The sequence below is a fragment of the Callithrix jacchus genome, chromosome 2 (assembly GCF_049354715.1).
Source record: "Callithrix jacchus isolate 240 chromosome 2, calJac240_pri, whole genome shotgun sequence".
In the NCBI taxonomy this organism is placed as follows: domain Eukaryota; kingdom Metazoa; phylum Chordata; class Mammalia; order Primates; family Cebidae; genus Callithrix; species Callithrix jacchus.
In genome coordinates, this window is record NC_133503.1 from 124,173,374 (window position 1) to 124,280,583 (window position 107,210).

At 35.8% G+C, this 107,210-nt stretch overlaps 1 long non-coding RNA gene and 1 other non-coding gene across 2 annotated transcripts; both read left to right on the forward strand.

Annotated features, from left to right (window-relative positions):
- The first annotated feature begins 15,349 nt into the window (after positions 1-15,349).
- On the forward strand, positions 15,350-103,735 carry LOC144581582 (uncharacterized). Its single transcript, XR_013532591.1, has 3 exons — positions 15,350-15,432; positions 47,897-47,974; positions 102,820-103,735. It is a non-coding gene; the product is annotated as an uncharacterized LOC144581582 (long non-coding RNA).
- On the forward strand, positions 64,925-65,027 carry LOC118151875 (U6 spliceosomal RNA). Its single transcript, XR_004740278.1, has one exon. It is a non-coding gene; the product is annotated as a U6 spliceosomal RNA (small nuclear RNA).
- Positions 103,736-107,210: the final 3,475 nt, after the last annotated feature.

Sequence of the window (107,210 nt, forward strand, 5' to 3'; positions counted from 1 at the left end):
TCCCTTCTCCACCTTGCCATCTTCTCTCCTATCCCAGGGTATTCAGCCTCTGTGACATAAAGATCCGACTCAGTAGATATTCCTTCATATCTATTAGGTACTCAAATAATAAGAATTTACACTTTTAGTTTCACATTGTGCTAAATTTTCCCTGGAAATATATCAGCGAATTCATCAAAATGTTACCCCGGATGTACAATTATTAAATCGGTTACTCTTCACAGCAACCCTACAGTATACGCACAATAATTTTTTCTCTTTTGGAAACTGAGGCTTGGTTGTTTTAAGTTATTTGTAAATAAACAGAGTTGGAATTGGACCCATATCTGCTCCTAGGCTTAACCAAATCTTTTCTCAAAAACTTTTTTTCTCCTAACTTCTCACGAAAGTAATGCTGTTCTTAAATGATTCAATACTCATTTAGTGGGAAGAAAACATCTGAACTTATTTTCGTATTTGGTCACTAAGCACCTATTTTTAATAGTGTACAGATTTCATAGTTTTTTTTTAGCTCAATTAGATTCAAATCAATGCTGCTGGTTATCAAATCTGTGTTAGCTGGTGTTGCTTCTTTTGCATTTAGTGTTTAATCTGTAGATCATATTTTGCTCAACTTTGAGGCTTTTTAAAAAGCAGCTTACTTCACCCTAGATTTTTCTCTTCTCAGCATTGACATGAATTTCATTCTATCTCTCTTTACTGATAGTGTCCTTGACTCAAGATGCTCCCCAATAGTCCAGCCCATTTTGGGTGAGTTTCTACTGTTCACTGTGGCCTTTCCAACTTTGAGCATTTTCCTTTCTTCAAGCAAATGTTGCAGACAAAGGTACGACATGTGGGCATGGCCTCACCTGCATAGTCCAGCTGATCCTGCAATGCCTTTGATGCTCATGTCTGATGATTAAGCAGTGGATGAGCCAAAATAGGATGCTCTCTTCTTGCCTACTATGTACCCTTCCCCCTGCTTATGGCTTTGGAAGGGGAAAAAATGAAGAGGATAAACCTGGGAAGAAGAATGATTGGAGAAGGGAGAGAGAGAAAGAAAAAAAATGGAGGAATGGGGAGGAGCGGGGAGGAAAAAAGGAAGAATGAATAAGTAAGGGAAAAGTTGCTTGGAAACCAGACCAGAGCAGAGCTTCAAGGGAAACAGAATCAATCTCTCTGTGGAAACAGGGAGCACTACAGAGTGTTCTGACAGGTGGATTTTCATAACCCATTAAAGAGGAATATTGCAGCATACAAACTGCCATTAAGCAAATATGATAGGAACCACATGATTGATAAGTGCTTACAGAGGTGTTAGGTCAGAGAATTTCATAGCTCTGAGCTCAAGGTTGCTCTTTGAGGGGAAAGCGCAGTTAATTCCTGGGGATCTGAAAATTACACTCAGTTGTTCTGGGTTGAATAAATCCTTAAGTGGAGGCATTTTAAGTGATGACCACAGAACCATTTATAGTTAAACTAACCAGATTGTCACCTCAGCTGTGCACTGTAGTTGAGCTCAAATCAATAAATATTTATGTGCAGTTGCTATTTGGGATGCTAGGGATACAACAGTATATAACAGTCTTTCTCTTCATGGAACCCAAAGTACTGTGGTGGAGAAAAATTCATTTATGACCCTTAACCTGGATAAAAAAGATTTGAGATGGGAGCACAGAAAAACAAAACAAAACAAAACTCTTGTGGCCAGGAGCAGTAGCTCACATCTTGAATCTTACTTAGCACTTGCACTTTGGGAAGCTGAGGCAGGCAGATCACCTGGTCCCAGGATTTCCAGACCAGCCTGGACAACAGGTGAACACCATCTCTATAAAAATATTTAAAACAATAGTTGGACATGGTGGCACATGCTTGTAGTCCCAGGTACTTGGGAGGCTGAGGTTGAAGGATCATTTGAGGTAAAGGCTGCAGTGAGCCTTAACTGCCACTGCACTCCAGCCTGGAAGACAGAGTGAGATCCTATCTCAGTTAGTCATGTCATTAAAAATAAAAAATACAAGTCTTAGGTTCTAAAGGTAAATTATCCATTCTGTTTACAGATGCAGAAATGGCAATTTACCCCTTAGGTGACAGGTTTTGGTTGTTAATTCTTCATTCTGTTTAGTCAACAGCTGAACAACTTCTCTGTAGCAAACACTGTATGAAATGCTGTATGTAGCATAATTACCTAAATTTCCCTGACAACTAGATTCACCTTTGTAAAAACAAAACACAAACAAAACAAAAAAACCTACAGAATTATTTTGGAGACTCTTATTTTGTAAGGGTAGAGTTGATCTCAGAAGTATGTATGTTCAGCTTGTACTTGCAGGAGATGCTTATCAACAAAAAGTTGAAGAGATTCTGCTATGGAAAATACGATGATAAAGTAGATATGGGACCTAGTCTCAAAGATTTTACAACTTCTCTAACTTGTTTGATTTCCTCTGTTTGAAAGGTTAATTCACCTTTATGTTAGTTAAATAGGAATTATAAAATAATTTCACCAGCTCTACAGGAAATTCCAAAAGCACAGTTCCTAATATATTTGGTGTAGCGAGGTTTCCAAGGTGACTAATTTAAATTGCAGAATTAAAAAGAAAGTTTGGTGTTAGAAAAAGAAAAGTATTACTTTAGAGTCATGTGCTTTAGAGTTTTATAAGCATGTAATTTTGAAGGTGTTAGGGACTCATAATTCTTTCAAAAATTCATGGGAAAACTAACCCTGGAAAGGCTGAGTTTCCCACTTCACAGGAATAGTCATAAGAAAAAGAAAACTAGAAACTCTGTCATCTAATTCTAAGAATATGTCATTTTCATCTTATTATTAATCCCATCATTCAGCTGACAGAAAAGACAAAGGAACTTCCCCATACTTCAAGCTTCACAAGGAGCATTGGGTTGAATATCTTGAGCTCATCACTGTGTCCCAGGAGGCAGCACAGTGCCCAGAGTGCCTCACAGCTAAGGAACCATTTCCTCTCACCCCATTAAACCAAAGGTACATGTGGAATATGTATCAGATTACCCTCTCTCTTTCTCTTCTCAATTTTTCTAGGTAAACATCTCAGCACCCACCTTAAACCTCCCTCTCTCCACCCTTACCATGCCCTGGAGCACTAGTAAACAAGTATGTTTACCAGGTCCTGTTGAAGCCTTCTGGGTAACTACTACAAGTGTATTGCCCATCTCAGCAGCATCAGCATCAACTGGGAGCTTGTTAGAAATGTGGAGTATCTGGACACCCCAGACCTACTGAATCAGAATCCACATTTAACAAGATCCCAGGATGATTCGTATGGACATTAAAGTTTGAGATGCACTGATCTGGGGTCCATATCAAACACACATTGAACAAACTTTACTTCTTGTAAAGATGTAACGGCAAGGAAGTAAATTATATTTTAGGAAAGAAACAGAAGATGGCTGACCTCTTTGGGGGAAAGTGAAAAAATATTTCCAATCTATAATTACATTAACTAATAGCTTTATGTTTGGAAACAGTTTTTTGGTCCCGTATCTAAGTTGTTTAACAACAAAAATTTTTAAGTCATAAAAATATTTATTATATTGTTACTTTAGCATCCTTTTGGCAAAAAGAAGTGTAATAAAAAGCATTTCTTGAGGATTAATGAAAAGTTAGAAGGAATGGCTGGCTTGAAACAAGCTTGAAAGCAATTAATCCATCAAGTTAGTAATTCTTAAAACAGGTCTTATGTTGAAGTTGCTATTGTTTCATCCACAGACCACTGGGAAAAGAAAGAAAGACAGAAACAGGGCTCTATCGATCTTTCCTCATACTCCAGGCAGTTTCATTTTGTTGTTTGCTAATATTTTCTGGAGGCCAGAACCACTGCTTTGTTCATTAACCTTTCAAATTGCTTAATGTTTGTAGCATACAGTGAAATATGATCTATTACCTCAACATTTCATTTAATTCACTTCTACTACATGTAGAAAATGTAGAGTCATTTCCAAACTCATTATGCAAATACTGTACTTAGGTACTGTTATTTTGACTTCCATTACCTCTATTCCACCATTACCCCTGCCTGCTATGAATCAGAAGTGTCAAATTACATATGTAGATTTGTGAGTTTTTTTGGGTTTTTGTTGTGATGCTGAATGTCTCCCACGGACTCAACAGAAAATCAATTGTATTTGAATCAAATACTACAGTCTGCATTTTCAAATATTACAGTTCTAATATGCCCTCTCAAGAAAAGTCTTATAGTATATAAGCCTTAAGAATTAGCTTAGGAAATCATTTCAAACTTAAAGAGCCAGAGAACATCTTCACTCAAAACACATGCATGGCTGTATGTTCAGTGAAACTTTTATCTGAAGTTGGTATTCAGTTCTAGGTTAAACTATGGAAGGATTCTGTACTATAAAAGAGTTTAAAAGATGTAACAAAACACAAGGTCTTAGCTTCAATATAAGGCTTTAAAAAATACAACAGGTTTTACTTTACATGTTTATAAATAAAGTAGTATGCCCTAAATAAAGCTATCTGCCTTTACATGAAATAAAAATGTATTTGAATTTCCTCAAGATCAAGTTTCACATTCTTTGTATTTCAAGGAACTATCCTATTTACAAGTTCATATGTTAGATCACTGTTATTCAAAACACAAGATATTAAAATCCAAAAGGTCACTTTTCATAACATAAATAGAATTTTGCTCAGCTTGTTCATCCTTATTCCCATGTTGATTTAGCTTCATGTATGCACCCATAGCTGTGCATATGAGTAATGCACAGCTGACCTAAGAGTGTTTGGATAGAATATTTTCCCCTTCCCCAACTCCTCATTCCAAAATCCATTGATTCCATCTCTAGCTGGTTTTCAGCACCCTAAATAATGGTGGCCAAAATCTAAACATTTTTTATCAATGGACACTCATGACCTGAGTCCAAGTTAGTCTTTTGAAAGTCCCCACCCCACGAAGATCAGTACGTCATCAATCATTGCCTGTATAGTGAATTTCTCATATATGTGTTTGTGTGTGCTTCTTTATCTTTAAATAAATGTAGATATAGTTGTGATTAATAGAATGACAATACACTTGAAGGTATTCTTAAATTGTCTTTATGTTTTTAATCGAATCTATTGGATATTTGTCTAACTCTCATAAAAAGAAATTTATCACTCTTAAAAACAAAAAACTAGATTTTATGACTGAAAATATGGAGCATCCATTTAGTGCCAGACAATGTACTAGGTATAGATGACCACACCAAAATGTGTATGAATCAGTATTTGACCTGAAAGAGCTTATAATAGGTCCAGATTTGGGAACTGGGGCATGAGTTTTCATTTTTAAGTTTTCATATGATTTAGTCAATTTTAATGTAATAACATAAAGGACAATATATAAAACAAATACATTATGGATTATACTAAAACTTTATACGGAAAACTATATACAGTGCATGTATGCGTGTGTGTGTGTGTGTGTGTGTGTGTGTGTGTGTAGTTCCTCTAGGAGTGATAACGTGTCTTATAGCCACCTTTAAGAAAGATGGTGATTGGTGACAGAAGAAAATGTAGATTAGAGCAGCTGCAATATACAACATCTACTACACATTTAAAACACTGTCCTCAATAACTTTAAAAAGGCTTTGATTTGTGTGTCCTTTTACCAGTTCAATAGATTTCTTCAACCTTTATTATATACTGACATCCTGGGATATTGATCCAAACATATTTTATCACTAAAATATACAGTTGATGTATTTAAGCATCTAAAGATTTTTTTAGTGCACTTTTATGTATCATTTATTTCCCCAAGATCAACAATTTCTTGACATTCATTTAAAACACAGAGTTAGAAATATTAGAGTCTGACTTAATTTACTCTTACTTAACAGTCATAAATGTTTACAGATTTCTACAAATCCTGGTCTTGGATATGCCCTAAAACAAAGAGTATTTTACAGCAAATACTTTAGGTGATTTGTGTTTTCACCAAGCTATCTCTTGTTTGAAAAAATTATCCAGTGAAAATTATTTTATTAATGAATGTATAGATTCCTTTGGTCAAATAAGCAGTGTGTTTACACACTTAAACATTACTGTAAGTCTTGTGACCCTTTCAGATTTAACATTTTCTTCCAAATGGTCATTTAGAGTTTTATGGTTTAATACACAGGCTAGATTTTGAAGTGATTAGGATTAGGACCTGAGGAGTGGATTTTGAGAGAGTAAAGTGTTTTAATTTTCAGGTTTCTAAAACATTGTATTAACCATCTCTGTAACTTTCCCTAAAATATGGACAAATTCATGGTATCATTTGTGGAATTACTAGTAATTATTTGATATTTAGACAGAAAATGTTAAGTATTAGATAAAGAAGTGTATTAGTCTGCTTTCACACTGCTATGAAGAAATACCCAAGACTGAAAAATTTACAAAGAGGTTTAATTGATTCACAGAGCTACATAGCTGAGGAGGCCTCAGGAAACTTGCAATCAGGGTGGAAGCAAAGACCTTTTTCTCCACATAGCAGCAAGAGAGAGAAGAGCTAGCAAGAGCAGGGAAAACTGCCTTGTAAAACTCTCAGATCTTGTGAGAACTCACTCACTATCATAAGAACAGCATGGGGGAAACTGCCCTCATGATCTAATCACCTCCATCGAAGCCCTCCCTCAACACACGGGGATTATGGGCATTACAATTCAAGATGATATTTGGGTGGGGGCACTGCCAAATCATATCAGACAGGAAATGAAAGAGATTCCGCAGTTCAATATAATAATGTTAAAAAAAGCTTATTAACCAATTACTTAACTAGTTTTCCCAAATAGTTGATGAGACTATTTTGAAGTGCTGGATGATGCATTGTGTATCAGGAACATAATTTGGCCAAGTTACAATATGGTGGATGAGATGGTGGCAATGAAGATGAAAACAGGCATGGTGAGTAAAGAGGTCATAGGCATTTTAATTTGTAAATATCTTTTATAGTGCATCCTGGCATATTTTTGGCAGATCAAGAAAAAAGTCACATTAGAAAATGTTAATTTACTGATCATTGATGGAGAGGAGAGCCCATGATAGAGCAAGACTAAAAGGAAAGATCTCTGTCCTCCTTTTAATTTGCTTTAATTTATAATCAAGTAATCAAAATATGTACACAAAACTGAACGTGACTTCTGATTACACTGAATAAAAATGAATTAAAATAACCAGTTACTAATTGATCTGTATTATCCTAAACAACTGTTGACAGTAGTCAATCAACTTCTTTGGCCTAATATAGCAGACAAATACTTTGAGAACACCTGGTTTCAACAGGGTGTTTGGACATTGGGTATAACACTATTTATTTAGTTCAGAATATGTCAAGCACTCCTTTAAGCACTTTATCATATATAAGATAGATGTCTTCCATATCATTGTTCTTCATTACAAAATTAATGAGTTTTCAATACTAAAATGCTTGCAACAATAAGGATAAAGCAGCTAAATCAAAATGCATTATTTGGAATGTGAATGGGCGAGTTTAAACACCTTCAATTGATTTACCTATTAAATAGCTTTTAAGCTCTAACTATTAGAATAGTTCTAAGCTCTTAACTATTAGAATAGCTCTGTCACTGAAAAAGCTTTGTATAGTTTTTAATGAATGCTTGAACCCCCGTGGAGAAATAGCCCTGCTTCCTTGTAGTTTATTTTCTAGTGAGGTATAAAAAGAACAAATAGATAGAAATCACAGTTATAGAAGTTGTTAATGCTATGATGGAAATAAACCATTAAATAAAGTAAAATGAATATAAAGTCACTTAATTTGGCATCAGGCAGAAACCATTTGAAGTCTGTGGCATCGTTTACAGAAAAAACACGGTACTTATAATGAGTTTGAACTCTCTAACAAGAAACATGCTAGCTAAGGAGTCATATAATTACTTCTGACCTAAAAGGTAAATCTACAAACAAATGTAGATGATAATATTTAATAGCTTTGTAGAAGATGTTGCAGAGATTAATACTCTTTTAATGAACCATTAACACTTAAATTAGAATATAGCAAAAGGAGTAAGAAAATTTAATGAACTACTGAATACTTTAGTTTTGCTACAAGACCCACTATTTTACACACTTCAGATCAATAAGTGAAGAATAGTATAATAGGTCAATGACGTCAGACAGAGCTTTGGGGCAAAAAAAATAAGAAATGGCCAAATTCTGCACAATGATGTGTAAAAAATGCTTCATGATATTTTTTTCTTTCAAATAAATCCCTGTCCCATTTTCTTAGTTAATAAAGTGATGGTTTTTAGTGTCTCACAGCAGTATCTTTTTTCACACTGATTTATAAGAGAAAAACAATACTTTATTCAAAGCATTCAATCATTTATTATTCACTGAATTGTTGATGGAATTGTTCAATCATTTATTTATTGAACAAATATTTACTGAGCATGTATTACAGTTCTTCCTAAACCTGATTTTGGTATTTTAGAAATATACAGTAAGCTGTCTCACACTTACAAATCATACATAAATTAGCACAAAGGATGATAACACAGAGCAATTATCTGTATGTGCCCCTCCTGGCTATTTTACTTGGTTGCTATGGATTCCTACAAGTGTATACATGGTGCAGAGCATCAGATTACTTAACGAGAACTTCCTTAGGACATCATTTAGTTGTGCTGAGTTGTTGGATACTTCATGACATTACCTAGACACAGGTTATATGCCTGTCACACAAATGCTAAATGGGAATTGTGTGATTTATATATATTCAGCATAAAATTATATTCATTATATATGCAATATTGAGCTCTTTAAAGAATGAATAAACACATCATTTGGATAAAGCATAATATAGAGGAACCAAAAAAGTATTCTGTTATAGCTAGCATTTATTAAACCCTTACCTAAAGGCTATTTCCAGACTTTAATCCACAAACTAAGGAAAATGTAGATTTAAGGAAAAAATGAGAAAGAAAAATTTTAAATTAAAAAAATCAGATAAGGAAATATCAAATTAAAATCACTTTTTGTAAAGAGTAAAAAAAACTTATATAATTCAGTAATGTAGAGTTGTACAGAGCTACTAGATAAAAGATATTGAACAAATGTTCTCTATAGTCAAGAGGGTAGAAGTAGGAAGGAAGAAATGGGAAAAACAATTAGTTTAAGGATGCTGTAAAACGTCCTTCCTTAAACCCTTAGTCACCAGTAAATAAGGTATTACTCTTATCCTCTACAGGTCATTTCAAAGGATTTCTACTTGAAATCTAGAGTTATGACTTTATGTCCTTACAAACCACAATTGCTATGTTTTGATTGAGTTTGAACTATGTATGTGTAAGGCATTTTTTACGGCTTTATATTCTAATACCACATCAATGCTGCAAGGTAGGTGTTATTAAACCTGCTTACCAATGAATTAACTCAGCATGGGAGCTCCAGCACCTAACCTAAGGTCACTCAAAGGCTGAAAAGTGAATGGTCCCTTTAGAAGCCCATAATTTCTGTAGAACTTGGGGCTTGTACCAATGCCTTTGCTTCATCAGGAAGGCAGAGAGTATGTAGATTTGCTCTATCAAATACATAGTTCTTCAGAACACAGCAATCCAATTGCCTTTGAAATGAGAGTCTCTAGATAATAAAGTTGCACTGATAGGCCAAAGTTTCTGAGTCACTATTCAAATTCTAGCAATAACTTTATCAAAAGTATAGCTATTTATTTAGGATGAGTAGGCAATGAAATACAGTATTTATACTGATAAAGTTACTTGCAAATGCTGAGGCCCTAAGCACAGAGAATTTCAATTACTGTGACCCAATAGGGTCTAACAATAGTGAAATCATTAAAGGTTTATGTACCTGAAAGTAATAAAATATTGTTTTCTGAGATTGAGGTCTCAATAGCAAATTCCAACTTAGTCATACAAAATAAATGAGGTAAATAAGATAGAATCTAGTAAAGGTGCCTATAGTTCCATATATTAGGAAACTTGAAATATCTAAGAAGGTATATTTGAAATTAATGGTGCATATGGAAGAAAAATTTAAATGTCATTCTTGCAAGGAATGTGGGATGAGATAATGTGAGTTTATTCAACTTTAGAAATGTACCAGCTCAAAATGCTCTTGCCCTTCTAAATAATCATTTATTATCATGGAAAATATATTAAGTCAATAGTTTTCATTCTACTTAAAGAAAACTTTTTGTGTTGATAAATGAGGTAGAGGGGCCTGAGGAAACAAAAAACATTAGCTGCAGTAGATATTCATTATATTAGTTCATTCTTAGTTAATAATAGCTATAGAAATATGCCCAATCTGAGCCCTTCAAAATTGTACAAATACATTTAACAGACTCTTACTATGCATGTTCTTTCCATTTATTTATATTAATAAATATACATTGTGTATAATAAATATTAATACACTGTCACCATGTTCCTTCCATTTCTAGGTATAGTTTACTTTTACTCTCTTTTATACCCTCCCCCACCCTTTTTTCCTTTAGTTATAGGTCCCTCTCATTCCATTCAATGAAATGCAAATTTCATCTCATCTCAGGTCAAGAACAAATGTCTTCCACAGTGCAGCACAACAACTGTGGGTTAATGACCCTGGGGACTTGAAGCCCAAGGTAAATTCTGAGAGCTTATTAGTTAAGTCTGCCATATCTCTCTTGGAAAAGAGACTCCATCAGCTGCCAAATCCAAGTTTGTACAGGCATATAAAATTCCTTAAAGTTCTTGAATAAATTTTTTCCAGTTATTTCTGATTTACTCCTCACCTTACTCTCATTATATCACCTTATATCATCTGGTGCCTGTCTCATGTTATCTAATGGGAGATACAATCACTGGCATTGACGTGGGAATGCTCTCAGAAACTCTCTGCCCCCTATTATGTCTATGTTCAGATTTACACAGTTGTGAGTTTTTGTAATGTCACAGAATTTAGGCTGTAAAATATATTTTTAAACTGGAAAATATTAATAGGTAGATTTCAGAATATTTGTTTTACATGCCAACAATTAAACTATATACTGCTAGCTATTTAAAATAGTGCTCTGCCCATTCTTTCTCTCAGTATCAATTATAAAACCTTTTTCATACTATTTTTCCCTATAGCTCTCAACTAACCTAGGTGTCCAACAAATACACTACATTTATGTGAACTCCAGCCCTCCTCTCCATGTTTTTTCTATACCTAAATACTCTCCCCAGCATTCCCTATAGTGTACCATTACCACTACCGCAATCACACACATGCACATTTACAACACTCCAACCATCCCGTTGGAGATTGTGCCTCTTTAATACGAAATTACTTCTTGCATATTTCCTCCCTCTAACACAAATGTTTACTTGTTTACAGTATTTCTCAGGTCAGCAACCAAACAAAATGAGATAATTCTTGCTAAGGTGCTAAGGATTTAAGAAAATATTGGTATTTTAAAAGCAACTTTCATATGCTACACAATGCTTCAAGAAACTAATCATAACTAGTATAATTTTAGACCAAAAATACATTATAATGCAAATATTTGGGAGTAGAGGGATCCTCACATCCTATAATATCCTCCATGGCCATACATAAAATACTTTTTCTGTAGATGACAATATATCTTTTCTCAGTTGCCTCGCCTAGGGATGACATCACAATGCAATGGGAAAATCCACTGGATCTCATGGTATTCAAAAGTACTGGCATCTCTATACAGTTTTGCAATGAGTAATGTTTCTAGTATACAGCTTAAACTGTCTTAATCTCAACTTTTCCATATAGGAATTAAGTTTTTTGACATTAAATATATGATTCTATAGTATTATGTTCTTAGAACTTAGTTCATCTGATATTTGTATTGTAAGACAAGGGCACTGATATAATTTGGTCGTGTGTTGACCCAAATCTCATCTTGAAATGTAGCTTGCATAATTTTCACGTGTCATAGGAGGGAACGAATGGGAGATATTAAATCATAAGGGCAGATCTTTCCTGTGCTGTTCAGGTGATAGTGAATAAGTCTCATAAGATCTGATGGTTATATAAAGAACAGTTCCCCCGCACATGCTCTCTTGCCTGCCGCCATGTAAGAAGCGACTTTGCTCCTTATTTGCCTTCTGCCATGATTGTGAGGCCTCCCCAGCCATGTGGAACTGTGAATCAATTAAACTTCTTTCCTTTATTTATTACCCAGTCCTGGGTATGTCTTTATTAGCAGTGGGAGAACAGACTAATACAGGTATATAAGAAAAAAAAATACAGATAGAAGAAAAGAAATTTTTATAAAAAATGAGAGTTAAGCCTTCACAAATGTAAGATAAATCAAAATATATGTACTTTAACAGAATACATGAGTTAAGTACTGGTACAAAAACAGACACATAGATCAATGAACAAAATAGAGATTTCAGAAATAAGACTTCACACCTACATCCATCAGATCTTCTACAAACCTGACAAAAACAAGCAATGGGAGAAGGATTCTCTATTTCATAAATGGTGCTGGGGGAACTGGCTAGCCATATGCAGAAAATTGAAAACAGATCCTTTCCTGGCACCTTATATGAAAATTACCTCAAGATCAATTAAAGACTTAAATAAAACCCTAAACTATAAAAACCCTAGAAGAAAATCTAGGCAATACCATTTAGGACATAGGCATGGGCAAAGATTCCCTGAGAAATAACAAAAGCAACTGCAACAGAAACAAAGATTGACAAATGGGGTCTAATTAAACTTAAGAGCTTCTGCACAGCAAAAGAAACTATCAACAGAGTGAACAGACAACGTACAGAATGGGAGAAAATTTTTGCAATCTATCTGACAAAGGTTTAATATCTAGAGACTACAGGACATTTAAATTTACAAGGAAAAAAAAAAACAAAAAAACAACCCCTTTAAAAGGTGGACAAAGGACATGGAAAAGACACTTCTCAAAAGAAGACATAACAGTGGCCAACAAACATGAAAAAGACCTGAACATCACTGATCATTAGTGAAATGCAAATCAAAACGACAATGAGATACCACCTCATGCCAGTCAGAATGGCAATTATTAAGAAGTCCAGAAACAACAGATGCTGGTGAGGTTTCAGAGAAAAAAGAACACTTTTACACTGTTGGTGGAAGTGTAAATTAGTTTAACCCAGTGTGGAAGATAGTATAGCAATTCCTCAAAAGTCCAGAAACAGAAATACCACCTGACCCATTACTGGGTATATACCCAAAGGAATATGAATCATTCTATTATAAAGATATGTGTATGCATATGTTCACTGCAGCACTATTCACAATAGCAAAGACATGGAATCAACTGAAATGCCCATCAATGATAGACTGGTTAAAGAAAATGTGGCACATATATGTTGTGGAATAATATGAAGCTATAAAAGGAACAAGACCATGTCTTTTGCAGGGACATTGATGGAGCTAGAAGCCATTATTCTTAGCAAACTAACACAAGAACAGAAAACCAAACACCGCATGTTCTCACTTACAAGTGGGAGCTGAATGATGAGAACACATGGACACATGGAGGGAAACAATACACACTGGGGTCTGTTGGAGGATGGGAGTAGAAGGAAAGAATGCATCAGGAAAAGTAGCTAATGCCTGCTGGGCTTAATACCTAGGTGATGGGATGATCTGTGCAGCAAACCACCATGGCACACGTTTACCTATGTAACTAACCTGCATATCCTGTACACGTACTACAGAACTTAAAAGTTGAAGAAAAAAAGGATAAACAATACGTGAGTTTTTATTGAATATGTTTATAATTTGTCAATTGAGTTCTAGGGAAAAGAAGCTAGAGGGGGTCATTAACAGGAACTTTTAAGAATGAAATCTGACTGTAATCCAATCTTTATTGCTTCTAAATGTAATTTGATATTGCCCACAATTCAATCTATTTGTTAAACAAATGGACCTGCCAATTACTCTTAATCTTGAGGGGCAAACAGTTCTGCAGCTCACAAAAAGAAATATTTAAAGATTTCTAGTTGTGATTATATTCCAACCATTGGCTTTATACATTTTACTATATTACTTTACAGTGATATGTCAGCATTTGTATGCTGCATCCCAGGCAAGGTTTTGAAGCAATGAAGTGCTTAAATGAAAACCTGAGAAAATCCACAACAATCAACACAAAGTTATTGTGAGCAACTTCTACCCTCCAATGCCTAAACATAATTTGGAAAACTTTGAAACAAAGAAAGAGGTGCTACAATCCAAGAAAAACTAATTTCAAAAATTAGATTTTTACAGATTGGAAATGACTCAATTCAGATGCCACAGTAAAGAGATTTTAATTTATTCCTATGGGATAGGGTGTGGGGGAACATCAGGTGAGATTGTAATTCTGTAAATCTGCTCCCTTCATATTCTTTCCAGTCCTGAGAAACTTTGATGACAAAATCCTATAAAAGAGGTTGAAGAATGGACTCTAATGTTTTCCTGTGCGAGGGTAAGACACAGTGAGAGACTGTACTCCAACTGGTTGAGAAAATTAAGGTTTTCTTTAATTTTCTCAATATGACAACTTCTAACAGAGAGGTCAATTGAAAAAATTAATTTCTGATTTACATTGAAGATGATCTTGAGATAAGAAATTGACAGTATCTCTTTTCACAATCCTATTTATTTCCAAGGTCCATCCTAGGCCAACTTATAAACAAATTTTGGAGGGGTCTCTATTTACCCCTTCAATGCTTTCCATAAGATTCTTTGTGTTGCATATTCTTGCTCTATGTGTTGTTACTCAAAATAGTAGTATATCAGTCTACACAAGGATACTGTCATCCTGTTAGATCCTGAAGACCTCCAGTCATAAGCAAGAGAGAGATGATTGAAAAAGAGATCAGTCTTTATAATAGTTACCATGTATTGTGTGTTTGGTTCCAAGGATTACATTGGATACCTTATTTTTAAATAATTTTTGTTTTTCTTCTCTTTATCATCTTGTAAACAATTGGGTATCCAGCATAATTTTTAAAATTCTCACCAAAATCTAAGTTTTCCATTTCTATTTCAAAGAGAATTGAGATATAGGAAAATTTAACTTTTTTTCTGAGACACAACTAGAAAATATTAAAGGCGAAACAGGAGCCAATGCCTGTTTAACTCGCAAACCCTGTATCTTTTAATTGTGTTTGCCTCCCTTTTGTGTTGTACTTCACTGCATATCTCTTCCATCTACAAGGTAAAACCAATTTTCTCCAACTCAAACTTGAGTGGTCACTATTCGGGGCTCAGAAAGAGGATGAAAGCACAATAAGGCTAATAACTATAGGCTGCTAATTTATAGCTCAAGGACCAACAATCCTTCCTATCTCTTACAATGTCAGTTCTAAATTCTAGAATTATCCCAAGCCTCAAGTCCTGCAGCCTGGCACCACTCTATTCATCCAACCTGTTTGGACTCTCCGCTCAGGCCAATTCTTCATGTCCTTGTGTGATTCAAGGTGTGTTTATTTGTATAGTCAAAGTTCATGCTACTTTTCCTATTGATTCACTTTTGGTTCCCAATTTCTAGCATATTCACATTCTACTTAACTTTTGGGGCCAACTCTAACTCTCCGTGCTTTTCGAAGCCCTTTCCAATTCTTACAGACTATTCTGACCTATTTTTCTACTTCTGAAAAAGTCCTTGGTAGCTACACTATTTTTCATAATTTTCCAAATTGTTTGTGTCTTGTCTTCCCAAGGAAATAGTAAGAAGCAAACAAAATGCTGAATCATTTTTTCCTCAATAAATACCAACTGTGCAAATAGTTGAGTTATTTAAGAATGAGAAATATCTGAGACATTGTTGAGCAAAACATGGGATGAGCTCTTTAGAACATTCTGAATTTATTCTCAATAAGAGCAATCCTCTGAATATGTGTAGTATTATTCCAGCTTTTGGTACAATCACTTCAAATTTTCTTTTCTTTTTTTTTTCTTTTTGAGACGGAGTTTCGCTCTTGTAACCCAGGCTGGAGCGCAGTGGTGCGATCTCGGCTCACTGTAACGTCCGCCACCTGGGTTCAAGCAATTCTTCTGCCTCAGCTTCCCGAGTAGCTGGGACTATAGGCATGCACCACCATGCCCAGCTAATTTTATTTTTTGTATTTTTAGTAGAGACAGGGTTTCACCATGTTGACCAGGATTGTCTTGATCTCTTGACCTCGTGATCCACCCGCCTCGGCTTCCCAAAGTGCTGGGATTATAGGCGTGAGCCACCGCGCCCAGCCACTGCAAATTTCTTGATGATTATATCTACAACACACATTATAATTTTTTAGGTTTGAGAACCTCGAGTAAAGAAAGAAATAAGAAAGCTTTCTAAAAAGTGTAATAAATACCCTGAAGAGAAGCCTGTTTTTTTTTTGTTGTTGCTGTTGTTGCTATTGTTTTACTGTCCTCTTGAATACACTTGGTGAATATATCACTTCAAAAAAGATTCCAATGAACTAACAACGTACATGCCAGCCTAGAACTTTGAAGAACTAGCAGAGCATTTACAGCGAAATATCTACCTCTAGAAAACAGCCCAATGGAAGAAGCTCCAGTAAGTCACCAATTCAGGTCTAGCCTAGATTTTATAATGAGCACAAACTCATAGACAAATATTTCAGACATGTTTGCAAGACTCTCGACATTTTAAATTCACTCAGGTCTAGCCTAGATTTTATAATGAGCACAAACTCATGGATAAATATTTCAGACATGTTTGCAAGACTCTTGACATTTTAAATTCACTTCAGTTAAATATCATCTGACTACTGGACGCTTCAATCCCAGTACTCTCCTTCCCTCTTTTTCTTTCAACCCAATCACTGTTTCTTGCATCTGCCCTCCTCTGCACTATGCACAAGATGCACAAAATATCTGGAGTGAAGGAGAGCTAACACAAATTCCTATCTCTTCCTTTTTTTTTCCCAATTTTCTCCACTTTTCCCAGAAAGATAACAGAATAGAGGGCATAGACAGCTATGGGTTTTACAATCACAAGAGTCCTCTCTGACCCCTTTGCCTAGAGAAACTGTGGTCCCTGTATCTGTTTTTGGCTTCCATCATGCAAGGCTGTTAGAGGTGCCACCATGCTTGAAGCATATTGCAGAATGCCTAGCTCTGGAGAGAGTAGGCAGGTGTTCAATGAGTAGATACATTCATTTTTAAAATACGGTGGGCTCTCTCTCAGTGATTATACCAATGCTTAACATACAATAGGTACTTAGCAAATGCTGGTCAAGCTGATGCTATGGCTAGGATTCTAGAATAAAATTTATTTTCAAGATTTTACTTAAAAGAAAACATCTTGTATTTATACCTAACTTTTGCTGGGAGAATACCGAAATGGCTTTTAAAACCATCTGATATATGTCTGCAGACTGTAGACCCTGGTTTGGGGGGCTGCAATATTTGTTCATATCTGCATAGTAGACAATTTGTCTAAAATATACGAAAGTTCCTCAATTGGCATCATGAAGAGTTCAGTGAAGGAGTCTTTGGTAATAGTTACTCTTGCTCAGAAACCTTGAGACAGAACATCAAGATAATACTTAAAATACTACGCTAGTTATCCTGGTTTGTAGTTTGTTAACTGTTAGTAGTTTTCTCTTTTGTTTCCCACACAAATTTAATATTTTCTATCCTAAAGAAAAAAAATATAGCGACTCAACTTTAAAGAGACATTAGATTAGGTAGAAATGTTTAGATGAATATGGACATGAGTTTCCTTGGGGATGGTTTTACCTTTCTACATCCTAAGTAGCAGTCAGACTGAGGTAGTTCTCATATGGCATATTTTGTTATGTTTATCAAAAAAATGGGCTCTAGGGTACTACAGTAAGTTGTAACCAGAAGACACCTGACTCTATGTGACTTGGGACCATTAGAGCCTATCGGTGCTGTTCCACTGCTATTATCTGATCTTCGTTTTCTCTTTGCATCAAAAGAGGTGTTTCGCCATCGCCTCTGTTCCATACACACAAAAAAAGGAAACTGCCACAATTCCCTTAAAGAGTTGATACTCTACCAAAGGCCTACAGAAAAGTCTGAATTAAAATGAAATTGGTAATTTGGTACCTTTTTTCACCCCTGCTTTCAATATTCTTGGATATTTAAATTAATGACTTTGTTTCTCTCCATAACACTAACAAAACCTCCCTTAACCCCAGTTTGATTCTGGCTCAATAGTTAATGTCTGAATTGCTTTAAAAATTTCTATGGCCATAGTGAGCTACTAGAATGGGAAGAAGAGAATTAAAGTATCTGATTTGCATCTTAAAGGATTCTGAAAAGCAGATATATACATCAGCATTTAAGTTTACAAGTTTTATTTCAAGACTCTTTACTCTTATGTGCTTCATCCAAAAGAGAATCACAGAATGCATGGAGAATACAGTTACCACCTTTGGTAACTCATGTTGCTCTTCCAGCTATTCGTCTGGTGAACTGAACTTCTGGAAGACAAATAGCTGGAAGAGGTGTTGGGGCTGGAATACCATATCATCTTGGGAAAATATTTACTCATGCTGTAAACATTAAAGATATTGCTTCATGCTGCATGATAATATTTGGTAGCCTAAAATTTGAGTAGAGTATCTTATATACTTAGGATGCTAGTGTTCTGAAGAAAAAAATCTTGTTTATGTTAGTGACATTGAAACATTGTGAAAGATTTTTCCAGGACTATTTAAAATAAAATCATCCATTCATTTCTAGAGTTTGTGATAATATAAATATCACTTTTATCAGTCAGAAGCCATAACTGACAACATAGCCAATCTATTTACTGAGTAGATTCAATCTTCGTATTTCTTATTGCTTAGAAATTGCATCATTTATTCCTTCAGTGCTTAAAGAGCAGAGTAACTTTCATCCTTCACTCTTATTTTAAGATATAGGTCACAAGAAGATGAGATCAACTTTAAAGCCATAAGTTTTGTCAAACTTTATTTTCAATTACCCACCAAGCAGAACACCTAAAATTAAATTCTAAGTGTCATTTATGAAGAAGGAGTAAATTTTTCTCTCCTTTGGCATAATTAAGGTACATGAATCATTTTTAATACTACTTTTCCAAAGATCTAAATGAACTTGTCCACTCTTTGGATCTTTCCCTTAGTTAAAAATATGACTGTTATTAAAAACAGATTCTAATCCTTATACCTTTATTACTTAGATGTCCACACAAAGCAAATGATAGATGGGTCTATACACTGTCTTCATAAAATCCTTCCTGAGAGCATTTTTATTGAATTCCTAAATGTTATAATACTAGAAAAGATAATTTAAGTAAAAATTTATTAATATAACAGAATTTTCTGTATTCTTATTGAACTCAGAAAGGGTTTCATCTTGATCTAATTTATTCCAAATTAGTATATATGAGTGAAAGTGTTAAATAAAAATACTTGGGAGAAGTACCCAAGATTTAATGAATCTTTTAACAGTCTGTATTTGCATTATGTGCATTCCACTACTTGTAGTCTTCTGTTTATTTTTGGGTTTTTCATTTTTTCCCTTTTGAATTAGTCTTAATTTTAAAAATAATATTTAGTTAGAAATAATTAGCCAATATTTTGTATTACAGAGGGTCATGTTAGCATTAGGACACATGCATTTTAGTGGGACCTCACTGTATAACTTTTGATAATGCATAATATTCAATAGAAGCCAGTGCTAAATTGAATCACACCCAAGAGGGGCCTCAGTTACTAAAATATATTGGAGACCTCATTATAAGCCTATTTTCCATTAAAGTAATTCCACATCTCAGAACTTTTTAACATCTCTGCATAGCAAGATGCTCTTCTTTACAGAACATACTTCTGAGCTTTGTGACCAAGATGTCTGATTTAAAACTTAAACACTAGATAGAAAGCAGATTTAATTTTCTTCCCAATGTGAGATGAAAGAAAGCCATCAGTATGGGCAGACACATTGGATTGTCTATTGTGCTTGTGTGGGGTAAGGAAGTCCCAGGAGGTGTTCATCGAGGTCACAATATAAGGGAAATAAGAACTGATAATCTCTAATAAAGTGATCAAGTTTCATAGACATTTGAATCTTTGGTTTTTGGATGACTCTTCAAAGAAAGAACTAATAAGTGCATATTTTCCCCAGAGTTACATTTCAACAACCAAAAGCATCTAACTTTTGATATCTAAGCTGGTGTGCCTTTTTATTAATATTAAAGTGTTTTGGGAGGGATCCAAGATGGCCAAACAGGAACAGCTCTAGTTTGCAGCTCCCAGAGAAAACACAGAGGGTGAGTGGTCACTGCATTTCCAAGTGAACTTTTATTGCTCACAGACCAGGAGATTCCTGGGCAGAAAAGTGCCACGAGTCTCCAGCACAGCTGTTTCAGCTGGTGTGGCGGGTATCTTCACAAAAACTCACACAAATCTGGGTGCCATTTCAACTTGAGATGGAACACCTGGGAGACAGAGTCACCCATTCAACTGATAAAATGGGGACTGAAACAGGGAGCCAGGCCAGGAGATTCCCAGGCAGAAAAGCATCACAAATCTCCAGAGCAGCTGTTTCAGCTGGCACAGCGAGTCTCTGCACAAAAACTCACACAAATCTGGGTGCCTTTTCAACAGGCGATGGGAATGCCTGGGAGATAGAGTCACCCATTCAACTGACAAAAAGGGGACCGAAACAGGGAGCCAGGCCAGGAGATTCCCAGGCGAAAAAGTGCCATGAGTCTCCAGCATGGCTGTTTCAGCAGGCGCAGGGGGTCTCTGCACAAAAACTCACACTCTGGATTGAGAGTTTCATAGAAAGCACAGCTGAACCCACAAAGGTCCAGCTCTGTTGGGGAACAGTATCTGCCATTACTGAGGCAGTCCACCACTAACAAGGTAGTCCACCATTACTGAGGCAGTCTACCATTACCAAGGCAGCTCGTCATTACTGAGGCAGTCCACCATTACAGAGAGAGAGTCTGCCTTTACAGAGGCAGACTGCCATTATCAAGGCAATTCTAACCATATGCCTATAATCAAAACTGCAGGGAAGTTCATACAGCAGCTGGGCAGAGCCCACGGCAGTTCAGCAATGCCTCTGCTGGCAGACTGTGACTAGGCTACCTCCTCACTGGGCAGGGCATCCCTGAAAAAAGGCAGCTGCTTGACAGAAACGTATAAATAAAGCCTTATCTCCCTGGGACAGAGCACCTGGGGAAAAAAAAGGTGATTATGAGTTCCACTGCAGCAGACTTAAACATACCTGCCCAGCAGCTCTGAATGGAACAATAGAGCTCACAGCTCAGCACCTGATCTTCTATAAAGGACAGGCTGTCTCCTCACGCAGCTCCCCAACCCCCATATATCCAAAGAGTCACCTTATAAAGGAGAGCTCACACTGACATCTGGCAGGTATCCTTCTGGGACAAAGATAGCAGTAGAAGAAACTGGCACCAACCCTTACTGTTCTTCAGCCACAACAGGTGATCCCTAGGCAAGCAGGGTCTGGAGTGGACCTCCAGAAGTCCTACAGCAGACAGGCCTGACTGTTAGAAGGCAAACTGAGAGAGGGAAAGAAATAACTTCATCATCAGTAAAAAGGAGATCCACTCAGAGACCCCATCTGAAAGTCACCAACTACAAAGACCAAAGGTAAATAATTCCACAAAGATGTGAAGAAACCAGCACAAGAAGAATGAAAACATCCAAAACCAGAATGCTTCTCCTCCTCCAAGGGATCACAACTCCTCACCAGCAGGGGAACAAGGCTGGATGGAGAATGAGTCTGATGCATTGACAGAAACAGGCTTCAGAAGATTGGTAATAAGAACCTTCTCTGAGCTAAAAGAGCAAGTTCTAATCCAATGCAAAGAAACTAAGAACCTTGATAAAAGATTTGACGAAATGCTAACAAGAATAAACAGCTTAGAGAGGAATATAAATAATTGATGGAGCTGAAAAATGCAACACAAAACTTCGTGAAGCAGACACAAGTTTCAATAGCTATAATGACCAAGCAGAAGAAAGATCAACTCAATGAAATAAAATGAGAAAGCAAGATTAGAGAAAAAAGAGTAAAAAGCAACGAACAATGCCTCCAAGAAATATGGGATTATGTGAAAAGACCTAATCTATATTTGATAGGTGTACCTGAATGTGACAGATAGAATGAATCCAAGCTGGAAAACACTCTTCAGGATACCATCCAGGAAAACTTCCCTAACCTAGCAAGGTAGGCCAATATTCAAGTCCAGGAAATACAGACAACACCACAAAGATATTCCTAAAGAAGAGCAACCCCAAGGCACATAATCATCAGATTCACAATGGTCGAAATGAAGGAGAAAATGCTAAGGACAGCCAGAGAGAAAGGGCGGGTTACCCACAAAGGGAAGCCCATCAGACTCACAGCAGATCTCTCAGCAGAAACCCTACAAGCCAGAAGAGAGTGAGGACCAATATTCAACATCCTTAAAGAAAAGAACTTTCAACCCAGAATTTCATATCAAGCCAAACTAAGTTTCATAAATGAAGGAGAAATAAAATTCTTTATGAACAACCAATTACTCAGAGATTTCATCACCACCAGGCCTGCTTTACAAGACTTCCTGAAAGAAGCACTGAACCTGGAAAGGAACAACCAGTACCAGCCACTCCAAAACATACCAAATGCTAAAGAGCATTGACACAATTAAGAAATTGTATCAACTAACAGATGAAACAACCAGCTTGCATCAAAATGGCAGGATCATATTCACACATAACAATTTATATTAACCCTAAATGTAAATGGGCTAAATGCCCTAATCAAAAGACAAAGACTGGCAAATTGGATAAAAAGTCAAAACCCATCGGTGTGCTATACCCAGGAAACCCATCTCACATGCAAGGTTACACATAGGCTCAAAATAAAGGGATGGAGGAAGATTTACCAAGCAAATAGAGAGCAAAAAAATGCAGGTGTTGCAATCCTAGTCTCTGATAAAATAGACTATAAACCAACAAAGATCAAAAGAGATAAAGAGGGACATTAGATAATGGTAAAAGGATCAATGCAACAAGAAGAGCTAACAATCCTAAGTATACACACCCAATATAAGAGCACCAAGATATATAAAGCAAGTTCTTAATGACTCACAAAGAGACTTAGACTCCCACACAATGATAGTGGGAGACTTTAACACTCTACTGTCAAGATCAGACAGATCAATGAGACAGAAAATTAACAAGGATATCCAGGACTTGAACTCAGACCTGGACCAAGCAAACTTAATAGACATTTACAGAACTCTCCACTCCAAATCCATGGAATATACATTCTTCTCAACACCACATGACACCTACTCTAAAACTGACCACATAATTGGAAGTAAATCACTCCTCAGCAAATGCAAAATAACAGAAATCATAAGACACAGTATCTCAGACCACAGCACAATCAAGTTAAAACTTAGAATTAAGAAACTAACTCAGAACTGCACAACTTCATGGAAACTGAAGAACTGGCTCTTGAATCTTGACTGGATAAACAATGAAATGAAGGCAGAAATAAAGATGTTCTTCAAAACCAATGATAACAAAGACACAACATACCAGAATCTCTGGGACACATTTAAAGCAGTGTCTTGAGAAAAATATATAGCAATAAATGCCCACATGTGAAGCAAGGAAAGATCTAAAATCGACATCCTATTGTCAAAATTGAAAGAGCTAGAGGAGCAAGATCAAAAAAACTCCGGAAGTAGCAGAAGACAAGAAATAACTAAGATCACAGCAGAACTAAAGGAGACAGAGACACAAAAAAAACCCTTCAAAAAAATCAATAAATTCAGGAGCCAGTTTTTTGGAAAGATCAACAAAATACATAGACCACTAGCCAGATTAATAAAAATAAAAGAGAGAATAATCAAATAGATGCAATTAAAAAAACAATAAAGGGGATATCACCACAGATCCCACAGAAATACAAATCACTATCAGAGATTACTACAAACAGCTCTATGCACATAAACTAGTAAACCTGAAGTAACGGATAAATTCCTGGACATCTGCATCCTCCCAACCTAAACCAGGAAGAAGTTGAAACCTTGAATAGACCAATAACAAGGGCTGAGGTTGAGGCCATAGTTTATAGCCTACCAACCAAATAAAAGCCCAGGTCCAGATGGATTCACAGCTGAATTCTACCAGACACACAAAGAGGAGCTGGTACCATTCTTTCTGAAACTATTCCAAACAATCCAAAAAGAGGGAATACTTCCCAAATCATTTTAAGAGACCAACATCAACCTGATACCAAAATCTGGCAGAGACTCAATAAGAAAGAAAACTTCAGGCCAATATCCATGATGAACACAGATGCAAAAATCTTCAATAAAATACTGGCAAACTGATTGCAACAGCACATCAAAACCCTTATCCATCAAGATCAAGTAGGCTTCAACTTTGGGATGCAAGGCTGGTTCAACATATGCAAGTCTATAAATGTAATTCACCACATAAACAGAACCAAAGACAAAACCCACATGATTATCTCAATAGATGCAGAGAAGGTCTTCAACAAAATTTAACAGCACTTTATGCTAAAACTCTCAATAAACTAGGTATTGATGGAACGTATCTCAAAACAAATGCTATTTATGACAAAACGACAGCCAATATCATACCGAATGGGCAAATCCTGGAAGCATTCCCTTTGAAATCTGGCACTGGACAAGGATGCCCTCTTTTGCCACTCCTATTCAATATAGTATTGGAAGTTCTAGCCAGTTCAAGTTTGAAACTTGGGGGGTGGTGGTAAAATATTTCCAGTACCCTGTGGGTATCTAGCCCTCTGCTTATGGGATTGTGCAAGGTATAATCTTAATTTTTGTTGCAAGTGGTCTGATATTCAATAGTAGGCAGCCTAGGTACTGATAACTCATTAATCCTTTTTAACAGACCACACCAAAAGTATGTAATACTCTTAGCTTTCTAGTGTAGCATTTAAATCAAAATTAAAATTGCTGTTATAATCAAATTGTACCAGCAAGTTTGTATGTAAGGATTTCTGACTGTCAATTCTTTAGGGCCAGTCAGGAGACCAAAGAAAGTCAGTCTCATTACAAAGTGACATTTACTTAGGGGGTATCAGACATCATGAAGAAGATTATCTTCCAAAAATGTGATTTTTCCATAGTAGATTCAAAAATGTTTACTCAGATAATTTCAGTCTTAGCAACAGATTTGAGTCACTCGCATGACTAGAATCATGTGAGTAAATATCTGACAAGATCCCTCCTTGCTCCCTTCAAACAAGCAAAAAGAAAAAAAAAGCTGCATTCAAATCCTCCAAATAACCATTTTATTCATAATACACACAAATACTGCAAGCCTTGTGTACCTACAATTGGGCTTAAATCAGAGAGCAGTTAGGTTAAAAAAAAATAAAAATATTCAAAAGAGTTAATTGAAACTAAAAATAAATATTATTATTTTCTGCTTAAGCAACTATATAATTGTTCCCCTCCAGTATTAAGAAAAAAAAGACAAGCAAGTTCATTTATTGACTTACAAAATTGAAATTACTGGGTTCAAATAATTACAAACTCCTGACCACAAGCAGCTATCATTTCATGAAAAGAAAATTAGGAACTGAAGTGCTAGCAGTGTTATTTAGGAATCAAGTAACAAAGTTTCTTGGCATTAGTGAATTAACTACTACAGAGGATTAATTTCATGCTTGTGTACTCCAGTAAACTCTGAATGCTTGTATAAAGTTAGGAAAACTAGTTAGAATAGAGTCAGAAAGTCCCTTAAAAATAAAGAAAAATGAATTGAAAGTATTTAATACAATTAAATATTTCATCTTAACTGTGTTTGCAAACATCATGAGTATATCTAGGGTCTTATTTTTTGGAGAAATTATTAATAAGTCTATTGCACATGAATCATGCATACTAAAAAATGATTAAAAAGTGATAAGAAGAGATACCTTTATTTAAGTTTAAATTTGGAAGGTTAGGGGTCTGTTAATGCCAATTTAATTCTTTACATGTTAATTCCCCAACCTAAGCTTTTAAATTTTATTTGACATTAAACTGGTTACAATTGAGGAATATAGAAAACTGAAGCAAGATACAAACTCATAAATTTGGGGTTTCACTTCACAAATTAATTTTTTCTTTTCCGATTTCACTTATCTATTCATAATGACCTTTCCTATTTTTTTTTATTCATTGGTTTAGTCTGTCATGTAGCACAGATAATCCAGGAATGTTCAATGCTCTAATAAACTGCTTACAGAGGGGCAAGCAGTTATCTGAATTCATTTTAACTTTGTGTTTGCAGGCCCTCCGGGATACTGTCATTTGTTTTGATGTCCCATGTGTGAACAAAAACACCTAGTGGAATGGCATTTATATGTGCATAGAAATTTTCAACAGTTATTCTTCTGCCTTTGCCATTGACTCATTTGTAAATCACTTTCAAATATACCCTCTATTCTGCACTAAAATGACTTTATCCTCAACTCCTGAACAGGGTTTCATGACACAATGTTGTAATCTTTATGGTTCCTTGTTTTTGTGGAAGTACTTGAGCCATATATATTGGAAGAGAAGACACTAGTGGGTTGTGTGTGTACATGCTCTTGGCACTCTTGATCTTACATGTATTCTTATTTCCTATCTCTTTAAAGAGGGAAAAAAGAGGTACTTGTATGTATTCTTACAATTGAATCAAATATTTAAGACCTATTCAGATATGTCAAGGATATGTGTGTATCTGAGGCAATGGGTACACTTCTGGTCATTTAACTTTTTAAATATGCATATTTAGATCTGGAAAAGTCAACATAAGCTATTTTGCCTGCTTCTCTAGAACAAGTAGAGATGTTTGGGAGGGAGTGGGGATTGCAGAGCTATCGGTCTGATTCAAGCCCATAAATTTGTCCAATGTCCCATACTGAACTGAGCTGCCTTGTATCTGAACTTCCAGTTTCAGAAATAAAATGATGAATACAGTCTTACCATAACTTCTTAAAAAAACATGAACAACAGATATAAGCCCACAGTCAGTAAAATGGATTTAACAGTACATTGTCTATAAAAGTTAAGCATTCCTAATCTGAAAATCTGAAATCTTAAATGTTCAAAAACCCAAAACTTTTTGAGTGTTGACATGATGCTACAAGTGGAAAATTCCATACCTGACCTCTTATGATGGGTTGCGGTCAAAATGCAGGAGCACAATATACAGCTTATTCAGTGTCCATAAGGGGGAAAAGACTCTGCTAACCCTTTTCAGTTACTATATATCGTTCCTGAGCACACTGAGATTCTCCCATGCAAGCATATACTCAAACAGTAATGAGATGGCATGTGTGTAGGCCGGATGTGCCAACAGCAGGTTCCTGATGCCCCACATAGGGCCAAGACATATGTGCATTACTCATGATGCTTTTTGCTTATTCTGTGCCACGGTGTAAAGATGTTGTTGAAAATGACAAAGAGGCCTGCAGATACCTCTATGGGTAACAGTGATAAGAAAAGGAAGCATTTATGTTCATCTATAGTACAGAAAGTTAAGCTGTTGGGGAAACTGGACTGCAGCGTAAGTGTGAAATGTATTACAGGAGAGCACAGTATTAGAATGACCACCATATGTGAACTGAAGAACTGGAAGGACAAACTGAAGTTCTACACTGAAAGTGATGAATAGAAGTTTCTGAAAAACAGAAAAACACTGCAAAGCTAAAAATGAAGATCTTGACCATGTACTGAAAGAGTGCATCTGTCAGCCTAAGTGAACATGTGTCACTAATGATATGCTGATCATAAAACAAGCAAAGATCATGAGGAACTGAAAAATGAAGGGAACTGTGAATGGTAAGCAGGCTGGTTGCAAAAATTTAAGAAAAGACAGGGCCTTAAATTTTTAAATATTTGTGGTGATAAAGCATCTGCTGATGACAAAGCAGCCGAGAAATTCATTAGCTGGTTTGCCAAGGTAATTGCATATGAAAATCTGATGTCAGAAAGTCTATACTGCTGATAAAACATCTATACTGCTGATAATGCTGTTTTGGCATTGGTGCCCCAGAAAGACACTCACTACAGCTGATGAAACAGCCCCTTCAAAAATTAAGGATGCCAAAGATGGAATAACCAGGCTGGGATGTGCTAATGCAGCAGGCATGCCTAAGTGTAAACTTGCTGTGATAGGCAAAAGCTTGTGACTTAACTGTTTGCAAGGTGTGAATTTCTTACCAGTCCATTATTATGCTAACAAAAAGAAATGGATTCCCAGCGACATCTTTTCTGACTGGTTTCACAAACATTTGTGAGCAGTTTGTGCTCACTGCAGAGAAGTTGGATGGAATGACCAGTGCAATATTTTTTATTTCTTGATAACTGTTCTGCTCATCTTCCAGCTGAAATTCTCATCAAAAATAATGTTTATGCTATAAAATTTTCCCCAAATGTGACTTTATAAATCCTAGGGTACCCTTAGATTACTGAAGAGTAAATATAAAAAATGCTTTCTTGAACAGCATGCTAGCTAGCAGCAGTGAACAGAAGTGTGGGCAAGGAAGGTTTTCAAATGAAATTTATCATAAAGGATGTCCTATATGATGTTGCCAATGCTTGGAACACAGTGACAAAAGGCACTCTTGTGCTTGCCTGGAACAATCTCTGGTCTGCCACTATGTTTAGTGATGATGAAGAAAAGTAGTAATTCTAAAGAATTCTTCATGTCAAGTGAGAAAAAGATAATGTCTGACCTCCTTATATATAGAAAAAATATACTTTCAGAGTCCATCAGTAATCTGGAAGAGTTGGTTATTGAAGTTTTTGACATCAATAACGAGGCTTCAGCTGCTCACGCAACTATCTCTCATAGAGAAATAGCGGAGATAGTTTTGAATCAAGGTGATTGTGGTAATAGTGACGATGAAGATACCATTGTTAACACTGCAGAAAAAGTGACTATAGATGACATGCCAAATATATGTGATTGGCTTATTGAAGGACTAGAGCAGTGTGCATTCTTAACAGAACAAGAAATCATAGCCATTTGTAAGATTCAGGAGAGAATTCTGAGACAAAACGTTAATGAGGCTACCCATTGTTAATAAGGCAGATGACTGGAAAAAAACATTTTAAAAGGTCACCCAGAAGAATTCCTCCTTATCTTAGAGAACCTGCTTCCTGGTCTCACAACTGCCTCTGGTGTTTTTTCTTACCTATAAAAAAACACAGCGTACATAACCTTTTAATAAAATACAGCATCATAGCTGAAGACTGAAAGCCTGCAGTTGTGTGTTGTTGCGGAGGTTTAACAGCTGATCCAGGTGTTCTGGTGATGCTACTGTGCTGCTTAGTTACCCTGAACACATTATCTTTTCTTTATATCAGTGGTATGTCATCCCTTCTCCTGTTAAATACTTATGTGTGAATAACTATAAGGAGAGAGTTGCTTAGCAGTAGCATATATTTTCAGTCACAAATGATGGTGTTGCCAAACAATCGCAGACTGAACCCATGGGTGGCTGAGATAGTGAACACTTTTGCTTTCTGAGGTGTTACTCAGAAACGACTACTACTTTCATACAAACTAATTTCATGCACAAAATTATTTAAAAATTGTATTATTTTCAGGTTATGTGTATAAGATATATGTGAAACATAAGTGCACTTCATGTTTACACTTGGGTCTCCCCAAGATAGCTCATTCTGAATATGCAAATATTCCAAAATCCAAAAACACTGAAATCTGAAGCATTCTGGTCCAAAGCATTTCAGATAAAGGACACTTAACCTGTATAATGCTAACACATTTTCACCAGTTGAACAGTTAGCTGAAGTAATATGCTAATGCTATCAGGACCAAGAAAATGACTCAGTCAAAAAGTTTCTTATTCCTCTGCAAACCAGAAGGTGTGCCAAAAGAAAGGAACATAGAGACCAGTCATGGTACAGAAGTCAACAGGAAAACTTGAGAAAAGATCTCTCCAAGGAGCAAAGAAGAGTGGTGCATGCAGAGCCTGAGTCAGCATACCAGGGAGATGCAGGGGAGCTGGTCAAAGGCAAGGTGGTTCAGAGTTAATACCAAGACTGTTACCCACATTAAAGTGTCCCGTGTTACTTTTAGTAAGGCGCATGGGAGGACTGGCTGAGCTGAGGCGATCAGAGGCAGGATTGTGAACTAAGCCAATTTGGTCATACATAATTCTTAGGCTCTGTGTGGTAGCTTTGTCCCAAAAGAAGTTTTGAATGAGGTTTAACTGATCTCCTCTGCTTTGTTTCAAACTAAAATCTTCCATGTGTGCAGACCTTCATCAACTGAACTTTATTAATAAATGAGCTTAAATATAATCTGTTTTGAAATGTCAAGAACGCTCAGTTCTTGATTTTTTAGGTGTTTCATTTAATAACTTCCATGAAAAATTGACTTGAAGGAAACTCTAAGAATCTAGATACAGATCTCTTATTCTTATAGCTAGCCTCAGGCAAACTAAGGCCTTCAGTGTTCATTGTGTAGTACAAGACAATTGAGAGCTGTAACCTAGGCCTTCCAATTTAAGATTTAAAAAAGTACAGGAGTCTTAGGATTCTTAACACCTTGTCTATGTAGAAGTTTGAGAAAAATCTCTGAAAAATATTTTAAGCCCTATATCTTGAATTCTTTGTTTTAATATTTTATGCTAGTTTTATGCTAGTCACTATGATATCTAATAAAAACCCGTTTCTGACAGTCTGGCAATTACCGGAGCCTTGATTGTCAATCATGATTCTGAAAACAAAAGCACTTGTAGGTACCTCTAGAGTATGAGCTTCCTAATTCTAATTCTAAAACCATTTCATATTAAGCTCACTCTAAATATCGCACAAACATCCCACTGTATACACTGAAGTATTTTAAAGTAAGTTATAAACATGTAACAGACAAATTTGACAAAATTACCTAAAATTTACTATTTATCTTTAAATATGAAAAATTAACTTTTTTCATAAAAAAGAACTCACCTGTTGAAACTTGTCATATCATTTAAGATCTGCTACATAAAATAGTAATGGTTTTTTAAATAGCATAAAACTTGTAACTCTGAAATTCCAGAGATTCCAGGCCTTTTGAAACTTTCCTTCAAACTACAGTGTTTATTAATATAAAACTCTGATTTCTCTTTAACTACCCCAAATGGAATCTAATTATTTCTCATGTGGAAAATTCAATTCTTAGGTAAATTAGTTTATTACAGATTTCTAAGCCCCATCTCCAGAGATTCATAATTAATTGGTTTTGGGGTAGAATCCAGATATTGCTTTTTCTTCCCCAAGTGAATCTATTTTGCAATCAAGGTTGAGAAATGTGTTATCAGTGGTGTTTAGAAATCCGGTGAGAGTAAAAACCATAAACCTTCTAAATTTTCAAATTTTAATGGATTAAAAAAATTGTAATACACTTTTGGTTAAAATTCTAGATTCTCAGACCATAGCCACAAACATTTTTGATGAATAGGTCTCAAATGTCCATAAAAATTACAATAGTTTTATATTTGACAGAGTAAAGCCCAGGTCCTTCCAATAGACTAAAAGATCTTAGCTCTCTCTGGCTTCTTCTCTTTCTACTCCCCTGACTGCTCCTTGAGACACTCCCACCTCATGGTGCTCCCTTCTGGTGATTATCTTTGCTTCATTTGCTAGCTCAGCTTTTTCTCCTGGGATAAGGTTGTCTTGCTCCTTGACTGATACCCAATCTTTCCTCAGTGAGGCTTCCATGGTCATTTTACCTAAAATTCCTCACTCAACACACACCACTAATCTTCCTTTCTTGTTTTGTTTCTGTAGCACTTTTGACCTTTAAATTGACTCTATTATTGCCTATCTTTCCCCTTCATCCATGCTTAGAATATAAGCTAAATGAGAACAGGCATTCTGTAAAAACTGGTATATTCTCAGAACCTAGAAGTGTTCTTGGAATGCAACAGTTGGCCAATAAATATTAGAAAGCAAAAACAATGAATAAATTATTGAGACTATTTCATATTCATGCTGAGATCTACCTTCAGCTTAGTATATTAATCAATGTTGTTTAAAATTTGATTAGGTACATAACTTTATTCAACTGCTACTCTAGGGACACATTGATAAATAACGCTTAACATATGGGAATACAAGCAAATAAGTGAACATCTTAAATGATAAATGCTGTAAAGGGAAAAAACAGAGTACAGTGACGGAGGGTAGCTAGGAGGATTCGACTTAAATGGTTGGCCTCTCTAAAGGGGTGTCAAACCAAAATAGGCAGAATGAAGTGTTTGCCGTGGAAGGAACAGGGCTAAAAGAAGCAGATTACCGCACATGCAAATATCCTGCAACAGAAAATAGCACTAGAGAGACTGAAAGGAATCCCTGTAATCAGTGTTTTAATTAATGGCCTCTGTGGTTCTGATACAAGAGGTAACAAGGAGGACAGTATAAAGTCCACAGTTTAACAAAGCCCTGCAATATTTAGTAAAGAGTACTATAAGTGACAGGGGCCTAATAAAGATCTGTAAAATGAAATATTGGGAGATATGACCATAATTTTGATAAGTGATTCCACAGGTTTTTACAAGCTCAACAGTTTGGCTGGGACACTGGCCAAATGGCCTATGTGTGAGATTGAAAAGTTCTGCGGGATTAAATGCAAAGACATAGGCTCTTAACTGAGGCAGCAGAGCAGGCCATGTGCCATAGGAATATGGTGAATAAATCTAGTGGACATCTGACGTTTCTTAAAACTAGTTTTTTATTTCCTATTCCAGCGGCTAGCTACTTTTAGTCCTTGGGCCAGCAACAGCAGAAATCAGTCAGGAACTTATTAAAAATGCAAATTATTAGGACCCATTCCAAATCTACTAAATGAGAAACTCTGTGGATAGGGCCCAGATTTAACACTTGTTAAATCTATGTTTTAACAAGTGTGATTCTAATGCAGGAAAAAACTTGAGAATCATTGTCCTATTCCTTCAATATATGCTAGCTGATTTTCCTGTAGTGAACTATCCTTCTTGAAAACTTAGTCTAGGTCTCTGAATGTGGTGATCCCACCTCATCCTTAATCTTAGGGTGAGCATGTAAGCCAGTATGGAAAATGAGGCTAAATTCCAAGTCTTAACACAGCAAAAAGCAGGAACTGTTATCACTAATGGGGCTGAAAATAAATGTCAACCCATAGGAAAACAGAGTCCAGTGAGGAAGAGAGGCCATAGACATAGTCTGACCCCCTGATCTAAGCTGTGTCTGAAACCTGCACTTTCAGTTACATGAATTAATAAAAGTTTTATTAACCAAGTCTGAGTTGGGTTTCTGTAATGCAATCAGAAGTTTGACCAATACAAACAGAATCCATTAGGGAAAGCAGGCTGCAATAACTGAAACATAAAAGACAATTTGCTAAAATATATAAGTACAGCCAGAGTGTTAAGGGTTAGGGCTGAGCAGATGCAGAATCAGAAACTGGGATAATGAAGGGAGGTCTAGGGGCTTCAGTTGCTCCTTGAGTATGTTTGTGTGGGTTAAACTGGCTCAAAGGGCCAGAAGAGGGAAGACAATTACTATTTGTGCCTCCCCATAAAGCTTAAGAATCTTAATACATACATGCTAACATACCACAAAATATAAAGAAGCATCCTGTGTTTGCTGTCAGAGATGCAATGCTAAGATAGTGGAACCCTGGCCTAATGAAAAATGTGGTTTCTCTTTTTAATAATAATATGCTATTTTTGTGTGTAGTAGGGATATCATTCTGTGTCATGTTGCCTGTGGGAACCTATAAACAAAACATAATAAAAATGGTTGACATTTTTGGTACCTCAGATGCAACTGCAATCCAATTGCACAATCATGGTAGCCTCTGCATTCAGAAGCCTATAGTTTTAATTATTTGATTAAAAAAATTTATTCATGTCCCTGCAAAGGACAGGAACTCATCCTTTTTATGGCTGCATAGTATTCCACTGTGCGTATGTGCCACATTTTCCTTATCCAGTCTATCAATGATGGGCATTTGGGTTGGTCCCAAGTTTTTGCTCTTGTGAACAGTGCTGCTATAAACACACGTGTACATGTGTCTTTATAACAGAATGAATTATAATTCTTTGGGTATATACCCAGTAATGGGATTACTGGGTCAAATGGTATTTCTGGTTCTAGATCCTTGAAGAATCACCTCACTGTCTTCCACAATTAGGAGAAATATCTAATGTAGATGACAGGGTGATGGATGCAGCAAATCATCATGGCACATGTATACCTATGTAACAAATCTGCATGTTCTGCACATGTACACCCTGGAACTTAAAGTATAATTTAAAAAATGAAAAAATTTAACCTGTTTAAGGTGGTAACCATGTAATTGTTGAAACAACAGACACAAATCTCAAAAATATGAGTCCTTTAGATAGTAGTAACCAATAAAAATTTCTGAAAAATCTGGTCTCAGTGATGCTCACCAGGAAGCATTTCAAGTCCTTCAGGAGCATTCAAGTCTTCATTAGGCATTTTCACTAGAGAGATCACAGTACTACTATCTTTTGTAACCACTGAATTAACTATTACACAAAGTCATTCAAAGTGTTTTCTTTCTCTTGAAATGTGCTTTCAATTGACAATGGTTTTATTTCATTTATTACTAAGGATTATATTATTTTACCCACGTTTTTATTTAGATAAATTATTCCAAATACACTGTATTTTCAGGGAAGCGTAGATAGCTTTAGGCTATGTAAGTGTCTCTTTTGGCCCCTTCAATGTTACAGCTTGTTACTTTTAAGTCTTTTTTTTTTCTTTTTACAGTATACAACACTGAGAAAATTTGTGAATAACACATTTAAAAATAACAACTAATGTTTACAGAGCATTCATATGTGCCAAACATTTTATAGGCATTATCTAACTTGTGTTGATGGCAATATTAATATTGTAGGGGTAGGTATAATCATGTAGGGGTATGTATAATTTTATACACAAGGAAACTGAAATGAAAAAAGTCTAAGTAGCTTTCAAATGGAAATAGCTGGGATTTGAACTCGGACTTGAGAGCTCATGGTTTTTATAATACTGCTTAACAGAATTATATAGACTATATATGCTTTCCAGAACATATAAACTTTGCATACATAGAAATATAATTTGACTGTAAGACAGATGGAGGAAGAGATCATTACTTGTTTCACTAATAAGTTACTAGTACCTAACAAGTATAACCAATTTGTCACATAGAAGCAACAGAAAAATTATTATTCACAAACTAATAAAAGTTATGAGTAAGATTGTCTGGTGATACTAAGCATACAGCTGATTTTAGAGGATAGACCTCAATATTATTAGATAATTCTATGGCATATTTTCCAGAGGTATGATTTAATATACATGAAAAATTTCATAATACTTCATTTGATATTTGCTTAGTAAGTTACTCTGACCACAGATACATTGAAGGATTTTCCCCCTGATTAAATACCCTCTTGGGTACATGAAAAAGCTACTGAATTATAAATTGGAAGTTTTTTATCCTGAACTTCTATTCATTGTTGAAATCTTATCTATAGCTCTCTTCTTGACATTTGGCCTCTGTAGAACATTTCAAGTGACAGGGAGCCCATTATTACATATGGAAAGCCACTCCATTTCTTGAACTTCAATTGTATAGAAAGTTCCATCTTATTATAGTTAGTTGAAATCTTCCTTGCAACTTCTTCCCATTGTTCTTTGTTTTGTTCTTGAGAGCTACTCAGAATGACTGGCTGGACAAATGTCTACATGACAGTTCTTCAAATAGTTGAAGGCGGTAATCATGTCCCTCTAGGTTTTCTGTGCTCCAGGCTAAAAATCCCCAGTTCCCTCAGACATTTTTCATGCTGCATGGTTTTAGCATTCTAGTGACCAGTTTGTCTTTAAAAATCATCCTTTGACAGACATCAATTTACCAGGAAGCTAAGAGCTCCAGGGCTTCACTAACATAGATCCCTTCCACAGTCTTAGGAGGGGACTGCGCAACAGTCCTGTTTACAGAGGAATATGTTTGGTAAAATTTGCAAAAGGAAAATATTTAGATATCAATGGGTTAAGACTGCTCTGACTTTCCACACATTAGGCGATAATGCCAGATGGTATTGTATTAGCCATAGACATTTTTGGATTTGGCTAGTTGGGGCTATCTTTTAGTGATTTAGTCGGATATAACTGTGGTTTTTGTCACTGCTATGACTGCTGAGTTATTGCTAGCTGTCCCATTGTAGGGATGCCTTCTAGGAACCTTTCTATATCTTTTGTCCCAACTCTTCAAGCATCCCAACTTCAGGAAACTGAAGACAATCTGGTGAGTATCATCAGCTCAAAGGGTATTTATAATTAGTGCATAAAAAACTTGAAATGATCTAAAATCTTACAGCTCATATATAAAACTAGAGAGCACTTTTCCTTAAGTTGATAATAATCCTAAATATTGATATGACATTACCAGTGAGTTTTGAAACTGAAAACAGTGTATTTAAGCAATCAGGAATAAAAACTAATATCAACCAACTATGCTAAAAGACTGAAATATCTTTCTCTTCCTTCTATAAAAAAATCATAAAACTTCCATTTTATAATGAGGTCACCTAAAGTTCCACAGTCAACATATGTTTTTTAGAGGTGTGTTAGGCAGTTCATGAAAATGATATTTTTGAATTTTGTAAAGTTTGTGGCATTTGTCAGCTTTTCTCGATCTAAATATTAATGTTTATAGTTATATTTGCATTTGTAATTTTTTTAATTTTTAAAGAACCTCCCCCCCCACCCACAAACTGCATAACCTGTAGGCACCACAAAACCTGGATCTATCCTGCTTTCCAAAATCAGTGCTGTCTGAACCAAAATGTTACAATGGAAATTTTACATCCTTTGATCCAATACTTTGCTTTTACTGAATGGGGCTGGATTCCATTAGCTTCTCTGGCAGTTTTGCCACTCTGATTACAGAACTGCTGAATCAGAATCTTGGGAGTAAATATAACCTCAAAGGTCATCTAAATCAAACACTCATCCTATGCTCAAATCCCCTGCTGATGCCCCTGCAGGGTAGTCATCAGCCCATGGTCCAATGCTTCCAGTGACAGGAAACTCATTATGGCCAGTGGAACTCGTTACATTTTTGAACAACTCGAAATTTCAGAAGGATTGACTAGTACCTCTTATTCGACTTACTTCAATATCTCTTTTTTAATATACTTCTTTTATATAAATCTCTTTTATCTTTTTGAATTTTATTTAATTGAAAAATAAAATTGTAGATATTTACGGTAATGACATGATGTTTTCAAGTATGTCTACATTGTGGAATGAATAAACCAAGCAAATTAACATAGGTATTATCTGACATAATTTTTTGTGAAAATACTTAAAAATGTACTTACTCTTAGCAATTTTCAAGAATACTGTACCACATATTGTTATTACTATAGGTACCACGTTGTACCTCTTGAACTTATTTCTTTTGTCTAATTGACATTTTAGATGCTTTGACTAGTTTCTCCCATTTGTCCTTCTCACTTGTTCCAGTTTCTAGTGATCATCATTCTACTTTCTGCTTCTGTGAGTTCTACTTTTTGAGATTCCACATGTAAGTATAATCTTTTTGTATCTGGCTTATTTCACTTAACACAATGTCCTCTGGGTTCATTCATGTTGTTGTAAATAACATTTTAAAAAGAGCTTGAGATATAATATATCTTTTTATTATATTTTATATACTATTTATACATTTTATATTATATAATAGGTGAATATAATAAAAGGATATTATTCATATACACCTATTACCAATAATTTTAACTTTCCAACATATCCTTCAAATAGATATTCTTTTACTAATAGCCTGTACTGTGGTATCCTGGTCACTAGTAGAAAAAGAAAGGAATGTTATAATAATTACCACCTATAGAGCTTTACTGTATGCCCAGGAAGATTTAATTTATTTATAAGTATCTCATTCGTATAATAGTACTATGAGATAATATCATCTGTATCTTATGAGTGAAAAACTGAAGCTTAACCCAGGTAAGTAATTTGACTAAGTTCATGCAGCCATAAAGTCGCAGAACTGAGGTTCAAACCCAAGTCTACATAACTCTGAAGATCATACCTCAAACCAGTAGACTCCACAAGCTCCTATTATATTCTCTCATCTCCAGTAATAATATTCAGAAGCAATACTATGTACCAAACTCTCTATATGAATTATTTTATATTAGCATATTTATCTGGAAAACCCAATAAAGTAGGTATTGTGATATTCAATATATAGTTCAGAAGGGTTTATCTGTTCAAATTTATTTAGCTAGTGAGTGGTAGAGCTAGTGTCTGCATCTGCTTTAGTACCTTTGGCTACTATAACAAAATACCACAGAAGGTTTACAAACAGGAGAAAGTTATTTTCATAGTTCTGGAGGCTGGGAAGTTCAAGATCAAGTTGCTGACAGATACAGTGTCTTGTGATGGTCTGCTTCCTGGTTCATAAACAGCTGTCTCCTTACTGTGCTCTCACATGGCAGAAGTGGCAAAAAGTTTCTGGGGTATCTTTATTAAGGGCACAATCCCATTCATGAGGGGTCCATTCTTATGACTTAATCACCTCCCAAAGGCCCCACATCCTAATACCATTACCTTGTGGGCAGGCTTTTAACACACAGATTTGAGGAGATACAAACATTCAGACCATAGCAGCATCCAAATATACTTAATGCCAAAGGCTCTGCCTTTCCCCTAACTTTTTCCATCACTTGGGTTGTTTATTGGCCTATTCTAATGTCCTGGAGAGAATTGTTTTTTGCTTTGTTTATTGGCCTATTCTAATGTCCTGGAGAGAACCATGAGTCATCCAATGTTCTCATGGTAGCATTGTCTTATTCTGGTGCTGCAGCTGATCTCTTGAGGCTGAAGGTTGAAAGCAAACATCAGGATTTACATATATATATGTGTGTGTGTGTGTGTATATATGTATATATATGAATACATAATTGTGTGTGCATATACATTTGAGTGTTTGGCTCTATCTCCATCCTATCATTTGACCTTAAATGGAGTGAATAAGTAAAATATCACTGCTAACAGATTTCCATTCCAAAGCTGCCAGCTCTATGATGAAAATTTCAGCTTACCGCTGCCCAATCTATGTCTCCACTTCAGTCTGGCAAACTATTCATTTATTAATAGTATATCTCTATAAACCCTTTTTGATGGGAAGGTGAGACAATTGGGGAATATCATATTACGAATTCCACATCGAGGTCCTCTCTTCTTATGCTCATTTTAATACAAAGTCCATTTACTATGAATGTAAAAGTCAGATTTGGAATGGAAAAGAAGCAGTGTCATATAAGGATAGCATGGTGCCCAAGGTGGACACATATTATATCCTACCTCAGGGAGGAGCTGGCTCAGGTGGTCAGTCAGACCCATTGTGCCAAGTATATGGGTCTGCTTATGTATGTCATCTTTAATAACTGTTGAATGACTTGTTCAATTTATTTCAAATAATAAAAACTACAAATTATATAGTTATAGTACAGAAAAGTGTTTATCATCTGCAAATTGTTAGCTATTATTGTAATTATTAGAAATCTTGATATCATACGCTGGTGTTATTCATTTTAAAGGAAACTTTTGTTTTAGCATAATTATCCATTATCTTAGAGTATGAGTCTTAGGGAAAACAATTCTATCAAATCCATTTTTAATCTCCATGGAATTTTATTAAATAATTATTTGACACCATTGTTATGTCAAACAATTACTGACACCGTTGGCTTTTTGAAATATGGTCGTTGTCACTGGTCTGATGTCAGGTGTTCTACTTCTGGTGGCTTAATAGGTAAGACAGATTTGATTGTGTAAACTCCAATTGTCTCAGGGTATTTTGCTGTTTGATTTTGTTTTAAATTACAATGGTAAACAAATTTTATCTTACTCCTAACTTGACATATTCCTTTTCCATCTCAAGTTGGTTGGTCCCTGTTACCTAGGACAGAACTCCAAATCAAAGGTTTTAGATTGAAAAGTTATTAGGCTTATTACAGAGGTTGGCTGCAATGTTGACCTGTCAATATCTAAACAGCCTGCCCTTTGCCTCCAGTTTTATGGTCTTATGAGAACACTTCCATGACTAAATTCCTGTTTCTGTCTATCTGCCTAATTTCCCATCTCATTCATTCAATAAGGACTATTTCCATATATATATGTGTGTGTGTGTGTGTGGGTGTGTGTGTATATGTGTGTGTGTGTGTATTTCAAGAATATCATGAATTTAGGACCTTTCCTAAAAAGTTGGACCATTAAGGAAATGGTTACATCGTGAAACACAGTCTTCCATGATCTCACCAACTCCAAACCCCTGGCCTCTCATTCTCTCTCAGCACTCTGTTTATTTTCAGAAAAACTGACATCTTTTTTTTTACATTTTCTCAATGAGAACTTTTTTTCCTCTCCTAAATTCAGTCCCCAGTCTTTGCCTTTCTTTCCAAAATAAACCTCCTAGGGAACTTCCAAGTACAGAATACTCCAGGTAAATCTGGAAAGTATAATTTCCTCCAGATTAACATTATTCATCACCCTATCTATTGCTAAGGTTATTTTCTCTGCTGTCATATCTCACAAAAAACTTTGATGATAAAACTTACCAAACATTTGTAACATATTCTGAATCAAGCCACAATTCCCCTATTCCACTATGACCATCTGTTCTGGTCACCATTGTTCCCTACCTGGCTTATTTCCATAGCATTCTAAATGATGTCCCACTTCCACCCTGAACCCCTACAGAATACTCCCAAACCTACAGCCAGAAAATTATTTTAAAACATATATCACCTCTCAGCTTAAAATCATAAAACATGCAATGGCTTTATATTTGACAGAGTGAATTCCCAGGTCCTTCCAATGGCCTAAAAGGTCTTAGCTCTCTCTGGCTTCTTCTCTTCCTACTCCCCTAACTCCTCCAACCTCATGGTACTTCACTCTGGTGACTATCTTTGCTTTGCTTGCTAGCTCAGAATTATTTTTCCCCTGGTATATGGTTGTCTTGCTCCTTGACTGATAACAAATCTTTCCTCAGTTTCCAAGGTCATTTTACTTAAAGTTCCTCATTCAACACACACCCCTAATCTTCCTTTCTTGTTTTGTTTCTGTAGCACTTTTGACCTTTTAATTGACTCTATTATTGCCTATCTTTCCCCTTCATCCATGCTTAGAATATAAGCTAAATGAGAACAGGCATTTTGGAAAAACTGGTATATCCTCAGAACCTAGAGGGGTTCTTGGTATGCAATAGTTGGCCAATAAATATTAGCTAGCAAAAGCAATGAATAAATTATTGAGATTATTTCATATTTATGCTGAGATCTACCTTTAGCTCAGTAAATTAATCAATGTTGTTTAAAATTTGATTAGGTACATAACTATTTATTCATTCAACTACTTTATGGACACATTGATAAATAACATTTAACATGTGGGATATAAACAAATAAGCGAACATTTTAAATGATAAATGCTTAGAAGGGAAGAAACAGAGTACAGTGACATCTACGAGGATCCAACTTAAATGGCTGGCCTCTCTAAAGTGATGTCGAACTAAAATAAGCAGAGGTGTTTGCCACATGAGAAACAGGGGTAAAAGCTTCCCAGAAGCAAGTTATAGCAAATGCAAATATCCTGCATCAGGAAAGAGCATTTGAGGAACTGAAAGGAATTTCTGTAAGTGGACCCCACTGAAGGAGAAGAGTTTCATGAGAGGAAAGTGAATAGGGAGGTGGGGCTGAGATTATGCTGGGCCTTGTAGACCATGAATAGGGGTTTAATGTATATTCAAAGTACATTGGAAGTCACTGAAAGGTCAACACAATCATCTAATTTTTTAAAAATGGTTATTTTGGCTTCTGAGTACAGAATAGATTCGGGGGAACAAGAGTGTCTTAGGTTCTATGAACAGTGGCTCAAGAAAGATGAGAAGATACAGGTTTTAAAAATATGTATATCTAATCACAAAAAGGTAAGGCATAAAGTAAAATTTGGAATATAAACAGAAAAAGTGAATCATATTTCCTCCTTTTTCTCCCCTACTTTCTACTTTCCTATATTTATAAATAGTGTTGGATATCTTAGTAATAATGAGGAGAAGAAAAATCACATGCATGAACTTATATACAAATGAAGAGGGAAAAAAGAGAAGAAAAATTCTAAGTGAAATGTGAACTCAACTCTAGTAGATTTATAAAGTAATTCATTTACAACTGAGTTTTATTTTGTAGAAACCAAATTGCCACTGACATTACATTTAAGCCATACTTGTTCTGTAGGCTATCCTAAGTCAAAACATAGATATGAATAATACAGTATTTTGGTTTTGTAGTTTTCCATTATTAAAAAAACCATCCAAGCAAATCCACTATGGCAGTATGTAACAGAAACACAGCAACAGTGGCTAAAATATGTATCTTTGATTACAGAGCTGAAGATAAATAAGTTATCAAAATTGAAAGGGAGAATTAAAGGCCAAAGAAATTGTATATGCTTCTTCCATCTTCAATCAGTGTCTATTGTGAAAATTCAAGTTACTGACTTTATTTATATCATTTGTCTATAATGTTGGCTGTTGTTTCTTTGAAAATCTGTGCTTGTGGGAAATTCTAGAAATAATGGAGAATGAGGTTTAAGTTTGACTAGTTCATTGGAACTGAATACAGAAGGAAGAGGTCAGCAGAGTAAAGGGTGGAATTAACAGTCATGCGATACATAAGGTTGCCTACTAAAAAATTGTGTATCTGAGCCTTTTGCTTTCTTGAAAACTATTTTCAGTGTTGGTATAAGGCTGTGGAATGTTTTGTGAAATCACTAATGGTGTTCTAGACCTATAACAAGTATTTCAAAATGTCTACATTTGGTTGTTAAAAATGATTAAGTTTGCTTTTAAATAAAATGTCAAATTATATCTTCTTCACAAAAGTAGTCATATTTTCCACCGTATTTTCTCAGCTCTCCTAAGCCTTTCCAGAAACAAGGAGGTTTTTCTGTAATATCTTGGCTTGCTCAATCGACAAAATGCTATGAAAATAACTGTTATTAAAGCTTTTAAACCAATAATGAAGGTTGGCTGAATTTAATGCTCTCCAGCTTACTTTTCCTTCTCTGACCCTAAGGCAAAAGGACACTCACAATATCTTTTTATTTTTATTTGTAGTAATTAAAGTGGACGCATAGAATTTTAAGGGAAATTTACACCAGTTTCAAATCATTCATTACCACTAAAGGCAATCTAATTGGCAGTGATTCCTTGATGTGGACATTGGTTTTGGTTGCTGACTCCTTCAAAAACAACATCTTTTCTCATGTGGAAATAATGCCTGGGAAAGAAGTAGAATGTCCATGTGACCAATGAGGTCATATCAGCCTTCAATGGGTTTGGCTGCCTTGTCTGTGAATCTCCTGGTGCCAAGTTAAACACAGCCCAGAGAAAAATTATGTGCTCCGTTTATTACCATGCACATCCTTGGAATGAACTGAAGGGGGCAATATTTACTAAGAAAATTCAGCAGGGCAGTACTTAAGGAACACTTTTAACATTATTTAAGATAAAAACCATTTTTGTTTGCCAGATGCTACTACCTTTACACACATGTACACATACACAATCCACAATAACGAATTACTGAAGGTCTCCAAGTTTCAAATGTCATGGATTGTATCATGAACTGTATTAATAGATTATAACAACAGACAAGTTTGTTTCTGTCTGTAAAGTATACTTTAAAAGGTACATTTTAATAGGTTTGGCACAAGTTTAGCTAACCATATTCATTTTTCTATCTAACTCCGTCTGTGTGAAGTCCCTCACATGATAGATTTTGGTTGTTTTTACACAGCAAACATAATTTCTTCTTTCAATTAGCTTAATGTAGATAGATAAGAGTAGATAAATCAGGTCTGAGGTGCCTCTCCTGCCAAGAGCACTTTTCCTATTTAATTTCCTCTAGCCTTTATTGAGGGAAAGCAGATATTCTTGTAATAAAATCTTTAAATGTGTGCTACAGACCAGGCATAGTGGCTCACATCTATAATCCCAGCACTTTGGGAGGCTGAGGCAAGAGGATCACTTGAGCTGAGGAATTTGAGACCAGCCTGGGAAACCCAGGGAGACCTTGTCTCTACACAAATTTTTTTTAAAAAATTAGCTGGGTGTGGTGGAATTTGCTTGTGATCCCAGCTTCTTGAGCATCTGAGGTAGGAAGATTGCTTGAACTTGAAAGGTAGAGGCTTCAGTAAGCAGTGATTGCGCCATTGCACACCAGCCTGGGTGATAGACCGAGACCCCCATTTCAAAAATAAACAAAACTTGTGCTACCAAAAATTGTCACAAGTTTATATTTAAATGATTACAAATATATCAAACATAGTTTTTCACTTAGGAATATTTGTATGTAAATGAATGTGTATGTGTGTGTAGCTTTCTGCATGGAATAATAGCTTCTAATAAAATAGAGTGATTACAGCATCTTTACAACTTAGACTTCTACTGAAGCAAAACAAAATGATATGTATACCTGCTCATTTTATAACTGTAGTCAGACAACTCTCGTTTGTCTGTTCCAGAAAGTGTGTTATTCTTGACCATTCGTCAGACAACTCTCGTTTGTCTGTTCCAGAAAGTGTGTTATTCTTGACCATTCCCCTTTCCCTGGATAACTTGATTTGCAACAAGAATCTCCAGACTCTCACTTCTACTACTGAACTGTTCGTTTTATTCCCCAATCTAAAACAAAACCCTGGGGAGGATTACAGTTAGTAATATACCTGGATAAGGTATTGTTTGAGAACAGATAATTTAGGAAAGTGAACTTTTTTGTTGTTTTGAGTGGGGAGGGGATATTCTCAATAGTTGTATTTTATACCCACAAAAAATTCTACATAAACACAATTCTATATAAATGAAGTGGTATAAATGCAAACTAATATTAATATAAGATAAATGAGATGTTTTTAGATAACTTTCTCCATAGCCTAATTTCTCTACCCCTAAAATGAGAAGTTTGGACCAAATGAGCAAAGGAAGGGATTACAAGCATTTCAGAGACGTGGAATTGACACTGGTAGTAAGGACTTGATTATCCAAGGTCAAACTGCTCAAGGGAGTCCGAGTCAAGCCTACAACCCAGATTTCCAAAAGCCTAGTATTGTTCCTAAAATGAATGCTGTATCCTGTTACTTGCTGTCTATCAGTCAAGCCCAGTACTCAAGTGTCACATTGATGACAAGGTACATACAAAAGATACATACAGAGCCAGACTAAGTGCATCAAAGTTTCCAAGCACACACCTAATAAAATGTCTTCCACCTGTCAGGGAGGAGTGAAGAAAAAGCAAAGCAAAGAAGGGAGTGAAGGAATGATGCATAGGAGAAAAAAGGCTCATGAAGGACAAGGGGCAGGCATAAATGTGGGGAAGATGGTACGGGGAGCTGGATCTGTGTATGTTTGAGGAAAGTAAAACAAAAAAAGCAAGCAATTTTCTGTCTGTTGCCGGTAACTCGCTCTCCTTCTGCTTCCCTTACCAGATAGGTTCTTCTGAGAACCTATAATATCCTTTCTCCCTTTGTTTTCTCTTTGTTCCCTTTCAGCCAAACCTCTGTTTATTTTTATTTTTTAATTTAACTATGAGACATTCAAAATGTGCTAATTTCACTCTATTTTTTTCCTAATTAGAAAACAGTATAAGAATTGGCATAGTCCTGAGTTGGGCCTGAATTGAACATTTTATTTTATTGCATAGCGAAATAAGCTACCTTAAAATTAAGGGCCCTCTACAACTACAAATTTAAAGAATTACTCAATGTTCTTGCGACACTTTTAAGCAATTATTTATAAAATGACATAGAATATAAATTATCTATTCACCACCTAAGGAGTCCCAAGTCTGAGATATACCACTTCCTCTCAGTACCTTTTTCCAATAAATCATTAGTCATGAAGATCTTACTTTGCCCCTAGGGCACACTGTTTAAGTCAATTCAATGCTCTTATGTTTAAAATACTAAGAAAAACCAATTTGGTTGAATAGAGTAGCAAAAATCAAGGTCGCAAGATTTCTTAGGATTATTTATGTCTTCTGTCATCAACCATGTTGATTTCAAAGACAATGGTAAAGTATCAATCCTGGATTCAATTCAAAAGTATGGATATGTATTGCTTTAGGCTTGGGGACAATCTTTCTTTATCTTACAAAAAAAAAAAAAGACTATGTCTAGGAAAGTACACAGTGTTTCAAAGAACTGATGTCCTTTTCCAAATATGATACTACTATTTGCATTCATACATGGTAAGAACGTATGTATAATTTATATATCATTCCCACTATGCACACTATGCATCAGTGGATCAGTTCTTTTGTTTACTGCTTCCATTGATTTCTACAACTCTACCTCTGAAATGGCATTACAATAGCAGCTTTCCCCAGCCTCCTCTTCATTATTTACAAATTATTTGCTCTTTTCACTGCTCTGGTTGTCCAGCCATCTCTAATTATACTACCAATTATAATGAGCAGATTTTCTGTTTTTTCCCCTCTTCATATCCATGATTATTAAATTCTCTATTACTCCTCCTTACAAGATACTGTTTCTGTCAAACACCCAAAAGAGATATCGCTGTTATGAGGTCATTACTAATTTCTAAAACAATCAGAAGGAATCTTCTTGATTTAGCATTTTGTGTCTATTTAACAGAGGTTAATGAATTTAAGAAGCTCTCCTACAACTGAGCATGTCAGGTTATAATGACCATCTACGAGTCTTTGATTCATAACACCTACAAATACATCAAAACACAATGCAGACAGAAGAGCACGTTGCTCTAACTACAAGTGTTGAATCATTACAAATCATTATAATTACAGTACATGCATTCATGTGGGAATGTTCATGCAATCACTCCCTGACAAATAATGGTTCTCAACAATATAAAGTTCATAAGCAATTAAAGTATATATTTTTCTTTTCATAGGATTTACTGTATTCATTTGTATCTGTCTTTATGTACTTGTATGAAACATCTTTAAGGTTAACAGCAATTATGAAAATATAGGGAGAAAGGATGATCTGGAAAAAAAGGACCAATGAATTTTAAATAAAGTTCATATTGGAAGGCCTTTAGGAAAAAAAAAGAATTAATGTCTTTACTGTAGTCTGACTATAGTGGGTTGGCTGCTTAAAACTAAGTTTTGAACTATTAATGCTGAAAAACATTTCTACAAATGCACCTAACAGAAAGTTGTAGAAACAAACACCATAGTCTTTAGTGAACATGTATAAATGTCTTGCTTGGTTGTTTGTAAATAACCAAGACATTTAAAATAAAATATATAAATGCCTTGGCTCTGTGGATGTCTTTTAAAAACAGATACTTACGAGAGTATACATTTAAAAAAAGACAAAATTAAGACTATCAATTAAAAGACTTGTAGTGTGTCAGGTTCTGAATGCAAGGTGATGATTCAAGGCTATGGTGCTCAGCTAAAGAGCAGATGTTCCTGAGAAGCCAAGCAGCCTGGAGAGTAGCTGAGAACTACCAAGGAAAGCAATCCCACTACCCACACAGTAGGCAAAGAGCCGCTAAACAAGCTTAAAAGCAGCATAGGGATGGGAGGCAGCACAAATCTTCAAAGCTGTTCTGTTGCCATCCAGGAGTGCCTCTTATATAAGTACTAATAAACACACCTACTTCTCAAGCTGGACTTTTCCAAGTTATTCTTCTGTCTCTTGGCTCTCTCTTAGTTTGGAGGAAGGTTTTTGTTCTAATATGATTCCGGGTTTTTCTCATTATATACCTGTAGTCAGTTCATGTCAATTGGTAAAAGAACATATTCTGTATTTATGACATTTCCATACATATTTGACTTTTTGAATTATTTCAGATTTGCTGGAGAAAGCTAATGCCATCCAGGACCAAGCCTGTGAACTGCTCAAATGTTCCCATGGACTCAAGATTCTGGGTGAGTCTGTAGACCATTCCTCTCGGCAGTACTCAGAGACCCTGACATCTCCTTTCCCTATGCAGTCTTCAGTCCCAGGCTGGCTCTGAGACAGCCTGTTCTCAAGGAACCTATGGCTTCATGATAAGCATTATCCTGTTTCAACTCTCAGTGTTCCCATCTAGCTGTATTGGATTACATATAAACCAAAAAAATGATACACCGTCTAATATGGGACTAAAATCAACTCATTTAAGGCTTAAAGACTAAAGTATTCATGTGAAAACAAGGTTTGTAAGAGCATCAGAAAATATGAACTATAAAGTCTTGCCACTAAAACAATTGATATATCTTTTTCCATTTAATATAAACTTTCTATTAAAACATTTTCTGGCCTCAACCATATTAATAATAAACTATGGAGAAAATGACCTTCTTACCCTGCTAACATGTGAGTTTAATATTCCTGGAATATATTATATATTATTTTAATTTTAAATTTTTATGGGAACCTAGTAGGTATATATATTTATGGAGTACCTGATATATTTTGATACAAGCATAGAGTGTGCAGTAATCACATCAGGGTACGTTGGGTATTCATCACTTCAAACATTTATCATTTCTTTGTGTTACAAACATTCCAATTATACTCTTTTAGTTATTTTAAGATGTACAATAATTCATTGTTGACTGTAATCACCCTGTTGTTATCAGATACTAAATCTTATTCATTCGATGTTTTTTTTAACCCATTAATCACCCCCCTCTACCAACTACCGTTCCCAGCCTCTCCCAACCATTATTCTACTCCCTGTCTCTGTAAGTTCAAATGTTTTAATTTGTAGCTCCCACAGATGAGTAGGAATATGCAAAGTGTGTCTTTCTCTGCCTGGCTTACTTCATTTAACATAATGTCCTCAAGTTCCATCCCTGTTGTCGCAGATGACAGGATCTCATTCTTTCCCATGTCTGAATAGTATCACATTTTCTTTATTTAATCATCTGTTACTCGCACACAAGTTGCTTCCAAATCTTCACTATGGCAAATAGTGCTGCAATTAACATGGGAGTGCAGATATTTCTTGAATATGTAGACTTCCTTTGTTTTGAGTATACCCAGCAGTGGAATTGCTGGATCCTATCATAGTTCTATTTTTAGGTTGTTGAGCAACTTTCATACTGCTCTTCATAGTGACAGAAGAGCATTTACATTTCCACCAACAGTTTGTTGTTGGTGGAAAAGGGTTCCCTTTTCCCCACATCCTTGCCAGCAAGTGTTATTGCCTATTTGTGACTAAGAGCCATTTTAACTAGGGTGACATAATATCTCATTGTACTTTTGGTCTGCAATTTTCTGATGCATCTTTTCATATGCCTGTTTGTCATTTGTATGCCTTTTGAAAAATGTCTGTTTAGATCTTTTGCCCATTTTAAAACCAGATTATTAGATTTTTTTTCCTATTGAGTTGTTTGAGCTCCTTATATATTCTAGTTATTAATTCCTTGTTAGATGATAGTTTGGAAATATTTTCTCCCATTCTGCGGGTTGTCCCTTCACTTTGTTGACTGTTTCCTTTACTGTGCAGAAGCTTTTTAACTTGATGTAATTCTATTTGTCTATTTTTACTTCGGTTGCTGATGTTGGTGGAACAGTAAGAAATCTTTGCCCAGGCCAATGTCCTGGAGAGTTTCCCCAAAGTTTTTTTTTGTGGTTTCATAGTTTCAAGTCTTAGATTTAAGTCTTTAATCTATTTTCATTCAATTTTTATATGTGACAAGAGAGAAGGGTCTAGTTTCATTCTTCTGCATATGGATATTCAGTTTTCCCAACACCATTTGTTGAAGAGACTGTCTTTTCCCAGTGTATATTCTTGGCACCTTTGTGGAAAATAAGTTCATCATAAATGTATGGATTTCTTTCTGGATTTTAAATGATACTCTATGTGATGCTATCCTCTTCCCTGGCAATAAAACAAATGAAGTTGCCTTTGTACAAATTTCATGATGACTTATAAATGTTTTCATAGACACCTGCTCCTTTGGTAAGAAAGTGGACACATTTACACATTTCTGATGAAACAAAAGTAGTTCTCTGCCTGTTGGTAAGTAATTCCACAACAGAAAGTATTGATGGTTTCACAGAGTAAGCAAGAATAAGATTTCACTTATATAGCAGGACTCAGGAAATTAGGACAAAGAAGAACAGGTCTTAGCAAAAGCTTTCATTTTGACAATAGTTGTCATTTGTCTTTTGCCTCTTAGTCCTTACAATTAAAAACATATCTTTGCTTAAATTACCCATTAGGTAGAAAGACAAAATAAAAACAACAAAACACAACAAATTCCTCTTAGGTATTTTAAGCTAATATATTATGCTGCAGCCTGGAAATGCAAAAAGCATCTGAGGGAATCACATCATAAATGACCCATGTAGGACAGTATATTTTTCATTAGCAAGGTAAGGAGGCATAGGGCCAAATAAATCAAAATGAACAAGGCAATTATTGTTTCTCCCATAATGTCACCTTAAAATGGAAGCAATAAAGGAAATATAATGTAAAGAAAGAATTTTTTACTGGGGAACTCATTTTTATATTTAGAAAGAAAAACTCCTTCATGCTTCTGGAAAATACTGAACCAATTATTTTATGTGAAAAGTAAATTTTAAAAGAATACAAAGTTAGATTTATAAAACAGGTCTGAGCAATGCTAATAATAATTTACTCAAAATAATAGGAATGTAAGAAAAATTTCGACTTTAAAAAATAACTTCTAAGATGAATGCCAAAGCTTAGTAGGAGTTAACATTTAGATAGCAAGATAGCTTTTAGATTTGTAATGCTATAGGTTTTGTAGAAATATAACAACCATTATTATAGTGAATTCTTTAGTAAACATATTACTAAAAATTGACAATAACATCTTTATAGGCAGTGAGATTCCCAGAGTTCAAATATCTCTTTCTTAAGGTTGAATAGGTAATATCACCTACAGTTAGTAGTTGTTGCTGATAAATTGATTTTTTGTAATGCTGTAAAGTAAGTAGGTATGAGCCAATTACATGGCCCTCCATACAATTTTTTTGAAATTTTATACTCAATTATGAGGTCTTAAGAGGAAACTTTGGGGTTTTTTTTATATTTAGAGAAAATGGTCAATTGTGAAAGCTGTTATGACTAACAGCAATCAACTTTGTCTCCTCTTATGACTTGTATTACTTCTACTTGGAATAACATACACTTATTTAAGAGTAGGCTTCATAGAAACTTTTTCTTTTCCAGACAAGAATAGAATGTGTAGTAGTGAAAAACTGAGCAGCCATATGGGAATGTGATGTGGCAAATGGGAAGATATGTGATCTTTAAGGAGTTTAGATACAGGGCTGACAAGAGCATAGCAGATGGTAACAGGCCCATCTTTCCCATTTATGACCAAATTGTTGATGCCCTTATAGACTGTGTGACACCTTCTGAAGAAACTCTAAAGCGCCTCGAGGTCCCTTAAAGTCCTAATTAGAAATTTTAAAAAAAGGGTTTATGATGCAGGTGGGAATTTCAATTCTTTTTTATTGTGCTGTTATGTCTTTAAAGGAACGTAGACAAAAGCTGGTACTACTAGATAGTGTCAAAGAGGAGAAGCTTTCTTACGGATCATGACTTACGCTGTTATTTTGGCAAGGGTAAAATATTCTTTAGGACTGAGAAGAATGGATAATTCAGGAGGCTTGTTTACTATAGACAAAATCTGATCACCTTCTTGGTTAAAATTTATCAGTATTCCCCTTCCTTTAGAAAAACGTTTAAAATTCTTCACCTAGGTAAATAGAAACAAATATTATTTGGCTTAGCTTTTTACTTAAAGCAGTTTTCAAAAATATGCCCCTGATATTTTTGTACCCAGCCCATTTATTGCAAACTATATGCATTAGTTCATTTTCACACTGCTTATCAAGACATACACGAGACTGGATAATTTATAAAGGAAAGAGATTTAATTGGCTCATAGTTTAACATGGCTGGGAAGGCCTTAGGAAACTTACAATCATGGCTGAATGGGAAGCAAGCACATCCTTCTGGCTTCCTTGCTCCTTGCAGATAGTCTGTTGTGAGACTTCACCTTGTAACCACGTCAGTCAATATTCCTTAATAACCTCCCTTTCATATATACATCTATCCTATTAGCCCTCTCCCTCTAGAGAATCCTGACTGACACACAACCTTTATGCTAATCTTTGCCCAATTGACTCATTGTTCTAGCCTCATTCAGTTTGTACCTATTTCAGGGAACTATTTCTGAACCACTTTCCCACAACCTAATCTAGATTCAGTAGGCATTTCTTTATGGAGTTCCACTAGCACCTTGAGTTTAACTTAATTGTTGGGTTCAGCATGCATTACTTCTTGGAAAAGAAAGCTATATTTTTCTTCTACTCTCACACCAAATAACAACTACCAATACAATAAGACTTCAAAATATGTAACCCCAAAATATGTGGTGATTTCCCCCATCAGCACGCAGGTAATTCTGCAGCAGACACCAGCTGGGTATCCTCTAATTTAATTGACACTATCTACTTGGAGATAGGATCATATCCCACAGCTCAATTCCACAAAAGCTCCTCCTGGTTCCCCACCAGTTGCAAGCCTAGGCTTCTAGAACTTCTGATCAACTTGCTTCAAGTTGAGGTTCTCACAACCTCTTCTTTGGGTTTGATTAATTAGAGAAGCTCATACAATTTAGGGAAACATGTTTACTAATTTATTATAAATTATATTACAAAGGATACAGATGAAGAGATGCACTGGATGAGGAATGGGGAAGAGCACAAAGCTTCTATACCCTCCCTGAGTATGTTACCCTCCAGGAACCTCTCTGTTCAGCTATCCAGAAACTCCTGAAGTCTGTCCTCTTGGGCTTTTAGGGAGACTTCCTTGGATAGGCATGATTGAAGCATGGACAACCATATTGAAATGTGACTGGACAAAAAGGGTATGATCTAAACCAGGTAAAGCCTGTCTGTTCAGATTCTTTTGGGCCTTTCTGTGTAATTTTCCTTCCTCTGGGGTATATTTCAGGACCCTTTCTAGAATAATGTTCTTGTAACCCATAACCAGCTTAGAATTTTGCTATGGGCAGGTAAAAGGAGAGCAGGAAAAGACCAGAGAGGAAGATTCTGTTTACTATAACAAGAAGTATGGGAGTTGAGCCCAGAGCCACGGAAGGAAACATATATATATCATTATATATTATTACTATAAATGTCCATTTACTAATTTCAACTTCATTTGAACTCTTTAAAAGAAGAGATAATGTCCTGGTAGTTTTTATCTATATAGTCTCTTTGTCTAGCATGCAATATGACCTGTGCTCAATGAATACATAGATGGCTACGGAACTGAATCGAAATTTCAGTGGATTTGTTGAAAATGCATAGATAAAATTCAACCTGAGGAAAGATCAACATAGAACATAGTAGAGAAGATACCCAGAAGCTCTGAAGAAGTTAATGAGAAAGTGGGTCAAATTTAATGTTTATGCACTAACACACAATATCTAGGAATTAAGAGGATTTACGCAATTAACATCAACGGACAAATGTGATTTCATAGGTGATCATCTTAAAATGTGTTGTCTGCTGGACCAATGCATATGCATGTATTGGGACCATACATTTAAAATTTGTATTCTTTATATTACATATATATGTATTTTTATGTACATATATGAATATTTTTATGGTCATGTAGAGCAAAAATATGTACATATATTGGTATATATTCTGGGAGTTCTATATCCAGTAGAGATCACTTTTTAGCATTTTCATATTTGTTTTACAAAAAAATTTTTCCTGTTATATATTGCTTTACATTTCCCTCCCCCCAAAAGAATCTAGAAGTACATACTAAATATTCAAATAGAAGTTTTCTTAACTATGCTGTTATGCATTGCTTAACAGGGATCCCTTCTAAGAAATGCATTGTTAGGCAATTTCATCATTGTGCAAATATCATAGAGTTACTTACACAAGCCTAGATGCTGCAGCCTACTACACACCTAGGCTGTATGGCATAGCCTATTTCTTCCATGCTACAAACCTGTATATGTTACTGCATTGAAAACTTTAGGCAACTAGAACACAATGGCAAGCATTTGTGTATCTAAATACACAATGTATTTACTGTATAAAAATACAGTAAAAATACAGTAATACAATCTTATGAGACCATTGTCCTATAGGTCTGCTATTGACAAAAATATCATTCTGTGGTGCATGACTACATATTATAAACATGTCTCTTTGTCACTACATCTGCATGTATATAGCTACAAAATCTAAAGATTTAACCACCTGGAAAAAAAAAAGCATTTATTTAATACAAAAGAGACAAGATGGGATATTCCTGTGGAATGATATTATAAATAACCCTGTCAGACTATACGTGAATGATTTTCTAAAATACATTGGAAAACAGGCACCAAGGCAAAATGTATTAGTAAAGTGTTGATCTTCTGAAAGCATGCAAGCTCGAATATTATTGTTTGAATCTGCTGTGGGCATGAGTATGGGTCATCAGGCAGAACAGGGTTTTCAATCAAGCCTACAGAACAGCCTACATCAGAAAATACAATGAGCTGGCTAAAAATGCAACTTTCTGACTCCACTCCAAACTTCCTCAATCAGAATCTTTGAGGAACAAATATTCTGGCTGGCTTTTGGGGCACGCTCAGAAGGGCCCCATACTTGGTTTAATGTCTTAATGTCACCATCATGACAAATTCTTAATGATTTTTATGTCACCATCAAAAATTCTTAATGATATTCAACATGGGGCTTTGCACTTTCATTTTGAACTATGCCCTGCTAATTGCATAGCTGGTTCTGAGAAAGAGCACTGAGAAATGTACATTGTAAATAACCACTCACGTAATTTTGATTCAGGTGTCTGCAGACCACCCTGTGATACACTCTAAAAACTGAAATCGATTGACTGCAGGTTAAAGAAGCAAAGAAATGTTACTCTTGGATAGACTTATAATCTAGGAAGAGGGGGCTATAAATGTTGAGGTAACAGAAACTCTGGGAGACGTGTAACCATGTCACATTGAAGTTCATGATAGCCAAGGAGTGAGAGTCAGAGAAAAGCAAAATGCTATATATTTTTGAAAGAACATTTACAAAGTTACGAGAGAGATGGAATTGTACCTTTGGTGAGGAGTTCTAAAGGGTATATGGTCAGGAAGAAAAATCAGAGACTGCAAGTACTAGTTACCATATTATAAACTTAATGTGAGCTACTGACCAAAGTTAGTAATCGGAAACTAAAGAGAAAACTTTCATGTCTTTACAAGGTGAGTAATGAGATCAGACATTCAAGTTGAGGAGATGTAAGCATATGAAAAATGGAGAGAATCTGAAGAAGTTTACAAAGGCTTGAAATACTGGAAAGCTGTTAAGACAAAACAAGGGCTTTTACATAGATAAAGCAGAAGAGAGCTTTATATTGAATCAAAATCCAAGACCTGAAAACCTGCACAAGAATCTGATGAGATGAAAAAAAAATCTCAGGAATAAAGTTTTCCCTGATCCAAACTGAACCCACAATTTTTCCATAAGAGAGAGCACTGAATACAACCACTAACAGTGGTGACTCTCAATTTTGATCACTATCACCATCCTAGGAAAACAGCAACCATACAGACACAGTACCACATACAGAGTAGGTGCTTTACAAATGTTAAACCAGTTGTAATTCTACGTTCGTTCAAATATGAATGTGCTAACTTCAGTTGCCTCAGAGTAAAAAAAAAAATGCGTTGAGCTAGAGTATTCATACTACCAAAAACATTCCAGGTGCTTCTCCAATGAGTTCTCCCAGACACATATTAATTTCATCCAGCTCCCCTCAGCATTTTTGGAACACCTGCATGAGTTTTTAGTTTCACCTTCGCTCGTTATTAACTGGTCTTAATCCCTAGCATAGCCTTTTTTGGCTATGCTGCAGGTACATACACTTGCTCAGAACAATCCACACACCTCAGGAAAAAGTCTACAATTTATTACAAAAAATATGTTAAGCAACAAAGCAGAGAGAGTAGATTTATTTGTATTCTGTTTTGCTGTTTTCCCCATCAAGGAAAATAATTTTCAAGCTGGCAAATCTAGAACAAACATCATTAGGAGGGAATTGAAGTACAAGATAGGTGCAGAGATAATAAGGGACTACTTTACAGCTTTAAATTAATTCAAGCCTGCGGGGCCAGATAAATTATATCCCAGGATATTTAGATGACTTGCAGATGTGATGAAGGCACTCCTGTTGTTAAAGTCTAAGAAATCACAAAGAAAAAAGGAGGCCCCAAAAGTCTGGAAGTGGGCAAATGTTATTCCCATTTCTTAAAGGTGGGGGTCTGTGTGAGGGGTAAAGGAAATGGATTCTAGAAATTATAAACTTAATGCTAACTCCTGACCAAATTCTTGAACAACAATTAACGTCTGTGAGTAGCTCGCTCGAAAGCAAGGACCCTGTCTGTGGCGTTCAACACTGTATCCTCAGGGTCCTTAGCAAGGTGTGGTCTTAGCAGGCACTTAATAAATACTGGCAGAATATTAACTGCTTAGCAGGGAGAGTTGTATTTGAAATCAACATGCATTCAATGAGAAGTAAACTTAAACAAGTGTTTGACTCTCTGGGTTTCTGCTGTACCTGGAAACAGTTCTGATATCGCACCATCTTAAGTGACCATGACTTACATTTTGCTCATGCTTCCTGTCCCTGTGGGTAGACTGGGTGCTCTGTTCCGTGTCATCCTCACTTCGGAACCGAAGCTGACAGAAGAGCCAACCAAAGCGTTGCCAATCGCTGAGGCAGAGGGAAAGACAAGGCCCTACGTGGGAGGGCAGACCCACGTTTATTGCTTCGGCCTGCAAGTGAGGCCAGCACCACCACACACATTTGGTTGATCTAAGTAAATTACATCGCCACGCCCACTTTCAAAGGGAGGGGAAGTGCAAACTACATTGTACAGGAGAGAAACCAGAAACACCTGGCTAAAAATGTTAATGAATAGCATAGTTATTCTGTCTGAAAAATGAAAATTATAGTAGATACGTAGAGGTGTGAGTTTTCTTTAATCATATATTTTTACAAGAAATGCCATAACACTTTGTTTTTCTAAATCAATATAAACCTATTGCTGAGTCCCACAGAACCCAGGGTGGTGAGAGCAGCATTTATTCTTTAAGGTTGCACCAATATCCAAAAAGTTCTCAGCCTGCCTTGAAAATAAAGAAAAGTTTTCTACTCTTTTTATATCATGGTCACAGCTGAAAAATAAATTATATAATCCTATGTGAGTCATTAAAAGGTAGGCTTTTCTTGCTATTTCTTCTTATCCTTTTTTATTTTATTTTAATTCATTTTTTTATCGAGATGGAATCTTGCTCTGTTGCCAGGCTGGAGTGCAGTGGCATGATCTCAGCTCACTGCAACCACCGCCTCCCGGGTTCAAGCAATTCTCCTCCCTCAGCCTTCTGAGTATCTGGGACTACATGCATGTGCCACTACTCCCAGCTAATTTTTGTATTTTTAGTAAAGACAGGGTTTCACCATGTTGGCCAGAATGGTCTCTTATTTCTTGACCTCATAATCTGCCCGCCTCAGCCTCCCAAAGTGCTGGGATTACAGGCGTGAGCCACCATACTTGGACTTTTCTTACTATTTCTACCCTTAGCATGGGCACAGTTTGTTTGGTTGTAGTGTAATATCTTAGCTGAGGCTAAAAGCCTTGGCCAATTATCTAGTCTCCATGATTGCACTTTGCAGCTGTCCCTTCTGAAGTCCTATCTTCTCCCTAGGTTGCTGCAGAGGAACATAATTACCATCATCAGATGTAAACACACATTCTCCCATAGATATAAGAAATCTTTTATTCTCATGAGCACTGTCTATTTCTGCCCACCTGCTCTATTCCTTTCACCACCTTCCAAAGATGAATCTATCTCCCACATCACTCTGAAATGAACAGGCTTAATCCATTAAAGGGACTTCTGTTTTCAAAAACATAATGTTGGGGGAGGAAGTTGTGTTCAGACAACTTCTGCTTTAAGGCTTGTAACATCAACGCCCCTGAAGCAAGACAGCATAAGATACCGGCTGAGTTCTCAGTAAGAGGAAGAAATACAATGGGGGCAAAATACAAGTTAGTGTCTCAAACAATTATCTTCAATAATATTTCAAGGTAATATCTTTAATTTAATGATTAAAGGAAAACAGAAGTAGAATCAAATATGGACGCTGGCAAAGTTTTTGAAAAAAGACAGTTTCTAGTATGACTGTCAAATTATGTTTGATTAGCCATGTTTCCATATTTGAAACAGTTACTCAACTGGCTCTTTGAAGGATGAGATAGTCAATGTGTCTCTATAGACTTGAGAAATAAGCACTGAATTTGTAGAACAAAGAGCATGGAATCTTACATCTGATTCTCCTCTTCCATTTTACAGATGAGGAATCACAATGCTCGAAAATTTTTCTGTAACAGAAATTTTACATGGTTCCCTTTAATGAGTATTACGATTCAATAATTTCTTGTTTTATAGTTTTAATGTTGTGAAAAATGAATGAGGATCTATTTATTTATGACATAGTATACTCTCATCAGAAATTATTTGTGACAACTTATAAGTTAAAAATTATACTAGGTCTCCTTCAGTTTTACTAAATGTGTATTTGGAAATCACCTAACTAGCAAAAATACCAAACAGCTATATTTTATTTTTTGCATGTGTTTTTAAGGGAAATATTTTGTGTGAGGCAGTACCTAAATGAAAGCTCATTCTCAGGCAGATCCATTTCAGAAAAGACGATCATGGAAGTCAGAAAATCAATTCTTCTGGAATTACCCATGCCTGCGAGCCCATGCATAGGACTGCATTTGGAAAACCATGGAGCTATACAATGCTGTCTGCACGGCTTTTCCTAATGAGAGCTCTGGGGTTTAAGTCATCTTAATTTGGTTTGAGCAGACACCTCTGCACTTTTATGGATTAAACAGAGAGACCATTCAGCAATACGTAGTACTCCCAATTACTTAGAAAAACTTAACTAAATTATTAGAGGGATTCCATCGTGTTATTTAAATGTAGTATACTTATTAAATCAATACAGAAACAAAATCAAGATTGACTTCGATCTATTGTCAAACTAAAGGGTGACAAGCAATTTCAGCCTTGGCAGTCTGAGGAAAAAGGAAAAGAATCTGTAAACTCCAAATCCTGAACAGAGCTTTCAACCCTGCATTTCATATCCTTTGTCTGATAGTTGCTGAAAATATTAGCAACTCATGAAGTAAAATCAGTACCATTAAATACTGAGGAAAGCATTCACTTGATTCCTTTTTGGCCTGTTTTTTTCTTTAATTACACTGTGGTTTTTTTGTTTTGTTTTAGTCTGAGGGTGACCGTGGTTACTGATGTTAAATATAGTAAAAAGATGCCAGGTGCAGTGGCTCACACCTGCAATCCTAGCACTTTGGAAGGCTGAGGCAGGTGGATGACAAAGTTAGGAGTTCAAGACAAGTCTGACCAACATAGTGAAATCCCATCTCTACTAAAAATACAAAAGTTAGCCAGGCATGGTGGCATATGCCTGTAGTCCCAGCTACCTGGGAGGTTAAGGTAGGAGAATCAGTTGAACCAGGGAGGCAGAGGTTGTGCTGAGCCAAGATTGCACCATTGCACTCTGGCCTAGGCAACAAAGTGAGACTCCGCCTCAAAATATAGTATATAGTGAAAAGAAAAAACAGATTTTTCCCTCATATAAGTTTATAATTCATTTTTTCCTAGACTAAAACCTCATTTTACTTTACCTTATGCTACTAATAAAGAATCTCACTGTCAACTCAATTTCTTTTTTTTAATCATTATACTTTAAGTTATGGGGTACGTGTACAGATCGTACAGGATTCTTACATAGGTATACACATGCCATAGTGGTTTGCTGTATCCATCCCTCTGTCACCTACATTAGGTATTTCCCCTAATGTTATCCCTCCCCAATCATGCTACGCCCTGCTTTCCCTCCCCTATGATGCATACACCTCAAGACGTCCCAGACTATGAAGTTCCACTCCCTGTGTCCATGTGTTCTCATTGTTCAACACCCACTTATGAGTGAGAACATGCAGGGTTTGGTTTTCTGTTTTTGTGTCAGTTTGCTGAGAATGATGGTTTCCAGATTCATCCATGTCCATGCAAAGACATGAAATCATCCTTTTTTAATGGCTGCATAGTATTCCATGGTGTATATGTGCCACATTTTCTTTATCCAGTCTATCCTTGATGAGCATTTGGGTTGGTTCCAAGTCTTTGCTATTGTGAACAGTGCTGCAATAAACATAGATGTGCATGTATCTTTATAACAGAATGATTTATAATAATTTGGGTATATACACAGTAGTGGGATTGCTGGTCAAATGGTATTTCTATTTCTAGATCCTTGAGGAATCGCCACACTGTCTCCCACGATGGTTGAACTAATTTACACTCCTACCAACAGTGTAAAAATGTTGCTATTTCTCCACATCCTCTCCAGCAACTGTTGTCTCCAGATTTTTTAATGATCACCATTCTAACTGGCATAAGATGGTATCCCAACGTGGTTTTGATTTGCATTTCTCTAATGACCAGTGATGATAAGCATTTCTTCATATGTTTGTTGGCAGCATAAATGTCTTCTTTTGAAAAGTGCCTGTTCATATCACTCACCCACTTTTTGATGGGTTTGTTTGTTTTTTTCTTGTAGATCTGTTTTAGTTCTTTGTAGATTCTGGATATTATCCCTTTGTCAGATGGGTAGCTTGCAAAAGTTTTTTCACCTTTTGTTGGTTGCCACTTCACTCTAATGATTGTTTCTTTTGCTGTGCAGAAGCTCTTAAGGTTAATTAGATCCCATTTGTCTATTTTGGCTTTTGTTGCCACTGCTATTGGTGTTTTAGTCATAAAGCCCTTGCCTATTCCTGTATCCTTAATCCTAGATACTGCCTAGGTTTTCTTTTAGGGTTTTTATAGTGTTAGGTCTTATGTTTAAATCTTTAATCCATCTGGAGTTAATTTTTGTATAAGATGTAAGGAAGAGGTCCAGTTTCAGCTGTCTGCACATGATTAGCCACTTTTCCCAACATCATTTGTTAAACAGGGAATCCTTTCCCCATTGCTTGCTTTTGTCAGGTTTGTCAAAGATCAGATGGTTGTAGATGTGTGGCATTACTTCAGAGGCCTCTGTTATGTTCTATTGGTCTATATCTCTGTTTTGGTACCAGTACCATGCTGTTTTGATTACTGTAGCCTTCGTTTGAAGTCAGGTAGCATAATGCCTCTAGCTTTGTTCTTTTTGCTTAGGATTGTCTTGGCTATGCAGGCTCTTTTTTGGTTCCATGTGAGGTTTAAGGTGTTTTTTTCCAGTTCTGTGAAGAAGGCCAATGGTAGCTTGATGGGGATAGCATTGAAATTAAATTACTGTAAATTACTTTGGGCAGTATGGCCCTTTTCATGATATCGATTCTTCCTAACCATGAGCATGGAATGCCTTTCCATTTGTTTATGTTTTCTCTTATTTCCTTGAGCACCATTTGTAGTTCTCCTTGAAGAGGTCCTTCACATCCCTTTTCAGTTGTAATTCTAGGTATTTTATTCTCTTTGTAGCAATTGTGAATGGGAGTTCAATTATGATTTGGCTTTCTGTTTGGCTGTTATTGGTGTATAGAAATGTTTGTGATTTTTGCCATTGATTGTGTGTCTTGAGACTTGCTGTAGTTTCTTATCATATTAAGGAGATTTGGGGCTGAGACAATGGGATCTTCTAAATGTGCAATCATGTCATCTGCAAATAGAGACAATTTGACTTCCTCTTTTTCTAACTGAATGCCTCTGGATATCAGTACTGATTCCACAGAAATACAAACTACCATCAGAGATTACTATAAATACCTTTATATACATAAACCGGTAAATCTAGAAGAAACAGATAAATTCCTGGACACTTATACCCTCCCAAGACTAAACCAGGAAGAAGTTGCATCCCTGAGTATACGAATAATGAGGGTCTAAAGTTGAGGCAGCAATTAATAGCCTACCAACCAAAAAAAAGTCCAGTGCCAAATGGGTTCACAGCCAAATTCTACCAGACATACAAAATGGAGCTGGTATCATTTTTTCTGAAACTATTACAAACAATACAAAAAGAGAGAATCATCCCTACCTCATTTTATGAGACCAACATCATCCTGATACTAAAACCTGGCAGAGACACAACTCAAAAAGGAAATGCAATTCAAAAAAACAAAATGCAAATCAAAACCACACTGAGATACCATCTCATGCCAGTTAGAATGGTGATATACCCAGTAATGTGATTCCTGGGTCAAATGGTATTTCTATTTCTTGATCCTTGAGGAATCACCACATTGTCTTCCACGATGGTTGCACTAATTTACAATCCTTGCAAAAATCTTGATGCAAAAATCTTTAATAAAATACTGGCAAACCGAATGCAACAGCACATCTAAAAGCTTATCCATCTTGATCCAGTGGGCTTCATGCTGGGGATGCAAGGCTGGTTCAATGTATGCAAATCTATAAATGTAATCCATCACATAAACAGAACCCAAGACAAAAACCATATGATTATCTCAATAGATACAGAGAAGGCCTTTGACAAAATTCAACCGCCCTCTATGCTAAAAACTCTCAATAAACTAGGCATACATGGAATGTATCTCAAAAAGCTATTGATGACAAACTCACAGCCAGTATCATGCTGAATGAGAAAAATTTGTAAGCATTCTCTTTGAAAACTGGCACTAGACAAGGTACCCTCTCTCACCATTCCTATTCAACATAGTATTAGAAGTTGTAGCCAGAGAAATCAGGCAAGAAAAAGAAATAAAGGGTATTCAGTTAGGAAAAGTGGAAGTCAAATTGTCTCTATTTGCAAACGACATGATTGTATATTTAGAAGACCCCATTGTCTCAGTCTAGAATCTCCTGAAACTGATAAGCAACTATAGCAAGTCTCAGGATACAAAAATCAATGTGCAAAAATCACAAGCATTCCTATACACCAATAACAAACAGAGCCAAACCATGAGTGAACTCCCATTCACAATTGCTATGAAGAGAATAAAATAGCTAGGATTACAACTAACAAAGGATGTGAAGAACCTCTTTGAGGAGAACTACAAACCACTGCTCAAAGAAATAAGAGAAAACACAAACAAATGGAAAAGCATTCCATGCTCATGGTTAGGAAGAACCAATATCATGAAAATGGCCATACTGCCCAAAGTAATTTACAGTAATTTAATTTCAATGCTATCCCCGTCAAGCTACCATTGGCCTTCTTCACAGAACTGGAAAAAAACACCTTAAACCTCACATGGAACCAAAAAAGAGCCTGCATAGCCAAGACAATCCTAAGCAAAAAGAACAAAGCTAGAGGCATTATGCTACCTGACTTCAAACGAAGGCTACAGTAATCAAAACAGCATGGTACTGGTACCAAAACAGAGATATAGACCAATAGAACATAACAGAGGCCTCTGAAGTAATGCCACACATCTACAACCATCTGATCTTTGACAAACCTGACAAAAGCAAGCAATGGGGAAAGGATTCCCTGTTTAACAAATGATGTTGGGAAAAGTGGCTAATCATGTGCAGACAGCTGAAACTGGACCTCTTCCTTACATCTTATACAAAAATTAACTCCAGATGGATTAAAGATTTAAACATAAGACCTAACACTATAAAAACCCTAAAAGAAAACCTAGGCAGTATCTAGGATTAAGGATACAGGAATAGGCAAGGGCTTTATGACTAAAACACCAATAGCAGTGGCAACAAAAGCCAAAATAGACAAATGGGATCTAATTAACCTTAAGAGCTTCTGCACAGCAAAAGAAACAATCATTAGAGTGAAGTGGCAACCAACAAAAGGTGAAAAAACTTTTGCAAGCTACCCATCTGACAAAGGGATAATATCCAGAATCTACAAAGAACTAAAACAGATCTACAAGAAAAAAACAAACAAACCCATCAAAAAGTGGGTGAGTGATATGAACAGGCACTTTTCAAAAGAAGACATTTATGCTGCCAACAAACATATGAAGAAATGCTTATCATCACTGGTCATTAGAGAAATGCAAATCAAAACCACGTTGGGATACCATCTTATGCCAGTTAGAATGGTGATCATTAAAAAATCTGGAGACAACAGTTGCTGGAGAGGATGTGGAGAAATAGCAACATTTTTACACTGTTGGTAGGAGTGTAAATTAGTTCAACCATCGTGGGAGACAGTGTGGCGATTCCTCAAGGATCTAGAAATAGAAATACCATTTGACCAGCAATCCCACTACTGTGTATATACCCAAATTATTATAAATCATTCTGTTATAAAGATACATGCACATCTATGTTTATTGCAGCACTGTTCACAATAGCAAAGACTTGGAACCAACCCAAATGCTCATCAACTGTCCTATGTAACAGTCCTTCATGATCTGCACATGTACCCCAGAAATTAAAGTATAATGAAAAGAAAATGACATAAGAGGAGGCTGAGATGGGTGGATCACGAGGTCAAGAGATCCTGACCATCTTGGTCTACATGGTGAAACCCCGTCTCTACTAAAACTACAAAAAATTAGCTGGGCATGTTGGCGTGTACCTGTAATCCCAGCTACTTGGGAAGCTGAGGCAGGAGAATTGCCTGAACCCAGAAGGCGGAGGTTGCAGTGAGCCGAGATTGCACCATTCTACTCCAGCCTGGGTAACAAGAGCGAAACTCCATCTCAAAAAAAAAAATAAGAAAATGACATAAATACTAATTTGGAGGATGTTTATAAATGTAAAAAGAAAACAGTATAGTAGGTATTTTATGATCTCACATTATTATTAAGATATTTGTAGTGCTAACTTTGTCAGCACATATACTAAAATTAGAATGATAGGGAGATTAGCACGGCACCTGTGCAAGGATACATAAAATTTTGTGAAGCATACCATATTTTTAAAACTCACCAAAGTACAAAGATTAGTGATATTATGAAGCAATGACATAAACAAGTCTACAAAATAATCAACTAACATCATCATGGCAGAATCAAATTTACACATGACAATATTAACCTTAAATGTAAATGGGCTAAATCCCCCAATTAAAAGACACAGAATGGCAAGCTGGATAAAGAGCCAAGTCCCACTGGTATGCTGTCTTTAAGAGATCCATCTTATGGGTCAAAGACATACCTAGCCTCAAAATAAAGGGATGAAGGACAACTCATGAAGTAAATGGAAAACAGAAAAATGCAGGGGCTGCAATTCTAGTTTCTGACAAAGCAGACTTTAAACCAAGTAAGATAAAAGAAGACCAAGAAGGACATTACATAATGGTAAAGTGTTCAATTCAACAAGAAGAGATAACTGTCCTAGATATATATGCACCCAATACAGGAGCACCAAGATTCATAATCAAATTCTTAGAGACCTATAAAGAGATTTAGACTCCCACACAGTAATAGTGGGAAACTTTAACACCCCACTATTAGATCATCAAGTAAACCTGATAGATAACAACAGAACTCTCCACCCTAAAACAACAGAATATCCATTCTTCTCATTGCCATACAGCACTCACTCAAAAACTGATCACAAACTTGGAAGTAAAACATTTCTCAGTAAATGCAAAGAACTCAAATGATAACAAACAGTCTCTCAGATCACAGCAAAATTGAATTAAAACTCAAGCTTAAGAAATTAATTAAAAATCACACAACTACAAGGAAACTGATCAACCTGCTCCTGAATGACTCACGGGTAAATAATAAAATTAAGGCCAAAATCAAGAAGTTATTTGAAACTAATTGGAACAAAGAGACAATGTTCCAGAATCTCTGGTACTTAGCTAAAGCAGTGTTAAGAGGGAAATCTATAGCACTAAATGCCTATATCGAAAAGCTAGAAAGATCTCAAGTTAACAACCTAATGTCACAACTAAAAGAATGAGAGAAACAAGAGCAAACAAACCTCAAAGCTAGAAGAAGACAAGAAATAACCAAGATCAGAACAGAACTGAAGGATACAGAGACATAAAAAAAAAAATAAAAAATAAATTAAAATACTTGAAAAAATCAACACATCAAGAAGCCGTTTTTCTTAAAAAAATTAATACAGTAGATAAATTACTACCTAGACAAATGAAGAAGAAAAGAGAAAAGAATCAAATAGAGACAATTAGATATGATAGAGGGGCTATCACCATTGATGCCACAAATACAAATAATCATCAGAGGATACTATAAACAGCTCTGTACACATTAACTAGAAAATCTAAAATAAATTGATAAATTCCTGGACACATGCAACCTCCCAAGACTGAACCAGGAAGTAGAATCCCTGGATAAACCCATAACAAGTTCCAAAATTGAGGCAGTAAGAAATAGCCTACCAACTAAAAAAAGGAAAGCCCAGGACCAAATGGATTTACAGATGAATTCTAGCAGAGGTACCAAGAGAAGCCAGTACCATTTCTTCTGAAACTATTGCAAACAATTGAAAAGGAGGGACTTCTCCCTAACTCATTTTCTGAGGCCAGCATCGTCCTGATAGCAAAACCTGGAAGAGATATAACAAAAAAAAAAGAATATTTTAGGCCAATATCTCTAATGAACATCAATGAAAAATTCCTCAATAAAATACTGGCAAACTAAATCCAGTAGCAAATGAAAAAGTTTATCCAGCAGGATCAAGTTGGCTTCATCCTGGGATGCAATGTTGGTTCAGCATACACAAATCAATAAATGTGGTTCATCAGATAAATAGAACTAATGACAAAAAATACATGATTATCTCAATAGATGCAGAAAAGTCCTTCAATAAAAGTCACCAACACTTTGTATCATAATAAAACTAGGTATTGAAGAAACATACTTCAAAATAAGAAGAGCTCTATACGAGAAACCCACAGCCAACATCATGCTGAATGGGCAAAAGCTGGAAGCATTCCCCTTGAAAACTGGCACAAGACAAGGATGCCCTCTTTTGCCACTTCTATTCAACATAGTATTGGAAGTCTTGGCCAGAGTAATAAGCTTCCATTGAGAAATAAAATAAAGAGTATTCAAATAGAAAAAGAGGAAGTCAAATTATCTTTATTTGCAGATGGCATGATCCTGTATCTAAAAACCCTATTGTCTCAGCCCAAAAGCTTCTTCATAAGCAACTTCAGCAATGTCTCAGGATATAAAAATCAATGCATAAAAATCCCTAGCATTCCTGTGCATCAAAAACAGGCAAGCAGAGGGCCAAATCACAAATGAATTTCCATTCACAACTGCCACAAAAGGAAGAAAATACCTAGAAATACAACTAACAAAGGAAGTGTAGGACCTCTTCAAGGAGAATTACAAATCACTTTTTAAAATATCAGATCAGAAAGGACACAAACAAATGGAAAAATATTCCATGCTCATGGATAGGAAGTATCAATGTTGTGAAAATGGCCATACTGCCCAAAGTAATTTATAGATTCAATGTTATTCCCATTAAACCACCATTGACATTCTTCACAGAATTAGAAAAAAACTATTTAAAAATTTATATGGAACCAAAAAGGAGCCCAAATAGCCAAAACCATCCTAAGCAAAATGTAGAAACCTGGAGGCATCACACTAACTGACTGAAAACTATAGTACAGGGCTATAGTAACCAAAACAGCATGGTACTGGTACAAAAACAAACACATACACAAATGGAACAAAGTAGAGAACTCAGAAATAAGACTACATACCTACAAGCCTCTGATCTTTGACAAACCTGACCAAAACAAGTAATGAAGAAAGGATTCCTTAATTAACAAGTTGTGTTGGGAGAACTAGCTGGTCATATGCAGAAAATTGAAACTAGACCCCTTTCTTACACCTTAAACAAAAGTTAACTCCAGATGGATTAAAAACTTAACTGTAAATCCCAAACTATAAAAAACTGAGAAGTAATTTAAGACATAGGCATGAGCAGAGATTTCATGACAAAAACACCAAAAGCAATTGCAACCAAAGCAAAAATTGATAAATGGGATCTAATTAAGCTAAAAGTGCTTCTGCACAGCAAAAGAAACTATCAAGAGAGCAAACAGACAATCTACAGAAGGGGAGAAGATTTTTGCAATCTATCCATCTGACAAAGGTCTTATATCCAGAGTCCACAAAACTATTAAATTTATAAGAAAAAAACTCATTAAAAAGTAGGCAAAGGGCATGAACAGACACTTCTCAAAAGAAGACATTCATCTGGCCAAGAAACATGAAAAAAATCTCAACATCACTGATTGTTAGTGAAATCCAAAGTAAAACCACAGTGAGATACTATCTCACAGCAGTCAGAATGGCAATTATTTAAAAGTCCAGAAACAACAAATGCTGGTAAGGTGCAGAGGGAAAGGAATGCTTTTATAGTGTTGGTGGGAACATAAATTTGTTCAACCATTGTGGAAGACAGTGTGGTGAATTCTCAAACATCTAGAAGCAGAAATATCATTTGACCCAGCAATCTCATTATGGGGTATATACCTAATGGAATATAAATCATTCTGTTATAAAGATACATGCATGTGTATAACATGGAATTACCAAAATGCCCATCAAAAATAGACTGGATAAAGAAAATGTGGTACATATACACCATGGAATACCTAGGCAGCCATAAAAAAGGAACAAGATCATGTCCTTTGCAGGGACATGAATGGAGCTGGCAGCTGTTATCCTCAGCAAACTAGTGCAGAAACAGAAAACCAAACACAACATGTTCTCATAAGTGCAATTGGAACAGTGAGAACATACGGAGATGTGGGGAAACAACACACACTGGGCTTGTTGGGGGTTGAGTGTGGAGGGAGGGAGAGTATCAGGAAAAATAGCTAATTAATACTGGGCTTAATACATAGGTGATGGGATGATCTGTGCTGCAAACCACCATGGCACACATTTACCTACACAAGAAACCCACATCCAGCACATGTACCCATGAACTTAAAATAAAAGTTGAAGATAAATATTTGTATATGCATATTTATTTTTAAATGCATAGATGATTTCTAGAAGGATACATTAGAAATTATTAAATTATTAACAGTAGTTACCTCCTGAGAGTGAGTTTCTTCTCACTCTTCACTTTATGATTAAAATTTTTGATCAATATATATTTATTGCATAATAAAAATGTTTTCCATTCTTCTCTCTTCTCATGGTTCCCATAAGATGTCAATATATTGTTTAGAAATTCTGAATCAGGAAATGCCCATCACAAGGTATATGCAACATAATAAAAATAAAAAAATTAGAGTAAAAAGAAATTAGGGCAGAAAACAAATTAAAACTAAGATTTTGTCCACAAACAATTCTACTAAATAATTTTTTCCAATTGTTAGAGATGGACTGTTCCTCGTTAGATGAGCGATTTCTTAAACAGTTTGTTCCGGTTGTTAGAGAAGCTCTGTGCTTCCAAATGTCTGCGGGAAATGGGCAAATGTGATGAGTTTTGAGCAGTATGTAATATTATCCTGGTGCTATGACCTAGGAGCACTTTCTACTACCCGTGCTTTTCAATGGGACATTGTTTTCATGGTAATCATCTTATTTCTTCATGGAAAGGAAACTGTCTATGTAAGAGAAGGGCAAATAAAAGAATCATCAGTTGACTTCAAATCAAGGAAGTTTTTCTTTAGAAAAACGATTTTGCTTCCTGACATATTTTATCACATAAAAGGAAGCTTAGATAGTTCAAGATTTGTTAATCCTAAACTAATAACAAAAAAATACTTTAAAACTTTGTTGTACAGCCCTGAACTACAAGAAAACTTGGAAATGTTCTTGATGTAGAATCAAGAAGATGCATAAAAACAAGGAAATGTATGTTTTTCTGGTAAAATGCTATACTACATTGTGGACTTTATTTTCATCCAAAATTTAGGCCTCCCTACCACTAACGATAAATACTAGCATTTTCTTTTAGGAATTTCAGAACCATCTTTTTTTTCCCATCATTTGACCACAATAAAAAGTAATAGACAAATCATATTAAGTGTGTAAAAAACCATATAAAGTAAGCTGAAATGTGTAGTGGTATTTCAAATTTTCGTTTTTATAGATTAGTCCTTCCTTGCTTGCATTTAATTTCCTAACAAAAACATTAAATCAGACATACTAAATCAGCCATTTCTCCCATTTGATTTTGATTTTATACCATCCACTAATGTGTATGGTTCCTTTATGTTAATGAATATTTTTTTAATTTTCCTCACCTCTATTCCTACTTTGTATAACAATTTTTCCAGGACTTACTTAAAGGGCCTGAAGCAAATAGTTTCTTCAAAGCTCTGATTTTATTCTTCTTTTGCCAAATATGTAAAAAAAAAAATGTTTATTCAAGTGCATTAGTGTTTTCTACTGCATATATAGATATAATCTATTAAAGTTCAAAATACTACCTGAGCACCTTCACTTTTTGAAGTTTACATTATAATGAAGGAGGAAGAAGAGGGGAATAAAGAAGAAAAGGAGGAGGGGGAGAAATATTAAAATAGCATTAAAGAATTATTGCATATTTTTAATATTTCTATTTATCAATTATTACCTTAAAATGCAATATCCATGCCAAAACTTCATTTGAAGATAACATAAAAAATATAAATTTGAAGCTGAGGATACGAGATATGGACCAGCCTTTACATCTTTCCTTTTCTCCCAGCTTCTTCCTCACCCACCTGTCTACTCTGGTTTGCCAGAAATTCTGCTAAGCCTTTTCAAAAAATGGCTCATTAGTACTGGTTCTTATGGTTCTAAGATGGGACGTGCCATAAGCCTCCCAGAGTTCTTACTCATGGAGGAAATGTGTTCCTCTCTACATTTCTCCAGAACATTCCATGGACACATAAGCACAATTCTAGGCTAGGGCACTGGAGAAAGAAAAAGAGATGAGAGGGGAGTCTGCAAGTATCTTAGTGAATCTGCATCACAGGTGTGTTGTGATAGAACCATTTCTTAATACTCCACATCATACTAGTACATCACTTGTTGAAAATCCATAGAAAATTAATTATTAATCTATAACTTCATATTGTACAAATAAAATGCCAATAAAATATTTAAGTATATGAAAAACCGTTTTAAAGTTAATTTGTAAAATAAAACATGCAAGAATGCAAAGGATATTTTAAAGAAAAGTAGGAGTGAAAGAGAAAGAGGAAAAGAGAATAAAAGAGAATTTGAACTGCCAAGTACTAAGCCTATTATGAAATTAAAATAAAGTAGTGTGGTACTGAAAAAAAAGTAAACAGCTAGATTAATGGAACAGAATAGAAGTTCATCAATAAAGCAAAATATATAAGGGAATATGGTTACAACATAAGTGGCACTTCATATCATGGAAAAATGGGTTATTCAATAAATGATGTTAGGACAAATGGACTCCATTTGAACTACATTTATTGCTAAATATGATTCCATTGTGTGAAGGTACAATTTGTTTATCCATTAGATTATTTCTACTTCGTGTATATTATAAGTATAGCTATTATAAATTATTATGGCTTATTATAAATTTATTTTTCTTGCACAGGTTATAAAATGATATATTTTTATATAAATGATAAATTCTTGCACCAGTTATAAAATGATAGTGTCACAAGGATGTTTATTTGTGTGATATAAGAGGTTAATAACAATGTATGTAGCTGTGAATAGAGGGTCAGTTAAATAAATTTTGTCACACAAGGAAACACTATGCAGTTTTTAAAAATAACAGGGATATTTATACATAACTCACATAGACAAAAATTATTATCATATAGAGGTAAAAAGAGGTAACTAGATATGGTTAATAGCAAGGAAGCAAAGTGAAGAATCTAAGTTTATTACCGTCTGGGTAAGCAGAGAAAAAGAAAGGAAATACATGTACACATATACGTATACATGTTTGTATGTGAACACTATCTGAAATTGGCAACAGTATTAGTTTCTGTAACAGGAACAGGCGACTGGGGACTAGAATGAAAGAGAAACCTATTTTTTTCCCTCTACACCATTTTGTACCTTTCACATTTGCTACTATGAGAATGTTCTACCTTTCAGAAATTGTTCACTAATTAATTAATGTTCAAGAGAAAAAAATGAATTCTAAAGAGACAAATTTGTGTCTTACTGCCAAATATCAAATATGAATACAGAGACAAGACAGAGGCTTTGTGCAAAATTAATTCTACATTAGGAACTCACTTCTTCTCTGAGAAACAGTGATTGAATACAAATCCACATAGGTATTTCTTTGCAATAGTCTTTTTTTCCCCTATGATTTTCTTGTACTCCTCTCAGAGCTCTCATTTGTTTAGAAGCCTTCAGAGATGGAAGGCAGAATGCTTAGGGGAAGATCTAAATGTACCTCTGCTGAAGAAAATTCTTATTTAGGTCTGTAATCCTTAATGGGATTATGCAGTAGTTCTCAAGGCTGGGAATTCTAAAGGTGAAAGTGCATCTTTGTAATTGAGAAGTGCATGTAAACTCCAAGCATGTGTCATGTCATCTTGGTGGTTTGAATGCACCTTCATCAGACAAGCCTTCCTTGAGAGTGGCATTATCCTCTCTATTAATAGAGCTCTGATTTTTCCCCATATCACTCATAAGAGCCTTCACACCGTATTGCACAAGAGGAGAGGATGAAATTGGGATTGCTAACAAGCTATAGGGCCAGGTTTGACTTATGTCCTCACTTTCTGGAGGCATAATGTCTTAGAGCATCTATGAAAACTGGGAACCACAGGTTCTTCCTGGCAGTATTATAGTCGAGTTCACTTTATTGAGAGGGTCTAACAGGTGAAGTGCCTAAGGCAGAAACTGAGTAACAACAGTAGGTTGTAATTTATTCTTCCATCAGTACACTGGGAATATATAAATTTAAGGGCCTGGTGGATGTAGAGCGGCGGGGCATTCACGCATAAAATGGTCCTTTCAACCTAATTGGGATACAGCTCTCAGACGTTTTATGTGTTTTGGGTTCCACAAAGCTTGGTACGTCCATATAGTACCCTTTGGGCCAAGTGTGTGTGTGTGCGCGTGCACGCCTGCATGTGCCTGTGTGTGTCTGTGTGTGTAAACTAAACGTTGCAATAGATTGCTCAGCTATGTCTACTACTCCCTGCATTGTTTGCCTCTGGGAAAAGAAAAAGTTTTATCATCTGACAGATGTTTTCCCCTGGGGAACCAGGACCAGGGCCTAGGCAGCAGCTTTAAGTAAGCCTGTTGGCTTTCAGATCCTTTCGTGTCTGTTTTCCACCTCACATGATGTAACTTTCCTAGGCATGATCTTCAGACCCAAGGGTTGAATTTCTCTCAGTTCTCTTCTTCCTTTGTTTCTGGTTCCTACTGCCTCTCCCATCAAATAGTAACAACCTTGCTCCCCATCTCTTCAATTTCAGAATTTCAGAAAAAATGCATACTCTAAAACATAGCTAAAATTAGAGTATATGTGCTAATATTACACCTTCTTATACCACATGTTTACATTTAGATAGGGGTGTCTGGAGATTTAATGATTTAACCCAAAGGGATTGAAGAGTTTGACATTTGTATAGCACTTGATAGATTACTTCAAAGGGCTTTGCACAAAAATCATTCTTATTAATCGAAGTCACCCTGAGGCAGAGAGGGTAGGCATTTTAATTTACATGCACATCATTGATAACTTAGGCTCTGAGAAGTTTAGGAGCTGTCCCAGAGTCACACAGTACTTGGCAAGATGACCACGAAGGTCACTGACTCCTATTTCAGCGTTCTTTGTCAGACCGTATCAGATACATCCAGAAATAGATGTAAGCAATGAATACATGTGTGATCATGGCACAGGTGCTTAGTGGCTCCATCTCCTCATAGGGCCTGTAGTATTGAAGGAAGGAAACTGTAAATAGGGATGAAGTTAGAGATTCTGTTAAAAATGCAGATTTCTGGGCCATCATTCTTTTACCGCATCAGAAACAGAATTGCTGATGCACATGACATTTTGAAAAACCTTGAATGATTCTCCCTAGTACAAATGTATATCCTTTCTACTCTAAAATTCTCTAGTGTTTACCATGACGACACATAGATGGCTTAACTTCTTTGGCATGTCACTAAAAGTCTTCCACAGTATTGTCCTAGCCAGCATTCTGCGTTAGGTTTTTTAATGATCTTTTTCACTTTGATCCCTGCCTATATTCTATAGTCTATTCCCTCGGGGCTTTACAAAACATAATTTGCCATAACTTTCATTGCGCATTGCTCCACGCAACTTTTCTTGACAAGCTGAGATTTCCTCTTCCTCTGAACTCTCAACATCATTTTCAGTGTTAGTTCTTACTTTTGACAAATGCATATAGTCATGTAGCCAGGATCGAGATACATTACAATTTCATCCTTCAGAAATTCTCTTACACCCTTTGTAAAAAAACTTTTCTCCCTATTCCCAAACCTGAATGATGAGCTTTCTGTCCCTATAGTTTTTCCTCTTCAAAATGCCATATACATGGACTCATACAGTGTGTAATCTCTGGAGTCTGGCTTCATATACTTAGCAAAATGCATTTGATTTTCATGTCTGTTATATTGTGTATCACTAGTTAATTCCATTTGCATGCTGAATATAATTCCATTGTGCAAATGCGCGATTTCTTTACTCACCAGTTGTAGGGCATTTAGATTACTTCTACTTTTTAAATAAGTATAGCCATTATAAACGTGTATGCAGTGTTTTGTATGAACATGTTAATATTTTTACTGGGTAAATATCTCAATAATTTATTTTCTAAATTGTATGGTAAGTTTATCATTATAAGAAATGCCAAATTATTTTTCAAAAGTGTTTTGTATTCATACTAGCAGTGTGTGAGTGTTATAGTTGCTCTTCATCCTTGTAAGCACTTGGTATTGTCAATTTTTTTCTTTTCCATTGTAGGCATTCTGATAGATGTGTAATAGTATCTTATTGTGGTTTTAATTTGCATTTTCTTAGTGAATAATTAATGATATTGAATATTTTTTCATGTCTTTATTTTCCATCCATATATCTTCTTTGGTCTACTGTCTGTCCAAATCTTTGCCCATACTTTTTTTTATAATTGGTTGGTTTCTTTTCTTTTTTTCTTTTTTTTTTTTTTTGAGACGGAGTTTTGCTCTTGTTACCCAGGCTGGAGTGCAATGAAGTGATCTCGGCTCACCGCAACCTCCGCCTCCTTGGTTCAGGCAATTCTCCTGCCTCAGCCTCCTGAGTAGCTGGGATTACAGGCACATGCCACCATGACCAGCTAATTTTTTTGTATTTGTAGTAGAGACGGGGTTTCACCATGTTGACCAGGATGGTCTCGATCTCTTGACCTCGTGATCCACCCGCCTCGGCCTCCCAAAGTGCTGGGATTACAGGCGTGAGCCACCACGCCCAGCCATTTTATTTTCTTATTATTGCATTTTGAGGATATCTGAAATATTCTGGATAAATGTCTTTTATTAAATACATGTTTTGCAAATATTTTCTAAGTCTCTAGCTTGCCTTTTCCTTAAATTTCTTTCAAAGAGAAGTTTTAAAATTTTAATGAAGTTTTATTTAACAATGGACTGTACTTTTCATATCATATATGAGAAATCTTTGCCAAACCCAAGGCCACACATATTTTCTGCTTTGCTTTTTCTAGAAATTTTAGTTTTTGATTTTGCATTCTGATTCCTGACCCATTCTGAGTTAATTTTATGTATGAATCATAGTGATTACTTTTGTTATAAAAACTAGCCTTTCTTCACTGAACAGTCTTTACAACTTTTTTGACCATGTATATATGGTATGGGATGATCTCTTCTGTTCTATTGATCTATGTGATAATAGATATTGTTCTATCGATCTGGGGGCAGAGTTTTGTTCTGTCATTCAGGCTGGAGTGCAATGGTGTGATCACAGCTCACTGCAATCCTTGCCTCTGGGTTCAAGTCTTCCTCCCACCACAGCCTCCCAAGCAACTGGGACTACAGATGCCTACCAACATGTCTGGCTAATCCTTTATTTTGTATAGAGGTAGAATCTCACTGTGTTTCTCAGGCTGGTCTCAAACTCCTAAACTCTGGCTGCCCACCAGCCTTGGGCTCTCAAAGTGCTCAGATTATAGGTGTGAGCCACTGTGCCTAGTCTGGTAACTTAAAACAAACAAACAAACAAAAACACTTTATGGCTTTGCAAAAAAAAAAAAATCACTTTCTTCTTTATATCAAAATTACCTAATATACCTGTCTGAGGCTCTTTTGCTAAACTATGAACCGAGGGAAGTCTCAAGGTCTATATTTGCATCTTCTGATTACTTAGTTCAAAATGTTACACAGAGAAGATGATCAAGGTGGGAAAAATGCATGGTTTCAAATCACAGTCTTCTTAGCATAATTACCATCATAATTTTGTTTATTTGAGGACAAGCTTAAGTTGGCAGACTGAACAGAAATAAAAATAATAATCCTCTTCCCTTTATTCCTGGAAGGATACATATAGCTTTGCATGAGATAAATATAACCCAATTTACTAGAAATTAGACAAAAGGTGTTTTATTCATTGCTGCAAAAGCCAAATTTCAGAACTACCAGACTCACATAGTCTCATCTTTTGCTAAAGGGAATAAAACAGTTTGCTGGAAAAAAACTCATGAGGTTTATTTAGAGCTATGAAATATTTTCAAGTGAAAGTGAACCCATTCTGTAAATAGAGATAAATAACATAAAAATGATAGATGGGCAACGGTTCTTGATTTATGTGTATATGTGTGGGTTATTAATCATAGCGGTAAGCGTTTGGGCATTTAGCTTTCTTATTCTGAAACTGTTTAGAAGATGAGATAAGTGCTGCCTTTGCTGTCAGTGCCATCTGAACAGTGGGCCTGAATTTCTAGGACAGCATTGTCATCTGCTCAAAGCTAGTTTAATCACACATAGCAGGTTAAAGAGCAAGTGACCTTTTGCAGAATGAGAGGAGACTAACTATATCAAATAAATGGTGTATTTTTTTGTCTGCTGGGACAGATGTTAGATTGTGCTGGCATCTGTACAAATGCACAAATAGGTTCTCAACTATGGTTGTTAATTTATAGAAGAATTTCTATTACTCAGTGCCTCAATATGATAAATTTTATTATCACTCTTGTTCTCATACACCTTTGTCAACATTTGCTGAGACATACGCAGGAAGATTGTGTTCTGGGAAAAGGTCACCTCACACTGACGGATAGTGTACTGACATTGTAAAGATGATTTAGAATGTCCAGACATCACCAAACCAACTGTCAGTTTCAGGCAAGGTATTTAAGCAAGTTTAAAACTGATGATAATCAAGGAGGAAAAAGGAGAGGATAGTTTTTCAGAAATCTCTGGCTATGATATAATATGGATACGACTTCAGATATTTCATCTCTCCAATTTCTTTCAACTCTAGTTTATTATATCCTTTGTCATTCTGAAGTATTTTTGTCGCCTTTCTCTTTAGCTGCCAGTCATGATATGAAAAGCATTTGTTTTCTAATACCTGTTTGACACTATACTTCTATACTCAAGAACAACACCAAGAGAAGCTTCATCAGATTAACGGGACAAAACAATTGCAAAGATTAAAATAACACTTTTATTATAGAATGTATGTAAAACTATTTTTAAAACGGATTTTATAGTGAAAAATTTTAAAAAGAAAGTACAAGCAAGAAGTCCCATGCTTCACAATTACACAACTTTCGAAGATCTTTTATCTATTTCTTATTTCTTTTGCTGCTAGAGTATTTTAAATAAGTGTTCACACATCATATAATTTTATCCATAAATGCTTTAGTCTTTCTAAAGGAGAAAATTTTTAAAAACAGAATCACAGTAACATTAATCACCCCTAACAAAGTCAGCAATGATTACTTGATATTGGCTAATATCTAGTCCTTATTGAAACCTTCCAAGTTCTCTCAAAAATATCCTTTTATTGTTGGTGTATTTGAGTCTGAATTCAAACAAGTTTTACACATCTCACTTGATTGATATCATTCTTAACTTTCTTCAATAACAGTTTTCCTCTTCCTACTCTTTCTAAATATCCCCCTCCACTCTACTCTCAGTCATTTATCTGATGGAATTTCTCATGTTCTATTATGGATTGATATATTCGGGAGCTCATTTAGCATGTTTTTCTGGATTTACTTTCTATGTTCAGTGATTGAATCTACATGCTTGATTACATTTGGGGGGTCAAGTTTCATTTTATTGTATTTTACTTGAGAAAAAAAAATCAGTGTTTCTGTGTACCCCTCATTGCATCACATTAGAAGACATATAATGTCTGATTTTCCTACTTTTAATGGTATTTAAATTGATTGAGAGGCCAATATTCACCTTAATCCATCTATTATAAAGTTGCCATCAACCTTTTACCTAATGGTTTTAGAAGGGATTGATGATTGCTATCTAGACTAGTTACTGTATTCCATTTTGCAAAATGGACATTTTCTAATTATGTTATTCCTTCTGAATGTATTAGTTTGATTTCTTCTTTTTATATTATTCTTATGTAATGTTTATTTTTCCAAACACTTTCAGAATTTTCAATTTAATTTAATTTTTTGAGACACGGTCTTGTTATGCTGTCCAGGCTGGTGAACTCCTGGGCTCAAGTGATTCTCCTGCCTCAGCCTTACAGCTCAGCCTTACAAGTAGCTGGAATTAGAGGTGCATGCCACTGCAAGTGGTTCATTATGATGTTTTTATCTTGTCAGAATACAAGACTGTTGCTTAAAATAGTGGCAATAATTTGATAGTAGGAAACAAGAAAGAGATAAGCAGACTTTCAGTTATTTACTGCAAAACAGCAACAACAGCCACTTGATTCTATTCCTTGGAGCACATGACTAGACTGTCAAAAAGTGCAACCACTATCTAGGACACAAATACATAAATGTATATAAAAGTGAAACATTAGCAAATTGTATGGGAAAACAAGTATCTAATGTAATATTAGACATAGACAAACTTTGTTACTTTTTAATTAACATTCATTAGGGCAAACTTCCATTAGAATAAAAATTACATGAACGCAGGGATTTTTCTCTACTTTGTTCACTGCTGACTTTGCAAGACTTGAAAAGATGCTTGGCATATCATAAGCTCTAGGCAAATATTTACTGAATCAATACTAATTTAATGAGTTAGATAATTTCAAGAGTGATTAGTTAACAGTGATTATATCAAAAAAGAAGAAGATGAAAAGAAAAATATGCACTGGTCACTTGTGGTAATAGTTTACCACTGTGAGTTAAGAACTTACATCAGGAATGTATGTGTGCCACTATATGTAGTCTGAAGGCTTTAAATTGTTTACTTACTTCCCTTACCAGGTAAACATATGTCTGGATCAAATAATTGGTGGCATGGTTTTTATTTTCCCCATTCATAGCCTCCACTCCTATTTTTCCAGTCAGGAACAATTTCATATAATGTGTCTTCCATGTTTGCAAATACCTGTTGAATAATGAATGCAAAATTCATTGGTATATTGAGGTTTCTGATAAAATATGTAACCAAGTTTTCTCTATAGAAAAAGAATACTTATCTCTGATGTTCTTTCTCAGAGTTCTTGTCATTTCACTTGATTATACTATCATTAGGATAAGGATAATAAGTATGTTCAAAAGTCCCTTTGAAATTAAAGAAAATCTAAAGCACAATCTCAAAAAAATCTGTGTCTCTTTTCACTAAAAACAAAGAAGAAGAATGTGCTTAACTTAGAGATGCTAGTCTATTGATTCTCCTCCAACTTCTCTGACAACTCCCTCCTTTCTTTTTATCATTTCCTGTGTATAAGGGATGTTCATTGTCTTTCCTTTAGTGAGCAAATTGACTCTTACAATGTCAACCAATGTCAACAAAGCATTACTTAAATTTATACTGCACACATGCATGCATGTGTGCCTACAAACTTAATCTCCAGTTCTGACCATTTTCCTGTGCTCTGGGTCTGCATTTCCAGATGCAGATACCTCAAGCATGACAGAAGTCAACTTTCAAATAGAATTCCAAGAGTTTTGCTAGATCCCATAGAATTTATCATTTCTGCCAATATCAATTTCTCAGTGTCTCAAGCTTAAAACCTTATCACTCTTATCTCCTCTATTCGTTTTGCCATTCCAACTACAATTAATCACTAAATCCCACTGGCTTGACTTCCCTAATGTCTTGAATTGGTCTCTTCTGTTCCATTCCCATGGTCCCTTCTCTCATTACCTCTCAGCTTAACTATCAAAATATCCTCTTAATTGGTCTTTAGTCTTTCCATACTCCAATCAATTTTGTCTACTGCTGTCAGATTAATTTTCCCAACGCACAACTCAAAGTAGATAACCTACCTGCTCCAAAAGCCCAGAAGCTCCCTATTACTTATAAAATTAAGTCCAAACTATTTTGTTTGGCTTTATGACCTTTGTCTGAATCATATTAATATATGATTAATATATATTATATTAATAAATATAATATTAATTATGATTCATATTATGGCATATTAAAATATGATTAATTCTGATTAATCATATATTAATTATGATAATATATAATGTATTTAATAATATATATTAATTATAATTAATATATAGTTAATCATGATTAATCACACATTAATATGCCATAATTGCCAGCCAAAGTGAGTTATTTCCCACTTCCCAGATAAACTCTGAGATTTTCTGCCTATCCTGTATTTCTTTAATTATGTTTCTCTCTATCTGGAATGTTCCCTTTCCACAGCCCTCTTCACTTCCATGTCCATTCAAACACCCTCATCCCTCAAGACATTGCACAAATGCCATACCCTTTCAAGGAGAACTTCCTACTCTTCCTTTCCTTATGTTTTGGTCTCCTTCTTTTCTAAATTTCTTCTTTATTTTGTTGATAGTTCTCATATAAAAATTATAACATGTGAACTTCTGTTGTGACTAACTGAATACTTATTATGTTTTCATTTAGGGAATTTTTCTTTCTTTAGAAAGAAACCAGGTTTAAAAACTGTTAGTATTCTTTTATTCTTCTGTATCAGACTGATACTACAGCTGTAAAGAAATACCTGAAACTGGCTAATTCACAATGGACGAAGTTTATCTGGTTCATGCATGGTTCTGTAGGCTGTACAGGAAACATAGTGCTGGCATCTGCTTCTGGAGAGGCTTCAGGAAGCTTTTACTTATGGTAGAGGATGATGTGAGAGCAAGCACTTCACCTTCATGTGGCATAAAGGAGCAGCAGAGTAGGGATGGAGGTGCCATACACTTTTAAATGAACAGATCTAAGAAGAACTCATTATCATGAAAACAGCCAAGCTGTGAGGGATCTGCCCCCATGATTCAAATAGCTCCCATGGGGGTTCACCTCCAGCACTGAGGATTAGAATTCAACATGAGATTTGCATGGAGACAAATATCTAAACTACATTATTTTACCCCTGGCCACTTGCAAGTCTCTGTCCTTCTCACACTGCAAAATACAATCAGGCCTACCCAACAGTCCTCCAAAGTCTTAACTCATTCCAGCAGTTACTGAAAAGTTCTGAATCCAAGACCAAAGTCTCATCTGGGATTCATTTTTTTCTACCTGTGAACCTGTAAAATCAAAACAAGTTACTTACTTCCAAGATATAATGGTGGTATAGGCATTGGGTAAACATTCCCATTCTGAAAGGGAGAAATCACCCAAAAGAAAAGGACTACAGGCCCCACACAAGTCCAAATTCAGCAGGGCAATCATTAAATTTTAAAGCTTTAAAATAATCTTTTTTAACTTCATGTCCCACATCCAGAGCATACTTGTGCAAGGGGTGGACTCAGAAGGCCATACTTGTGAAAGGGTTGTTGTTGAGTGCCTATAATTTTTCCAGGCTCAGGGCACAAGCTGCTGGTAGATCTACCATTATGGGGTCTGGAGGACAGTGGTCCCCTTCCTGCAGCTACACTAGGCAGTGTCCCAATGGGGACTTTGTATGGAGGCCCCAACCCTACATTTCCCCTCTGCACTGCCCAAGAAGAGGTTCTCTCTGGGGCTCCACCCCTGCAGCAGGCTTTTGCCTAAGCTTCCAGGCTTTTCCATATGTCCTCTGAGATCTAGGCAAAGGCTACCAGGAATCTACCACTCTCATACCCTCTGTGCCTGCAGGCTTAACACCACATGGAAGATACTAAGGCTTACAGCTTGCATTCTCCAAAGTAGCATCTTGAGGTGTACCTGGGCCCATTTGAGCCCTGACTGGAGCTAGAACTAGAGTTGCCAGTGTGCAGGGAGCAGTATCCTGAGGCTGCACAAGGTGGTAGGCCTGGCCTGTGAAACCAGTCAGACCGCCTAGGCTTCCGGGCCTGTGATGTGAGGGGCTGCCACAAAGGTCTCTGAAATGCCTTTGGGGACTTTTGTCCATTGTCTTGGGTAGTAGCACTTGACTATTTTTTAGTTATGTAAATATCTCTAGCAAGTGGTTGCTCCACAACCTGCTTGAATTTCTCTCCCAAAAAAGATTTTTCTTTGCTATATGGCCAGGCTGCAAATTTTCCAAACCTTTATGCTCTGTTTCCCTTTTAAATATAAGTTCCAACTTTAAGTCATTTTTTGCTCCGTTGTTTGAGTATAACATGTTAGAAGCAGCCAGGTCACATCTTGAACACTCTGCTGATTAGAAGTTTCTTCCACCAGATACCCTAAATCATCACTCTTTAGTTCAAACTTCCACAGATTTCTACGGCATGAACAGAATGCAGCCAAGCTCTTTGCTAGGGCATAATACATGTGACCTTTGCTCCAGTTCCCAGTAAGTTTCTAATTCCCATCTTAAACCTTGGCAGTCTGGACTTCATTTAACTATTAGCATTTTGGTCACAACACTCAAACCAGTATCCAAGAAGTTCCAAACATTCCTTTATCTTCCTATCTTCTTCTGAGCCCTCCAAACTCTTCCAACTTCTGCCTATTAACCAATTCCAAAGGCACTTCCACATTGTCAAGTATCTTTATAGCAATACCCCTCTCCTGGCACCAATTTTCTGTATTTGGCCTTTCTTGCATTGCTATAAAGGAATACCTAAAACTGACTGATTTATAACAAGAGGCTTAACTGGCTCATGGTTCTGTAGGCTGTATAGGAAACATACTTCTGGCATCTGCTTCTGGGGAGGCCTTGGGAAGCTTTTATTCATGGCAGAAGGTAGGGTGGGAACAAAGGGTGGGGAAAGATGCCACACAGTTTTAATGACACAATCTCATGAGAACTCACTATCACAAAAACAGCACCAAACCATAATCCTGCCAGCAGGAATCTGCCACCATGATCCAAATACCTCCCACCAGGCCCCACTTTCAGCACTGGGGATTACAATTCTACATGAGATTTGGGTGGGAACAAATATCTAAACTATATCACTCTCCCTCACAATGTATGACACAGTCCTTTGCATTCTATAAAGCTTCAAAAATACATGTTGAATTAGCATTAACTAGACTTTGTGGCAATTCTGAAAAAAAAAAAAAAAAAGCTGTTGCATTACTTGTCTATTGACTAAAATAACCATCTAAGTGTGGCTACTTATCTGGGTGTTAGTAGGCACTGTGTATGCATGGCAATGTAGACCATGAAAATGTCTAGGATGGAAATTATGCTTTCTGCTTCCTTTATGCACATCTCATGGAATCTAATACAGTATGGATCGTGTTCGCACTGATGCATCCTTGCTAAAGGATTTGTATAAACTACAATATTTGTATCCACCATTTCTCAAAGAATAAAAGATTCATGTTTTTGAATCAGCCGATCACAATCCTCAAATAGGCAGATTCGTTTTTCAACACCCCAAGTAGAAGCATGAAAGCACAGCAAAAGAAGATAATTTCAGATGTTAGATTCCTGTAAACAATTTCCTGGTGGTAAGCATTTACGAGGCCCAGTGGTTAACATTTCTCTGTCTGCTACGTCTTTGTCTTCTCTTGCTCTGTTGCAAATTAGTACCGTTGTTCCTAATGACAGTCCTAGGTCACTGCCAGATCCTTCTTTAGCAAAGAAATATGTATATTCTGCTCTGTTTACTATGGCAAATTAGTACTTTAGACATTTAAAATTTTCGAAAGAAAAATTTTACACTACTTAAATATAGAATTAAGGAGACACCACACTACCATAATCTATATTAATTCAAATTAAAGTGATACTCTATGCAATAAAAGCTATAGAAAGCTTTAACCCAGAGCTTCCCACCACTCCCTATTCCATGGAAAAAAGTTAGGACAGTGGCAAGCTCTGAAAAATTTTAAAACATCTCTACAATTGTACCACCAAATGAACAATAGTTATTGGATGAAGCATCTTAGTTATTTTTCTTAGCTCTAGGAATAGTTATATAAATAAAATACACTGAGTATTTAGGCAACTTAAGGCTTAAGAATGATATACTTCCGATATAGAACAGTGGTAGACGAAACTTCTGGTCTGTGGGGAGTTGAGCTATCTCTTACCCACTGAATAACTTGAGAAAGGAAGAATAATTGAATTAAACAAAAATTGATAAAGTATAATACAGAGAAATAGAGCAGGAAAAATTCTATCATTGTCTAATGAGAATTTCTTTTCCTTTCTGGTTTCTTTCCTAACTAGTTGTGCGTGTATACTGGCAAAGCACCTAGCTTCTGAGGGCCTCAGTTTCTTACATAATGCAAGAAAATTAAACTACATAATCATTATGAGCCCTTTCTGCTTTTTTTTTTTTGCCTATGGAGAAATGGTTAATAAACATGTAAATTAGAAATATAACTTCAGGCGATAAGTGCTATGTAAATATTAAGGTGGGACAAAAGAGTGACTACAAGTGACGAGGTGACATCTAAGGAGAAACTTACATGGTAAGAAGATAGTCATATGAAAATGATGGGGCACAGTGTGCCAGGCAGAGAGAACAGGAAATGCAAGGGCCCCAAGGCAGGAAAAAGGCCACTGTGAAGGCTGGGACAGTGATAGGATATGGCATTGGGGTGATGAGTCCATGATAAAGAGTTTAGGTTTGACTTCAAGACTAATGATAAAGGGAAAAGATTGAAGATACTGATGCTGAAGAGTGGTATGATCTGATTTAAGTTTTAAGACAACTATATGAGGTGCTATGTGGGGAATACACTGGGAGAAAGCAAGAGTATTAGCAGACAAGGCAGAAGGATAAGGATGGTGGTAGGGACTAGGCCTTCAGCAGTGAGACAGTGATGAGTAACAACTGGACATGTTTAGGAGAGAGCAAAAACAGGACTTGCCAAAGGATTGGAGGAGAAGGGTGAGGGAAAGAGAGAACTAAGGATGTCTAGTTATTGATCTGATGAAATGCTGGATTTTATCTATAATAATAGCTTAATCTAAGGACTTGGCTGTTGGTAATTTGCAACTGTTCAGTTGTATATGTGGCTGAATCACAGTGGAGATGTGAAGATTGAAAATGGAGATTTGTGAGACCTCAGCTTTTACATGGTACTTAAAACCATGGGACTGGATAAAATCTTGAATGTTCTCATATTCACCTTTTTATTAGCTAGCTGCAGAAAAATTGGATCAGCTACATTGAGTCATTCTTATTAAATTACTTGCCATAGTATTTTAAAGTTCTTTGTGCTGATTTAACGATGTGATGCAGACGGGGAGAGAAGCTATGAAGCGTGGCTTCTGAAAATACATGGTTTTAGTTGTAGGTTAATTTGAGGTTTTACTGTTAGTATTTTATAACTATGCAGTATTTTCAGGCATCTCTTCACCAGATGTTGTTCGTTATCAGATTGAAAGGGAAGGCACAAGTTTTATCATCTAAATCTACTTTGATTGTGTTCCATTACCATTTGGTTTCTGACCTATTCAAAGCCAATTGATTTCCAATTAAGAATGAAGTTTTCTTTAATTTTAAATCCACTTAATTAATTTCAAACGTAACAGAGCTGCAGGGAACACTTCATTTAAAGTTTATTATTAACTGAAGTAAACATAAGATAGCAGAAACTGAAAACATAGGCTTCTTCTGTTAACAATAAGTTCTTTCTTTTCATAATAGAATCTAGTGTTTCACCGTTATTTTCCCCTTTTCATTCTAAGATAAACACTTAAGTCTGCTTTACATAAATAGTTTGAAAGACAAAGTACTTATTTCCTTAAAAGACAAAGGCCCTTATAAATCAGTAAGTGAATAATGATGCACATCCCAACCAAAAACTACAAGCAAAACGAAACAAAGCAAGGTAAAGAATATAATCCGGCAATTCACATATAATAGATGCTTAACCTTGGTTTATACATATTGTACTCTGATTTTTTTCCCAAATATTTTTTATTTTACAATAATACACTCTAATTTTGAGAAACTTGGCATACAATTCTGTGTGCCACCAGTCCTTTATTCTACTTTTCTTAGCTTCGTAAACTACATTGCTGTGTCTTCTTTATTCTCCTAACTTATCTCTCATTTTAATCCTCATCTGCAGAGTAACTTTAGCTCTAAGCAGAAGAACACTGAAGAAATAAAGTCAGGAAATAGTATTGGTACTAATTATTGGTCACCAAATCTGAGTTACCTTCCTGTCTTGACTTTTTCTGATATATTTTCAAACTCCTCTTTTTGATAAATCTTGTTTTCCCAGATTCTAATTAATCCACTTTTTGAAAATTGTGTTTCATGTTTACTCTTACAGGTCCTTCTGTATTTCTCTGCATATCAAAATATCTAAGATTTTCTTGGCATTTTCTAAAGGAAAATTAAATTCAGATTACCACTGAACATTAAATAATATGGAAGTATTTCTTTGAAAGGTAGTATAGAAAAGTTCTGAGAATTCACACCACCAAAAAAGGACTCTTAGAAAAGGAAACTAGGAGTTGCAGCTAATATGGATGCTGATTCTAGCAGGTAACATAGAAATTGCTCTTAGAATCAAAATATCCCTTTGAAGGATCTGTTACATTTATCTTAAATATCCAGAAGTTAGGCTTTGAAAGCTCAGAAACTAAGAATTAAATGCTTTTTTTTACCTCAAAAGAAAAAAAAAAGATCAGAATGGGCCTAGCAGTCAGGCCGAAGTCCAGTTTGAAACAGGAATAAGGCAGTTTCTTGATAAAGAACAAAGAGTTGCATAAAACAATTCTCCCTCCCTCCTCTTTACAAAAGTATTTTGATTTTTTTTGAGCTCTTAGTATCAGATGTAGCTTTGACTATTTCTAACTTTTTAGGTATATAATGACTAGTATATCTTGTTATAAGCTTACCAACAGGATTCAAAACTCTAGAAAGCACAGAGCAGCCAGTCGGTAGAAAGACATGGTAATGGTAATAAGCTTTACCAATAGCTGCTGCAATATTAAGAGTGAACCTCATGTAAACAATAGGAGAAACACATGTTTCCTGTCCACAAATAGATCTATTACACCAGAGTAACTAATATCTAACATGGTTGGCAAACCATTGCCTCACTTGCTGACAGTGGTACCGCTCTGACTTGTGTCATAATCCTGAGCTGGCCACCTCGTATATGCAGCAGAGGTAGCTGGACACCACAGCTTTTAAGTGGCTCCTCCACCTATAAAGAAGCAGCCACCTTCCCTTCAACTCAGCATTTACCTTATTGATAAGCCCAGGCTTTCCCAGCTAGTCCGGCTAGTCTGCAACTCTTTCATATGTTTCAAAATGAGACAGAGATAGTTTGGCTTTAAAAGACCTACCTCATATATCTTTTGAAATTCATAGCTCAAAGTCAGTACTGAGTTGGGTTCCCTGCTTGGCAGCAAAATGTTCTCTATTAAACCTGGAATTTTTTGTCCCTTAGATTTTCTTTTCCCTTTCAGGGTCATAAAGAAATTAGTGACAGAATTAGCGAGATTATTGATAATTATTGGTTTGAAAATAGAATGTGAAATAGGGATATAAAAGGAATTTTTTTGCTATAACAAACTTAAAAGCAACAAAGGCAGTATTTTTATTTCGTTTGAAAAGAAATTATTTTTGGAGTTAAGAAGATGTATTAAATCAAATCTCTACCAACCCACCTTTAGATAATAACCCATCAGAAACAGCTTTAGAAAAAAATACATGAGAATGTTGATGGAGTATGTGGGCTGAGAAATATTGGATAGAACACAAAATGTATCCATTTGATGCAAAAGAGAAATAACTTTAATTTGATCTATTTTTAAGAAATAGAAAGCAGATTCTAACATTAACATCAAAGTATATTTTACTGCAAAGCAGCAAAAATGGACTTTGAAATACCTGAGAAATTAAAGAGACAAGTCTGAGTTTAATTGCATGAAACTTATAATTGCTATGGATGTTATGCACTTCTATACTCCCAAATTTATATTCTTAGAAATATACTCATTTGCATTTTACCTCCAGGTTTACACAGACATGCGTGCGCACACACACACGAGTACAGGCAACTTATATAATCAAATTGTAAGACAAAACAGAAGCGACATCACTTGAAAACTAAATTCAGAGCACTGAATTTTTAGAAAATTAATAATGGTAAGGGTTTAGCTCTTTGAATCAGTAAAATCTACAGGATCTCATATGCTGCCCCAGCTCTGAGAGCTTTGGCAGTCATTCCTTTTGCTTAGGCAAGTTCTTTCCTTTATAATGGCTATGGACAAAGTCAATTCAAAATTTAATATAACAATAATTTATTTCACAGTTTTGTGTATCAAGAATTCAGGAGAAGCTCAGCTGTAAAGTTCTTGCTCAAGGTCTCTCATGAGGTTGCAGTCAGGTGGCTGTGCTGGGTCAGCTTCTAAGTTTCTTTATTCACCTTATAGGTGTCAGATCTGGGAAAATTGTAGCAGTTGGGACTGAAACAGCTGGAACTGCTTGGGCATCTTTCCCCATCTCTTTGTGATTTGTGTGATTTCTCCTGCATGGTAGCTTCAGGATAGTCTGGTTTCTTACATGCTAATTCAAGACTCCCAAAGAGAGACAAAAAGCAAGCTAGGACCTATATCATCTTTTATGACCTTGCTTTTTTTTTTTTTTAACCACAATTACTGATGGATTGAATTAAGAATTTCTGCTCTGGTTCAAGGGGGAACATAGATGGCACCATTTAATGGAGGTGTATCAATATCACATTATAAGAATGTGACATGGGATATACATTGCTGTGTCCAGATGTGGATAAATACAATCTGCCACACTAACAAAAGTCTGGCTGAGATTTACACTTGGACGTTTTTCCTATATAATGATATTTAGAACAGTAATAGAAATAGTTTTTAAATGGCAAATAAGGAATTGCCATTATCATAGAAGAACGATATCATTCTGTTTGATGAACATATACTTTCAGCTTTTAATATTTAATCATAATATTTAATTGTATTAATTTAATCTCATGTATTTTCAGTTTCTGTGTTTTTGATTTTTCTTTTCTTTTTGAGATAGGGTCTCTCACTTTGTCACTCAGGCTAGAGTGCAGTGGCACAATCTCAGCTCACTGAGGCTCAAGGTCCTGGGCTCAAGTAATCCTCCTGCCTCAGCCCAACCAAGTAGCTAAGACTCCTTGCACATGCCACCATGACCAGTTAATTTTTTTGTATTTTTGGTAGAGACGGGGTTTTGCCATGTTTCCAGGGCTGGTCTTGAACTCCTGACCTCAAGCAATCCACCTTCCCCAGACTCTCAAAGTGCTAAGATAACAGGCGTGAGATACCATGCCTGGCCCCCTTCATTTTTGTTGTTGTTGTTGTTTAGCAGATACTTATTGAGTACCTGCTCTGTAGCAAGCAGTGTGTAAGATGATGAGGTTGAAGTTGTAGGGACAAAGTCATAATCGATGTCCTCACTGAACACAGTGCAAACTGTGGTTTGAATAGTTCGTAAATGAGGCAAATCTTCATCATGAATAGCGGCAGATTTGAATTTTAGAATAGGAGTTCTTGAAAAGCTGAGTGTTATATGACTCTGATAAGAAATCAACCTGGATAGTGCCAGTTTGAGTTCAAATAAAGGTAGTGTAAAGTAGGGAGAGCAAATTTGTGTGTGTGTGTGTGTGTGTGTCTGAGAGAGAGAGAGAGAGAGAGAGAGAGGAGAGAGAGAGATTTAGAAAGAGGCTCTGAAATAACTTAAAGAAAAAAGTTCAAAAAAGAAAAATGTTTTGAGTCCATGATGGTGGTAGTACTATAAAAAGATTCTTAGCTTAGTTCTCCAAGGAGACTTACATATCCATTTAATTATGTAAATTTGAACATAAGTGCTTTAATGTACATTCTATAGGGGTATTTTGTGTGTGATAAGTCTCTCATTATCTGAAAACTTTTTCAAGTGTTCTGAAAATCAAAACAATTTCTGGGACACTGCTAGAAAAAGGTATTCGTTACGTAAAAACATATACTTTTATGAAAATTTAAAATCTTAGCTAATTATTAATTTTAAAAATCTAAGGTCAAAGGCCTCTTCTATTAATAAGTTTGATATTTTGGTGTATAATCTGTTCAAAATAAAGTCATAAAAGCTCATTGTTTTTAGGGACTTTAAAAATCATCTAGTCCCCAAACTTCTCCTATGTTTTAATCCATTCCATGAAATTTCCCACCAAAGTTGTCCATTTTTTTTTTTTTCTTAAATAACTTCAGTAGAGGGTAAAGCGTGGCTAGCATCCAGTGTGAGGTGCTTAGTTCATTTTCAGTCTCCTTGCAAATACAGTTGATTCTCTTTATTTGAAGATCCTGAAATTGTAACTTTGCCTACTCACAAAAATTTATTTGTGGCTCCAAAATCAATAGTTACTGCACTTTTGCAGTCATTCATGGATGTGAGCAAAGTGGCAAAAACTTTGAATGTAGTTATGAGCACGTTCCCAGTTGAGGAACAAGATGACACTTTGCCTTCTTGTTTCAAATCTGATACTGTAAACAAATATCCTCTCTGCAATCTATTTAGTGCCATGTATTTTGCATTTTTGTGCTTTTTGTTGGTAATTCTGTTATTTAAATGGCTCCCAAGCTCAGTGTTGAAGTACTGTCTAGGGCAAGAAGGCGTGATATATCTTATAGAAGAAGCACATGTGTTAGATAAGCTTTGTTTAGGCACGAGCTATAGTGCTGTTGGCTATGGGTTCAATGTTAATGAAGCAATGATACACATTAAATAAAGTGTCTTTAAACAGAAACACAAAACATGTTTATGTATGGATCTATTGAAAGAAAGCTGTGAATGGGGTTTGCAGAAACCTAACTTTATGTTTCCCCATAAGCAACAGTTCAGTATGTATTAATTGAGTGGCTGCCACAACTTTGTAGATCATAAATACTGCGAATGAGAATTAACTGCACAAATAAGAATGTTACAAATACCCAATAAGAGAGTAATGAGTTTTCCTTTGAATATTCTTAGTAGTCTTAAATGACATTTCTGAATTTTTAATTCTTTCTCACTGTAGAAAGAATAGATTTTATGATATCACTTCTAAATTCCACTGAGCAAAAAGTCAAACAATTACGAATCATATTACCTGTGATTATTAGGTCTAGCAACCAGAATTCTGTTGTGCTTTTCCTCAGTCAAGAACTATTTTTGCAAAAATAGCCACTGGAGCCAGTTTACTGTTAACCCTCATAAAAGTAACAGAAGGCAAAACTACATTCATGCTGGCTAGAGAACAAGCAGCACATGATAGAGAAGAATGATAGGAACAAAACTTTGAAACCATCTGCTATGGTCTGAATGTCTGTGTTTTCTCCAAATTTATGTGTTGGGATATAACCCTCATGATATTGGTATTAAGAGCAGAGGTCTTTGGGAGATGATTAGGTCAGGAGGACTCTGCCCACATGAATGAGATTCCTCACCTTACAAAAGAGGCCTGAGGGAGCCTGTTTTCCCCTTCTGCCACGTAAGAACACATACGACATGCCATCTATAAGGAACAAACCCTCAGCAGATGCTGAATCTTCTGGTACCTTGATCCTGGACTTCCCAGCCTCCAGAGCTGTGAGCAATAAATGTCTGCTGTTTATAAATCATCTAGTCTAACGTATTTTGTTATAGCAGCCTGAATGGATTAAGACATCATCCCTGGACTTTATGATCATTAACTTTTTCTTGTAATTCAATGGAATCCTTCAGTAATAACCCATGGCAACTCTCTATATTCCAAATGTGTAAGCGTGGCTTGACAGGGAGTGAAAATTGTGTTGTGTTTTAAGGTGTTGGTAGTAGAAAAACCAGAAAGTTGCAGATTGGAATGATGTGAGCAGAAGAAAAAATATATTGAAGATAGTTACCATATATTACATTTTCACACGCTCCCAACATTTCCAATCTCGTTGTTGTTAAGCAGGGCAATGTGACTAGTCCTGGCAAATGATGTTTGGAGAGAAGTGGTACATACTTTTAGCAGAAGCCGACAAGCAGGTTTCTTCTCCACTCCATCCCTTGTACTCTTTTCCCCTTACACAGAATTTCTATTATTGTATCTATGAATTTCTATTATTGTGATGGTGCCACAAGAGGACTAAACCTCTGTCATCCTGAGTCCTGAAACAAGAAGCAGACCTCTACTACCCTACCCAACTTGATGGCTAATTATTATGTGGAATAAACCTTGGTTTTGTTAAACCACTTTGACTTTGGGATTACCTTCTTACATTATTGTTACATTTTAAATGTTCCTCTGCATTCATTTCATCCTGAATACACATACAAGGTATTCTCGGTCAGAGACAGGTTTCTTAGTGCTAATTCTTCACAGTAAAGAAGTGCATTGGGCCCCCTTTGCCCAAGTCCTAACCCTAGGGCATTATGTAGAAGCCAGGTTAATTGACCTACATTAATGGCCAAGGAAACATTATTTTTCCCTGTTTATAAAGAGAAAGGAGGCAGCTGTCACCATCCCCTCCTAAAAGGATCTCCATACTTCAACCCTTTGACAGGCAAATAAAATCTCTCCAGGAGCCAGATAATCCACACATGTCTCAACTTTTAAAACCTACCCCCTTAGAGAGATCTTCAGGTTCTGGAGCTTCATTCCAGCTGGAACTGTGTTATGGTTTAGTTGTTTTCCCCCTCCAAACTTCATGTGGAAATTTGATCCCCAATATGGCACCTCTTAATACCATCACATGGCAATTGAATTTCAACATGAGTTTTTGAGGGAAAATTCAAAACATAGCAAAGTCCCTGTTATCTGGTGTCTGAGTGTCTATATGTCAATATGAATACATCTAACAAGGGTCTGATATGTTCAAATGTGAGAGAGGCTCAAAGCAGTAGTAAGAAGAAGTCTTTATTGAGAAAGGACTTTATCAGAATAAATTCTGCAGGAGTCATAATTTCTATAAGAATCTGGGGATTCCAACTCCTTAAAGTCTGACTCAAACTTGGTATAATAACTTAAAGTAATTTAACTACACGGACCTGGCCCAGGACGTGCTATATGGGGACAAACAACTCCTGGGCTTGGCTTCTACTGCCATCTTCATCCTACTTTTCTCTAGTGATGATTTCTAGAGAAAAGTCAGTTGTCATTCAAACTGACTGTAAATTGCACTTGATATTTAAAAGACCCAAAGAAACTTCAAAATTTTCCCTTTAAGAGTAAAGTAAAACTCTTAAACTGAGGTTATGCTATTACTTCATTAAGAGAAATTAAATGGAGATCTAAATATCAGCTATAGAATCTTTCTAAATGTAAATTCTAATCCAGTTTTCCAGGAGGATCTGAGAGTCTCCTTGAGAAACCAGGGCAGCATGTTCTAAAATTCCTCCTCTTAATAACAGAAAGCCTAACAGAACACAATATAAAATAACATGAACTTTATCCAAGGCTTTAGTCTTTTTTTTCCCTTAAATTTAGCTCAACACAGAGCCACAGGGGTCTATCTTCAAAACCTTAACATTCCAGGGAGAGGAACATTTTATCTTCCTGATAAAAATAATAAAAATAATTCTTCTCTCCCATAAAATTTCTGTCCTCAAAAAGTTGGGGTAAATGATGACTCTCTTTTGTGCATATTGTTGTGGCATTTCAGATAATATTTGGTTTTTCCTCACCTATAATTTAGTCTGACATCTGGGAAGAAATATCTGAAGCATAACTAGTTATAATTTTTCACCTCTTAATTGTAGTATAATTAAAGTATTTGTAGGCATTATGAATTTAATTGACATGCAAACAATATGCTTATGGATGGTAAGCACATACTAATTTCCACATCAAAAATTAAAAGTAAATAAGAAGCTTTTTGCTAAGTAAGTCTTTTGACAGAGCCTCTTTCAATAGTTTACCTTATTTTTTTGTGTGTGATAATTACATTACTGGCATAGATTTGGCTCCAAACAAGAGCATTTATCTTAGCCTTGATAAGGATCCAAGCGCTAAATGATACCTTGAAAACAGAATAGAAGGAAAATTTAAATAATTTCGAAGGCAGACACGCAGAAAAATAAGGGATATTTGGAAGGCACAGACACACAAATAAGAGAAACTACTTACAAAATAATGTTGTAAACATTATTTAGGGGAAAGATTGATTCTACAGCAACCTCTGCCTCCTTTCCCACCCAATGTGAAAAGAACGCATTGGGAAGATTAAGAGCTTATGTGGCATAAAGCAAGCCTGAGTTCAAATGCCCTTGTGTCATTTAATAGGTACATGTCCTTGGGCACATCTGGATATTCTCTTAGGTCCAGTATATTATTATGTATATACTGGACCTAAGTATGTAATATTATGTAAAACAGAATATTATGTAATTATATTCTGTTATATTATGTAAAACAGAAAGAAGGATCCTAGACTTCTCTCTTTCTCTTACTCTTTTAACAACCAATTTGCCAGGAAATTCTTGTCTGGAAATCCTATTAACTCTACCTTCAAAACATATAATGGTTAATTTTATGCATCAACTTGACTAGGCCAAGTAGTGCACAGATACTTGGTTAAACATCATTTCTGGGTGTGTCTGTGAGGTTGTTTCTGGAAGAGATTAACATTTGAATCAGTAGACTAAGCAAAGCATATTTTCTCCCCAACGTGAATGGGACTCATCCAGTCTGCTGAAATCTTGAATAGAATAATAGGCTAAGAAAGAAGTCTTTCTTTCTGCCTGTTTTTGAGCTAGGATGTCAATCTTCTCCTGCTTTCAGATTTTGACTTGAACTGGAATTTCACCATCAGGTTTCCTGGTTCTCAGCCCTTCAGACTTAGACTTAAATTATACTATCAGATCACCTGGGTCACCAGCTTGCCAACTTCAGATCTTAAAATTCTCAACCTCCATAGTGACATGAGCCAATAACTTATGGTCAGTCTCCCCATTCCTCCGTCTCAATAGATAGATGATGATAGATGATAGATAGATAGATAGATAGATAGATAGATAGATGAATATAGATGATATAGATATAGATATAGATAGATGGATAGATACAGATGTAGATGTCTATCTCCTATTGGGTCTGTTTCTCTGGCGAACCCAGGTTAATGTAAAATGAATCCATGTTAGTTCAAGAGCCCAGTATCTTTTGTCTGAATACTGAAATAGGCTTCTCCTTTGCCTTCTGATTTCAATCTTGCTTCCTACTGTCTTGGGTTCTCAATGCAGCAGCCACAATGAACCTTTTAAAATTTAAGTTAGATTGTAAGTTTTAAAATCTGTTGTTCCTTTCCTCTAAAATCTCCACTGACTCCTTTTCTCATTCAGAGTAAAAGCCAAGGTCTTTCCAAAGGCTTACAAGGGTCAACTTTATCCAGCCCCAGTGACCTGTGTCTTACTAAGCTATATTTCATTGGTATACGTTAGCTATTCTGTTTTACTATTCTTTAAAACTGATAGGCAAAACATTGCCTAGGAAACACTCTTCTCTCTGATTTCTCAAGTTTTTGCTTAAATATTAACTTCTCAATAAAGCCTACATTTCTATTTAAAATTACAATCTCCACGGGGCACAGTGCCTCATGCCTATAATCCTAGCACTTTGTGAGGCAAAAGGATCACTTGAGTCCAGGAGTTCAAGACCATCTTGGGCAACATAGTGAGACATTGTCTCTACAAAAAATAAAAAATATAAATAAATAAAACTGCAACCTCCTTCTCCTTAACCTATATACTATCTCTTTTTTTCACATTTATGTTTTCCGTATAGTATTCCAACATCGAATAAACTATATAATTTACCTATTAGACTTATTGTTTATCTGTCTTTCCCTCTTTAGAATGTGAAATTATTATAAAGAAAGGTAGGGATTTTTGTCTGTTGTGTTCACTGATGTATATTAAGCTCCTGGAACAGTGCCTAGAGCATAGTAGGTGCTCAATAAATATTTGTGGTATGAATAAACACCTATGCCATAATGTTGTTTCGAATATTAAATTCAATAGTTTCATAGTGCTATCACATTCTTGCCTAGATATTTTTATTTTCTTGTTTGTAAATTGTCATCATCCTCCCCATATTCTCAAGTCAAAGAAAGAAATAAGATATAAAAAATATTATTTAAAAAATGTTTTTAAAAAATTAAAATGGGTTTTATTTTCTGTTTTCATGAACATCCTTGCTTGCTTTGATTAATTGTTTGATTAGATGCATTTTAGCTAATCCTTTGCAGGACCTACTAATAACTGAACATCTCGAAGAAAATTTAGCTTCCTTGGAAATACTAAGTGCACATATGCACATACACACACATAATTAGAAACAATAGCCAGTTTTAAGATCAACTGAGTGAAGCAGAATCAGCAACAGCACTCATAGGTGACAAAATATATTGTATTGTAACATTTCCATCTCAGTTAACCTAATAACAGCTTAGTTAACAGCATTTTATATATATATATATATATAAATAAATATATATATATAAATAAATATATATATATATAATTAATATTCTGCAGTATAGTGAAGAACACATCAAGTAATGTGTGAAAGTCCAAAAATTCAGCTAAATATTAGTTGATTTTGAACTTTACAACCAGGTATATTGTACTTTGTCATTGATATGAAAATATTCATGTTTTTAAATTTTCTGACTATAACAAGCAAAGTATACTTTTAATATTCTTAGTCTCTTCACTAAGCTTTCTTAAGAAGGTGAATGCAGATTATCATATATATGATAGTATATACCAATATACTATCATTCTCATTTATACTGCAGCCCTCTGTAATTTTGGTTAACCCATACAAATGAAATGAGAAAACTGAATCTTTAAACTTCAAGTTATAGTCTCTGAACCCAGGCAGTCATCATATTGGTGTAGATTTATCATGAAACACCACCTGAAATGGCCCAGTGGTCTCCCTTCTCCAGAAGATTTTCAATCTACCCATAAGATAAAAGATTCATTAATTTTCTTCTTCATTCTCTTGAAATGATTGTGATGTGTATGTGTATCTATGCATATATATATATGTGTGTGTATATATATAAAATGCTTATGTGTCTGTGCATGTATGTGTGCATATATCAAAGAGTGCACATATCAAAATTCATTAATTTTCTTCTTTATTCTCTTTGAAATGATTGTGATGTGTATGTGTATCTATGCATATATATGTGTGTATATATATAAAATGCATATATGTGTCTGTGCATGTATGTGTGCATATATCAAAGAGTAAAAGACTTAAGTGCCTGACTAAAGTATCTTTGAGGGCAAATCAAGGATATATGTAAATTAAATATTAGTCATTCTATGACCATAGAACACTATAACAAATGTGGCTGAAAATGTTTCTAAATCACCAACTCTTGCTTCCATTCCTTTTTAAAAATCATGTTTTGTTTCCAATAGGTTACATTTTACCAAGTGAATTTTAGCCTTTTTAAGTTATTATAATATGTTAGTTTAGTTTGTTGCTTGGAAAGTTTTTCACATTTGCAAATTGACGATTGATTTGATGCCAGGGCACAGAGGTCCACTGTTTTGTCTTAATGAAGACTCCCTCTACCAATATTATATTTTGGAGTCTATCATCATTTCTTACAAACTGTACAGAAGAGGTTGTCATAACAACCAGAGATTAGTAGCTTTGTTTTCCAGATTTTCAGATTTAATACATATACCTGAAGAATAGTATCCCTCTGCTTTGCTTTGAACAATTTTTAAAATAAATAAAATGTTTACCTTGAGCACTAAAGTGCTTTAGAAACTTTATGCAATAATCTATGCAATTATTGTCTCTCTCTCTCTCTCTAATAGGTGTGTATACACTTAAAATATATGTAAATAGGGCTGGGTGTGGTGGCTCATACCTGTAATCCCAACACTTTGGGAGGCCAAGGCAGGCAGATAACTTAAGTTCAGGACTCCAAGACCAGCCTGGCCAACAGGGTGAAACCCTATCTCCACTAAAAAAAAAAAAAAAAAACAACAAAATTAGCGGGGGAATGGTGGCAGGTACCTGTACTCCCAGCTACTTGAGAGACTGAGGCAGGAGAATCGCTTGAACCTGGGAGGCGGAGGTTGCAGTAAGCCAAGATCATGCCACTGCACTCCGGCCTGGGTGACAGAGCAAGACTCTTGTCTCTCTCTCTCTCTCTCTCTAGATATACTCCCTCTCTCTCTCTATATATATATATGTGTGTGTGTGTGTGTGTCTTTTTAAAATAAAATGTTTTTCTTGAGTGTATATATATATATATATATATATATATATATATATATATATACTTTGTATAACTCACCCTTCTATTTATGAGCTCAAATTCTACACATGCCTTAAGACCCAAACTTCAACATATTTAGATACACTAGGCTTCCAGCCCCTGATCCCAGTCTTCCCATTGCCCTTTCTGAGCCTCTTTTCCAGTACTTATGGCATCTTAATTTGTATTCAATTTATGTGCATAAGCATATTCTATCTTTTCCTGAGTTTCTGCACTCCTGAAAGATGGGGAATACTTACTTCTCTTAGTGTTTCTCTCATAGGCCACTACAGTACTTTAAACATAGGCGTTAAGTAGATATTGAGTGAAATGAATATATATCTTTGTCAAACAACTCCTTGGGAAGAGCACATAGTTTCTGGCAGTTACTGTATTGAGTACTGACATCCTATGTACCTATGTAAATGGGGCTGCCTTCAACTTTAGAGATCAGCATTCATCTTATTAAATATTAAAATGAGCTCTCTGTAGAGTAATTTTTTTACTGTCATTTGATTAACTGCACTATAAAGTTATTTTATAATGTCAGAGAAAGTGCAAAGTGTTCAAGACATCACAAGACTACCATAGGTCTTAGAATACAGAGGCATTTAGATTTTAAGATCAGAATTATATTAACAATAGAGACAGAGTAGCCAAAGCACTTTTGACATTGGCTGGCCCCTTGAAGAATTTTCTACTCTCATTTCTTTTTCTGAGTTACTATATATTCAGTTTTTGCATTTTGCACATGTACACAATATAACCGAATTGCTAAAGAATCTAATGAGGTGCACAGGTGTAACAAGCTCATTGCTAAAACAGGACAATTAGTGATACCAGGACACATTATTTTTCTGCATTTTATTTTCAAATATCTCTTAAACTGAAAAATGTTCTAAACCTGATTGAACTTTCATATTCCCATTCTCAGATTACTTCTTTCTGCCTATTCTCCTCCATAGTTTCTTTACTTACCAGGTCATCAGGCAGGCAGTTGCGAATATTGCTCTTGTCATCCATATGCTAAGAATTGTAAAGGGCTGCAGCCCACTGTCAATCCTAGATCTTTAGTTGTCACATCAACAACTTACCCACCCCACACCCCACCATGACCTTCCTTCTTTGCCAGACAATTATTTATCAAGTCTCCTCTGAGGGTACTCAATTAAGCCAAGGGCTTCTTCATACTTCACAAATCTTAGCTATTTTCTTATCTTCAACAGTGTTCATACTCTTCCCTTTCATTGGCATGCTCCTCCTCCATTCAATTTGCTTCCACAGAAATTTATCAAGTACTTGCTATTTCCCAGAGACTGTGTTAGGTAATAGAGACGCAAAATGTAAAAAAGCCACAGTTGCCTTCAAGGATACTTCATTCTTTTAATCTTTGTCAATATTTTTGTCTTTTCTTTAATGCTATTTAAGATACCTCTGAGACAAAAAATTTTTACCTCACCTGATGCTGCTTATTCTGTTACTCCGTATATTTTCTTCCTTCATATTCCACAATTCTTTAATTATACTATGTCATCTCTAATTTCTTAGGACAGATTTTTCTCTGGGAAATGCTTCGACAGTGCTAGAACTGATACTAATATTCACATATCCTAAAATAATAACATCATTTACTAGAGTATACACAAAGCATCATGTTTATATTCTGAAACTTTCAAATAAATATATACAATATGAAGTTCTAGAAAAGACAATAACCTATGGTGAAAACCCTAACAGTTGTTGCTTCTAGAAGATGGAGACAGGGATTAATTGGTAAAGAGGGAACTTTCAAGATTAAGGTAATGTTCTGTATTTTATTAGGCATTTGTGTTATTCAGATATATACATTTGTCTAAACTCATTGAACACTTATGATTTTGTGCATTTCATTGTATGCACATTTTACCTTTAGTCTGTCTCTGATTTGTATTTATTTCTTAGCTGTTATATACTTTTCCTCTAGTTCCTTTATTAAATTTTTAGGCAAATCTATCCTTAGGCATTTTACAATTTAAAAGATTACTATATTTTTCATGTGTTAATTTTTTCTCCCTGTTTAGTCAACTCATTTCCCATTCCTTCCCCACTCTGCTCTTGTTCTAAATTTTTGAATTTCTAATTTACAGTGTTTTTTTCTCCCCTAATGTTTGCAAATGCTTGCTTGAAGTTAATTCAGATTGGGTTATATTAGGTATTTTTTTCTGCTTCATGAATAGGGGCAGAATTTCCATCAGCTGAAATGAAATGTTATGCTTCTAAATTTCTACTTTCTTCTTAAAAATTTACGTGAATGTCATCTGTCATATCTTTGCTTTTTTCATGTGCTAATATAATTATTAACTTTTGAGAATTTGAGGAAGAAAACTAGGTTTCTTAGTTCAAAGATATTTTACTTCTTTTGATATGATTAAATATGATAGTTGCTTTAACCAATGTTTTACTTGTTTTGTTGGGAAAAACTTTGTGTTGTCTGATTTTTGTGGCCCTCTTCTTGTTTTAACAGGAATACTCATTTCCCCCTTTTGCTTCCTTTTCTTCTTCCTTTCCCTCTAAGGCACCAAGGACACCACCTTCAAGACATTTGTATTTACTTGGAAGTGGTGCCATTTGGGAACTCCTGCCTTGAGCTCCATTGATTTTCAAGTCCCTTCAATTCCCCATTAGTCAATCTACAAGAGCTCAAACTAACTCTCAGTATTCTCTTACTCTAAGTGGCACTTGGTTTTTTCGTGGTTTTTATCTGTATTTTATCACCCCCATTCTCCCTACCCTACATCCCTCATCAATATTCCCATCTTGCCCTCACCTCTGCTTGTCTCACGTTGGGTATAGGGTCTAGGGTCTAGATACATTTTTTTTTTCTAATCTCAAGTGTTTATTTTCCTATTTATAGGTAATTAAAATCTATATCCTAGTTACATTAAAGTTATAGGTTATGAGTGAATTTTCTGTTGGTGACAATCAGTAAGATTTTTTTGAAGGATTATGTGGGGAGATTTAGATTTAGAATATTCCATTTTCCTGTGAAATCATGGAAATATTTGGAATTTCTTTTCTAAAATCCAGATAATTTACATTAAATCCCACAGTGAAAAACACTGCAAGACAGAGTCTTGCTGTAAGCTCATTTTATTCTGCATCTGAAAGTAATGGATTTCAGAGCTGTGTAATTCAGAACTATATTACCCAAAGTACAGACTGTTAGGAAGAGGCGACATTTGGGAACTTCAGACTATCTTGTTGTATATTTGGTAATGAAATAATGGTACCCAGATTAAGCGGAACTAGTTCTGGTACACTGAATGTATAAAACCCAATTAGTCAATATTTGTTGTTGGTAGAATCTAGTTTCCCAAAACAGGTATATAATATATATGGATGAAAGGAATTCCATGGGTGGTCCAGTAACTGAAAAGGGAAACTACAACCACTGACCATCAGAAATTGCCAACTGATAGGTTTAAAAAAAGTGAAGTATCAGTAATGTCGTATGGTTCAACTTAGCATATATTCTGTCTGGGGAAAATAAAAAAATTACTTTCAAACAATTGTTTTGGTAGTTAGTATGAGGGCTGGAGCATGAATAAAGATTTCACACTAGGCAGTTTCATAGATGGTATAAAATTGCTCTCACAACATAAATGAAAAAATTTTTGCTAATATTAAGCAAATTAGGGTTAAGATGTAACCCTGATAAATTTATCAATATGTGGGTACATAACAATCACCTCCTGGTCCTCCTTGGAAAGGGACATATCAAGTAGAGAACTTCCTAGACTGATTTTGAATGCTATTAAACTTGAAGATGCTATTAAATCTAATTAGTATTCTTCCATGCCTTTATCTGTCTAAATATATTTGTTGAAAGCTTAATATTTACTAAGCATAGTGCAACAAACCGGCATCCAACAAACACACAAAGCTTATTCTAAAAAAATACAGAGCTCTATTCAACCCATAATAATTATGCTATCCACCTTTGGTTAGAGCTGGGAAAATTTGGGGAGGGAGTGAATTTTAGTAGGAATAATATAAAAAACTCAAAAGTGAGATGACTGTACAGGAATGTAACATAGAGCTGTACTGTTTTACAATGTTACAGAGGTACTGAACAAGGAAGCAGGAATGCTCTGGCATGATGTTGTGCCCCTCTGGAAGAGACTCATTTTCCAATTTTTACAAAAGTGTACAATGGGTGAGTAGAGTCCATAATGAGATAAGGTGGAAATGGCTAGTAGGTAGTTGCTCAGAACAGCTTCTGAAAACCACTTTGAAAGCCCAAGGCGATTCACCTCCATCATTCTGACCCCCGTCCACAAAAGAAAAGTGCGCAAAGATCTTACCACCTCTGAGTCAAGCTTTTGTGTAGTCCTCACATTTGTAATTCGAGATACAATTCACTTTAAATGGCAAGTCCTTAAAAGATCATCTAGTTAACACAATTCTTTGACTGAAGAATCAGACTTAGAGAAGTGATACTTTTCAAGGACATATGAAATACTTAAGTATTTTGAGGGTAGAACAACTTTTGCTACAGTAAGAAACAATCCCCAAACCCCAAATGCTTAGAACCATGAAAATTTCTTGCTCACTCTATACATCTGACAAAAGGCTATACCTAGAGTCTTTAGGAACCAGGCTGATGAAGGCTATATCCCTGTAGCAGGAAGAAGGGAAATTGATGAAGGGTATACGTCTTTCAGAGCTTTCATGTGGAAGTAATGCATATTTCACTGTCAAAGCAAAGGGGTTAGAGTTCGATCCTATGTGTACAGAAATAGAGCTGTCATATTTATGAAAAGCCTTAAGGACTACTATACCAGGTTAAGGAAGGAAACGTGGGTACCACACAAATCGACTACACATTATTTAAATTAATATACTCACTAAAAAATCTTCACTGTAATAATGAGGTTTTGATGTGGGCAGACTACAAATCATATAAAAACTTGTATTATTAATATATTCTCTATTGAAAGGAGACAGGGGAAAAAAAAAGCATAACCAGTATTTTTCCTCTACTCTATATAGCTTATTCTAAAGACCTATGCTATGGTCTTTATTGGAAACACTAAAATGAAGGCTTTTTAAATTTATGGCATTCCAGTCCACCTTTTCGGTTAAGTATATAGAATAGTTGCAGCAGGCACTGTCTTTTGCATAACCAATAACCACTTTCTCCTCTTTCCTGTAGAATACTGACTTGTTTCAGTATCCACTCTGCCTACATAAGACTTGTGAGAAAATGCTAATTGGTCAAATTTAATCATTGTCATGCTATTCCCTTGCCTGTTATATTCAGAGGAGAATTTGTCACTTTTCTGGCCAATGACTAATGAGGGATAGTCTGAAGGAAAACTTTCTTCACTTTAAAAAATAACAAGATAGTAATTTTTCTTGCCAGATATTGTCAAGTCTGTATGGCATGCCCGAAACTGCAGCAGCCATCTTATGACGATGAAGGAAATGGCTCAGGACAAATCGGCTGAGTAACTTGGAGGGCCCTAAAATTCCTGAGCTCCATCTTTCGTTATACAAGATTAAAAAAAAAATTCCCCAATTCTTTAAGCCAGTGCTTCTTAAAATGCTGGTTTGAAACAAGATAAAGAGCTGTTCCAGAATGTATATCAACCCTTTATTTCATTAAGGGTTTGTCTGCAAAGAAAAAAAAAATCAGATGGACTAAACAGTGGTGCCATAATTGAGGTACAACTGGATTATTTCAATACATTTATATTTGGTGGGAGAACCAATTTCCAACTATAAAGGAAAAATTCATTTTTACTAGTAAAGCATGGAAACACATTTTGGTGTGTAAGAGGCCTAGAATTTGTTCTTTTTAGGTTATTTTTTATCATGCTTGGCTTCTGATTATTGAAAGGATTAATAGAGTGTTCATGGATCACCCACTAAATTATAGATGGTGGATACGTGAAGTTTCTCTGGGCTTAGAAAGACCACTAGCTGGTATGGAAGGTAGATGAGCAAATCAGTAATTACAGTACCTGCTGAATTACAAGGTTGTTTACAAGGTGTTAGAGATTATGTGGAGTGTTACAAATAATGAGGAGAAATCAGCAAGGCTGGGTATGGTGGCACATGCCTATAATCCCTCAAAGGAGGAGCAACTGTGGTCAAGAGTATGAGACCCACCTGGGCAATACAGCAGGCCTCATCTCAAAAAATCAAAATATTAGCCAGGGATGGTGATAAGCACCTGTAGTCCCTACTACTCAAGAGGATCCCCTGGAGGGTGGCAGCCAGCTATGATTGTGCCACTGTACTCCAGCCTCGGTGACAAATCGAGACCCTATCTCTTAAGAAAAAGGTGAGGCTTTACAGGAAATGTGGCATCTGAGCTAAATAAAGACACGGAGGTTGTATATAAAATTGTGTGATATGACTGGGATGAGGCCAATACTATAGGGAAGTGACTGAATGTCATGGTGAGGTGTTTTACAGTGAGTAAAATGATCACTTGCATTTTAGCACTATCATTCTGGCATCACTTTTGGAGATGCAGTATCTATAGCACAGACGACCAACCTATTAACTATTGCAGAGCTGCTCTTTGATCGTTAACTTATGCAATGCCCATTGTACTTCATTCACCTAGTTTCAATTAAGCATTCTACACTAGAAGCCTAAGGAAATGTGGCTCATTTTAGACATTTTTTTTTTTGGAGATGGAGTCTTGCTATCACTCACACTGGAGTGCAGTGGTGCGATCTCTGCTCACTCTAACCTCAGCCTCTTGAGTAGCTGGGATTACAGGCACCCGCCACTACACCCTGCTAAATTTTTTATTTATAGTAGAGACAGGGTTTCACCATGTTGGCCAGGCTGGTCTCGAACTGCTGACCCCGTGATTTGCCTGCCTCGGCCTCCCAAAGTGCTAGGATTACAGGCGTGAGCCAGCGTGCCCAGCCTGTATTTTCATTTTTAATCTTCACAACTAAACTTAATTAGGTATTGTCTGACGTATCAGCAAAGTAAGGTACAGATTGGCAAAGATGAAGAACATATGGCTTTGAATCCAGCCAGGTCTTAGTTCTGAGCCCACATTCTTAACGCCTATGGTCTCTGCAGCAAAACCTAAGACATTTTGAATTACTTCCTTTTTTGTGGCCATGGCTTAATTATGAAAGCAACAACAGTGGCTTCTCTTGAAGACAAATCCTGGATTCTGATCGAAATTCCTATTCCGGTATTCTGGTGACTTAGGGAAGCAACTGCAAAAGGTACAAACTTTTTACTTGGTCCAGAATAGTTTCACATGGGCATTTGTGGGTTCATCCAGTCTAATTTTTTTTTTTCCTAGAATCTGGACTTTTATCAAGACCTCCTGGTTTCAAATATTGGCTTGAATTGAATCAGTTTAGGGAAATAGAAAAACTGTTATGGTTAATTTTGTGTCAACTTGGCAAGGGCAGTGTGCTCAAATATTTGGATCAATAATCCTGTAGTTATTTTTGTGAAGGTGTTTCTTGAATCACTGAGTTTATCATTTAAGTTAGTGGACTTTGAGTAAAGCTGATCCTCTTTATCATGTGGCTAAGCTCCTTGAATTAGTTGAAAACCTTAATGAACAAAGACTGACCTGCCCCAGGGAGGAATTCTGCAAGCAGACTGCTTTTGCTGGTCTCCAGCATGCTGGCATACCCATATTTTCAACCCCCCAAGCCTCCAGACTTAGAAGAGATAACTTTAAATTTTTCTATATGGATCCTCTCGATCCGTTTGTCTAGAGAACCTTAATATAGAAACTAAGCAGTTATACAGCCTCTACCACTTACAATAAACTCATGCACTTAACGGACAGCCTGCTGAAGCCTTTTTATGGGGATGGCATAATCTCTATTATGAGACAGGCAGGGGAAGTTTTCTCACTCATGCCTAGACATGGCTACCCAAAACTATTACTATTGTTTCCTAATGTATTTTAACCTCCTCTCCAAAAAAACTCATATTCATTTAGGACTTGTGAGAAGTTTTTATATAACTTATTGGATCTCAACATTCCAATGAGGTAAGCCTTATAATTTCCAGGAAAACCAAAATCATTTAACGAACCTTAAACTCTTACTCTTCTTTCTACTTTTTTGTTGAGACGGAGTCTCACTCTGTCACCAGGCTGGAGTGCAGTTGCGCGATCTCAGCTCACTGCAACTTCCGCCTCCCAGGTTCAAGTGATTCTCCTGCTCCTGCCTTCCGAGTAGGTGGGACTACAGGTGCACGCCACCACGTCCAGCTAATTTTTTTGTATTTTTAGTAGAGATGAAGTTTCACCATTTTGGCCGGGATGGTCTGGATCTATTGACCTCGTGATCCCCCCGCTTTGGCCTCCCAAAGTGCTGGGATTGAACAACTGCACTCGGTCACTTCTACTTTTTCCAAAGATAAAAAAACCTTTACATTCCATATGAGGAACTTGCTCAATACAGAATACCTGATTTACCACTGAATAATCAAAAAACAATGACACACATGTAC